At 45.8% G+C, this 125,589-nt stretch overlaps 3 protein-coding genes, 1 long non-coding RNA gene and 1 pseudogene across 12 annotated transcripts; all 5 read left to right on the top strand.

Annotated features, from left to right (window-relative positions):
* The first annotated feature begins 4,073 nt into the window (after positions 1-4,073).
* Dhdds (dehydrodolichyl diphosphate synthase subunit) lies at positions 4,074-33,312 on the top strand. Of its 2 annotated transcripts, none has more exons than XM_074080905.1 (9): positions 4,074-4,228; positions 4,612-4,726; positions 4,862-4,978; positions 8,244-8,386; positions 12,202-12,318; positions 13,142-13,243; positions 19,239-19,353; positions 22,366-22,473; positions 31,153-33,312. In XM_074080905.1, the coding sequence occupies exons 2-9, from the start codon at positions 4,664-4,666 to the stop codon at positions 31,387-31,389; spliced, it is 1,002 nt and encodes a 333-aa protein (XP_073937006.1). In that variant the 5' UTR covers positions 4,074-4,228; positions 4,612-4,663; the 3' UTR covers positions 31,390-33,312. The 2 variants fall into 2 exon arrangements, with proteins under 2 accessions (XP_073937006.1, XP_020014290.1); XM_020158701.2 differs by having other exon boundaries at positions 31,150-33,312.
* Positions 33,313-34,349: 1,037 nt separating this feature from the next.
* Hmgn2 (high mobility group nucleosomal binding domain 2) lies at positions 34,350-38,639 on the top strand. 6 transcript variants are annotated; one of them, XR_012450020.1, is made up of 6 exons: positions 34,352-34,577; positions 35,441-35,485; positions 35,662-35,691; positions 36,190-36,254; positions 36,591-36,686; positions 37,108-37,781. XR_012450020.1 is itself a non-coding variant. In XM_074080902.1 (6 exons), the coding sequence occupies exons 1-6, from the start codon at positions 34,787-34,789 to the stop codon at positions 37,225-37,227; spliced, it is 828 nt and encodes a 275-aa protein (XP_073937003.1). In that variant the 5' UTR covers positions 34,625-34,786; the 3' UTR covers positions 37,228-37,781. The 6 variants fall into 6 exon arrangements, 2 of the variants coding, with proteins under 2 accessions (XP_073937003.1, XP_073937004.1); XR_012450018.1 differs by lacking the exons at positions 34,352-34,577; positions 37,108-37,781 and adding exons at positions 34,584-35,272; positions 37,788-37,934 and having other exon boundaries at positions 36,085-36,254; XR_012450017.1 differs by lacking the exon at positions 34,352-34,577 and adding an exon at positions 34,584-35,272 and having other exon boundaries at positions 36,085-36,254.
* Positions 38,640-55,593: 16,954 nt separating this feature from the next.
* LOC141425001 (uncharacterized) lies at positions 55,594-63,990 on the top strand. The gene is made up of 3 exons (XR_012450016.1): positions 55,594-55,764; positions 59,942-60,963; positions 61,247-63,990. It is a non-coding gene; the product is annotated as an uncharacterized lncRNA (long non-coding RNA).
* Positions 63,991-69,588: 5,598 nt separating this feature from the next.
* LOC141424889 (large ribosomal subunit protein eL39-like) lies at positions 69,589-70,694 on the top strand (annotated as a pseudogene).
* An 8,013-nt stretch (positions 70,695-78,707) lies between these two features.
* Positions 78,708-119,559, top strand: Rps6ka1 (ribosomal protein S6 kinase A1). Of its 3 annotated transcripts, XM_020158756.2 has the most exons (22): positions 78,708-78,932; positions 85,401-85,445; positions 93,542-93,658; positions 93,887-93,968; positions 96,016-96,096; positions 96,275-96,354; positions 97,581-97,687; positions 98,495-98,532; positions 98,865-99,007; positions 99,419-99,489; positions 99,752-99,840; positions 100,855-100,919; positions 101,227-101,329; positions 102,892-103,022; positions 104,159-104,284; positions 104,501-104,590; positions 105,145-105,303; positions 116,377-116,538; positions 116,733-116,809; positions 117,129-117,246; positions 118,129-118,266; positions 118,637-119,559. In XM_020158756.2, the coding sequence occupies exons 1-22, from the start codon at positions 78,870-78,872 to the stop codon at positions 118,757-118,759; spliced, it is 2,208 nt and encodes a 735-aa protein (XP_020014345.1). In that variant the 5' UTR covers positions 78,708-78,869; the 3' UTR covers positions 118,760-119,559. The 3 variants fall into 3 exon arrangements, with proteins under 3 accessions (XP_020014345.1, XP_020014347.1, XP_020014344.1); XM_020158758.2 differs by lacking the exons at positions 78,708-78,932; positions 85,401-85,445 and adding an exon at positions 90,584-90,747; XM_020158755.2 differs by lacking the exons at positions 78,708-78,932; positions 85,401-85,445 and adding an exon at positions 92,484-92,750.
* Positions 119,560-125,589: the final 6,030 nt, after the last annotated feature.

Genomic DNA, 125,589 nt, shown 5'->3' with positions numbered 1-125,589 from the left:
TTTGTTTTCTTTTTTTTTTTTCTTTTTTCACATCTTGTTTTCTCATAACCCAATCTTGGGATATGGTGCTGGGTACTTTCTCAAGCAATGGGTTATGATGACAGGCAAAAGGGTGGTTGGGTAAAGGGCTGCAGACCTGCTGCTCCTAACTCACTCTCACCCCTTTCTGGGCCAATGTGATTTTATTTATTTGCTCCCTTGGATAACTGCACCTTGGGTCCCACTTTCTCCAGGATGCCAACTGCACTATCTGTGTGCGAATGACGTATCTTGTGCATTTTAACTTTTTTTTCTTAATATAAATATTCTGGTTTTGTATTTTTGTATATTTTAATCTAAGGCCCTCATTCCTGCACTGTGTTCTCAGGTACATGAGCAATCTCAGGGATAAGTCGGCAGCAGCTCCAGGTCTGCACAGCAGGAATACTTTGTTGTTTTTATCACCATGGAGAGCAACCATTAGGAGTGCACAGCCTATTGAACTACCTCATTTTGCCAATTAGAGCTGGCTTTTCTGCCATAGTGTCCTCTTGAAACCCCGTTCACCTTAAAAATATTTCATGGGAGACTAGGTTTTAATTGGGTTGCCCCATGACTTGATCTCGTTCTGCTGGAAGATTGGAAATTAGTTTAAACAGGAAATGTTCAGAAGTTAGGAGAGGCTGGGCCAGGTGAAAGGCTCAGAGAGGAAGCCAAGTTTGGGTGGTGATTGTCTAATCTTAGGGCAAGGGTCTTGCTTTCCATACCAATCCATCCTTCACTGGATTAGCCCAGGTCTACCATGCACAATAGGGTGTGTATTTTTTTTTTTAAATGTGAGTTGGTAAGGCTGAGTTTCAAGACCAATATATTTGTGCCCACCCTGTACTCCTCAGGGATGGATATATGAAGCAAGGACCCAAATCCTTAGCCTTTCAAAATTCTTGGCTTTCAGGGAGACACATAAGCAAGGACCTCTTTGTGGCGCCCGGAGCCAGTGTCCTACCCTGCTGCAGTAGTGGTTAATAGTGTTGTGGTAGCTAAAGGAGAAAAGGGGGTTTCCGTTTACATGCTGTGAGATCACCGCAAACCTACCTCACTGTGTTGAAATGGGACAAATGCAATAGAACACATTGGGTGGTGTGTGTCTGATCCTGGTTTCTTGTTTCCCCCAAATGCTGCCCCCTCTAGTAATTGTATTTGTCTGGGCTTTGTAGGATTTTACTGAGTCTCTGAGTTGTCGACTGCTAGGTGGCCTAGTTTGTATAAATATAATGTGTTGGTCTTCATGTTCTTTTGGGGTTTATTGTTTACAAACTTGTTGTATTGAGCGAAAAATAGCCAAAGCATCTTTGACAGAAGGTTCTGCACCAGACAAAAGCATCTGAAACACAAGTTTAGGGGGCCCTCTTCTTAAAGTGAGGATCTTGAACCATCTTTTTCTTTTGTACTCTCTTTTCCCTTTTACATTTTGGATCGGATTTTCTGTCCTAAAAATGACTCTTATCCTACCTAGCTCTTCTACCTCCAAAGGAAACCTACATGCCCATACACATTTAATTATTGAAGTGTCTCTACATCTCCAAATGATTTATGCAAAAATTCGGAAGAAGCTAGGAGCCCTCTCCCCTTATTTCCAACCTCCTGAGTCAGGACCATTTCTCATGCGATTCTTGCCAAACATGAAACCTGCTGTTTCAATGGATCAAGCCTACTTTATCTGTAATCCTAGAGAGAAGCAGTTGAGGGGCTTCCCATGTAGAAAGCCGGGTCAGGAAACCAGGAAAGGCAATATGAATGTACATTCAAGTCACTCAGGAACTTTTATGCAGGTGCAAGAAACTTATGTCAAAGCAGCCACAAGATTGTTTAATAGGAGACGGACGAATGTAACTCCATGTTTACTGCTAGAAACCAAAGCTTTGTGAGAAAAATCTTGAATTTATGGGGAAGGAGGGAGGGTGGGAAAGTGTGTACCTGTCTGTCCTTTCCCTGATCCCTTCTCTTTCCTGAACTGCAGGAAACTAAGCCCCCTTGGGCTTTGGTGACCCCATCACTGGGGTGTTTACTTCAAGGTTGATTTTGCTGTACTTCCTTTCCCATTTTCTAATCATTTTGTAACACATGCTGACTCTTCCCTTCCCTTTTCCTTTCCCTGGGAAAATACAATGAATAAATAAAGACTTATTGATACTTAGACTGTTCTCTTGTCAGATACTTAGGTTGTTTTTCCCTTCTTGGATTGGGACTCCAAAGTCACAGAAGAACCTTAAATTCATCACTTTATAGGAATGAATCTTGGAAGTTCAGTCCTCCTAGCACCTCATTACAGTGGATTTTTGTTTCTAGTTAAGGCCTCTTGTTCCTTCCTTGGAAGCTGCCACATTCAAGAGGGGATTAGAGGCTTGGCATGCATAAGAATGGGGTTGACTATGCCACTGGCTGGGATGAAAGGATGGGGCCATGGCTTGGGGCATGAGACCCTAGTAATACTTTGTCCCCTACTCTTCAAAGCTCTTTACAAATCTTAATTAACCCCTTGTAGCACCCCAAGAAGGAAAGTGCCATATGTAAGGGGAAATTGAGGCCAAAGGAGATTCATTGACTAAACCAACTTTTGAGCTGAAGTTTGCTAGCCTTCTAACAGACTAGCAAAGATCTTCCTCCTAAAAGAAGATCTTAAAAGGAAAATATCTGATCAGAGGCAAATCAGTTATTAGTACAAAGTGCAAGAAAACAAATTCTCAAACTGGCAACATTGCAAGACTATTGATGGGTGGGTTACTTCTCCCCAGGGCTTTGTTCAATCAGGTTGCTCTCTTTAAAATAACCCTCTCATTAGAAAGTGTAGAAATCAGGGCAACCTCTCTTCCCTGTTCTATATCTTTTGAGACTGCAGGGAAAAGTGAGGTAAAAGTTACTTTGAAAATTGTAAATCGTGGGTTGCAGGTTTGGGGTCAAGTGGTAGAGCTACCTACACAAAGCCATGCTTTCAAAACCCAGTAAGCGGGGGAGGGGATTGTGAAATTCAAAACGTTCTTCTGTTTTGAAAGAAACGCTGGTTGCACCAGATACTGAAAGTTTTATGGTTTTTACTTCTGAAGAAATGTAACTAGTAATTTCTTTGAGTACCTAGAAGTGGAGCAAGATTTGATACATGCTAATCCCCTTGATTTTTCACTTTGGTAATCACGGACTTTCTGTCATTTAGAAGTTTTATTTTCCCTCTCTGGTGCTGGGGATTGAAATCAGGGCCTTGTACATGCTAGGCAAGTGCTTTATCACTGAGCTACATTCCCGACCCTAGATTCTTGCAGTAAAGCTGTTTCTGACCTTCCTTGTTTGAGTTCATCTAAGTGGGTCATGGGAATCTGCAAAATCTGGGTGCCATAAATCAGTCCAAATGGACTGATTATTACATATGGTAGAGTTACCAGGTGAGGGGTTTTTTACCAAGTTATTAAGTCCACTAAATAAGCAATACAGCAAGAATGATTTTTTTTAAACTAGGGCTTGAATTCAGGGCCTCCACGCTGCTACTTGAACCACGTCCCCACCCAGTTTTTTGCTTATTTTTCGGATAGTGTGGCGGTTTCGGGGTGGGGGGTGGGGGAGAAGCAATGACTGAAACCCTCCTACCTATGGCGTCCCTCATAGCCGGAATTACAGATGAAGCAGTGCGCCTGGACCAAAATGTAACTTTTGAGACGTAAGTTGGAGGGCTTCCGAAGAAACCCAGTTCTGGGGCCTCCCAAGGTAGGACCGTGACGGGGAACTGCCGTCAGTGGTAGATAAGTCCCCCACTTTGACGTGGGCTCTCAATTCCTGCCCTGTGACACATTTCCACAGCACGTTTTCCAGTGCCTTCCCCATCTGGATTTTCCCAACTCGGCGTTCCGGCTGTTGAGCTGGATCCCACTCTCAGCAACCAGCTCCTCAGCTGGTCCAGTCAGCTCGGCCTCCTCAGTTTCCATGCCACGCCCCGCGAGAGCGTACGCCAATGGCGGACTCCAAGCCCTCGCGCTGCTCCGCCCCTAACCCAAAGCGCAAGGCGAGACTCCGCCTACTGATTGACGGAAGGGGCGGTCCCAGTGCCCAAAGATTACGTATTCTTTCAGCGCCTGGTTGTGAGGAAGTGTAGGCGCACGGGAATAATTGCAGTAGTCGCAGCGGAGCCGCGCAGGTGCTGGGCGGAAGGACAGAACCGAAGGGCCAGTGACTGGAGGAGGCAGCTGCGGGTGAATTAAAGGTACAAATAAGAGAATAGATGATTAAGAGACCACTGAAGAATAAGGTAACGGGTGCGACAGCAGAAGAGGTAGTGACTGGGAAACGCAGAGTGGGAAATGGCTTGGCGGAAGATGGAGAAGGAAGATGTGAGGAATTTTTAAGATGTAGGCACCATGATGTAGCAGGAAACGGATATTCAAATAACGAGGAAAGTCCACGAAGCCAGGAGAACCAAGCAAAGGCTTCTTGCCTAAAAGATCCCACTGGCTTCTACAGCTTCTGTGTAAAGATTAGCTCGGTGTTTTTGGATTCTGATTCTGGCTGCTTTCCACGGTCTCTTAAGAAGTCAGCTGTAGCTATTTGCAAGCGCTAGCGACTTACTTTCTTTTTCGTTTCTCCAAGGTTGCCTGGCTGGTGACTTGTTCTAGGGTGGCCTTCTAACTAAGCAAGAAATATGTCTTGGATCAAGGAAGGAGAGCTGTCACTTTGGGAAAGGCTAGGTGTCAACATCCTAAAGGTGAGCAGTGGCCCAGAGCACCAGTTGGCCTTTTGGACAGTTGGGTAACTTGTGTCAAAACTTATTATTAAATTTAAACTATCCATATGTATGATATTGGCTCACCACTAGTCTTACTGTCTTCTTATTTGACAGGCGGGCCCAGTGCCCAAACACATTGCATTCATAATGGATGGAAACCGTCGCTATGCCAAAAAGTGCCAGGTGCAGAAGCAGGAGGGACACTCACAGGGCTTCAACAAACTGGCTGAGGTGGGTGTGTGTGGCAGAACCCAAAGTGAACAATCTGTGGAGAATTGGAGTATAGCTAGAAAATGAGGCCCTGAATTTGCAGTTGCTGAGGTTCTTTGTTTTAATAGCGGTTTCTCTGTTCTTATTTCCTTTGTTTTGAGATGCAGTCTGTGTAGCCCAGACTGGCCTCAAACTCGTAAACGCCCTGCCTCTGCTTTCTGAGTACAAAGATTACAGATGTGCACCACCATGAATATCATTTCTCTATTTTATTACTTGCTTTCTAGTTATAGGTCACATATTGACATTAAGCAAAAAGTAATCATCATAAACATCACAAAATATTAGAAATAAGAATGAAATTGCCTATTTCCTTAATAAATCATTATTATTCTATGCCTCATTCATTCTTATAGTATGTCTTGCATGCCTTAACATTTATAAAATTGTGTCCAAAGCTCTAACTTTATTTTCAGTTGACATTTTAACAAGTATTTTTTTAAATTGATGCATAGCCTTTCTAACTATATGTTGAAATGACATAGAAGATTTTATCATAATAATCTCACATAATTTATGTAGGGTCTCCTCTGTAATTGGACATTATAAGTAGTACTTTTTTGGGGGCAGGGTGGGACTGCCACTTGAACTCAGGGCTTTGTGCTTACTAGGCAGACGTTCTACCACTTGAGCCATGTCCCCAGGCCCTAACTGGCTCAGTGTGGTAGTACATACTTGTAATCTCAGCAATCAGGAGGCTAAGGCAGGATTATGAGTTCAGGACTAGTTTGGACTACATAGTGAAAAACCCTGTCTCAAAAAAATTTTTTTTAATTAAAAAAAGTTAAATAGTAATGTTTTAGGATAAATACTTAGAAGTGACATTGTGGAGCAAAGTTTGGGTGAGTATCCATTCTGCCTTGCCAAGGCTGAGGGATTTCTCAGGACGCAGATCTTTAAATGCTAAAATGGGAAATTGCTAGGCCAATCAGAACATCACTCTACACAGAGATCATGAACATTTTTTGGTTTTAATGCATATTGCAAATTGGGAAACATTAAATTTAAATACATTCTTTTTTAGGGAGAAGAAGGGATGGTGCTTGATATTGAATTTGGGGCTTCATGCTTGCTAGGCAGGTGCTCTACCACTTGAGTCACACCTCCAGTCCCTGAGAAACATTAAATTTAACAATAAGAATTGAACAATACAATCTGTGTGAAAAAAAATATATATTTTTTTTGGTCCTGGGAATTGAACCCAGTACCTCACCGGTACTAAGCACTTGGTCTACCACTGAGATAAGCATAGCCCTTTGTGTTAAGTGACTTTTAAGAAGAATGGAGCTGGGCGCTGATGACTCACACCTGTAATCCTAGCTACTCAGGAGGCAGAGATCAGGAAGTCACAGTTCGAAGCCAGCCTGGGCAAATAGTTTGCAAGACCCTATCTCAAAAAAGCTCATCACAAAAAAAGGACTGGTGGAGTGGCTCAAGGCATAGTCCCTGAGTTCAAACCTCAGTACCTCAAAAAAAAGAATGGAAATACGATATGCAGCCCACAGATCCCAGCTTTCTGGCACAAGAACATGCCCTGATGCCAGGACAGTAATATGTTTTTCCTTGAGCAGTTGGCAGTGGAATTCTCTCAGTATTCTGTGGATAGTTTTAGGTTTATTGATCCTTGCTTCTCTTTCTCTTTTTTTTTTGGCAGTACTTGGGTTTGAACTCAGAGCCTCACACTTGCTTAGCAGATGCTCTACCACTTCAGGCACTCGACCAAATCCCTTGCTTCTCTTTTGTAATTAAGTAAAAGGCAATATTTTTCTATTGCTTAAAACTTAAGCTCTGGAGTCACTAAGACCTAATTGATGTAGGCAAGTTTCTTAACCTCTTGTGAAGAAAGAAAGAACTCATTGGCATCCTTACTCTGCTTTTCCTGGCTCTGTGACCTCCTGTAAGTTAGGTAGCTTCCCTTTGCCTCAGTTTATTCTGTAAAACAAAATTAGCAACAATCTATTCTAGGACATATATGAAGATTAAGTAAGATGGCACAATAAAAAGCAGTTTTTTGAAAAGGAAGTTTTCAAACAACTTAAACTTGTTTTAGCAGTGGGTTCCAACCCAGATGTGCCATGCAAAGTCTTTAGAGCCTGAGCCTATTCAAGTACCAAGTTCTAACTGGTATTTTTCTAAGGTGGTAGTGGATGTTTTTCATGTGCATATCTGTAAAGGATCAGAGAGGTGGCTCTGTAGATTTGTTTCTTTTAGTCTGTTTGAATGTCTTCTGTTCTTTTAACCTCCAGCTCCCCAACTCCAACATTGTTATTCTCAGCCCCCAAGTTACAGGTTATAGGTTTGTTTTGGCTTGGTTTTTTGTTTTGTTTTGTTTTGTTTTTGAGACAGGGTCTTAACTATTTCATGTAAGCTGTACTCTGTACTTGGTAGACAAAAGTTTGAACTCAGGGCTTCGTATGGGAAAAGCAGAAGCTTGAAGAGTATGTGCTTTACTACGTGAGCTGCACCTTCAGTTCATTTTACTCTGGTTATTTTTTTTTTTGAGATGGGGGTCTCTTGAATTATTTCCCTAGGCTTGTTTTGAACTGCAGTCCTCTCAGCCCCAGTCTCCAAAATAGCTACGATTACAGACTGTGACTCCCAGAAGTTACAGACTTTTAATATGGTTTTTTAACTCTCAGAGCCTCTTTTATCATCCATAAAATAGTGATTAAAGCAATAAATACCACTTTTAAGTGGTTGTTTGGAAAATGAAATAACATTTGTGAAAATCCTTTACCAACTATGAAGTGCTATCCAGCTATCCAGTTGTTGCTTTTATTCTCTTAAATTACCAGCCCTTCAACCTACCAGAATGATGAAGTTATTACTGAGTAATAATACTCCGTGTTTTTATATTGTTTGTTAGCCACCTTGTCAGGGATAGAATTGTGATCCCGTTTTTATAGATAAACTCAAAGCCAACTATTTTGCCTATGGTTCCATATAACAAGGCCATGTTGGACTCACAGTCTGGAATATAGATCTTTATATTCTCAGTGAAGGGTTCTTTCAGGTAAACAACAACAGCATCAGTAAAGTGGTCTTTATTAAGATCACATTTTTCAGTTTTTTAAATGGTGGCTTTCTGTGTGTTTGGTGAATTATTCTGACATAGCACTGACATTATCTTAGCTTTGCCCAGGTTTGGGGAGGAGAACAGTCTGTCTTCCATCTCCAACTCCCCACTCTTTCCTGTATCCTAGCTTTTTGCCTTCTCCCCTCTTAGACTCTGCGCTGGTGTTTGCACCTGGGCATCCCAGAGGTGACTGTGTATGCATTCAGCATTGAGAACTTCAAACGTCCCAAGAATGAGGTGGACGGGCTACTGGATCTGACCCGGAACAAGTTACAACGCTTGATGGAAGAACAGTAAGATGCTGTCCATAGGGAGAGTATATCCTTCCACAACCTCCACCTTTCCTTAGCCCTCACAGTTTTGTTATCAGAGGCCTATTAAAGGGTCTCTTAAATCCTGTTAATTTTAGATTTCTTTGGTGGCAAATATCAAAAATGCAAGCTAAATTTTGTTTTCTTTTTGGTGAGTCTGGGGTTTGTTCTCAGGGCTTCACACTTGCAAGGCTAATACTCACAAAGCAGGTGCTCTACCACTTGAACCACACTTCCAGTCCATTTGTTTTGGTTATTTTTTGGAGATGGAGTCTCACAAAACTATTTTCTCCAACTGGCCTCAAACCACAATCATCCTGATCTTAGCCTCCCAAGTAGCTAGGATTATAGGCATATGCCAACAGTGCCCTGCAATTTTTCTTTTTTAATGTGGCATTTATTTAGGATGTTGAGGTATTTCACAGAATTTAAAGACAAGTACAGCCAGCCTCAAACAAAACTAAAACCAAGAATTAAAATCCATTTGGCAGAGCCTCTTCATATATTTACTTCTTCCTCTCTCTATAGACCACTCCTCTACTTCACAATAACAGTCCAGAATGAACTAAATGCTTTAATTGGCCCACCTTTGATCAGATTTCTGCCTGAGAACCAATAAATTATGGCCAGGGCAATGAAAGGAAACATGTGGAAGTCATTTCTGTTGCACCTGGATCCCTACAAAGTTACTAAACTTCCTCTGCATAGTCTCTTGGAAGGTTTGGGATGATACATAAAAGACCTCAGTGGGGAAGTGTCAGTACTGTTCTTAGCAGTCACTAAGTTTACATTTAACTTAGGGAAGAAAGCTGGAAAGAGGCACGGAAGAAGTTTGATGGAGATTGTTTGCTTCAAAACATTAGTTGTCTCTAGTCAGGAGTTGCTTAGAAGCCTTTATTCAACTGTTGTACATTCGGCTCCTAACCCACACTAGGACTAGGAATATGAGAGAACAGCCTAGGTTTCCAGAAGAGTTGTAGGAAACTGTTTCTCTCTTTGCTGTCTGTATGTGCATCAGAGTGGTGGGAGAGCAGCCAGGCTTCCCTCTGTCTAGGATGGTAAGATCCTGGGCCACAGATATTGCTCCTTGGTTTCTGCCAGTGCTTGTGTGTCTCAGGTCTCACACCCAGGAGGCTGGGGATCAAGGAATAAGGGGTACATCCCAAGTGTTCGAATTCTTCTGTATATACACTAATCTTACCTTCTTATGTGCTTACTATGTGTCAGGCCCTTAGTCTAAGTGTACTTTCATTAGTAGCTACATTTTCCATGAGAAAGATATTATTATTAGCCCAATTTTAGAGAAGAAGAAAGTAAAAACCAGAGCAGTTAAGGCATAAATTCTGGTGTATGTATATTCTTAACAAAATGCCCTGGGCCATTTTGTCTTCAGAACTGAGGTGTCACTGCACCTAGAAATAGGAGGTATTCTTTTTTTAAAAGCATGTTAGGAAAGGACTCTACCATTGAGCCATATTCACAGTCCCAGGAGGCAATTTTTTTTTTTTTTTGTGGTACTTGGGCTTGAACTCAGGGCCTTCACTTTGAGCCACTCCACCAGCCCCTTTTTTTTTTTTTAATAGGTATTTTCGAGATAGGGTCTGGTGAACTGTTTGCCCAAGCTGGCTTCAACCGACAATCCTCCTCATCCCTACCTCCTGAGTAGCTAATATTATAGGTGAGAGCCACAAGTACCTGGCCCCAGGAAGCAATTCTTAAAATTGCTGCAACATCAAAACGTTTTGACAGCCAGGCATGGTGGTGATGTTAATTCTGGAGGCTGAGGCAGAATAATTGTGACTTTGAGGCCAGCCTGGGCTACATAGTGAGTTTCAGGCCCACCTTCAGTACATAGTGAGACGCTGTCTCAACAAACAAGGGCCGGGTGCCCGTGGCTCACACCTGTAATCCTAGCTACTCAGGAGGCAGAGATCAGGAGGATTTCGGTTTGAAGCCAGTCCTGGCAAATAGTCTGAGACCCTATCTTGAAAAAAACCCATCACAAAAACAGGCTAGTGGAGTGGCTCAAGGTGTAGGCCCTGAGTTCAAACCCCAGTATTGCAAAAAAATTTTTTTAAAAAAGGATTAGAGGTGTGGCTGTAGTGGTAGAGTGCCTGCCTAACTAGTGTGAAACCTCAAGTTCAAACCCAGTGTTGTTAATAAGTAAATTTAAAGCAATAATAGCAAAAAGACAAAAACAAACAAAAATACATGACAATAGAGGTGCTACTGAGATTGCTCTAATCAGTCAGTAGTAGCGAAAACAGTCTTAAGAGGTCCTGGCAGAACAAGAAGCAACTGAAGAGGTACTTTCCAACAATATAACACACAATCCCAGAGCTCTGAGGAGTGGCATTTAAGAAACGAACCCAGCAGCAGTGAGGGCATTGGTTTACTTTTGTCTATTTTATGTAATGGCCTTCTGTATGGGATTGATTTGAAGAAAGAATTCTTTGGCTAAAAGAAAGTTTCACAAATCCTTGCCTAGTCTGATTTCATCGGTTGGGAAATTAAACCTTAATGATAAAAAGAGAAGGGCTTGCCTGTGGCCACAGCAACTGGTGACAGAGCAAGTTCAGAACTCAGTCTGCTTGTTCCTCCAGGGCTTTTACAGCTCCATTTCCATAGATCAAAGTCCTGCATCTGTTGTCTGAGAACAAGAACTCTTATGTGCCTATTCTCACTTGACAAAAGTCAAGCAGGGATGGAGGTCATCTCCAGTTTACAGATATGGGGGGATAAAGGGGTACGTAAATACTGAGCTCAAAGAAGCTAATACACATGGTCAGCTAGTAAGTGGAAGTATTAGGACTGAAAACAAGGTGGACTTATTCAAATTTTGCCTTGAATTGACTATACATTTGTCTTCTACAATTGCAGTAAGGTCTCAAATTTAGATGATTAGATTTTGCTTCACAAACCTTGAAGAAGTGTACTCAAAGTTTACATAGGGTTGACAGCCTATGGATGTGGCCTTTGGCTCTGGATCAAGGTTCTTCAGGCTTTGCCAGAGATCCATGCACCATACAATTAAGCTTCCACTTTCCAACCTTGAAGCATTTAGTTTCTGCATAGCATTCCCAGTGAGAGAAGCTGGGTAGGTAACAGTGTATTCACTTACCATGAGTACAGTTTGGGAGTTACGGTGTGGAAACACTGTAATATGATTAAGAGGACAGGCTCTGTAGCTAGACTTGCCTGGTTCAAGTCTTGCCTGTCTATTTACCAGCTGTCTGAACAAATTATCTAACCTCCCTATACTTTAGGTTCTTCATTTGTAAAACAGGATTAATTATGGTATGTACTTCTTAGGTTGTATAAGGATAGGAATGTATTAGTACATGTAAAGCATGCACATGGTCTAAGGACCACTGTCTGGCACCTAGGAACATATAATTAATGTTAGATGTCATTTCATATTTCATCAGAATATAACAAAAGTAACAAATAATACAGATCCTGCCCTAGAGCAGTTTACTTCCTTGTCAAAATGGGACAGACATATCATAGAGTATGTAAAATCCAGCTTGCCAACAGGTGGTATAATTTGTGGTCACAAGTTCTCAAGGGAGACAGACCTGGAGTTCACATCAAACACAGCATATAATATCTAGACCATCTCTATCGATAACCTATCTGAGGCTCGGTGCTGTAGCATACTCCTTTCAGAGTGTTGAGGACAATGCCTGATGTAGGAAAGCACTCAGAAACTGATTATTGGTTCTTATCTCAGCACCTTGCCATCTCTGACTCAGGAGATGCTCTGTCCTAATGCTGCCTCTTTTTTCACTGATCAGGGAGAAGCTGAAGAAATATGGGGTGTGTGTCCGGGTCCTGGGTGATCTACATTTGTTGCCCTTAGACCTTCAGGAGCTGATTGCACAAGGTGTACAGGCCACTAAGACTTACAACAGGTAAGTTCTCAGATTTTCCCTCAGGGAGTTGTATCAATCTTTGACTCCCTTCTGATTTTAGGGAGCCATCAGGAGCCTCCCTTGGTCTGTGTCTGATAGAAGGGGCAATGAGGGCAGTTTGAGGTGCTTAGAGACAGGAGTTTCCTCCTTCCGTCTGTAGGGCATGCTACTGTACTACCATGTTATGTCTGTGTGTAAATACACTTTCTTATTTTTGCCTCCCCCAAATTTGTGTGTGTGTGTGTGTGTGTGTTTGATGACTGGAGTCCCTGAGTTATACATATATTTTAACTTGACAGGAGTTGGAGTGGGAATGCAGGAGCCCTAATTCTTGTCTCTAAAGACAGGTCCTAAAAGAAATTATTTTTCTATCCCACTCTTTTAACCCATGGACAGTATGACCTTGGGAGGTTGTACAAATGCTGAGAGAAATAGAGTTCAGCAATCCAAACTTCATTATGTATGGCTTTGGAATATGCTTGACAGTATGTTTGTATCAGGTCTCCTTCCTTTGTTCTTTGCTTGTGCTAATATCACAGTGGATTTACATCCGCTGTAAGCTGGTTGGCAGTAGAAGGGGAGAGGGATAAGGCAATAAGAGCCATTTAATATTTGTCTTTTAAAACTAGTAACATGTTTATTCAAAGAAATCTTGGAAATCACAAAAAAACCCTCATACTTCTTACCTTTGAGAAGTATGTACAGTTAACACTCGGGGTGGGGCGGGGGGCGGTGTCCTTTCAAGGATGGGCTGCTCTAATCAGAGATCCAATCTCCAGTCCGTGCTCCCACCTTAATAAATTATTCTGTTCTGCCCTCTCAGGTGTTTCCTCAATATCTGCTTTGCATATACATCCCGTCATGAGATCACCAATGCTGTGAGAGAGATGGCCTGGGGAGTAGAGCAAGGTCTGCTAGATCCCAGGTACCTGGAGTTGTTTCTCATAGTAACTAATAGAACAGGTTTGCACCAAGTGTTAATACCCCTCCTGTATCATGTACTTGGCCAGAGTCCAAATCAGGGATGCACATTTAAAGATTTTAAGGTATCCCCAAACATAGAGGTTATTAGGATTGGCTTATAGTCTACTTCAGGTTTTGTCTATGTTTACCACATATGAAGAAACAGCAAAGCAAATGTTAAGGTCATCCCGTTCAATAAAAAATGATCCTTCTTACCTTTTGACAGTATTTTTCCAAGAGTGACTTTTTAGGAATGTATTTTGTTGGGGAGAGTGTCTTTTAGGTCTCTCATGTTACAGTTTTACAAGATTATCAAAGAAAGAAAGTTGGTAATCATTAGCAACAGAGTAAAATCCTAATTTTTAGAGCTAGATGGGACTTTTGAAACCATTTGTGTTTTTGGTCCTTTCCATGTTGTTATTAGTGTAACCTTTAGTAGTATTAGTAAACTAATAATAGCAATAGTAAAATAATAGTAGAAAAAATAGCCTAGGAAATGCATATTTTATCAAATTATTAACCTTATATATGAGAGATTCAAGTCTTTTGTCCATTTTACAAATGAGAAAACAGAGCATTGAAATAACTTACCCAAGGTCATGTAATTAGTGAGTGCTTGAACTCATATTTAAAGCTGTCGATTTCAGAATTTTGTCCTTTTTCTATATTATATGAGATCTTGCCCAGGAATTACTCTGATTCCCTTCTTAAGTATGATTTGCTTCACTTGAAAGTAGATTAAAAGCTGGGTGGTGGTGGCTCACGCCTGTAATTCTAGCTACTCAGGAGGCAGAGATCAGGAGAATTGCAGTTCGAAGGCAGCCCAGGCAAATAGTTCAAGAGACCCCCATCTCAAAAAAAAAAAAAAAACCGCACATATGAATAATAAAAGAAAAATGAAAAAAAAAAAAAAAAAAAACCATCACAAAAAAGGGCTTGTCGAGTGGCTCAAGGTGTGGAGGTGTAGGCCCTGAATTCAAGCCCCAGTACAAGCAAAAAAAAAAAAAGAGTACATTAAAAAAATCAAGAAGTTGGGCAAGGTGGCTCAACCTTGTAATCCCAGCTACTCAGGAAGCTAGGGCAGGAGGACCTTGAGTTTAAGGCCAGGCTGGGGTAGCAAGACCTGTCTCAGAAAGTTAGGGCTAGGCAAACCCCAGTACCGCCAGGAAAAAAAAAGTTATGGCTAGGAATGAAGCTCAGTATTGGAGCACTTACCTTGCATGTACAAGGCCTTGTGTTTACCCTTCAGCATCATAAAAGATAGATAGGCAGGCAGATAGATAGATATAGAGAATAGGAAACATAAGAAGGAAAGAGCAAAGTTTCATTTTGGTTTTTGGTTTTTTGGCTTTTTGAGATTTGAGATAGAGTGGACTTCAATCAGCCCAGGCTGGTCTCAAACTTTCAATCCTCTTGCCCACCTAAGACTTGAACTCTGACCTTGACTCCTAGTCTAGTGCATTTTACCCTGACATTACATTGCTGTAGCTGTTGACCTTACCTTGTGCTTCTTGTCCTGCAAATTTTCTCCCGCCCATGTTCTCTGCTTGTTTTATTTAATAACCTGCCTCTCTGGGATTCTCATGACAATGGGTATGGGCTAGGTAGTATTACCAGTGTCAAGAAGCTGATGTCTCAACCCACCAGCTCCTGCAGCTTGATTTCCAGTTCAGGCTGGGCTCATTAGGGCCTAGGCAGTACTGTATGTTATTCAGATTTAGACAAATCTGCATATCAGAAAGTCAATGAGTTATTAGAATTAGAAACTACCTAATTGTTAGATTTCCCTGTTTTCTCATTACTGCTCTTGGTTCCTCCCTTTCCTTTCTTACAGAGTGTATGTTTTTTTCTAGCAATAAAATTAATAGATTATTTTGTGAGTCTGGAAGTTTAGAAGGAATAAGTTTGAGCCTGAAGAATAGTTAAATATCAGTTACTTTGAACAGATTACTTGGTTTTTTTTTGTTTTCTTCCCTTCCTCCCTCTCCTCTCACTCAGCTTCTTAAAGGCCTCTGTGGTCCTTATAAAATAATAGGTATAATAATAATACTACCATTTACTGAGCACTTAATCTATGACAGGCACTTACTAAAGTTTTTCTGAAGGTATTAGGGTTTGCTAGGCAGATTCTTTATCACTTGAGCCACTCCATCAGCCTCGTGTGTGTGTGTGTGTGTGTGTTCACAGTGAGTTGTGTTCATCTTTCCCCTCCAGAGTGACAACGTTATCTTGTGCTTGGATTACAGGTTGTTTAAAAGTATGTCATGAAGCCAGGTGCTGGAGATTCATGCCTGTAATCCTAGCTTCTCAGGAGACAGAGATCCGGAGGATCGAGGTTCAAAGACGCCCAAGGCAAATAGTTCATGAGACCCTATCTTGAAAAAACTCAACACAAAACAAGGCTGGAGGGGTGGTTCAAGTGGTAGCTCACCTGCTTCGCAAGTGTGAGGGCCTGAATTCAAACCCTAGTACCACACATTAAAAAAAGTATGTCAGCAAACACTTTTAGCCTGTAAGTGCCTCACATTCAGAAAACCAATATGCTTTTATTTCTGAAATCTATTTGTAGTAATGCATTCATTCATTTATTCAAAAACAAATTCAGGGCTATGTAAACAGACATGAATGCACAAGGCATTTGCCCTCAATCAGTTCACAATTTAATTCGTGTGTACAAATAAGTAACCCATGGTGCTGTTCACTAAGTTATGGATGCTCAGTGTGCCAGTTCAGAACTGGTACTGACCTAAGAAGTGAAGGCAAACACTTGCAGTCCTAGCTACTTTGGAAGCTGAGACAGAAGGATCACTTACTTAGATGTTTAGCCAGAGTCATCTTGTTTAAACAGAAATCCAAGCCAGGTATGGTGGTACACATCTGTAATCCCAGCACTCGGGTAGGGATTGTGAGTTCTAGACCAGCTTGTGCAATTAGTTCAACAAACCCCATCTCCAAAATAACCAAAGCAAAGTGGACTGCAGGTGTGGCTTAAGCCTGCTTTGCAAGCACAAAGCCCTGAGTTCAAACCCAGTTCTACCACAAAACAAAACAAAGCTGAGTGCTGGTGGCTTATGCCTATAATCCTAGCTATTCAGGAAGCAAGGGATCAGAAGAATTGTGGTTTGAAGCCAGCCCAGGCAAACAGTTCACAAGATCCTATCTCAGAAATACCCAACATAAAACAGGGTTAGTGGAGTGGCTCTAGTGGTAGAGTGCCTGCCTAGCAAGTGTGTTTAAATTCACCAGTACCACCAAAACCAAAAACACTTACCAATCCAATTATTACATAAATATAACAGAGGACATCATAGTGTGAAGAACTTACATTCTGAATTTTGCTTTTTTAAATTCTTTTAATGTTGTAATAGGAGTACATTTCCTTATCCCATATTTTTAGTAATTCTTCAGGTTATTATTTTTACTGGCTGCCAACTATATTGTACCTCAATTTACTTTACTGTTCTTATATTTGCTGGATGTATAGGTTGTTTCCAATTTCTCTTTTATTACAAATAATGCACAATGAAATCCTTGAATTTGACTTTTCTCTGCATTTTGGATAAGTTCCTCAGGAGCTGGTCTATAGATGCCCATTCATCTTATTCTTGCCGAGATTTTTTTCTTTCTTTTATAGTGCTGGAGATCAAACCCAGGGCCTTGAATACTAGGCACGTGCTCTACCACTGAGCTACATCCCAGCTCACAAGAATTTTTTTTTTTTTTTTTTTTGTGGTACTGGGTCTTCAACTCAGAGCCTCACACTTGCTAGGTCTAGTTGCCACTTGAGCCACTCCACCAGTCCTACAAGATTTCTTAAATGTCAACTATTGTAATTTGGCAAAAATTAGTATTTTATTGTTATCCCATAAATAATTTTGAAAAGTCTTCATGTAGATAAATACCATTTTTGTGGGGTTTTTTTTGTCGGGGGAGGGTGCTGGACGGCACTAGGGTTTGAACTCATGGTCTTACACTTTCAAGGCAGACCACCTTACCACTTGAGCCACTCTGCTAGCACTAGTTGTGGATTTTTGTCAGCCAAAATCTACAGGTATTTCATTTTGACTTTGTCAGTTTTGTATTATACCCCAGTTTGGTCCATCACCTTCACTCTCTCTCTTCTCCCTCCCCCTTCTTAAAATGACTTTTGACAGGTTTCAATCTTTCATAGTCATACATTTATAGAAAGTACCTCAGCCAGGCACCAGTGGTTCACACCTGTAATCCTAGCTACTTGGGAACCAGAGATCAGAAGGATCATGTTTCAAAGCTGGTCGGAGCAAATAGTTTGTTAATAGTCCACAAGACCCTGCAAACACCCAACAGAAAAAAAGGGCTGGCACAGTGGCAAGTGGTAGAGTGCCTACATAGCAAGTGTGAGGCCCTTAGTTCAAATCCCTAGTACCACCAAAAAAAAAAAGTACCTCAACCATATTCACCCTCCTTTATCCTCTTCATTGACCCTCTCCCTCCCACTCTTACCCTCCTTAACATGACCTGTTTTACATTTCTGTCCTTCGTTGTTTAACTGTTCCATTTTTCAGTGGACTTTTGCCCTGGTATTTTACCTGTAAATATATTGTACTTTAATCAGTTTAACCCCTTTACCTCCTTTTCTGTAAATAATCTGTCTCTACATTTTGCAAAAAGATGATGGAAAGGCATACAGGCAATGAGTATAGAGTTTGGGACTTTTTTTTTTTTTGAGACAGGTTCTCTCTCTATAACCTAGTCTGGCCTTGAACACTCGATCTTCCTGTAGCATTCTCCCCACTGCAGGTATTTCAGTCATGAACCACTATGTCCAATTTATAGTCTGGCTTGAACACTCATCCCAGATCTTTCTGCTTTCTTTATTACGCATCCAGAAACATGTTCCCACCAAGAGAACCTTGGTGGGACCTTCCCCAAGATATAACTCTTACATTTGGAGATCCCAAATTCTACTCCTGGATGCTTGGTAGCATAGATAATGTTCTTGGAGCCAACCAATATCAGCCTTGCAAGTATCCTCTTTTCATGGACAGGAAAGTTTTACTTTAGTTAAATGCTGGCAGTCACCAGTTTTCCTCAATTCCATCTCCTTTCTGAGTGTGTAGACATTACTTGGGAAAGTGACTCTTACCAAGCATAAGAAAAGTGATTATTTAAAATCCTGGGGGGCTATTGTTCATTGGTAGAGTGTGTACCTAGCATGTGCAAGGCCTTGGGATCAATTACTAGCAGAGGGAGAGAGATGAAAATACTGAATATTGTGGATTTTTTTTCATTTTTTTGTAGTATTTTAGTGCTCATATGACTTTGTGGTACTGGTGTTTGAACTAAGGGGTCTCAATTGTTCTCCTGCTTGAACCACACCTCCAGCCCATTTTACTGTGGTTATTTTGGAGCTGGGTATTGTGAACCATTTGCCCAGGCTTGCTTGGAAGTGCTATGCTCCTGATTTTAGCCTTCCCAGTAGCTAGGATTACAAGCATGAGCCACCGGTGCCCTGTTAAAACAAGATGTTTTACCCAGTACAACATAATTAAAAAAAAAAAAAAAGATGTTATAAGTGAGGAACAACACATTCTAGTGGGTATTCTGGTTTTAGGCCTAAAGCTAAATGACTTTGGGGAAATTATTCACCTTCTCTGAGTCTCAGTTTTCTTATCTATAAAATGAGAACAGACATACCTTAAATAGTTAAGATTTAAAATAGTTTGTGGAGCTAGGGATATAGCTCAGTTGTCGAGCACTTCCTTAACATGTGTGAGACCCTGGTTTTGATCCCCAACATTACACACATTAACGAATTTAACAAACAAAAATCTGTTGAGGACCTTCTGTGTACCAGGTTATATTGGAGAGTGTATTTGACGGTCCTCTATAAACTAGGAAGCCTTATAAATGGAAGTATAGTAAGAATAATACAGAAAGAAATGAAATGTGTGCTTTCTGTCTTCTGCTCACCTTAGTGATGTTTCTGAGTCTCTGCTTGATAAGTGCCTCTATTCCAACCACTCTCCTAACCCTGACCTCTTGATAAGAACTTCTGGAGAAGTACGGCTGAGTGACTTCTTGCTCTGGCAGGTAGGTTTATTTGAAATTCTGTTAATGATTGTGTTGGGCTGAACACTGGAACTGCACCCATAGACTGGATGGAAGTAGTTTATCCTACTCCCAACCATTGTAGAATCAGAGATCTTGGGGCAGAGGGTATAAAATCTGGACAAGTGTATCTCTAGGTTGTGCATGGTGACATTTGCTTTCCCTTTTCCCTTCTTCATCCTACTCTGGCTTTGAAAGCCTTTTTTTTTTTTTTTTTTGGTGGTACTGGGGCTTGAACTCAGGGCCGCACACTTGCTGCGCAGGCACTCTACCCCTTGAGCCACTCCACCTGCCCTGTTTTGTGTTGGATATTTTCAAGATAGGATCCCAAGAACCATTTGCTCAGGTTGACTTTGAACCACAGTCCTCTGGATCTCCGGCTCTTGAGTAGCTAGGATTACAGGTACGAGCCACCAGTGTCCAGCCTTGTGTGGTTCTTGCTTTCCAAAGTGCAAGACATCCAGCCTAGCGAGAAAATCAAGGCTATCCAACCATAGTGAAAACTTTCCTTGTACCCTGTTCAAGGAATGGGGCCTTGAAACCTTGTTCACTTGCCAGCCACTAAAACCTTGCTTTGCAGTTACTAGTCTCTCGTCTTCAGCATACAGAGCAACATCTATTGTAGGCACATTCCATGAAGGATCTAAACTACATGTAAACCCTCAAGGGTTTGCTTTTTTGCTCAGTGACTCTAGTGTATCTAGTTCCTAGAAAAGCTCATATCCAATTAAGTTTGTTTTTCCTTTAAAATCTTCATGCTTTATTGTCTTGGTCTCTGGACAGCACATGACTGGGGGACGTTTTCTTCCATGGAGAGGTTGGAAGGAGACTGAGCTTAGATGCTGCTCACAAAAAGTTTAGAAATTTTAATGGACCACAGTCTTAAAATGAACTAGTGAGCCCGATACCCATGGCTCAGGCCTCTGTGGCTCATACTGGTAATCCTACCTATCTAGGGTACTGAGATCAGGAGGATCGAGGTTTGAGTCAGCCTTGCAAATAGTTCATGAGACCCCATCTCCAGAATAACCATAGCAAAATGGACTGGAGGTGTGGCTCAGTTGGTATAGTACCTGTCTCGGAATCACAAAGTCCTGAGACCAAACCCCCAGTACCACCAAAAAAAAAAAAAAAAATTGAACTAAAAGTAGCTACTGAAGACACCTTCAGTCTTTTGCTGTCCTGAAGGAAGTTTGATGGCTACCTATGGTTCTGTGACCTGCTCTGCTGCGCAGATCACATTTGGAAACTTTACTTTGGGCATTGAGATTTAAGAGACCACAGTGAGGGTCTGGACATGTAGTTGAGTAGTAGAGTGCCTGTCTAGCATGCGCAAGGCCCTGATTTTGAACCCCACCACTTTAAAGAAACAAAGGACACCAGTGGCTTATGTCTGTAATCATAGCTACTTGAAGGCAGAGATTGGTAGGATTGTAGTTTGAGGCAAATAGTTCATAAGACCTCATCTCCAAAATAACCAGAGCAAAAATGGAATGGAGATGTGGCTCAAGCCATTGAGCACCTGGTTTGCCCTAAGTCAAACCCCAGTCCTACCAAAAATGACAAAAAAAAAAAAAAAAAAAACCACATTGATAAACTAGAGGACCTACCAGGAGAAACCAACCTCCATAGCAAGGAATTTCATGTCTTAGAAGGAACAAGCAGCAGATAGTGATCCACAAAAGGTAAGTTTATTTCTCAGAAAAAAGTATTGTGTTCTTCCTTTGTGATTTAAATATGGGAGTATCCACAGGCACAGTGGCTTATGCCTATAATCTTGACTACTTGAGAAAGGTTGATCAGGAGATAATTGAAGCTAGCCTGGGTAAACAGTTAGATCCCCATCTCAATAAAAGCTGGTATGGTGGTACATACCTGTCATCCCAGGTAGGCAGGAGCCATAAAAAGGAAATGTCCAGGTTGCCTAGGCATAAAAACAAGACCCTATTAAAAAATGAACTAGAGTAAAAAGTAGGCTGGGTACACAGTACAAGTGGTAGATCATCTGCTTAGCAAGTGAAAAGTGCTTAGTTCAAACCCCAGTACTGTCAAAAAAAAAAAAAAAAGTCATAACCAAGTTAGAAATGATCCCCTCCGTTTTGAAACTTATACTTTGTTGGCAAAAACAAACTCAACCAAGTCATTGCAGGCTTGGGAACAGATAACAGGCAACTCTAAGCTATCCTTTGAACCTTTGAAAGAATGTCACTTTTTTGAAATGGAAACAAACTTGTTCCAGAGAAACTACTTGTGGGAAAGATTACATTGGTTTAGCATAGGAAGCTACCTGACAACTTAAGTTATCCCCCTTGAAGCACTGGATTCCTCACCCCTAAAGATAACATGCAGTGGCTATCAAAGATATTTCAGAGGCTGTGGGATAGCTCAATGGTAGTGATTATTATTCATGTTCACCCTGTTCTGTGTTCTCTGTTATGTACATTCAATTTTCATAGTACCCTAAAAACTAAATACTTGCATCACCTGACTTTACATTTGAGGAAGGTGAGGGCCCAGAGAGATTAAATAACTCACCCAGCTTGAATAGTATTGAGAGCCATGATTCAGAGCCAGGCAGTCTGACTGCAGAATCCATGCACTTAACCACAATGCCATAGTGCTACTACTTAAAATTAACAATGGCAGCTACCATTTGTTCTTCACTGACTTTTATCAGCATGTCTCTCAGATGACTTCCAAGAGTTAATAACAATCCAGATGTTATTTTAGAGTCTTAAGATTGGGTCTTAGAAAAATCCTGGCAGAAATGTTGATCTAGCCTAGTTATGCTTTGACACAGGCAGGTGATCTAACTGCTACACACATCAGTGAGGGAATCAGGACTGGTATCAGAAGCAGTTGCAGCTCAGAATGCCTATGCCATCTCCTTTCCTAGTTTTCCAGCTCAGCCTGTTCCTCCACTGGAGGACTGACCAGCAATGTGGCACAGCCACAGTAACTAAACTATACTCTTTTTTTCTGTATTTTTCCCAGGCCTCCCATTCATGCCTAGTGTTTCAACCAATTCTGTGGCCAGAATACACATTTTGGAACCTGTGTGAGGCCATCCTGCAATTTCAGGCGAACCATAGCACACTTCAGGTATGAATTTGGGGCTGGCGTGACTGGGTGGGATGCAAGAAAAAGTTAATGTTGATTGGCCACTTTTCTGATAAGCAGAGTAATGATGATGATGATGACGATGACAGTAGCTAAACTCACTGAGCATCTCCTGTGTTAGACACTGTGGATGTTTTACATGTAGTATCTTAATTTTTGGCAGTAATGGCATTTGAATTCAGGGCTTTGTACTCATAAGGCAGGTGCTGTGGTGACTGAGTTATGACTCTAGCCCTTTTTGCTCTGGTTATTTTGGAGATAGGGTCTCATTTTTTTGCCTAGGCCATCCTGATCTGCAATCCTATTTTAAAACTTCCCACTGTCATTGGGATAACAGGCATGCACCACAAACTCAACTTTTTTTTTTTTTTTTTTTTTTGCTTCCAAGTACCCAGTCAAGGAAGTCTTATTAGCCTCTTTCTGTAAATGAGTAAATAGAAAAAAAAATTTATCAGGAACTTATAGTCAATAAGAAGATAGGAGCCAGGCGCCAGTGGTTTACAATCCTAGCTACTCAGGAGGCAGAGATCAGGCAGATCATGGTTTGAAGCCAGTCTGGGCAAATAGTTTTCAAGACCCTATCTCAAAAAAGCCCAACACAAAACAGGGATGGTAGAATGACTTAAGTGGTACAGCACATGCCTAGCAAGTGTTGGGCTCTGAGTTCAAACCCCAGTACCACAAAAAAAAAAAAAAAAAAAAAGTACAAGTCTTTTAATCTCTTACATACCTGGGGAAAGGCTTCTTAGAGAGATTATCCATTATTCCCTGAAGATATTAGTCTACTAAAAGCTTGTAGCCTGGGATGGGGCTACATACCTGTAGTTCCAGCTACTTGGGAGCCTGAGGCAAGATTTTGATTTCAAGGCCAGTGCAAGTTTGACAAAATAAAACAAAAAATTGTTACAATGGAAGTATGCAAAATCCAACCCTCTTCCAGAAAGGATTAAGAATAAAATAACAGCTGGGTACCGGTGGCTCACGCCTATAATCCTAGCTACAAAAGAGGCAGAGATCAGTAGATTTCGGTTTGAAGCCAGCCCGAGCAAATAGTTCAAGATTCTATCTCAAAAATACCCAACACAAAAAAGGACTGGTGGAGTAACTCAAGTGGTAGAGCACCTGCCTAGCAAGTTTGAGGCCATGAGTTCAAACCTCACTACGGCCAAAAAAAAAACCTTGCCTTTCCATTGCATAAAACTACATTATGTCAAGATTGAAAAATTCTGTTTTCAATTTTGTTCGCCAGCTTTTGTAAGTTTTATTAGGAGGCAGTCACCTGCATCTGGTTAACACTCTTAATAATAATGGTGGTGTGAGTAAGGGTGGGTAACATATTGAGGGTCTACTGTGTACATTTCATGTACATTTCTGTAACCCTTTCAACCATCTAGCAGGTCTGGTGTCCTCATTTTTCAGATACAGAAACAGAGGGTCAGAAAGACCAAGTAATTGGCCTAACACCACAAAACTATTAACCTTAGTTTTAAAATTATACCTGGTCCTGCTTCTTAATTCTGAACAGATAATGGCCCAGAAAAAAATAGTGATGTAAGTCAGAGCTTCTCAATCTCCTTGGTTTTAAAGCCTTTTTGGTAAACCTAATGAAAGCTACAGACCACTTCTATAGAAAAATTGCAGATCAATTTCCATAGAACTGCACTTGTCACTCAAATACATAGAATATTTTCAGGGGTTGTGATAATCCCTAAAATCTTCTCATGAGTCCCAAATTCAGAACTCCTGGCATAAGTCAATCAAATCATAAATGTTTTATCATGTGTTTGATCACTGAGTCTCAGAATATGAGGAAATTGAGGAAGTTTAGAAAAAGTACAAAAAACCCAGCAAAGCCTCAATTATTCACTGCCAATAAGGAATGAATATCACATTTTTCCACATGACCAAAGTTTCCTTTAACTAAAACTTCTGTTTTTACCTGTTTGATGGAAAACTTTCTGTAGTGTCTTGTACTTAATTTATTGATACTATCTACCAGACATTTGCTAATGATGACTAAAATAGTCACTTTCTAATGATGATGAAAATGATACCATCTTTAAACACTCTGCTGTATAGCTATGCCCTTGAAGGAGTGGGGTTGTTTATTCTAAGCTAAATGATCTCAAAATACCTAGCTTTGGGATTTTTTGTGTATCTTTCTGTGTCCTTCCTCTTTCACATCCTATGTCAATGGCTAATTTTAATAGCATCCCTCCTTCTCTTTCCTGCTGTTTGCTGTTCAAGTCAGCTATTGGCAAAGAAACCAGTTAATCAAGTGTGTCAGAACTTATAAAGTGAGAGCAAATTGGCTCTGCATGAAACCCAGAAGAGCTCGGAACATGAGCTTTTGCATATGGATATTCTTATGTATGGATCTCTAATTTAGCTAACTAGAAGCTTTTTACAGTAATTTCAGGTTGCTTAGATTCTTTGCACATGGTTATTACAGTAGTTACCTCAGGTTTCTTCATCTTTGCCATAAATGTTTATTGAGTCCTTAGTCTGTCCAGTGTGATGTTGGGCACAGGAGAGTCAGCAGTTAGCCTGCCAGACAAGATCTCTGCCTTCATAGAACTTATATTGTTAGTTGAGAAGATATATAATAAACAAATAAATATGTAAAAACAATTCCTGATTGCAGTAAGACAATGAAGAATACACAGAGTGATGATGTGCTAGAAGGTAATGAAGAAAGGCAAAGGATGGATACTATGGTCATAAAGTTTGGGTTTTGGGAGTACAAAACAAGAGGCAAGTGTTCCAGGGGTGGGAGGAGATGAGGCTGAAGGGGGTCAGACCTTTGATTATACAGAGCTTAGTAGTGATGGTAATAAAATTGAAGGACTCAGTCAGAGGAGTGAAAGGATCTTATTGGCATTTAGTAAAAATCACTCAGGATTTATAGAGGGTAGGAGTCAGAGCCAAGAGACCAAATTCCTGCCACAGCCAAGGTGAGAGAGAATGTGCCTCAAGGTATCACTTGGGCAGGGGAAGACTGAAGGTGGGGGATCACAATAAGAGTTAAAACAAAAACAAGCCAACATGGTAGGGTATATCTATAATCCCAGCTCTCAGAAGGCTAAGGCAAGAGGCTCAAACAGAAGAATACCTGCTTTACAAGTATAAAGCCCTAAGTTCAAACCTAGTCCCACAAAAAAAAAAAAAAAAAAGGTTGAGGCAAGAGGACTGTGAGTTTGAAGCCAGCCTGAGCTACATAGTAAGACCCTATCTTGAAAAGAAACAAAACAAAAAAAACCCCAAAAAACAAAGAAACCAAGCAAATGAAACCAACAATGTCAAGGTAATAATATTACTCTCCAGAGAAAGGAATTAATTCAAGTTACCTTAAATCAGTTCTCTGACTATATACCTTTACTGGAATCTATTCTAAGGATAATACACCCTGAAATGCAAACTTGAACATTATTAATGAAGTCTGTTAGTGGTTATGTTATCATGTCATTCTGAAACTCTTTCATTGTTTCTTTTTGGGATAAACCAGATAAATAAAAACACTGACATTATTAGAAACCAAGACATGTAGGTTGTGACTTGGGCAGTGACTTGGGTAGACAGTTCTGCTGTTTCCTGGGATAAATGTTTTTTGGGCTTTTTGTTTTGTTTTGTTTTGAGGTAGTGGGGTTTGAATTCAGGGCCTCTCACTTGCTAGGCAGGCATTCTACCACTTAACCCACACTCCACCAGTCCTTTTCTATGTTGGGTATTTTCAAGATAGGGTCTTGAGAACTATTTGCCCAAGCTGACTTCAAACTGCGATCCTCCTGATCTCTGCCTCCTGAGTAGCTAGAATTACAGGCGTGAGCCATGGGTGCCTGACTGGGATGGATGTTTGAGGACAACCATTCAGCATTCTGTTTCATACCTATGAAGCATAAATGCAAACTTTTATTAAGCTCTTGCTTATATAGGCATCCTTTACATGGATATCAAGCACTGTAAGGTAGATTCTATTATTATTGCCCCCATTTTCAGAGTAAGGAAACAAAAGTTAAGACAGAGACATTTTCTTGAAGCATTTTCTAGCAGGGTCCCATGGGGGTTCTGACTTGGTTTGATCTATACAGGAGCCCTCAAAGTTCTATTTTAGAAATCTTTGCACCTTGAACAGAAGCATTAAGGGAGTGAATCCAGACTAACATCTTTACCAGTCTGGTCTTGGTTTTTGTGTGTGTGTGTGGCACTGGGGTTTGAACTCAGGGCCTTACGTTTGCTAGGCGGGCACTCTTACTGCTTGAACCACTCCACTAACCCCAGAAAGATCTAACCTTTTCTCTCATTTCCTTTTTTCATACCCTGCATTGTGACCAAACTGAACATTTTACTCTTCCTTACTCCCATACCCTTCAGTTTTCTACCTCCATGTCTGTACTCTTGCCCTATTATCCAAACTCAAAATCTGAGCTGCTCTGTCTCTAGGCTAAGCTAGTGTATCTCTGTTCTCAGCAGGAAGCCAAGACAGAAGGCAAGGAGCTTGGCTCTGGACCTGAGTAGCTTACTGGGATGAAGAACTCATCTATAAGTTGTTGGGGGACTGACCTTAGTATTTGAAGGGCCATGACAGTCTCCACTGGTCACCAAGCCAGTCTTATAGTCTGGCAAAGGGAGGAGATCTTAACTATGATACAGTAGGACTTGTCAGCAGAAAGGCCCAGATAGGGAATCAGACCAGGGAAGCAGGGCCTCAGGAGCAAAGAACATCTGGTCCTCCATTACAGGTTGCATGGATGATGGGTCCATGAGTGGTCACTGACAGATGAGTAAAAAAGTTTTTGTCCACTTACTCTTCAAAAATAATAGTATAGAGGGAGAAGACATATTCCCACTAAACCTCCTTTAGTGGTACATTGATCCTAGTTTAAACTGTATTATATTTGTGGTACTCTTCAGATAGTCAGTGTATTCTCAAGAGAAGTTAACAGCTTGAGTTATTCAGGCATTGAATCAGGCTGCTGCCTATTTAGTTATATGACTGACCTGGATGGTTTAATCCCTCAGAGTATCATTTTCCTAATCTATAAAATGAGACGATTATAACAATTAAAATACATGAAAAGTGCTGAGTGTGTGGTTAATATTTTCCACCATGTCTCTGGACTTTTGTCCAGAAAAGCCATATGCACAAGGTACCCTGCTCATTTCATCCTTAGTAATTCCCCAGGCAGACTCTGGGGGCACTTCAGAGCATCATGTTTCCTATAGGAGATGCACTCTTTGTCTCAAGGCAGTCCTCCCAAGTGCATTCCTCATGCTGCTGACCTGAATGTGCTGGTCATGGCTTCAGGGAGAACTTTTCATGGCTAATCCTTTTTTTTTTTTTTTTTTTAATACATGCTAGGCAGGTGCTCCAACACTGAGGTACATCCCTAGCGCTTAATAAATGTTTTGCAGTGTAGCACTTATAGCCTCTCTCCAGGCTTCAGCAAAGTGGAGGAAGATTTGGGGATTCAATGTCTTGAGGGGCTATTACCTCTTATTCCTGATTCTTCCTAGGAGAGAACAAGAACATAGATGCTTTTAAGGCCCAGGAAGGATTTAGGTGAATAGGTTCAGCTTAGCTCTTTCATTACGTCCAACCCATTAGGGCACTTTGATATCTTTTCAATAAACTTTGTGCTTGCTTTACTCTTTTAAAAAAAAAGTTAAACCCATATTTCTCAAAATGAGTTTTTTGGAGCCCTTGCACCAAGATTGCAAAAGTCTCTAAAAGAATTAACTCTCATTTTCTTTGGCCATTATACAGATAGAGAGAAACATTGACCTTTAGGACTTCTGTTAGCTTGGTTTTTCTGAGGATGAGTACCTGTGAAAAAGCTAGATCAGAGAAGCTAGATCAGTCACCTCTGAGATTGGGAGAGTAAATCCAGACCACATGGGAATGGTCAGACAGGTATATAGAATCAGGCCATCAGCTTCTCCATTGTACTCCATAGATACAGGATACATTTCCATTATCCTCTCAAGAAGCTACCTTAGAGAAACCAAGGAACTTCAACCAGCTGTGTGACCTAGGCCAAGTCCCTTTGTGTATTGAGCTCAGTATCCTTGTCTATAAAACAAGGAGACTGGAACATATGGTCTCTCTCCATCATCCTCACAGTGAGCCACTAATTTCTGGCAAATAGGGCCCAAGGTTCTGTCTTGACTACTGCCTCTGTTGCTGGTATTCCATAAAGGCTGCCACATGGAAGAAGCTTAAGCCTTATGAGGTGTCTTTACCCAACTTTGCATTTCCTCTTTCTGGGGCTGGGTGTCTCCCATCCTTTCTATTCTGCCAGGACTTTGCCTAACAAAGCCCTGGCCAACAGTGGTAGTGACAAGATAGCTAACAACAGCCAGGCACTAGGTTAGGCACTCATCATCTCATTGTTCCTCAAACAACCCAGTGAGGTGGGTTCTGTTAAATTTTTCAGATTAAGAAATAGCCTTAGAGGGCTGGCAGAGTGACTAAGAGCTCCTGCCTAGCAAGCATGAGGTCCTGAGTTCAAAACCCCAGTGCAAAAAAAAAAAAGAAAAGAAAAAGAAATAGCTTTAGACAGGTGAGGAACTTCCCAAACCCCAGTGCTCCAGGCAGACTTACTCTGGCCTAAGCAAACTTCCATTTTATGCAACTTTTTTATTCCCAGAATATTCTTCTCCCTCTACACACCCCACCTCTATCTGAATCCTCTCCATTGGTTAAATGCCTACCTATAAGGTTTCATTGCTCCTTGACCTTCATCAACCACAACTGCTTTATCCTCTCAGCTTGCTTAGCCTTTTTTATTGCTTCCCTGGTGATCTCTTCCACATTTTGTGTTACAATATTTTGTATACATGGTTGTGTCCTACTCACCCTTCAAGCACGTGAATGCTAGGACTGTGTCCCAGCATCACTCCATACCCCCAAAAAGTCTTGTACATGGGCCCAGGGTCCTCCTAATCAAGGCCAAGAAGCCCTTCTCACAAAACAGAGAGCCCTAGCAGCAACTACTTGCACCTGTAGTCTTCATAACTCATCACAGCAGCAACAGAGAAATACCCTTGAAAGCCTAGAACCACTCAAGACAATACAAGAAGGTTATTCCAGAATTCTCCTTTATCATCTGTATTCATGCAATACACCTTTATTGCTGAGAGACCTTAGCAAACCACTTTTTCTACTATGAACCTCTAGCGGGTAAACAGCACCTCCATCACAGCTTCATGCTGAGGGTCAGGTGAATAGCAGATGAACTATTTGTGCACATTCTTTAAAGGATGAAGACAGGGCAATCAAGGAGATAAGATGATTAGGACAAGACCTGAACACAGGTACCATAATACAAAGTCAGATGTGGTTAGAGTCATCAGATTATAAGATACCTGTAGGAAAATCCCTGTTGCTCGCCAGGTGCAGTGACACAGATCTGTAGTCTCAGCTACTTGGGACTCTTGAGACAGGAGGATCTCTTGAGCTCAGGAGTTTGTAACCAGCATGGGCAACATAGGGAGACCATGTCTTAAAAACCATAACCAAAACTAAGGTTGTTCAGTCATGGAACAGGTTTGGCAGGAGGACCTCTGGTACAAAGACTCTGTAGGCCAGATAAACTGGAGCAATAGAAAACATCAGGCACAGCCCAGACCCAACTTTCAGCAGTCCCTGACCTATAGGAGTTTATGGTTTGTCTTGAGACACATACACAGGTCTGAGAAGTGCTGCTGAGGAGTACGACTGATGTCAGTTGGTTCTAGGATCCCTGGGGGCTCTAGGGGGCCTTCAGGGGTGTCTTTCTAATAGAAAAAGCAGACTGCAGATGCTGACACCTGTTCTAGGCAGATGCAATAAGTGACTTAAGAGAGTTGAACCTGATTCTCAGAGCATCCATAGGAGAGCCATCTGCTGGAAGAGTCAGGCCTGACTCCATACAAGAGGCAAGTCTAGAGCTGAACCCTGAAAAACAGACCATAAGAAGTGACCCAGTTGCTAGAAACATGGCTCAAGCAGTAGAGTGCCTGCTTAGCAAGCACAAAGTCCTGAGTTCAAGGCCAAGCTCCAGTAATCCTAGCTACTCAGGAGGCAGAGATCAGGATTGCAGTTCAAAGCCAGCTTGGGCAAATAGTTTGTGAGACCCTATTTCGAAAAATCCTTCACAAAAATAGGGCTGGTGGAGTGGCTCAAGGTGAAGGCCCTGAGTTCAAGCCCCCCAAAAAATAAGTGACCCAATGAATAGTGCCCCAGACAGGTATAGGACCTTCCCTGCAGCAGACAGTAGACATAATAACATGTAAAATTGCTGTTTATGTCTGGGAACCTGCTAATATGATAGAGAGGATTTTGCATATATTATCTCTAATCCTTAAAACTACTCTTCAAGGTAGGCACAACCGCCACTTTACAGATGAAGAAATGAGGTTAGGAGAGGATTTTCTCAAAGCCATGAAGCTAGTTGGTTGGGGGAAATCAGAAATCGGAAACACCCTCCTGCCCCTGATTTTCCTGGTTCCCTGACAAGAATTTTAAGGAATACAGATAGTTTCACACAAATCAAACCAAGATGGAACTCTCCACTATTCTACCTCACTTGGCTCACTCTGGGCCCCAACCCCACCTCCTTCACCCCAGTGCTACCCACATCTAATGATCTCCCCACCCTGCACCTTACTTTTCTTTAGCAGAAGGCTCGAGACCTATATGCAGAAGAACGGAAGAGGCACCAGTTGGAGAGGGACCAGGCTGCAGTGACAGAGCAGCTGCTACAAGAGGGACTCCAGGCCAGTGAGGACACCCAGCTCCGACGGACACGCTTGCACAAACTCTTAGCCAGACGGGAAGAGCGAGTCCAAGGCTTCCTGCAGGCCTTGGAACTCAAGCGGGCTGACTGGCTGGCACGTCTGGGCACTGCATCAGCCTGAATAAGGCTGGCCATCAGCCACTGTACCCTGCCCTTTGCCTGCAGGGCCCCACTCCTTTCTTTTCTTGGTGAAAGGCACTCCTTCCTGATGAGTTATGCTCCCCTTACTTGGCAGAAGAACCCCCAAAGCCACATCTGTTGGCTGTAGATACCTTTTGGCTGCCTGGGACAGTGGCCCCTGGGGAGGTTTGAAGGTGAGAGTCTCCTACAAAGACACTGGTCACCAGTCAGTTTGGAGAACCTGGGGGGCTCCAACTCACTGGCTGCCTGCCCTGTCTGTTTTTGTTTTTCCACCAGTACATCCTTCAACAGGCAGAAGTGCAGAGGTCTTCCCAAAACCTAGCCCCTTATTCTCCATCTTAGCCTTCCCCACCAGATTTGGCTGTACCTTGTATCTGCTGGTAAATAGCTAATAGGCAGCCACTGTTATTTGGGCAAAGAAGAAAGAGGCGTGAGATACAGAAAATTTGCCCATCTGCTGCTCCTCCCCTTGGCTCTCCACCTGGGATTTGCTATTGAATCTCTACCCCCTCCCACCACACAGTTCTGATTCTCACTGAAAGGCTCAGTGCCCCCAATGGCACAAGGAAGCCAGGCTGGTGATTACAATCCAATTACCTATTGTTGACTCAGCCCACACAAGCTTTTCTCCCCCTGTTGCAGGGCACTGGGCCAGGCTCTACTCTCCAGTGAGACTAGCCCCCTCCATGGCTACAAAGTAACAGAAGGTCCTATAGGCCATGGTAAATCTAATCCAACACAGACCTCCTTCTGTTGAACACATTAGGACTGAGTAGACCAAGTATTTCTCCCAACTGACTCTGCCTCTGCCTCCAGGCCCCTGCCCTCACCATCTCAAACTCTTGATTCCCACTCCCAATCTTGGAGGATTCACATAGCTCTTTGACCTGGCTGCCTAAGAGGCCCCAAGACTGTTCTCAGCACGGCAAAAGTTCTTCCAGGCCCTCTCTCTGCCTCTGTTGGCCAAAGCTGTTCAGCTTTGGCTCAGGAAGAGGACTGAGTCAAGGCTGTGTCCTTTTCCTTACCGTGCCTTGCCAGGCATCCCCAGAGTTGCTGAGAGGATTAGTGCCTTTGAAGAGTTGTCTGCCTGAGCAACTCTGCTTCAGGTACCCTAAAGAAGCAAGTACCAGCCAGTAATGCTGACAAAATGCTACTTTAGTCTTCTTATTTGTTTCCCCAGCACCTCCCTCCAGGAGAGGTGAGATTTTGCAAGCAGTGTGAAGAGTATACTCTTTGGATTCCTCACTTTTCCTATACCCCATTCCCTTGCCCATCATTCCTGCACCCACACTCAGTATATATGCCATATACTGAGAAGCCAATTGATGCACCCTTTGGCGAGGCTCCCTACACACCTGGCACCCCACTACCAATCCCTGGCACAGGGTTCCCAGAGAGCAGGTGCTGTACATTTTCCAGCTTTACAATGGGGCTGTTGACAGCCTTAATTAGGGAGGCATGAATTATGTGGTTATAATGCAGAGCCCTATAATTAAGGCGAGAATGAGGTACTGGAGGCAGCAAATGGAGGAATCTTCCCTGTGAGCATGGCTGCTGAGTCTTTTTGACTTGGGGTACAAGTAGAGGACTGGTATTTCCCTTGGCCATAGCTCCTGTATTCTGGGGCAGGTATACAGGGTGGAGTAGGGAGGAGCTGCCCTAGGAGGTACTGTGGGGGTGGAAAAGAGGAGAGGCAGAAGAACCGTTGCCGCCCAGAAACAAGGCTACAAAATTCTTGGTTTCAACTCGGTGTTGTTTCCTTTCTGCTGGTTATGGATTTCTACATTTCTAACATCAACCCTTGTCTCAGAAAATCAGGTGGGACCATTACGTTCTCCCAGCTTAGCGCTAAACCCCCTGTTCTTGTGTTCTGGATCTCAAATAGAACTTTAAAATTGTTGAATGTAAGTCTTGTTTGATTCTCCAATTGCCTACCCTCCCTCGGAGGTGCTTGGCTAGCTCCAGGACCCCTGGGTTTGGGCTGGTGCATACTAAAAGAGCCCTTTTGCCATTACACCTGTTCCTCTTCTTTCCTAATCCCTAAGCCGTTTCCTCCACCCTCCCTTTCCTCGAGTAAGTGAAAGAGAGCCAACTTGATAGTGAGGAAGGAAGGATTTCGCCAGCTGCGGCATATGCAGCACCCAGGCTCGGTGGCCGCGTCGGGTGGGGGCAGCTGGGTTAGAGGTAACAGAGACGGAGAGTTCTTTACGGGAGGAGAGTGCCTCAGCGGCAGCTCTTCGTCAATTAATGTGGCCTTGCATGCAACGACAGGAGGGAGCCGCCCGAAAGGCCTTGGGGGAAGGAGGGTCTTTAGCATTTGGGAAGGCAGTCGAGCAACGGGTGCTGAAAGGACAGCTCCTACTTGCCCCACCGCACCCGAAAGGCATCCCTGCGTGGAAAGTCTACTCGAACCCACACCCCACCTTGAGTGGACCGCTTTCCAAGTGAGGTGCACGAAGAGCTTCCCCTTAGTGGATGCTCGGAAGGATGCATGTCCGCCTGCGCCAGGCTGACCTCCACGCTCTTTTCCCACTTGAGCGTCAGCGTTGGCCCGGGAGCTGCAGCTGTGCCTCTAGTGGCGCCTCCTCCCGCCTCCAGCGGAGCGGGGTGGCGGGGCCAGGCCTCACAAACCCCTCTTCTGGGGCCCCCAGCGGGAGCAGGAAGGAAAGCCGCTGAAATGCACCCTGAGCGTCGCTCGGCTTGGAGAAGCGGGTAGCCCGGTTGCATAAGGTGAAAAGAACTTGGTAGTTCGCAAAAGCCAGCTCTTGGAGGGAGCGGAACCCAGAGCCTGCAGACTCGCGCACCCCTGCTCATTTATTGCCTTCGACGCGCGCCGCCCCCACCCGCGCGGCTCGGCGCTGTCTCGCGCGCCTTCCCCCCCCTCCCCAGGCCCCCCTCCTCACTCCCTCCAGAGGAGGTGAGTTTAAACCCCGCCCACGTGACCCCAGCTGGACCAATGAGCTGCGGCGGGAGGTGAAATCCGGTTCTAACCGGTCCGGGGCTCCCAGCGCTATAAAAACTTTATAAACCCCCCGGAGCCCGAGCAGTGTGAAGAGGAGGCGAGAACGACCCCTGGATCGACCAAAGCCGCGCGCAACTGCATCCCCGCGTTCAGCGTCTACGTTTACTCCCCCCGCCGCCGCCGCCGCCACCATGCCCAAGAGAAAGGTACGTGGCGCGAGGGCTGCGGGCGCCGAATCGCAACTGCCGCTGCCTACCCGGCTCGGGGCACGGGAATCGGCGCCGGCGGAGCGAGCGCAGCCTCCAGACGTGGGGCTCGAGGCGGGGTCGGGGCCTGGGGCTAACCCTGCGCTGCGCGGCTGCCCGCGGGCGCCAGAGGCCATATTGGAGGAACGGCGGCCGCGGCGGGAGGAGCCATGTTGGTGGCTGTTTATCCCGCTCCTCGCGCCCGCCCCGCGCCCCCTCCCCCACTGCTAGGCCCCCTTCTCCTCCCGACGAGCGGGCGGGCGATTCAAACCCGAAAGGGCGGGAAGGCGGCGCTCGGGGTTGGCGGGCGGGGTAATGCGCTGCCGCCAAAAAAACCGCCGCCGCTAGGGGGCGGGGCCCGGACGATGTGGCTCCACCCCTCCCGCCCACGTTCCCGGCGCACGAGACGCGCGCCGCCGCCGCCGCCCACGAGTTCCTGGGCTGCGCGCGCCTCTTCTCTCCCGCCTTCGACGGCTGCCATGGCAACGACTCTCGGCTCCGCCTCCGTAGGGGTTTGTTTGCACCATCTGCAGCTGTTGCTACTGCCTGGCGCGGGCGCGGGCACGGGCTTCTCTCGGCCGGCAGGGCTTCGGCTTTGCCTGCGCTGCTTGGGCTGGCGGGCCGGGCTCCTCAGTGTGCGCGTTGGGCTTGAACGGGTGAATAGCTTTAAGCACTTGTACTACTTGTATACAAGCCGAGCAAAGATGTCCTAGAAGAGTTGTGTATTACACTTTTTTTTTTTTTTTTTCATATGAGCACTTTTTAACTTTAGGGACTTAGGAAAATTTTTTTAGAAGGTAACGGCTTTTGTCTTTGTCTTACAGGCTGAAGGCGATGCTAAAGGAGATAAAGCCAAGGTGAAGGACGAGGTGAGTCTTAATTCTCTTTTCTTTCGGGGACCGTAAGGACTTCGGTGATACTCTTTGGTGGTAATTGATGAAACTGATCACAACTCAGCCCTGAATTTGCCTAGACTTCCTGCATTCACTTTATGTAATCTAGAACACACTAACTTCTGTTTTTTTGTTTTATTTTTTTAAAACAGCCACAGAGAAGATCCGCCAGGTTGTCTGCTGTAAGTGTGTAGTAGTTCATACTTACCTCTGAAACAAAAAGCATTGATAAAAATAATTCCACTTGCTTCTGATGAATTATGGTTAGTGGCTGGTTTTTGATGATCTATTTTATCTTGGGTTATTGCTCATTTGGAGTTTTATGGTTCTGAAATTCAGTGTTAGTAACCAAACTGGGAGATTTGCATTTTGGGGGCGGTGCTTGGGTTTGAACTTGGCTTTACACTGCTAGGCAGGCGCTCTACACATGTTACATTCTAAAAGAAAACCAGCCACAAGAACTTTGACAAACAGGAGAAACCTCATACCATTGATGGTGCTATGATTTGGTTGTGGGTGGGTTTCTTTGCTCCGTTGTACTAATAGTTCTCTTTTTCTCTGCCTGCCCAAATAAGAAACCTGCTCCTCCAAAGCCAGAGCCCAAGCCTAAAAAGGCCCCTGCAAAGGTAAGTGAAACTGAGAGACAATGGTGCTAATACTGGAATTGGTGATTTTCACAGAAAGAGAACTGCCCTTCATCACCTTAACCTAATTCAGCATAATGGTGACTCCATCAATGGATGTTGTAAGTTGTTTTGATAGCCTTATCCCTGATATTCATAGTACTTATTTCCTAGTCGATTTGTCAGTTTACAAAAAACTGCACTTGAATGTTAAAACTATCAACGAGTTTGATTTGGTTTATTTGGTAATACACATTTAAATAAGAATTTTTTTTATGTTGACCTTAGGAAATTGTGGCTTAGGTTAGTTTTGGATCATTTCTTGTAAATGTGTGGGGTGGGGTGATGTGTGTATTTTAAATAAGCAAGTCTTACTTTGTGCAGAATTTTGCAGACTTACCTTGGTAACATGAAATGAGGAAAAACAGTTCTATTTTCTCTCTCCCCGCTACCCCCAGAAGGGAGAGAAGGTGCCCAAAGGGAAAAGGGGAAAAGCTGATACTGGAAAGGATGGAAATAACCCTGCAGAAAATGGAGATGCCAAAACAGACCAGGTAAAACTGTTTTACTTTTTGTTGGGTGTACACATTCAATGAATCAGTTACTAATCTTGAAAACTTGTATTGCCCTTACCTTGTGTCTACATCATTTCCAAGTGTGTTGTGGCTTTCCTGCTGACTGTAATCCTGGTTTCTTAAAATCTCTGCCATCAGTTGAAAGGCACTGTGTTGTCCTATTCTGAGGTATCACTCATGCTACACTACACCAAAAAGTTTTCAAGCTGGGAATAGCCTCAGGTCTTATTTTTTTCATGCCCTTTTCCCCAATTGTACAGTAACAGCTAGGGGGAGGTGACTTAGCAAAGTTACCTAGCAAGACTCCCAAAAGAGAAGTGCTGAGTCTTGGTGTCTTAAGTACTCAAAACCTGAACTTTGGCCTGTGAGCAAAATGATGCTATAAAGACCTTCCCACCAGGAGATGAGAAACCAGAGCTCCAAAGCCAGAACAAAGACAAGAGGGAAGGTAATATCCTCAGATCCAACAGTAAGACCAGGGAGGCCACCGAGAGTATCAAAGATCCCACCGGGGACTTGAGCAAGAATGTCAGCCAACTTGTGACTACAGCGATGGAGACCAGTATGGAGAAGTTGGTTGGACCCTGAGTTGGAAACAGGAATTGAGGACTATTCTACTGAGGATCTTGTTCAACATATCCAAGCTGAAACTGAGAAGATACCTTTCCTTGAAGCCTCAATTAATGTCTTAGCAGCATTTCTTATCCAGATCTCTATAAAGCAAAAAGAAGTAATGGCTCTCGTCAAGTTACTTAAAAGATGATACCAGAGTTTTAAACAACAGTCTTCATAAGGTTGGTTCAAACCTTCAAATGCAGGATTCAGTTAATCATATTGCAGGGACAATTATGTGCATGCTCGCTCAGCTCTCCAAGATCTAGCATCTCCAATGCAGCCTGCCACTGCAGCAACCCCAAGTGCACCCTTATTTCAGATACCCTCGTTAGACACAACAGCAGAGTTAGCATTAACAGCCTCTTCATACTTATATTCAGCAGGTGGTCTTGTCTTTAAGTTTTTTGGGTTTTTTTTGGGGGGGGGGGTTAATCTACATATTGTGTTAATGTGTTTTTCTTTCAGGCACAGAAAGCTGAAGGTGCTGGAGATGCCAAGTGAAGTGTGTGCATTTTTTGATAACTGTACTTCTGGTGACTGTACAGTTTGAAATACTATTTTTTATCAAGTTTTATAAAAATGCAGAATTTTGTTTTACTTTTTTTTTTTTTAGCTATGTTGTTAGCACACAGAACACTGCATTATTTTGGGGAGAAGGAGCATGTGTCACTAATTGAATATCTCCAAATCTGGATCAATGTAGGGGAGAAACATCTTTCCCTGCTAGTTTTGAGACTTCCTCTTGGCCCTCAGGAGGAGGGATTCCATGGCATTGACACACAAAAGCCAGTCACCTTGACACAAATGCCCTGTGATGTGGGAAAACTCATTTTTATGTCCTCCTCCCTCTCCATCATCAGCATAGACTTAACTCCCTTAAAACCAGAGGCCTGTTGGGACCTGACTCACCAAGATTGGTTTTGCCAGTATGTCAGGCAATCTGGACTTTTCAGTGACATCACTGAAATGATGTTCCCCAAAGAACAGTGGTTCCTTTTCTAGATTGTGGATCTTCAGATTGATAATTCTGCCATTTTCATTTCATTTCCTGAAAGTCAGGGTCGGCTTGTGAAAAGTTGTTAAACAACATGTTTAATGTGAAATGTCAACCCTCACTCTAAACTTCCATGTTCAGAGCTTCAGATGAAGACGTCATTGGGTTTTATAGTGGCTTTCTGATTTTGGTAGTCCATCCAAGAAGGGAGTTTGAAAGTTGTTGTATACTGTTTAAAGATTGTCTGCCCATGTCCTGCCTGAAATACCATGATTGTTTATGAAAAGTATCTTTAATAAAGCTGGATACAGTTTGGCTTGGAATGCTGCCTCTGATCTTTTCCCACCATTGGAGAACATGGGTTCTTAGTCTCTTTGATGCATTCTGTTAATTGTAGAGGTTCCGTTACATGCCATTGATCCAAAACAATGGTAGATGGAGTTGGAAAGGAAGGCAGAAGTAGACTAGTAAGTTCAGAGACTGGGAGCAAAAAAATGGTTTCTGTACATGGTTATGCAGACTTTCTTGTATATTTTTACCTGGAGTTTTTTGGTAGATCTGTTTTGCCAGGGTAACTGACAGGTGGGAGTGTCTTAAAATTGACAACTGGTAAAATTAGCAGATTGGTACAATCTACTGTGAACTTGTGTCGGGGGATACCTGATGCAGATTATCACTGCTAGAAGGATATCTGCAACAAAGACACTAACGAGAACTTTGCTGGAAAATCTGCAGAGGACCTCCTTCCTCTAGTAAAGTGTTAAGATATGTTAAAATATAGAACTTCAAATAAATCCATGATTATGACTTGAATTTGCTTTCATAGTCCACCTGGCGGTAAGAAAATTATGGACTGTATAAGTAAATCACCTTGTCTATCCTCTGTCAAAAACGTAAGAGTTACCAGGTTAGCTTTTTATGGATATTATCTCTTATCCTAAGCCTTGAGATCAATTGATTAACTTGTTAGACTCATTTTATGCGTAAAGAAATTGAAGTGGGGATACTTGAGTGACTTTCATATGTAATGAGCAGTAAAATCAGAATTCAAACTCGCAACTTAAGTTCTTAGACTTGAGTTAAAAGTCTTAAGTTCAGCACCCTCTAAATAAAAATATCATTTGTACACTTAGGCTGCTTCCCGTTTCATTTTGCTGAAATCCGAAGTTGCTGTAGATGTGCTTTTTTTCTTTTGGTAGTTACTGGGGTCTGAACCTTGGATCTTTTCCTTCCTGGGCCCCTGGCGTTAAAAGAGTAAAAAAAAAAATTTAAGTAGATTTTCTGAGCCATGGATGGTGCTGACAGCTCTGCCACATGGTCCTGTTTAATCTTTGGGACATAATGAAGTGAGGGCATTAAACATCAAACTGTGACAAGGAGCCAGGCGCTGGTGGCTCATGCCTATAATCCTAGGTACTCAGGCAGAGATCAGGAGAATTGCAGTTCAGAGCCAGCCCAGGCTCTTGTTCTTGAGACCCTATCTCGAAAAAATCCATTACAAGAAAAGAGCTGGTAGTGTAGGCTCTCAGTTCAGATCCCAATACCACAAAAAAATATGTGACAAGGAAGGACTTTTCCCTAAGAGCCACAGTAGTGTGCTCTTGCCAGGCCTGTCCTAAACTAAAGCTGGACATAGATATATGAGTGACCCTTTTACAGCCCTGTCTCCAAGCTGGTTCTAACCAATCTTGGGAAGAGTCACCAGTTATCTGCATTAGGACACTGTGGGCTGTAAGTAAGAAATGTAGTAAAATCATGGCTTAAACAGTGGGGAAGGGAGGGTGCGAGGGGACTAGAAAAATGGCTCAAGTAGCCAGAGGACTTAACCTAGCAAACACAAGGCTATGAGTTCAAACTCTAGTATCAACTCCCCAACTTCCCCAAAAAAGATTAAGCCCTCAGGTGGGTTGACACTATAGACCCAAGAATTTCTTCCTATTCTGCTGCCCTTGGCACATTGTCCAATCCCTTGGCCTCCCAGGCATAATGACAGGCCTTTTGTCCAGAGGCAGGATTGTTTTCATGAGAATAATGAGATCTTTTTCCAGAAAGACCCTCAGCAGCTGTGTTTCATCAGAACTACATGGCCTGCTCATTCCCAAGCCAGTCATAGCAGAAGGGATGGAACCTCATAATCTGCTTATACCAATCAGGGTCATTAGAATTAGGATGATGTAGAGAAAAAGAGGGCTGTTGGGTGGACAGCCTTACACACATATCCTGTGGCCTGTAGACCTCACCTTCATTGTAACGTGACACTATTGTGTATACTCTTCCCTCTTGTGACAGAAGCATACCACAAAATTCACCATGTTAAAGCATACAATTCAGTGGGGTCTAGTATATCATCGTGTACGGCAGCTACCACAATCTAATTCCTGAGTACTGTCATCACCCCTCCCCCCCAAAAGCCATATATACCATTGGTAGTTAATTCCCTATTCCTTTCTCCCCAACTGTAGGCAGTCACTATGTGTGCATAGATTTGCCTATTCTAGACATTTCATCCAAAAGCAATCAATCTGTGGTTTTCAACTCAGGGCCTCTTGCTTTCTAGGCAGGTGCTCTACCACCTGAGCCATTCCACCCACCCTTTTCTGTGTTGGGTGTTTTTCTCAAGAACAATTTGCGCTTGCTGGCTTTGAACTGCAATCCTCCTGATCTCTGCCTCCTGAGTAGCTGGGATTACAGGTGGGAGCCACTGGCTCCTGAACACGAGTTTTTAATTTTGATGAAGTATTTATTTTTGGTTATTTGTTCCTTTAGTATCATATCTAAGAAATCAGTGTCTAATGCAAGGTCATGACAACTTATACCCAGGTATTCAAAGGGATAAATGCTTACCTATTTTAATATTTCTATTTTAATAGTTCTAGCTTTATATTTTGTGTTAACTAGGAATGGGAATGAATCTAACAGTGCGATTGGATTCACTGTGGCAAAACCTTGTGTATGCTTTTATCACACCTGGCTAGCTGTTACAGCTATTGAAGCACAGTGCTTGAATCCAGCAAATCCTCAAGGGTTGTAAAATGGTATTTTATTTTATTTTTTAATTTTTATTTTATTCATATGTGCATACATTGTTTGGGTCATTTCTCCCCCCTTCCCCCACGTCCTCTCCTACCCCCCCCCCGCCCCCTCCCTCGCCCCAGCACCCCCTTGCTACCTGGAAGAAACTATTTTGCCCTTATCTCTAATTTTGCTGAGGAGAGAGTATAAGCAGTAATAGGAAGGACCAAGGGTTTTTGCTAGTTGAGATAAGGATAGCTATACAGGGAATTAACTTGCATTGATTTCCTGTGCATGTGTGTTACCTTCTAAATTAATTTTTCTCGAACTAACCTTTTCTCTAGTTCCTGGTCTCCTTCTCCTATTGGCCTCAGTTGCTTTAAAGTATCTGCTTTAGTTTCTCTGCGTTGAGGGCAACAAATGCTATCTAGTTTTTGAGGTGTCTTACCTATCCTCATACCTCCCTTGTGTGCTCTCACTTTATCATGTGATCAAAGTCCAATCCCCTTGTTGTGTTTGCCCTTGATGTAATATCCGCATATGAGGGAGAACATACGATTTTTGGTCTTTTGGGCCAGGCTAACCTCACTCAGAATGATGTTCTCCAATTCCATCTATTTACCAGCGAATGATAACATTTTGTTCTTCATGGCTGCATAAAATTCCACTGTAAATAAATACCACATTTTCTTAATCCATTCGTCAGTAGTGGGGAATCTTCGCTGTTTACATAACTTGTCTATTGTGAATAGTGCTGCAGTAAACATGGGTGTGCAGGTGTCTCTGGAGTAACCTGTGTCACAGTCTTCTGAGTATATCCCCAAGAGTGGTATTGCTGGATCATATGGTAGATCAATGTTTAGCTTTTTAAGTAGCCTCCAAATTTTTTCCAGAGTGGTTGTACTAGTTTACATTTCCACCAGCAGTGTAAGAGGGTTCCTTTTTTCCCTGCATCCTTGCCAACACCTGTTGTTAGTGGTGTTGCTAATGATGGCTATTCTAACAGGGGTGAGGTGGAATCTTAGTGTGGTTTTAATTTGCATTTCCTTTATTGCTAGAGAGGGTGAGCATTTTTTTAAAATGGTATTTTAATTTTGCCATGCCTTTATATCATACCTGAAATACCTACAAAAACAGAAATGTTCATTTTCCAAAATGAGCAACCTCCAAACATGACCAGTGAAGTGGGCTTTTAGTATTTTTAGGGTCATGATCACTAAATTAAACATATTACATGTGTTTCAGTGATTCATTGCAATTATTAGACATAGTGGTATATGAATTGTCTTTACTTTTGGCCAGTCAGGCTCTGTTCAGAGTTTGCTCATAAGTCCTGATATAAGTTCAGTAGTATTTGATAACTTCCTTGCTATCTAGTATAAGTTCCAGACTTACTTTATAATTCCTGTTTCAAACCTGGACTTAACTATTTCCAGGAAAAAAAGGAACAAGACAAAAACCCTTCCTTTTAGTGGGAAATGGCATTGCAAGACCAAAATCTAAGCCCTAGATAGTGCTATGGTGTTGTCTTTAGACCCCTTTGGTGCATAGATTTTAAGTCACATGTTTCTTGTTGAGATACATCTTCGTCTCTACTGTTGCTTTCAATTCAAAATCAACAGTTGAGAGTTTTTCTTATTTTTTTTCTGCCTTATATTTTTGTATATCTTTTTCAACATTCTGAATCCAATTTCTCAGAGACATACTAGATTTATAAAATTAGAATATCCAGTTAACTCAGTTGTTTTACTCCATATTATACAACTGTATAAGAAGAACAAGGGGTAGTTTAAGGCTTTGTTTACAGTTCATCTGGTCATTGGAAGCATTTTCCTTATCAGGCATGTGTAATCTGTTTACTCTATGGATCTGCTATTGAATGGATACACACTTTTGTTAACCTGTTTTATCCTTTTTTTTTTTAAACAGTAGTAGGTTTTGAACTCAGAGCCTAGTGTTTTCTAGCAGGCACTTTACCACTTGAGCCACTCCACCAGCTCTTGCTCTTCCATTTTTAAGAAGTCCTTTTAGCCAGGCACCAATGGCTCACGCCTGTAATCCTAGCTACTCAGGAGGCAGAGATCAGGAGGATTTCGGTTTGAAACTAGCCCAGGAAATTTGTGCGCAAGACCCTATCTCAAACCCATCACAGAAAAGGACTGGTGGAGTGACTCAAGGTTGTAGGTGGAGTTCAAACCTCAGTACCACAAAACAAAAAGACCTTTTAGTTTGCTGAGTATAAACCTAGCACCCAGGACACTGAGGCAGGAGGATCAAGATTTCAAGGCCAAAGCTGGTGGAGTGACTCAAGTGGTAGAGTGCTTGCTTAGCAAGTATGAGGCCCTGAGTTTAAACTACAGTACCTCAAAAAAAAAAACAAAATACAAAAACAAAAAAAAACACCAGCCTGGGCAACATAGCCAGACCCTGTATCAAAAAATGAAGTCCTCCCCCACAAAAAAAATGAAGTCCTTGGGCTGGGGATGTTGCTCAGTGGTAGGGTGCCTGCCTAGCCTAGATTCACTCCCCAGCACTAAAATACTACTAATAATAAAATGTCTAATTTGTGTGAAATACCTAGACACAACATTCGGGGGAGGGAGGGTATAGCTCAATGGTAGAACAGGATGCTTAGCATGTTCTAGATCCTAGTTCAATCCCTAGCACCAAAAATAAACATTCAAAGACCAGTTTCTATCCTGTTTGTCTTCTACTTAGTGGTCTTTTTTTTTTAGCATTAATATTTCCATTACTTAAAATTTAAGCAAATATTTTATATTCCCCCTTTATTATGTGAAGATAGCATATTATACATTTCTTTACCTTGCATAATTACCCACTTCAAATATATTCTGGAAGCCATGCACCAGTGACTCACACCTATAATCCTAGCTACTGCTAGGCAGAGATCAGTAGGATGATGGTTTGAAGTTAACCACAGGCAAATAGTTCCTGAGACTCTATCTCGAAAAAACCCATCACAAGAAATGCAGAATGTCTCAAGTGGTAGAGCACCTAGGCCTTGCATTCAAACCCCAGTACTGACAAAAATATTCTGAAGAAAAAGAGATCCATAATCCTTTGGTTTTTGAGAGGGTCTCCCTGTGTTGTCTAGGCTGGCCTCAAGCGCTTCTCTGCCTCAGCTTCTGAAACAGAGCAGCTAGAACTACAGATACATGTCACCACACCTGTCTCTGCAGTCCTTTTTATAGCAGCAATAGAAAATGGATGTTAGACCTCGATTCCATCATGTTTGTTACATTTACATGTATTCCAAGTATTTTATAGACCTAGTTCTTGCACTTAGTGTAATGATACATGTCTATAATCCCAGCATATGAAGCTGGAGGCAGGAGGATCTAATGTTTGAGGCCAGAGGCACCCTATCTCAAAAAAACCAAAAGTTCTTTATATGCAAACTCTTTTTTTTTTTTTTTAGGTTCCCCTTACTCCAGTTATATGGGTTTTGGTGTTTACAAAGGTTTGTGTTTTGTGCAGTGGCTGCCAGCTGAATTCTGCAGATCACCACCCCTTTGTGCTATCAGAATTCTTCTCACTGGTGGTTTGACCAAGATTCAAATGGACCTTCAACACTGCCACACTGTACTATTTCATTCCTCTAGAATTTTACCTTTCTTGTCTTGGATAGCCTATTTCATACCTTTATCTCATCTTCCAGCCCTACCTGCTGCTTTCTATCATTACCTTCATCAGTAATTTCCCCTCATACTTGCCAGTATGATAGAAGATGAAGTCTCCTTGACTAACTCCCCACATTGTCTTGAACACACATCTGTATCCCTTCTCTTACGGGGGAAATTATTCTCTTAAGACCAAACTTGAGATCTGAACCATCCCTCTACTCCTCTTAAGACTAAACTCAGCCAGGAGTCTCCTTTCTCTCTGGCCTTGTCTCTTTCTTCCCCACTGGATCACTCCTGCCAGCAAACACCCATGTCTTCACAACACCCTCCCTTGGTTCTCTTGAGCCACCACCCCATTTCTCTGCTCCTCTATATAGTACAGCACCTTTAGGCTGTATGTGTTCTCCATCACTCCTTCCTCTCCCCATTTTCTCCTCCACTCCAATGAGGAGACTTTGGCCTCCACCTCCTGAGCCAGTTGTGTCCATCTTGCCAGTTTCTACCTTGTCTGTCTTCTCAACCACCTTTTCTTAGTTGTCCACAGCTAGTGTTCTGATTTTATATATCATCTCTACGATGGCGACTCAGCCTTTCTCTCCAGGTGGAACCTCTGTCCTCAACCGTAGACCTAGACCACTCAGGCATCTTCAGTAGATTTCTCCAATCTAATGGTACCAAAACACTTACCCGTTTTCACACCAAAACATTAATTTCCCCCTCTCATACTTAATGATCAAACCCACTGGTTCAGTTTTCAACTCGTTATCACCATCTCCACTGTACATTCTACAGGAGACACAAACCCCAGGAGGTACCTCAGATTCTTTAGCTGCCTCTTTCTCCCATTCCTTCCCCACCTGCACCACTTCACCTCTCCACTTTCAGACTTGGATGAGAAAACACTGGGATATGGTTCAGTGGTAGAACACTCACCTAGCATGCCTGAGGCCCTGGGTTCCATCACAGCACCAGAAAAAAAGAAAAACTACACATCCGGGACAGGATTCCTGGCCCATCCACCTCCCTCATCTCCATGATCTCCAATGTTTCTCCATCCCATCCTTCTGGAAAAGTCTCTTGTGTAAGTGAATATACCTGCTGATGGACCTACTATGATTCTGTTGGGAAACAGCTGGCACATAATGTATTCGTTATGCTCATAAAGCACATTGTTTTGAATTTTTCCTTCCTCATCGTTACCCTAGGCTTGCATTTCTTAAAGCATCATCATTTTAGTTCTTAACCTTCTCCAAAGGGTAGGACACAACCCAGGCCACATTTAGCCCTCTGAGGAACCAATACATCCCTATATCTTTGAAGTTGTTAGCAGTGCAGTTTTTGGCCCTGTTCCAGACCCACAAAATCAGAATCGTTGGAGATGGGCTCCAGCACTCAGATTTTAAAAATTGTTCAGGTGATTCTTGTGCCCACTAACGTTTGAGAAAAATCTTGAAAGAGAAAGTTTCTAGACAAGAAAGATTTGTTGCTGCCTCCCCTCTTGCTTCCTACTTGGCATGTTGTTTCATGAGGGCATGAAGCTTGGATCTGCAGCAACCATCTAGGTACCATAAGGTCAAATGTCAGAATGAAGAAGTCCCAGCAGAGAGAGAGCCTTGGACAGCTCTAAGCTACAGGTCAGCTATAGTTACCAGTCTCTAGGTATTTAACATGGGTTAATGAAATTTCTATTACTGTCAGATATTGTTACTTGCAGCTGAAAATAGTCATAACTGATGCAATGGATTGTTTCATTTAATCCTCATATCAACCTAAAAGAAGTGGGAATTAATTAGCCTGCATAGGTGAAGAAACTGCATCTTGGGAAGGTGAAAGGCCCTCTAAGGTCACCATTCATGCTATAGTGGCCTAGCCAGAGGTTCAGGCCCATTTAGCTCCAGAGCTCACTCCATGATCCTGTTCTACAAATGGGCCCAGAGAGTATTTGCTGTGTAAATGCATGAATGAATGAATGAGTGAGTGAGTGAATGAATGGAAACTCAGAGCCTAGATTGGAAGTTGGCAGCATTACTGACTAAGAACAAAAATACCCTTTCATTTGCAAGCCAGAGAATATTTTCCTCAGTTATACAAAAGCTTTGTCATTCTCAGGCTGTAGATAAAACTGAACAGAACGACTAGTCTTAAGTTGCCCTCTAAGAGGTCTAAGACACCTGAAAAATGATGACCTTTCCCCTCCCACACACACAGGTGTGTATGTAAGCAAGTGCTCTATCACTGAGCTGTATCGCCAGCATTTTGACTTTTAAAACCAGAAAGAGGACTGGGGGTGTAGCTCAGAGTTAAAGCACATGCAGCCCTGGATTTGATCCCCAGTACTGCAAAAACAAAAGCAGAAAGAGCCCCAAGGATAGCCTGCCACTCTTTCATTATGAAAACAACTCTTCATCTGTCTTGGGCCCTCACTAGAACTCTGGCTCTTGTCTGAGTGTTTTATCTCACTTAATTCCGATGTGCTTGTACCAGTTTTACAGGTGAGAGACTTGAGGGACCAGGAGAGTTACATAGTGCCCCAAGTTACATACTTGGTAGGTGACTAAATCTGACTTGAACTGGGGAAGTCTGAACTTAAAGCCTACATAAGAAATGACACTGAATCCCTAGCCAGACACCCTTGGCCACATATATGGCAGAATAGAGGCCAGAATCCACACCTGCCTCCCTCATTGATCTAGTTTCCATCACTTCAAAGATGTACTCTGAATGCCCCACTCCTTAAAGCTGCCAACTGCCACCTCCCACTCACCATTGTCTACTACTGAACCTTTGGAAGGGTTGCACCCCAGCTCAGGAGTTGCAGTAATTGTTTCTTCCTGCTTCTACCACATGACTCTGGTCCATAGGACCCCAAGGGGGGGGGGAATCCCCTCCCATCTTCTCCAAGGCTGGAGGATTTAGCTGAGCATAGCAGACTACTTCCTGGATTTTTTTTTTTCCAGTATAGGGGATTAAACTCAGGACCTCATGCTTCCAGGCAAGCGTTCTGCCACTTGAGTCACTTCCCTCAGTCCTTTTTTAGTTCGTTTTTCGGACAGGGTCTCTAGCTAACTTTGAACCTGACTTTGAATATGAGTCCTCCTATCTCTGCTTCCTAGTAGCTGGGACTGCAGATGTGTCCCACCAAGCCTGGCAGAATATTTGAATTCTTACTAAACACTTTTTATTAAGCATACAGCATGCCAAACTCCTGATCACTATGCCCTGACCAGGCAGTGCCTTCAATATTACTGGCATTATTAAGACTCCATAGCTTTGGTGCTTCCTTAAGGGTTCCATGTTTCCAGCACAGCTCCAAATAAGCTCAGAGATACCCAAGGCCTGCAGCGTGCCCTATGCACAGGCCCTTCAGCCACAGGGATCAAACCCTTCACTCTTTCTGGCCACTTTGGGTCTGGGGCAAAATGGCAGGACCCTGACAGACCTATACTATAGAGGGCCAGACCAAAGGCCAGATACCTCTCCGTAGCTGAGCAGTGACTGAGAGGAACAGTGGCTGCTAGGCAGTGGGTCAATTTGTTTCTTACTTCCATTTCTTACCTATGTGTTCTGAATTGCCACAATAGCTATGTGTTCCTTGCAGGATAAGAGTAAGGCATTTTCCTTCTATTCTTATTTATTTCACCATACTGGGGTTTGTGACTTTTGTTTTTGTTTTCATTTTGGTGGTACTGGGGCTTGAATTTAGGGCTTCATGCTTACAAAGTGGGCACTCTGCTGCCTGAACCACACCTCCAGTCCCATATTGGGGTTTGAACTTACCATTTGAACCATGCCCTCAGCCCTCTTTGCTTTATTTTTTGGATAGGGTCTTGCGTTTTTGCCCAGGGCCAGCCTCAGACCTCCATCCTCCTCATCTCTTCCCCCTGCCCCCCACATAGCTGGGATTACAAGCATGAAACACTGTGCCCAGGTTTCTTTGCCTTCTAAACATAAAAATATTACCTGCTCACTATAAAAATGGTTTGATGTTTATGCAATGCTGGCAATCTGAGTGTCTCATGCATGATAGGCAAGTGCAGTACTGCTCAGTCACCACCCCCTCCAGCCCATAATTTTTTTTCCTTCTGTGTTACTGGGGTCTATAGTACTGGTGTTTTTGAATTCAGAGCTTCAAACTTGCTAGACAGGTGCTCTACTGCTTCTGCCACAGCTCCACCCCTTTTTTGCTTTTAGTTATTTTTTGGATAGGATATCAAGTTTTTGTCCAGGGCCAGCCAGCCTGTATCACAATCCTCCTACCTATGGTTCCTGTCTGAGATCACAGGCACACATCGCCACACATAGCTTGTTGGTTGAGATGGGGTCTAGTCTAACTTTTTTGCCTGGGCTGACCTCAAACCTTGATCCTTCTGATCTGTGTCTCCTGAGTAGTTGGGGAAAATGTTTTGTTTTTAAATCAATTCATGTAAATGTAAAAAAATCTTTGTTTCTTCTAAGCCACTCTCCTCCTAGAGGCAGCTACCACCATTTTGTTGTGTACCTGTCAAACTTTTTTTCTGCTCATTTACAAATGCAGAGACAGTCCACACATCTCTGAATGATGGAAGCCCATTTTAGCCTCTTGAAATGTAGCTGAGACTGGATGGAACCATTGGATCTACCACTTGAACTATACCTCTAGTCCCTTTTGCTCTGGTTATTTTGGAGATGGGGGTCTCGTGAACTGTTTGCCTGGGTTGGTCTCAAACCTCGATCCTCCTGATGTTAGCCTCCCAAGTAGCTAAGGTTACGGACGTGAGCCACTGATGCCCGTTTACAATTTTCTTTTCTGTTTTATAATATGGTATTATTAGTTAGATTTTGTATCACTGTGGTACAATACCTGACATAACTTAAGGGAAGGATTTATTTTAGTTCATGGTTTCAGCCGTTTTAGTTCATGTGCTGGAGCAGAGCTGTAACCCAGGACAGCCAAGAAGCAGAGTGTAGTAGTAACAGGAAGGGACCAAAGCAAGATATAACCCTTAATTACAGACTCCCAGTGACCTATTTCATTCAACCAGGTCCCACCTTCTGTAGTTCCACCACCTACAAATAGTCTATTCAAATTTTGAATCCAGCCAGGTGCGGGTGGGCAAATAGTTCAAGAGACCCTATTTTGAAAACACCCAACACAAAACAGGGTCAGTGGAGTGGCTCAAGTGGTGATGCTAGATTACTGACCATTACTGATTCATGTCCTGGCAAAGCTGATGATTGAAGACGCTGGCCCAGGAGTTAAGAGTAAAGCAAGTACAGGGTTTATTGAAAAAAAAAAAAAAATCCCAGCAAGGGAGGGGCTTAAAGCTAAAGCAGTAGTATAGCTGGAGTCTTGGAGTGATATAGGGCTCTGTCTGGCTTAGGTCCAACTATTCTGCCTTGAAATTATATTTGTGATTGGTTGGCTTCCAGTCAACTTTTTGCTGAACCCGGCCACCTGTCCCTCTCCTTTTTGAACAGACCATTCCTGGAAGGTCTGGTGGGCCTTGGGGCCCACCGCCTACATTTTGCAGTTGCATTCTCTTATCTTGGTAAAATAAGAAAACAATAGGCTTCTCCACTCCCCTTTATATGTCTACTTCTAAGGTACCTTCCTCATCCAAAATGGAGTCACCTCTGTCATTGCTCCCATTACAGTGGTAGACTGCCTGCCTAGCAAGCATGAGGCCCTGAGTTCAAACCCTAATACCACCAAAAAAATTTGTTTAATCCATCCATGGATTAAACCATTCCTTAGTTCAAAGCCTTCATGATCTAATTGCCTCTGGAATTGCCCTCACTGACACATCCCAGTGTCAGGTAATTGCCTAGCTGTTTCTCAATCCAATCAATTTGACAAGATTAACCATCCTGGGTTGGAGGGGAGAAGTGGCTCAAGTGGTAGAGCACTTGCCTAGGAGGCTCAAGGCCCTGAATAGAAAGCCAGTACAATCAAAAAAAAAAAATTATAAGATTAACTACCCCTTGTCCACCTTGTCATCTTGATATCTCAACACATCTCCTTAAACCATAACAGTCCCCAAGGCTGTGAGGATCAACTGAATTGTGTCTTTTCTGTCAAAGAGCTAGCATGGTCAGTAGTGCATGAGACTCTTAATCTCAGGGTTCTAGGTTTGACCGCCTTCTCATACCTGCCCCAGTATCACACTGGAATATGTTTATCATTGTGTGTAGATATTAACTAATTTCCCCCAGTTGTCTATGTGCTTGGTGGCACATTGCCTGGCTATAAAGTTTCTGCTTTTAAACAGAGAATTATTTGTCATCAGATGTCCTAAAACTCAAACAGCTAATTTTAGGATAATCATTGTCCAAAGAAATCTCTGCTTCAAGGTCCCCTTGGCCCATGGGTTAATTATATACTTGGTGCTGCCATTTCAGGTAAAACAGTCATTTGAGGCCTCAGTTTCCCCAGAATCCTAGAATTCTCACCTTATGGTCACCTCTTTGTCTTTGAGTTTCTGTCCATGCTTTCCAATCATGTCTGCTTTTCCTCTATGCCCTCCCCTAAACCTCAGCCTTAGCCAATCATGAAGATTGTGAACCCAAACCCATTCATCAGGGTGAGGGGCAGACTTTCATGTGTGCTGGCTTGCCTGACTTAAGTCAGAGGCACACACACACACACACACACACACCCTTCTGCAGAAGTAAATTTTGAAAAGAACCAGATAATAAAGATTTTAGGCTTTGCAGGCCAAAAAAAAAAAAAAAGAAAAAAGTAAATTTTGCCTTGCCCATCACCTTTCCAGTGTGTGTGTCTGATTTGTGATCATGGCATCACCCTGTTATTTCTAACAAGGCTAATGTCTATCTCATAACTAAAAATGCATTCAGTTGATCTCCATGAATCCCCATAGCCTTAACAGTTACAATATTGTTCAAAAGCCCAAGTTCAAAATCTCCCCTGAGACTCAAGGCAATTCATAGGTGTGGTGAGCCCCTATAAAAATGAAAAAATAAGTATGTAGTTCCAATACATAATGGCATAGAGTAAACATTCCCAATCCAAAAAGGAGGAATAGAAGAATAGCAAGGAAGGACAGACTGAAACCTTGCAGTACAAACGTTAAATCCTGTAACTCCAATTCCACTAACCCCACACCAATGGCCTTGCCATTTACAGCCCATATGGGCTGTCTCCACTCATTATCTGGAGCTTATCTCTGCAGATACTCCATGTTCCTGACATCTCCAACATCCAAGGGTATCCATTATAGTTTAGGGTTTGCCTTCACAGCTTCATACATTGCCCTCTCAGGGGTTCCCTGCAAGGATTCTGGCACTGCTACACATTACCAGGACTCCAGGCTTTCCTTTGAAATCTAGGTGGAGGCCTCCATGACCCCATAACTTTTGCATTGTGCATGTCTCTAAAACCAGTATCATGTGGAAGGTGCCAAGATCTGCCAGAAGTAGCTGGGTCAAGTGTAGCTGGGCCCTCTTGAACTAAGGTTGCATTGGTCCCTGAGTACCTGGGCACCTGAGCACACTGAAAGGAATTCTAGGGAAACAACTTTCTCAGTGACACTATAAGAGCAGGGCACCCCAGAAGTGCTCTTTTCTCAAGGAAAAGTCATTCAAATTAGTTTACTCTTTCATACCCTGGAATCTGCAGTGGGTGGGATCTGGCTAATTCCTAAAATGACCACTAGGCTTTTTTTTTTTTTTTTTGGCAGAATTGGTGTTTGAACTCAGGCGGTCTACTGTTTGAGCCACTCCAACAGCTCTTTTTTTGTGTTGGGTATTTTTGAGATAGGGTTTCATTTGCCCAGGGCTGACTTTCAGCCAGGAACAATCCTCCTGATCTCTGCCTTCTGAGTAGCTAGGATTATAGGTGTGATCCACTGACACCTGGCTACTTTTTTTTTTTTTTTGTCTTTTGTTTTTTCGTACTGGGATTGAACCCAGGGCCTCGTGCATGCTAGGCAAGCACTGTACCACCAAGCTACATCCCAGCCCTTGATTTCTTTTAAATGAACAATCATGGGGTGCTGGTACTCACACCTGTAATCTCAGGAGGCAGAGCTTAGGAGGATCACGGTTCGAAGCCAGCCTGGGCAAATAGTTTGGGAGACCCTATCCTGAAAAACCCTTGACAAAAATAGGGCTGGTGGAATGGCTCAAGGTTAAGGACTTGAGTTCAAGCCCAAGTACTGCAAAAAAAGAAGAACAATCTCTTTAACACCCATACCTTCTTTGGCCCCAACCTTTGTTTTGGTGTTATTGGGGTTTGAACTCAGGGACTCACTCTTGTTAGGCAAGTGCTCTACCACTTGAGCCATTCCTCCACCCCTGTTTTGTATTGGGTATTTTCTCTTTGTCAGTTTTTTAATACATTTTTTATTTATTTTTTAGTGATACTGGGGTTTGGACTCAGGACTTCACACTTGCTAGGCAGATACTCCTACAGCCCTGTGTTGGGTATTTTCATGATAGAATCTCACAAACTTTTTGCCCAGCCTGTCTTCAAACTGAGATCCTCCTGATGTCTGCCTCCTAAATTAGCTAGGATTACAGGTATGAGCCACCAGTGCCAGGTTCTTTGACCCCAAATTTAAACATGCCCCTTTTCTGGCCAAACCACACATTTTTCAAATGTTTTCACTCTGCTTTTCCCTTCCAATTCTCACTATAAACCTGGTAAAGAGCTGCTATTAATAATCATGTCACAGCCATAATTCTTGACTGCTTTGAAATTTCATCCACCAGATTTGTCTGTCATCTTTAAGCCTCAAAGCCTCAGGGCATTGACAAAATGTAGCCCAAGTTCTTCACCACAATGTAACATGAATTGTCTGTAGTCCGGTTCGTAACAAGTCCTCATTCCCTTCTGAAATCCATAGCCTGGCCTTCACTGTTCACATTTTTATAGGCATTCTGATCTTCTTAGCTCCCACCAGAATCACCCATTAAGCTCTGCTTATAACACTCTAAGTTTTATCTATCCTACTTCTCCTGAAAATCAATTCCAAAAGCTTCTGAACCATATCATTAGGCAAAGTCATAAACCCATTTCTCCGGAATAAATTTTGTGTTGTTTCTCATTGCTGTGACCAAGTCCCTGAGAAAACAACTTACGGGAGGATTTGTTTTGGCTCACAGTTTCAGAGGGTTCAATCCATGGTTGCTTAGCCCCATGTGCTTAGGCAGAATATCATGGTGATGGGAACTTGGGGCAGAGGAGGTTTTTCACCTCATGGCAGACAGAGAGAGGACAGTAACAGGAAGGGGCCAGGGCAGGATATAGCTCCCAAGGACACACCCCCAATGACCTACTTCTTCCAATTAAGTTCTGCCTTCCACAACCACCTCTCAATAGCGTATTCAAATTTTGAGTCCAAATTTTGAATGGATTATGTAATTCATTAGATCAGAGCCCTCGTGACCTAAATGTCTCTGGAAATGCCCTCACAGACACACACAGAGGTGTGCTTTCCTAATCTCCTAGGTGTCTCTCAATCCAGTCAAGTTGACAATAAATGGTAACCATCACACATGACTACTAGAAATCTTAAAATTACATATGTGATTTGCATTATATTTCTGATAATGCTGCTTATGTGCAGTGTGTCATTTTTCCACACTTGTAATATTTATTGAACAGTTTTATTTGTGCTAGGCACTAGGGCAGGCACTGGGGACACAGCAATGAACAAAACTGAACCAAATCCCTACCTTTACAGAGTTTCCACTCTAGGTTGTTTAATGTTTTGCAACAGTCTTACCAGGTAGATACTATTGTTATCCCATTTATAGATGAGGAAACTGAGGCACAGAAAAGTTAAATAATTTCCCCAAAGTTATGGCTCATGCTTGTAATCCTAGCTACTTAGAAGGTAGAGATCAGGAAGATCAAGGTTTGAAGCCAGCCCAAGCCGATAGTTTGAGAGACCCTATCTCAAAAAAAGAAAAAAAAAAAAACCAAAAAAGGGAGGCTGGTAGAGTGGTTCAAGTGTAGGCCCTGAGTTCAAGCCCAGTACTGCCAAAAAAAAAAAAAAAAAGTTCCAGACCTAAAGAGCGGTTGAGCAGGAATTTGAATCCAGTCATTCTGAGTCCATCAAGGTTAAGTTCTTAACTGCTGTGCAAATGTGTTCACCCGGTATAGTCTTTTAAAAATTATCAGCAGCTGGGTGCTGATGACTCAAACCTGTAATCCTAGCTACTCAGGAGACAGAGATCGGGAGGATGGCAATTTGAAGCCAGCCCAGGCAAATAGTTTGCAAGACTCTATCTCAAAAATCCCTTCACAAAAAAAGGGCTGGTGAAGTAGCTCAAGCAGTAAGAGCACCTGCCTAGCAACCGTGAGTCCCTGAATTCAAACCCTAATGCCAGGGGTGGGGGACAGTGTTTGCAAAAAACAGGAGGGGGGGATGTGCATAGCTTAGACATGCAAAAAAAGAGCATTATGGATCTCCTGGTGAAATGTTCAGTCCCAGAGGGTCAATAACCTTCGAGAAGACAGCTGATATGGTGGAAGACCCCAGACTCAGGGTCAAAGCAGGCCCAAGTTCTAATTCTGACTCTGTCCCTGGCTCTGTGGTCTTGGGCATGTCACCTTTCCTGTCTGAAGCCTATCTTCCTCCACAATAAGACCAAGATGAGGATGGAGGTGTGGCTCAAGCAGTAAAGTGCTTGCTTTACAAACTAGAAGCCCTGAGTTCAAACCCCAGTCCCACCAAAAATAAAATAAGTGAAATTTCCTCTTGTCTTCAGTTTCCAGCCCAGAGTGAAGAGGAACCTCCATACCCTGGTACCCACCAAATGGACCCTAACTGAGCCAAAACTCTCTAAGGTAAATATTATCATCCCACTTTGCAAAAGGGAAAATTGAGGTATAGAAAGCAGTAGAACTGAGACTTGAACATGAGCACTTTGGCTAGGTTATCCCTGAAGCCCCCACCTTTCCCAGTCAGTGCAGTGTGAAACACTTCAGATGGCAGCTGCAGCCTGAGCCCCCAGGCTCTTGCCAGCTGCTCAGCTCCAGGCACAGTGAGAGAATGGGTGGCCTTAAGAGTCGGCCCTAGGACTATGGGAAGTCACTTTGCCTCTGTGCTCCTTGGTTTTCCATCTTGTGTGTGTGTGTGTGTGTGTGTGTGTGTGTGTGTGTGTGTGTGTGGTGGTACAGGATTTGAACTCTTTCTACTACTTGAGCCATGCCTCCAGTCCAGTTTTTCTATCTTTAAAATGTGGGCTACATGGCTAGGGTTGTGGCTTAAGCAGTAGAAAGCCTGCCTAGCAAGCATGAGTTGAAACACCAGTACCACAAACAAACAAACAAAAACACAAAATGTGGGCTACTGGGGCTTGCGATGTAACTTGGTAGTACAGTACTTGCATAGTTTGCATGAGACCCTGGGTTCCATCCCCAGCATGGATGGAAGGAAGGGAGGAAGGAAAAGAGGGAGGGAGGAAAGAAAGGAGGGAAGGAGAACAAGTCAAATGCAAGGGAGTGAAAGAGAGGCTTATAAAAGTGCCCAGGACAAAAAAATCCTGGAGGACTTCATGGGGGAGCTGAAGTGAAGGAAGAAACTCTAGGGAGAAAAGACAAAGCAGGCTCTTCTCACTGGAGAGAGGCTGCCAGGAAGGCCAGAAGGATGCGTCACCTCTCACCCTGGGCCCTTCACAGGTTCTTATCCATCCCCCAAGATCCTGGATGCTGATCAATGGCCCCTCCTCCTCATGTGCCCCTCAGCTCTCAAAGTCATCTTCAGGGCAACCTCCTCCAGGAAGCTTTTCTTGATGTGCTGGGTTTTGAATACAGGGCCTCATGCTTGTTAGGGAAGTACTCTACCACTTCAGCCACTCTGTTAGCCATGTTTTTGTGTTGTGTATTTTTGAGATAGGGTCTTGAGAACTATTTGCCTGAATTGGCATAAAACTGCAATCCTCCTGATCTCTGCTCCCTGAGTAGCTAGGATTACAGGCATGAGCCACCAGCACCTGGCTGCTTTAGTTATTTTTTGAATAGGTTCTCTTGTTTTTTGCTTATGTAGGCCTGAACCTTGATCCTCCTACTTATGCCTCCAAGCTTATTGTTTATTAAGAGATCTCACTAACTTTTTGCCTGGCTGGCATCAAAATATGATCCTCCTGATCTCTGCCTCCAGAGAAACTGGCTGAGATTAGAGGCATGAGACCATGCCCAGCTTTTCACAATTTTTTTTTTTTTTTTTTTTTGGTGGTACTGGGGTTTGAACTCAGGGCCTCACACTTGCTGGCAGGCACTCTACCATTTGAGTTACTCTGCCAGCCCCTTATTTATTTATTTTTTATTATTAGCTGACTACAAACTCCACAAACTTTTTATATGATGTCTATGGGGGTTTGGTATGGTGGCACACACCCATAATCCCAGCATTCAGGAGGTGAGTTCAAGGCCAGTCTGAGCTACATAGCAAAACCCATCTCAAAAAAAACAAAGGCAAGCTGGGCATAGTGGTACATGCCTGTAATTCCAGCACTAAGGAGGCTGAGGCAGGAGGATTGTAAATTAGAAGCTCATCTAGGCTTCATGGCGAATTCCAGGTCAGCCTGGACTACATGGCAATACCCTGTCTCAAAAACAAAAATTAAAAGCTGGGAATATAGCTCAGTAATAGAGCACTTGCTTAGTGTGTGGAAGGCCTTGGGTTCAATCCCCAGCACCACAAAATGACAATAAAAAACAGTATCTATGGTGGCCAAGGACTAGATGAAGCTTTGAGTTTGTGTGCAGAGAACACAATGGACATGGAGCCTGGCCTCTCTGCATCCAACATGGCTCTTTCCAGCTCTTCAGCTCCACTCTATCATCCATTCCATCATCTCTGCAGTGGCTTCCTTATGGTTTCTCAGACCCCATGCTGTTCCTGTACAACATCTTCTCTACAACAGCAGTGAGAGGCATATTTTAAAGATACAAATCTATATTGTTCAAGTTCAAGACTTCCTGCTTATTGTTCTCATCTTGGCCCCAGGTTTGTTTCCATGTGGCTCTCTTGGTCTGTAAGTATTAATCTGCTTATGAAGATCTGAAAATCATGGCCAATTGAACATCCACATTCAATTTCACTCCCTCCTAAAACCTTACTGAAAAGACAGTAAAGAGATTTTTTTTTTAAGGCATAAACCCACTAAGATGAGAATGCAGAGGAGATAACAGCAAGGCACTTGAAAGCTGGGAAACAGATGGTCAGTGTAAGCAAACCCAAGAAAACTACCCTAAGCTAGAAAGATAGGAATCAATCCAATCTAGATCATATACTCCCCAAAAGTTTGGTACCTCTGTAAATGGGATGCAGGGTTAGAAAATAAAGAGGAGGAGATGGAAGATGTTACAAGATCAAGATTGTTAAGTTCCTGAGTCATTTTCCCAATCCCAGCAGAAGATTGGAGATTTATTCTCAGGAAAGGATGAAATAGAATCTCTGGGATGGGGACACAGCACAGCTGATGACTGGAGTGTCCTCCCAAAACAGGCAATGACATAAAACATATGCACTATAAAGGCTGAGACTCCCCTATCCCTACTTCCCAATTTGGCTCCAGGAAGCTAGCAGATAAGGTTGCCCTAGGTGGGAGACTGGGGAATGTTTTCTCAAAGCAAACCTGACCAGGCCAAGAGGAAGGACCTACTGTTAACATCTCTAGAGAGATAAGAGAAGATATTTCATCCATAATGCAAGAACAGGATGTTTCTTAAAAAGAAACAGTTAAACATCAAGAACACAAAAAACCCTTGGAATTTAAAATTTCACTGGAAGGGTTACAAGAGAAATTTCAGGAAATCTTCCATAAGTAGAACGAGAGAGGTTTTTCATATATTCTGTACCCAGCCAGATTTTTTTTTTTTTTTGGCAGCATGGGGTTTGAACTCAGGACCTCACGCTTGCTAGGGAGGAGCTCTATCACTTGAGACACTCTGCCAGTCCCCCAGCTAGATTTTTAAGGGGGAAAGTAGAATGAAGTTTTCAGATATGCAAGGTCTCAAAAGTGTCACTTCTCACACCCTTTCCCAAGAAGCTATTGGTATAGGCACTCCAACAAAAGGATGGATTAAATCTAGAAAGAAGCCACCCAAAGGAAATGCACAAGAGGGTAAAGGGAGCCCAGGGATGATGGGAAGGAGATCTAGGGATCAGAGTGCACTCATCCAGAAGTTCTGGAAGCCTCAACTTCAGGTGCCAGCACTTGCATGGGCCCTGGGTGTGCTGAGTGGAGAGAGCTGGTGGCCAGGAGCCAGGTGGCAATCAGGATCGTTTCTGCTAGCTTGTCTGATGAGGTCCCAGAAGAAAGCATTCCACTCTTCATTTTACTTTTTTTGGAGGTTAAAGGATAAACCCAAGGCCTTCCCCATGCTAGGCAAGTGTTCTACTACTGAGCTACACCCCAGATCCTCACGTTTTTGTTTTTGAGACAGGGTCTTGCTATGTAGCTCAGGCGGGCTTCAAACTCACTGTACAACCTACGTTAGCTCATGATTCTCCTGTCCCAACCTCCCAAGTGCTGGGATTACAGGTGAGCATGTTTCTTCACTTCTTTATATATACAACTTTCCTGCCTGGAATGTTCTTCCCACACCATCTACATTTCCTTCAAAGTCCCAGTTAAATTCTCCCTCAGGACATTCACATAGTGGTTAAAAGTCAGGGTTTAAGAAATCAATCCTTAGGGACTGAGATATAGTTTAAATACTTGCCTACCATGCACAGGACTCTGGGCTCAATCCCCAGCAACACACACACACACACACACATTCAATCCTTAGCTAGTTGTGTGACTTTTGACTGAATCTCAATTTCTTTATCTGTTACACGGCATTAATAGCTCCACTAGTAGATTATGGTGAGAATGAACCGTCATTACGTATAGAAAAGAACTCAGTAATTGCTTAGCATATTGCCAGCCCTCCTTAAATTTTCATGAACCGTGAATGAGTGGATTTTCCCTACTTGTTCTTCAGATTATTCATCTTTTTATGTTCCCTTCAGACAACATCGCCTTTCACAACAGTAGCCGTCTAGGAAAAGCTCATTGGTTAAAGGCCTTGCTGCTCTAGGAATCATCCTCGTCTACACAGATTCAGGGAGGATGAAAACGGATGCTGGGTGTCCACATCCCAATCTCCTCGCTGTCCTGAGCAGGATTCACAGCAGCCAGACGAGGCATTTTATTATTCAGCTGTCGCCAAGGCAATTTCACACCCACCCGCACCGCCTTCGAGAGGGGGCGGGGTCTCGAGAGCAAATGGACCAGAGGACCACGCGTGCCTAGGTAGCGTCCAGGCTTGGAAAGACTCCGGATGCCAGGAACACACTTCTCCATCTGGCCACACGGTGGCGGCGCAGAGCCGAGCCCCGCGCCTACCTGGGAGGCGGCGCCCCGAGGTTGGGAATCCAGGGTTCTGCCCCTCAGCCCCTATCAGGACAGGTCACTGGAGTCGCTGCCCCAAGACTGGACTGTCGGTCCTTTCCCCTGTTCTCTTACTTGCCCTCCACCCATGACGAGTTGTCCTGGGGCTGCCCTGCGCGCCTGAGTCCCATGCAGCGCACCTGGTGGGCACCAGGCCAGCTCCCAACTCGGGTCCGCCCTGCTTGGTCTGGGTTCCGACCCGGGCCATCCCTAGGCCTGCGTAGCCATGGACTTCCAGCTGTGTGGCCCCGGGGTGGGTGTGCTGGGGGGGAGGCCAGATTGAGTCGCAATCTGCGTCTCAATTCCCCGACTCGGCCCGCTCCACCTTGGGGGAAGGCTTAAGTCTCTGTCTCCAAACCCCATGCCTGCTTCTTCCACATGCTTTTCAAAACGCTGTAACCCACACCCTGGGAACAAGGCCTAGAAGTCGCCAGCCTACCCCGAGGGGCGCACGGAGCACGCGCGCGAACGTGCTGGGGGTGGGGCCTCACCAGAGGACGGAGCTTCCCCGGGGGCGGAGCCTCATTGGAGACTGGAGTTCTGTGGGCCGCGCGGGGTGACGGGAGCAGCAACCCTGCGAAAGCTGAGCTGGGACCTAGCTGTGTGTCGGGAGTGGGGCGGGCGTTCAGGAGTGGTTGAGGGAGTGCGGAGTTGGTCAAATCTGGGCGCTGGATGGGGTGGTACCCGAGTAGGACTTGGATTGGGGGACCAGATGCTAGATGTGCCGGAGGGGGGAAGGAAAGAAGAGACAGGAACCCCGCCCACTTTCCGGGCCCGGAAATCCTGGGACTCAAACTGGGGGCTGGATCTAGCGGCCTTGGTTTTTATAGACCGGCTGGTAGGGGCCTCCTTATGTCATCGCACTCGTTTCTCCTAAATTCCAGGAACTGCCCATGCTTGTCCTCCAAGTTTTCTGGGATTCACAGCTCTCTCCACGCTGAAATGGGCCTCATTCTGAGAACCTGGCCAAGCGGTGAGGTCCCTTTGAGTCAGCCTTCAGCCTTCAGTTTCAACAAGATTGGGGGCTGGGGGGAGCACTCCGGGACCACAGCCACATCTAGAAAGATCTTCGGGCCTCAGGGCCTTCTAAGTGGCTCCAACAGACTTCCCTACGGAGAGTTCAGAGAACCTCAGCGGCTCTTTTCTGTTGCAGTCTTTGCAAAAGTGGCCCTAGGTGCAGAAGACCTGGAGAACTCTTAACACCGGTGGCCAAAAGAGCACAAACTAAGCCGGCCTCTGGTGGCTCACACCTGTAATCCTACCTACTCAGGAGGCAGAGATGAGGAGGAAGGCGGTTCGAAGCCAGCCAGAGCAAATAGTTCCTAAACCCTATCTCGAAAAACGCATCACAAAAAAGGGCTGGTAGAATGGTTCAAGGTGTAGGCCCTGAGTTTAAACCCCAGTACTGAAAAAAACAAACTGTACTGGGGTATACCTGGACTGAGGTGCAAAGTCCTTGGAGACCTTTCTTTCATGTTCTGTCCTTGAGCCTGGATACGCCAGTAATACACAGCCCCACCTGTGTACCCCTCAAAAAGCTTTTTTACACATTTGTAAAAGTAATTCATGCATCTTATTTTTTTAATTTAACCTTATAAAAAGACATTTAGAAATGAAAAATCACTGGGCTCTGGTTTCTCACACATGTAATCCCAGCTACTTGGAAGTAGGAGGATGGAAGTTTGAGGCTAGCCCAGACAAATAATTCATGAGTCGCCATTTCCAAAAATAACCAGAACAAAATGGACTAGAGGTGTGGCTCAAGAGGTAGAGCACCTGCTTTGCAAACTAAAAGCCCTGAGTTCAAACTCCAGTCCTACCAAAAAAAAATTCCTCATCTTCAGTGCTAACCTAGTCAGTGTTGAACTATGTGTTTTTGTGTTTACATTCTTAAGAGAACTTATACAGGTAAATATATATAAAGGGATCATACATGTGTTATTTTCAACTTGCTGTTTTCATTAAATGTATAGTATATTTGTGTCAACACAGTAGACATACATCCTTTAAAGAATTAATATTCTGGGATATGGATGCCCATAATTCATTTAATCCTCTACTGATAGCATTTGGTTTATGACTGTTCATAATAATTCTTTTATTTTTTTAATAGTTCAATCTTTTTTATTATATTATTGTTGTGCAGGGGTACATTTACAAAAAGTAACATTTACAAAAGTGTTTACAGTATTTCATAGTTAAATTCACCCCCTCCCTCATTCTTCCATTCTTCTTTACAGTGTTCTGTTTTAAATTATAAATACATATTCATTGTAAAAAAAAATTTTTTTTTGGCAACACTGGGGTTTGAACTCAGGGCCACACACTTTCTAGGCAGGTGATCTTACCACTTGAGCCACTCTACCAGCCCCATTGTAAAAAATTTTTAAAGAAAATATGGATAAAGGCAAAAAAAAAAAAAAAAAGACAAAACAGTTTACCATATCTCTACCAGCCGGAGGTAGGGATCTTGTAAGCTTCATCCCGTGGAGTGCTTCTTGGAAGCCAGACGCCACACTAATCCATGGGATGGAAATCTGAAGTTTGGAGAAGTATCTCCAGTGAGGCTTCCTCAAGGTCACACAGCTAGGAAAGTGGTATAGCCAGGAACTTGACCCAACTTTATCTAATTCCAGATCTCTGCTGGCCTCTTGCTGTTAACATTCTGATTTCCTTCCAATCTTGTTTTCTATGCAACAGAACAAAATATTTATATGTAAATATTCATGATTTTTCCTCCTTCAGACTTAGTTTTAAGGAGACTTATGAAGAGGGCAGAAAGACAGGGATAGGCCTAAGCAAAAGCTTGTGGTGACCTGGAGGAATTTCCTCCTAATCCTAGTGTAGCAGCTAAGAGAAGAGAGAGAAGTGAGCTTGCAGAGCTGGGGTGGTCAGGAATTTGGAGGAGAGAGAGCAAACAGGGTTTTGGGGAGCTGCTCAGAAAGCCTGGAAATTTAAGGAAGGCTTAGGAGGATTTTGAAAGAAGTCTTGCTGTGGGATGCGCTGTGTAAACCCTTTGCAAAGCCCTGCAGAGACCATTAGTGAAGGCTTTTGCTTCTTGTCAGTACTTTTGAAACTAGATCAGTTTCAAAGAGGGAGAAGAGGTTCCACTTTATTTGGGTTTATATAAGTTTTGCATTTTTAAAAATGAAAATAGAGCATCTTCCCTGCCCCTGGTCATTCTGTACCTCTACCTAGAATGCCCTGGCTTTCCTCATTTTCTCCCACCCTCTTCAATCCACCTCTCTCCACCTCTCTTCTTCCCTGTTGCCCCCAGCTCTTTTCCAGTCTCTCAGAACAGCCAAATCAGAACAGGTGATTGATTAGGTGGCTCATAGGCCATAGTAATTGAGAATTCTGCTACCACCAGAATTCTTTTAATTATGAGAAACTCTGTTGGAGCCAAGTGCCAGTGACTCATTTCTGTAATCCTAGCTACTTGGGAGGCTGAGATTGGGAGGATTGCAATTCCAGGTCAGCTAGGCAAATAGTTCACAAGATCCTATCTCCAAAAATAGAAAAAGCAAAGTGGACTGGAGGAGTGGCTCAAGTGATAAGAGTGCCTGGTTTGCAAGTAGGAGGCCCTAAGTTTAAACCCTGGTCCCACAGAAGAAGGAAGGAAGGAAGGGAGGAAGGAAGGAGAAAAGATAAAGAAACTCTGTTGGTTCGTTGGTTTGATAAATCTCTTGGCCAGCCTGACTCTTGTTTCCTTCTTTGCTTTGTCTGCTAAGAAGTTTGGAACTTTTCTGTTTCTTGTGTGTGTGTGTGTGTGTGTGTGTGTGTGTGTGTGTTACTGGGGTTTGAACTCAGGGCCTACACCTTGAGCCACTCCACCAGCCCTTTTTTGTGAGGGGTTAATTCGAGATAGTCTCATGAACTGTTTGCCTTGGGCTGGCTTCAAACCTTGATCCTCCTGATCTCTGCTTCCTGAGTAGCTAGGATTACAGGCGTGAGCCAGCAGAGCCTGGCTCCCTCTGAAATATCTTAAAGAAAATCCCAAGCATCCTATCATTCTACCTGAATTATTTCAGTATTTATCTCTACAGAGCTTTTTCAAGTATGACTCCAATGTCACTTTCACACCTAACAGAATAGTACACATTCCCTAAAATCGTTTACTCTCCAGTCCATGTTCAAATTTCTTTAATAGCTGGTTCTTCCAATTAGGGTTCAAATAAGGGCCACACATTTTATTTGGTTGATATGTCTCTTAAGTAACATTTTTTTTAAATGCTGAATTGTGGTTTGAACTCAGAGCCAAGGGCTGGTTAGACAGGTACTCTACCACTTTAGCCACACCCTCAGTTTAATTTTTAATCTATAACAGTTACACTTTCTTTTTTCATGCTAGTTATTTCTAGAAGACTCCAGAGCATTTGTACTGTAAACATTTCTATGTCCTAGAAGTTGACTGCTTCTTCCTTATAGTTCCAATAAGCTTGAAGTTAGATTTACAAACTTGATTAGCTTTAGGTTTAATATTTTTGGCAAAAATACCTTATTGGTGAAGATATTGTATATGCAGTATTTACATCAAATCTGGAGGCACATAATGTCTAGCTGAAATATTTTTACTGATCAGTAGGTTTAATGATCTTTTTATTATAAAATTCTCTGTCAACCTTTCTTTCACCTGTTGGGTTTTTGTTTGTGTTTGTGTTTTTTTTTTTCAGTACAGGGATTTGAACTTAGGTCTCTACCACACTCCTAACCCCACCTGTTAGTTTTAACATCTACTAATGAGCCATTATTTTATTAGATATTGCAAAATGATTACTTTTCTAATTTTATCATTCTGTTTGCATTCATTACCTGGAATTCTTCCATAAAGAACTTTTTCTCAAGGGCTGGCTGAGTGGCTCAAGCAATAAGAGCACCTGCCTAACAAGTGTGAGGCCCTGAGTTCAAGCCCCAGTACCACTAAAAAAGAAAAAAAAAAATTGAAAAGGACATTTCCTCAGGAGTCTTTACTTCCATTTCCTACACGAAGAACAGAAAATGTTTCTCCTTTTTCCCCCATTTCTTTCTCATTTTTATCCTGTTATACTAAATTCCTTTCCTAATCAACTTTACTATCATTTTCACTATAAAGAAAGAAAGTTTCTCCATTCATTACTTTTTTTTTGAAGTATAGTTTATACAAGACAGGATAAATGCTTGATTCCTCTTCCTCTTTCTCTCTCTCTCTCTCTGTCTCTCTCCCTTTCTCTCTCTCTTTTAATGTTGAGTTGGAGTCTTGCTATGTAGCTAGACTAGAAACTGTCCTCCTGTCCGCCTAAGTACTGAGATTACAGGTTTGGTCCACCACACCCAGCTTCTTCTTATGTATTTTTATAATTTGCTTCTTTTTTTTGGCAGCACTGGGGTTTGGACTCAGGGCCTCACATTTGCTAGGCAAGTGTTCTTGCCACTTGAGCCAATCCACCAGCCCATTTTTGTGTTGGGTGTTTTTGAGATTTGGCCTGGTGAATTATTTGCCTGGGGCTGGCTTTGAACCTTGATCCTCTTGATCTCTGCCTCCTGAATGACTAAGATTATAGGTATGAGCAACTGGCGCCTACTTTATAATTTATTTCTTTTTTAGAATTTTTTTTTTTTTTTTTGGCGATTCTGGGGCTTGAACTCAGGGCTTTCACCTTGAGCATTCCACCAGCCCTTTTTTGTGAAGGGATTTTTCTTTTTTTTTTCCAGGGGTTATAGATATGTTATTATTATTATTATTATTAATTTATTAACATGTGTATACATTGTTTGGGTCATTTCTCCCGTGAAGGGATTTTTCGAGATAGGGTCTCAGGGAACTAGTTGCCCAGGTTTGGCTTCAAACCGAGATCCTTCTGATCTCTGCCTCCTGAGTAGCTAGGATTACAGGCGCGAGCCACTGGCACTGGGTTAGAATTTTTTTTTTTTTTTTTTTTTGGAGTCACGTTGGCCTTTTCCACACAGTGTAGTGTCCTTGAGATCCATCCATGTTGTGGTTATCAGTAGTCCATTCATTTTATTTTTATTTATTTATTTATTTATTTATTTTCATTTTTCTTTTATTATTCATATGTGCATACAAGGCTTGGTTCATTTCTCCCCCCTGCCCCCACCCCCTCCCTTACCACCCACTCCACTCCCTCCCTTTCCCCCCAGCCCCCTCAATACCCAGCAGAAACTATTTTGCCCTTATTTCTAATTTTGTTGTAGAGAGAGTGTAAGCAATAATAGGAAGGAACAAGGGTTTTTGCTGGTTGAGATAAGGATAGCTATACAGGGCATTGACTCACATGGATTTCCTGTGCGTGGGTGTTACCTTCTAGGTTAATTCTTTTTGATCTCACCTTTTCTCTAGTACCTGTTCCCCTCTTCCTATTGGCCTCAGTTGCTTTAAGGTATCTGCTTTAGTTTCTCTGCGTTAAGGGCAACAAATGCTAGCTAGTTTTTTAGGTGTCTTACCTATCCTCACCCCTCCCTTGTGTGCTCTCGCTTTTATCATGTGCTCATAGTAGAATTTTTTTAGTAGCATAAATTAATGGTACAGAGTAACTTCATTGTGATATTTATATCTATCCATATAATGTACTTTGATCAAATTCACCCCATTTGTATTATGTATAATTCTTCCTTCCTTCCTTCCTCTCTTTCTCTTTCTTTGCAGCACGGGGGTTTGAACTCAGGACCTCATGCTTGCTAGGCAGGCACGCTACCACTTGAGTCACTCTGCAAGCTCTCCCCCCCCTCCTTTTTTTTCTTGGTTGAATATTTTTGAGTTAGGGTCTCTCAAACTACTTGCCTATATGCTGGCCTCAAACTGGGATCCTCCTGATCTCTGCCTCCCAAGTGGTTAGGATTATAGAAATGAGTCATTGGCCTCCAGCTGCATTAATCTTTCTTAACCCACCCTTCTTTTGAACAGGTTTTAGTGGATTTCATTGTGCTATTTTCATATATATATATATATACACATAAAACTTTGATCATATTCACCCCCTAGATAATTTGTTTCTTTGTGTAACAAAATGTTAAGAAAAAATAAATAAATAAAAGGGCAGAGCAGTGAGATGGAGCATAAGCCATGGGGGCAGACAGAAACCTGATTCCATCACTTATTGCTGTGTGACCTGTACAATCCTGAGTCTCAGTTTCCTTAACAGAAAAATGGGAGTTACCGATCCCCAACTTCTCCAGACCTTCTATAGAGTCATATCCAGGCCTAGCTCAAGCAATTTCTCGTGTGAGAAGCAAAAGTGTATTCATTGAGAGGTTAGAGGATGGAGATAAACACAAGGAAGAGGATAGAAGATGGGAAAGTATCTAGCACATGCCTGGCAGATGGTAATTGTTGACAGTCTTTGCTTGGCTCTCAGGTTGCTCTATCTCAACATTTTTCTGAAAAAAAAGAGGTTTCACCTGGAATGACTCCACCCTCAGCCCAAGAAGATCCTGGCAGGAGTGGGAGGGGCTGTCCTAGGAAGGGAGCAGGAGATGGATTCCTTTGGTCTGTGAAGAGCTAGGGAATTGAAGTTAGATAGCCCTGCTACAAACTTGTTGTGAGATTCTGGGAGAATTAACTAAACTCCCTGTGCCCTATTACCTGTGAGATGGAGAGTGTACTGACCTGCCAGCGTTGTTGGGAGCACTACACGAGGACAGTGCTGCCACTGGGATGGTTCAGGAAATGAGTTAATTTGGGTCTGAGTTGGGAAACTCCCTTTCTGAGCTTCCATCACATTTAAGGTCTCTCTCAATTGTTCCTGTCACCAAGGGGCTTTGTGAGGCCTGGCTTAGTGCCCAGCTTTGTCACAAAGCTGCTGTGTGAGTTGTTAAGTCTCTTCTTCTCTGGACCTTAAATTCCTCCATTTGTGAAATGGCCATCTTAGAGGTCCAAATGCCCACAGGAGTTAAGACCTAGGGCATGGTGGGAGCTGTGGAAGTCATCTAAAGGAGGTGGCCACGCCACCACTGCTGCTGATTACAAGGCAGGAAATGGGGCACAAGTGGCCATAGGTTTCAAGAACCTAAAAAGCTGTACTTTTTAAAGTTAAAGACAAGTAATTTGAGATATTTACCAACCTGTGTGGACCAATCAAAACAAGAATAAAGAAAGGCTAAGAGCATGGGCTCTGCCTGAGGGAAAGCCCTGTGCTCAGTGTTAGAGAGCTTACCTAGCATGTACGAGACCCTGGGTTCAATCCCCAGCAGTGCAAAATAAAAATATTTTAAAAATATAAACAAGTAAAAGGGGGGAAAAAAAGAGCTGGACTATAAAGTGAGAAGTTCACCAGGGCAACTCTACCACTTACCATGTGTCCTTGACCAAATCACTTAGCCTCTCTGTGTCGCACTTATCTGTACAGTGGGGGTAACCATAGCACATGCTTTAAGGTATCGGTGTGAGAGTCACATGAGCAAGGCTAGGATGAGGGTGAAGTTAATAGGGCATACATCTCGGGCATAAAATTTAAGAGGGCACCAAAAAACTCAACAGTCAAGACATTTTAATGTAATTTTTCTTTTTGGGGGCAGTACTGAGCTTTGAACTCAGGGCCTCACACTTGTTAGGCAGACACTTTACCACTTGAGCTACTCCACCAGCCCTTTCTGTGTTGGGTATTTTTGAGAGAGGGTCTGGTGAACTATTTGCCTGGCCTGGCTTGGAAGTATGATCCTCCTTTTCTCTGCCTCCTGAGTAGCTAAGATTACAGGTGTGTGACACCAGTGCCCAGCTTAATGTAATATTTTTTAAAAATCAAAGGCATGCCAAATGTATCAACCAAAGATAAACATTTCAAATCAAGACAAAATCTGACATTATAGTTGCATGACTTGTCTTTACTTGCCTCACCCTAAACCCAGTCCAGTCTAATAGTCTTTGTTTTTGGTAGTTTTCTTATTGTTGTTTTTTTCATACAAAGTGTCAGCCATATGTCAAACTAGACATTTATTTTATTTTTTGCATTGCTAAGATTAAACTCAGGGCCTTGTGTACTCTACTGCCGCACTACATCCCTAGCACATTGTGTCTTCATGTAAAATTAGAAATAAGGTATGTGTCAAACCTGAGAACAGTGCCCGATATGAGGCACACACTCTACCACTGAGCTACATCCCCAGGTCCCTATAAAAATTTCCCTTGTCGAGCTGGGTGCTGGTGGCTCACACCTGTAATCCTAGCTACTTGGGAGGCTGAGATTAGGATGATCTTTGCTTGAAGCCAGCCTGGACAGTTTGGTGAAACCCTATGTCCAAAGTTAACCAGAGAAAAACCAGAGGTGTGGTTCAAGTAGTAGAGCACTTTCAAAGCTCTGAGTTCAAATCTCAGTCCCACCAAAAAAATTAAAATTTCTTTTATTGAAATAAACTACTAAAAAAGTCTGAAAAGAGCTGGGTGCCAGTGACTCACACCTGTAATCCTCACTACTCAGGAGGCAGAGATCAGGAGGATCGCAGTTGAATGCCAGCCTGGGCAAATAGTTCTCGAGGCCCTAGCTGGAAAAAAATCCTTCATAAAAGAAGGCTGGTGGGATGGCACAAGGTGTAGGCCCTGAATTCAGATCCCCAAAAAAGAAAAGTCTGAAAATAAAATAATTCAAAAGGAACTCTTCTGCTTTTGTTCACCATCGTAGTGCGTGCCTTTGGCCTGTTTCTCACCAAGTCTTCTCACAAGACTTTCAGAATCAAGCGATTCCTGGCCAAGAAACAAAAGCAAAATCATCCCATTCCTCAGTGGATCTGGATAAAAACTGGTAACAAAATCAGGTACAACTCTTAAGAGGAGACACTGGAGGAGAAGCAAGTTGGGTCTGTAAGGAATTGTGGGAGATGGCGCACAGATTTATGCTCTTCCATGGTTGGTGATTGTCTTGGCATCAAGCTGGCGTGTCATGCTGCCTGGAGAGTTGGGTGTTTTAAATTGGAAATCTGACTCTTTTTTGATTACCTTAAGGATGGTGTAGTAATAAACATGTGAAACCTTTTGAACTGAAAAAAAATTCAAAAGGAAAAAAGAATGGACTAAGAGTTTTTAGTTATGTATATTTTACTTTAAAAAAAAGTAATAACACAGGCAAAGAAACACCTCCATACACGTGAACTTGTGCAGGTTCAGAGAACAGTTGCAGAGAGAATGACAGGACTGAACTGACTCAAATTCTGTTGGTTTTTTACAATCAACATGATCTTGTGATTGCTGATTTCAGGCTTGCTGTTTCAATGCGGGGGTACGGGAACATGAACTGCCCCTGAGGTGAACTTGAGTGATTCCCACCCACTAGGAACTCAAACTGAGCATGCGTAGATGAAGCTGCGTGTGCTCTGGGCCAGCTGCATAACAATGAGTGTTCCACATTAGCCTCCAAATGAATAAAGTATTTATTGAAATGTACTAATTTTTTTCATTTATTCACATGTGCATACATGGGTCATTTCTGTAATGTACTAATTTGAAGCGCGCCCACGTGAGCACACACACACACACACGCACACGCACACACACACACAAAATTCTTTCTCTACGTTCCTCCTTCCTTTCTCCCCTCCTTCCTTTCCTTCCTCCTTTCCTCTTTCCCTCTTTCCTTCCTTCCTTCCCTTCCTTCCTTCCTCCCTTCCTTGTTTCCCTTCCTTCCTTTCTTCCCTTTCTTCCCTCTCTCCTTCCTTCCCTCCTTCCTTCCTTCCTTCCCCCCTTCCTTCTCTCCCTTCCTCCCTCCCTCCCTTCCTTCCCTCCTTCCTTCCCTTCCTCCCTCCCTCCCTTCCTTCTTTCTTTCCCTCCTTCTCTCCCTCCCTCCCTCCTTCCCTCTCTCCCTCCTTCTTTCCTTCCTTTCTTCCTTCCTTTTCTTTCTTAGACAAGAGTGTCCCTATGTAGCCCAGGCTGGCCTCAAACTCACTATCATCCTTCCTCAGCCTCCTGAGTGCTAGGATTACAGGCATGTGTTACCACACCTAGCTATATATTACATTTTTGAAGTTCACAGTAAGCATGGTAATTATTTAGAACTTTTAGCAACAGAAAGACCTCTTTAGGAAGGACAATTTGGTTTCTTGTGCTGGGGATGGAGCCCAGGCCCTCGTGCATTGCTGAGCATACAGTCTACCACTGAGCTCCACCCCCAGCCCAAGGGAAGGACAATTTTACCACGAACATTGTTTAGAATTGCCAGAGCATGGTGATAAACAAAAGCAGCAGACCTACTTGGTTTCATTAATATTTTCAGATTCTCACAAACAACGCACACCTTCATTCTTGCACATGGCCAACTGGCCCCACCCTTACCTTATTCGTCTCTGCTACAGGCCACCAATTTCTGAGCTCTGGCTAAGACAATCCCAAAAGCTCCTTTCCAAAGCTAACATCCACTGCTTTCTAGTTCCAGCTTCACAAGCTATTTCAGCTGTGGAATCTGGGTAGTTGGGTCATTTTGGGAGTGAGTTGGGGGGGACAGTACTGGGGTTTGAATTCAGGGCCTCACACTTGGTAGGCAGGTGCTCTACCACTTGTACCACTCCACCAGCCCTTTTTTTGTGTTAAGTACTTTTTGAGATAGGGTCTTGCTTTTTTTTTTTTTTTTTTGGCCAGGGCTGGCCTTGTACCAAGATCCTCCTTATCTCTGCCTTCCAAGTAGCTAAGAGCACCCGGCTCAGGTCGTTTCTCTGTGTCAGTTTTATGGATCCTCTGGAAAGGGACTCAGAACCCCTACCCATGCTTACTCCTGGGAGGGCTCTAGGAGGTAGATACATGAAGACTTTTTGTAAAAAGGGAGGCACTGCCCAGGTGACAGGTACACAGATGGCAGGTCTTGATGACAAAGGTAATGAAGTTACACAGAATCTGCTTCCAGATGAAGGATCTGGGAGCAGGGAAATGGATCTGGTGGGTGCCAGACTTCGCAAATCACTGAGTGTAATTTTTTTCCTTCTAGAAAAGTCTAGATCTTCTTGATGTAGGAGCAGGGGGCTGGTCCCAGTGACCTGGGCTGCTCTGCTGTGTTGAAACCTGGAGGGTGGAGCCTCTCTGAAGCACAGAGAAATGAGCTCACCTGCATATCTGACTGTCTGTCTTCCCAATGAGAGCATAAGTTCCTAGAGCAGGGACCAACACACTTGGATCTAAAGAGCCAGTGAGTAAATATTTTAGGCTTTGCAGACCATATGGTCCCTGTTACAACTACTCAACTCTGCTGTTGTAGTGAGAAAGCAGCATAGATGATATGTAAACGGAACGTGGCTATGTTCCAATAAAACTTTATTTATGGATACTGAAATCTGAATTTCATACAACTTTCACATGTCATGGAGTAGTCTTCTTTTTATTTTTAACATTATTTAGGAATGTGAAAACCATTCTTAGCTTGCAGGTGAACAAAGCAGCAGGCTAGCTGTGGCCTGTGTACTGTTGTCCACCTACCCCTACCCTAGAAGGCAGGGACCCCTCTGTCTCCTCAACCTTAGTGCCTAGGATAGTGCCTGGAAGGTAACCAGTGCCCAGTGTTTGTTGATGACTAGCTGCTCCAGCTTTTGTCCTCTCTAACTCCAATTCTATTCCCATCTCGTTATTTTGTCATCTCTGCTGTCACCTCCTATCTCCCATAAATGGCAGCAATGAGATTCTGTCTCCCTGTAGTTGCCTGGTCAATGACACTTCTCCACTGGCCAGTTCTACCACCTTGGTTTTCTTGAGCAAACTCTGCAGCACTGGCCTTCCCACCTGGCTTCTTTTCATCCTCTTCCTCTCTGATCCTTTCTTTGACCCTATTCTTCATCAGCCCTGTGATCATAATCACAGAAGTTCTTCTCCCCTCTTCATCCCACACCAATAGAGAACCTGACCCCAGGCTCCTGCTTTGCAGGGGTTAGAAATTGGAGGGAAGGGAGAGAATCTTTGATTGATATTACCCATTGCATTCAGCACCTACCATGTGGTAGGCACTGCACAGACATTTTCTTGCCTGATTTCACTTAATACACATAACCATCCCTAGTTAACAGATGCAGAACTAAGGCTCAGAGAGGTTAACTGAAATACTCAGAGTCAACTAGCTAGATGATGGCAGAGCTGGATTAGAGCTCAGGTTTACATAGCTCCATTCACAAGTATATTTTAGGGCCTACAATATGTCAGGTGTACCCAGGCATACAGCAGTGAGCAAAACAGGGCAGTCCTGCCTCATGGAGTGTTGTTGTACTCGGGGAAGCAAACAGGTAGGAATATGCGATATGATTCCCTGAGGACAGGCATGCCACAAGAAAAGATTAGCCTGCAAGATGCCTTTGATGGGGAGGTTTTAAGTAGACTCAGTCCTCACTGAGGAGGTGACATTGGAGCAGAAGTATGGCTAAAGTGAGAGCGTGAACTCCAAGAGCTGGAAAAAGAACATTCCAGGTGGAGTGCACAGCAGGACAAGTAACAAGTTGAGGTGAGAGATTACTTGGCATGTGCATTAAGCAGCAAGGTTGCCTGGTGGCAGGAGGGCAGTGAGCCAGGGCAGATGGCAGGAGAGGAGGTGCCAAGGGAGCAGGGACTGGTCCTATGGGGCTTTGCAGGCTTGGCAAAAAGCTTTGCATTTTTTTGTTTTGTTTTGTTTGTTTGGCAGGACTGGGGTTTGAACTTAGGGCTTTGCACTTTCAAAGCAGTAAGTCACTCTACTGCTTGAGACACACCTCCAGCCCACTTTGTTCTGGTTATTTTTGAACTATTGTCCAGGCTGGCCTCAAACCTCAATCTTCCATATCTCAGTTACCCAAGTAACTAGGATTACAGGCATGAGCCACCAGTGCCTGGCTTGTTTGTTTTTCATGGTACTGGGGTTTGAATTTTTGCTAGGCAAGTGCTCTACAACTTGAGCTATGCCTCCAGCTGTGGTTTTGGGTTTTGTTTGAAGTGTGATGGGGGACTGCAGGAGGAATTCAAGCTGGAGAGGGGCACCATCCTCTCTCTCAAACCTAGACAAGGTACTCAATACACCTTCTCCCTCCCTCATTACTATTTCCCGGTATCTGCACACTGAGTACCCCTGAGTTCCCTTCTGAGCTCAGTTAGTGAAGAGGTTCAGAGCACTGGCTTTCAGGTCTGAGAAAGGAAGGTTCCCAGCTCAGCTGCAATACTTACTAGCTGTCTGACTGTGGGCAATCTCATTCCCCTCTGAGCCTTCTCACCTGGTGAAGGGAGACAGTATCTCATGGCTTTGCTGGGGTCATTTGATGGGCTCTTGCTTGTAAAACACTCAGCTCCAGGCAGGCCACCTGGTTCCTTCTCAATAAGCCCTCATACAGCTAAGGATGTAGCCTAGTGGTAGAGGCCTTGCCTTACATGCATGAGGCCCTGGGTTTGATCCCCAGCAGTGGAAGGAAGGATGGAAGGGACTCAATAAGGCTTCATAGTTGTGATGAATATTATCTAAATGCTTAGCCCAGTTCTAGGATACTGTAATCATTTGTTAAAGGTAACTACCATTATGGTTATTTAACTCACCCTGTTCTACCTGCTGTTAGGAGACTCTTGTGCTAAGACCCTTTTCTACTGAGAGGCTAAGAAACAGTAATAATGACAGGCCAAGTCTCCAGGGCAACCCCCATCCAACAAACACAGGCTGTCACAGAGGAACCCAAACCCAGCCCCTAGCCCATCAGTTTGGTCCCTGCTCCCTGCCAAAGTAACCTCTTCAACAAAGTACAGAATAATGACCTCACTGTGTCCAGCAAAGCCTTTTACATTTATGAGTCACTCATTTAACAAACACCTCAAGTAACCACCCAGAACAGCCTGTTCTAATCCTCAGTATTATTATGATTAATATCCAGCACTTGGGGTGGACCATCTCAGAACATGGGGTCAGCCTGCCTGGGTGTGAATTACAATTTCATAGCTGGGTGATACTGGACCTATCACTTTTTGTGTGATTGTATACATATTACGGATGGATCCCAGGACCGCATGCATGCTAAGCAGGTGCTCTACCTGCTTTGAATATCTGTGTACTAGGGAGGACCCAATTGCTGCCCTCTCAGAGTTCAGTCTAATTGAAAGGCCAGATGTTAACCAAATAATCACATAAAAACGGTGAAAGTCTAACTCTGAAAAGCACTGTGGGGAAGTGTCTGTTGCTGTAGATATGTGTAACAGGGAAGTGAGGGAAGACATCCTGGAAGAAGTGATTATGGAGCTGAGATGGCTTGAAGGAGAGAAACTGTTTCAAGTATAAGGAGCAGCTTGTGCAAAAAGCCTGTGTCAGGATAAAGTACCTGTGGCTGGAACCTAGAGAGAGGTGGTGCCAGGCGTGAGTCAAGCTGAGATATGGGTGTGTTGGTGCTTTAGGGCTATTGCTCTCTGCTAAGTGACTACTGTCCCTTCTCCAGGGACAGATGGCAAGTTGACCTTCCTAAGTGCCCCAGGTAGAGCCCAAGTATCTTCTGGGTGTCCCTCTTGCCAGGATGTTCTACTGCCTCTCCAACACCCTTGGGGAGAGAGGACATGGGAGGTGAAACTGATTCATAAAAAGCTGAAAGAACACCACCTACTCAGCCCCAGAGGGAGATTCCTGAGAGGGAGGGAAGGAAGAGGGTCAGGGCCCAGAAAGCAGGGAGACTAAAGGTAAGAACCACTGTAGCTTACCTCACCTCTTCCACTCCCATCCATCTACTTGTCTCCTTTGCCCAGCCCCTCATCCTCATTCCCTGGGTCTCACTGTCCCTTCTCTCTAAGTGTTTCAAACATGACTGGCTGCAAACTGATCTTTTGGTACCTGTGTGCAATAAGCCCTGAATAGGATTATTTGATTGAGCAAATCAAAATGCAGGGTACCCAGTTAAATTTAGGCATTCAAATAAATAACAGATAATTATTTAATAAAGTCTTCTCAAGCATTACAACACCAGCCCAGAGCAGCAGAGCTTGGAGCATCACAAACAGATCTTAAGCAAATGAGCTGTGTGATACTGCCATTGATGTCCATAATGGCTGACACCTCAGTCCAGGCTGCCTTTAGTCTAGTCTTCTCCTGTCCTTATCAGAGGCTGGAGAGCTGGTGAATGAGAATGAACTCTGGAGCCAGACTCAGGTTGTCTCTCAGCTCTACCCTTTTTTAGCTGTGTGACCTTGGAGAGACCCAGAGAATAAGATGCTTAACTTCTCTGTCCTCAGTGGCCTCATGTGTACACTGGGAATAATAGCACCTACCTTATATTACACTGCACAGATTCAGGAAAAGTGCTTAGCAGAGTGCCTGGCTCATAGGAAGTGCTCTGTTACTATGAGCTGTGATTAGTTGCTTAATAACACACGAATGAATGCAAACCCCATGAGAGCAAGGGCTGTTTTATCCATTATTATATTAGTTACATCTAGAAGAAGGCCTTACTCTTTATTTGTAATTTTTTTTTTTTAGACAGGGTCTTGCTATTTAGCCCAGATGGCCTTGAACTCACCATCCTCCTGCCTCATCTTCTGAGTGCTGGGATTACAGGTGTGCACCACCATATCCAGGAAGCTTGGTTTACAACAGAAGTTCAGGAGGAGGGTCTGGTATGTAATTGACAGCTATAAGTCATTTATTGAATTAGAATGAACTTGTCCTCACTATATACCTGAAAGGTTAGGATTATAATTTCCATTTTACAGATAAGGAAAATGAGTTTTGAAAAATGAGTTCCACAGTATTAAGGAAGTGGCAGAGTTGGGATTTAATCCAGATTTGTGGGGTTCAAAACCCTTTCCACTCAAAACTCAGTTCAATAGTGGAGGTCTTGCCCTGGGGAAGTCATAGAATAGGGGAGCATATGCTCATGAGAGAGATCATCATCCACTTTGATTTTTAAAATTTTTATTTATTTACTTATTTATTTATTTTGGTGACAGGGCGGTGCCATGTAGCCCAGGCTGGCCTCAAACTTGTCATCCTCCTGTTAAATTCAGACTCTCAAGTTAAATTAATTTTATTTGTACTTATTTAGTTTGTGGTGCTGGGGACCAAACTCAGGGCTTCACACAGGCTAGGCAAATACTCTATCACTGAGCTACACCCTGCAGGTTCACTTTGATTTTTTTGGGGGGTGTTGGGTTTGAACTCAGGGCTTCATGCTTTCAAAGCAGCGCTCTACTGCTTGAGCCACACCTCACAGTCCATTTTGCTTTGGTTATTTTGCCAGAGCTGCGCTCTTCCCAATCTTAGCCTCCTAAGTAGCTAAGATTACAGGAAGGAGCCACCGGTGCCTGGCCCCACTTTGATGTTTAAAGCATTAATGTAATCTAGACCTGCTGTGCGACCTTGAGTAAGTCATTTTATCTTTCTGAGCCTGTTTCATAATTTGTAAAATATCTGGTGGCGAGCTTTCAAGAAAATCACATACGAGCTGGGCGCCATAGCTCAGTGATACAGTGTGTGCTTAGCATGCAAGGCCCTGGGTTCCAGCCCAGCACCAAAAGATAAAAGAAAAAGGAAATCACATGTAGATGAAGCCTAGCTCTAAGGAGGCTTCTGATGAACATTTCTTGCCAGCCCCCTTTCTTAGAGCAATTTTGCAAAGAACTGACCAGTTTTCTTTCTGTTAAACCAGACAGTTCATCCCTCCGCAATCTCACCTGCAAATAAATCTTACCACACCTGGACCCCAAGACCTATTTAGGTGGAGGCTGAATCTTGATAGGTGAATCCCTCTTCCTGGCTGTTTTCCCTCCAAGTCTCGCCAAGCGTCGTGGTTCCTGGAAGCCTGGACCCTGCCCTCCTCATTGGGCCGCAAGACCAAACCAGACCAGAGCTGGGCCGGCCTCCTGAAAGGAGCGTCCTCAAATGACAGGACACAATACAGACGGCAAAAAAAAAAAAAAAATGTTTTAAGAAATCACCCTGGGGGCGCTGTGGTCCTGACGGTGGGACCGGAGCATCGAGATCACCTGGAGATCCCAGGAAGCACGGAAGCTTATAGAAGGGAGGGGGATCTATAGGGCTTGGTGAGGTAGGGGCCTGAGGACAGCCGGGCCCAGGATACTCTCAAGACTGCCTAGATCCGACCCAGGACACCCTGTGTGAATGCAGGGGGATGGGAAGCTTCCCCTCCCCCCTTTCCCAGCGCTGGAGGGAGAAGGAACGTCGGGGTTGGGATTCCATAGGAGCATAGTGAGGAGAGCTGCCGGGGGGAATGGTCTGCAGAGGGCTAGGGGGGACACAGCAGGAGTGGGAGGGGCCAGAAGGGCTTTCGTGGGCGAGGCCGAGCGCGGCACAGGGGCTCAGCGTGCTGGCCGGATCCGGCTCCCGGCGCGGCGAGGGCGGGGGTCCGCGCCGGGAATGCCGCGCCGCGGGGGCTGGGGCGGGGCCCCCAGAAGCCCCGCCCCCTCTCAGGTAGCCAATGGGCGCGGCGGCGCCGGGTGACGGAGAGAGCCGAAGTGCGAGTGCCGCGGCGGCGGTGGACGGCCCAGCCAGAGCGCGAGGGTCTCTGGGGTGCGCAGGGGTTGGGGTGCAGAGCTAGGGACCCTGGGGCTGGGAGGCGACGCAACCGGGGCCGCGGGAGGAGCGCGGGCGGCCCAGCGGCTGCGCGATGCCGCTCGCCCAGCTCAAGGAGCCCTGGCCGCTTATGGAGCTGGTGCCGCTGGACCCGGAGGTGAGTGAGCGGGGCGGGGAACGGGCGCCGGCGGCCGGCGAGCCCGGATCCGCACAGGGGCGGGGCGGCCCGCGGCGCCGCTGCAGCCCAGCAAGTGCCCTCCGATCTCTTGCCCACTGTTCGGCTCCACCCCCCTGTGCTTTGAGTGTGCGTGTGCAGGGGACAGTTCCGCCAAGCGCTGAGTGCCTCCCTTCCATAGCCAGGAGAGAGGGACCCCATGGAACGCTAAGATCCACACCCACCCCTAGGATCTGTCCTACCCGTCAGTTTTGGGGAGCTGTCAGAGGTCCACCATTAGTGCAGACAGGCAGGGTTTGGGTCAGATGTCTAGGATTCTGGGATTCTACTAGCGATAAGGATCATGGGACCCCTCACTTCTCCCAGTGCCCTCTTCCAAGAGCTCTCACTTTTCCGCTGACCCTGGGTGGGTTGCCCCTCTGGACTCCTGGCAGTTGTGGAATATGAAATGACACCACCCCTGCGGAGCTCATACTCCTGGTTTCCTTTGCCCTACGGATAGGGCCAAAGGACTCCTGGTGTCCCCTGCCCCGGGCTGTGCAGAAGAGAGTGGGGAAAGCCCTAGACCTTGGTGAAATTTATTCCTTAAGGGGGAGACCTTGTGTCTGCCTCCCTCCCTGTGCCCCTTCCAAAACTTCATTTCTCCCAGAGACAGTTCCTGTTCTTCTTTGAGGGCTCTGTGGTGCTAGGCAGAAGGCTAGTTTTTCCAGTGCTCTATGACCCTAAGGTCAAGGTCAAGACCTGAACCAGCAGGTTGAAAACTTTCCCCTGGCTTCATGTTGGGAAGAAGGCAAGTGAAATTCTCCCTTAAGGGGAACTGTTTGGGGGCGGGGGCACAGAGAAGGTGTGGATACCTGAAATGACTCAGTAGACTAGGTGATTTTTCTCCTGGCTTGAGTTCCCTGCCCCCATCCTCTCTCACCTAGGGTAGACACCTTGTGCCCTGACTGGCAGGACCACAGGTGGCGATCAGAAGAGAAGGCTAGGTCACCAGCACCCAGAGTGTGCTGCCCCTTTAAAGGGATGGCCAGCAGTGGCTATTGGAGGGTGGGCGCGGCAGGATTAGGTAACCAACCTGAAGGCGCAATTTGGAGTAAATTGCTCTGGGATCCATGCCATGGGGTTTTTACAGGCCCTATACAGCTGCACAGAGGTTCTCTCGCTGACTCACCCTCCTAGTGAGGAACACTACCCTCTGCAGCCCCTACTACCCCCCGCCAGCTCCCAGGACTGTGGGGCAAGGCCTGGGGGGTTGGCTCAGAGATGGCTTCCTTTGCCCAGGCGTGCCCATTGCAACCTAGGCCTCCAGAGAAGGTAGAGGTGGGGAGGGACTTAGCCCAGAGGACCCCCTCGGCACCCCCCCTCCAGCACTAGTAGGGAGGGTAGACACCCAAGAACTTCATTCTCCAGGGCACCACTTCCTGCTTCCTTTTGGGAAATCCTGAGGCAAGGGCCAGCTTCAAGAGAGGCCACCTTAAACCGGAAACTCATCTCAGTTTGAGTACTATTACACCTGAATTCTGTGAAAGGAAACTGGCAAATTTCCCAGGGTAGGGGGAGTATTTCTCCAGGAGCTTCACTCTGTGACCCTCAGTCAGTCAGTCTTCGGCCTGTTTGGGCCTCTGTTTCTCCAGTGGGAAGAACTAGATTCTAGTTCTGTTCGCTGGGCCTTCAGAGGGTGCAGAGTCTGGGTAATGCTGCCTGTGTCTCCTTCCCATTTCTATGGAGGTGCCAGAAGACTGGGTGTTATTGTTTGGGTAACAGGAGCTATGGGACAGTCAGGGTTGGGCTGTTCTCACTGAAGAACAGGGCCTTGCTGTTCTTAGCCCAGGTGACATGTAAATGATACAGTGGCCTGACCTGCAGGTACAGGCACCATCACCAGCAGCTCCTGCCTAGAAGGGAGGAAGGTAAGGAACTGGAGAGGGCATTTGGCAGAAGCCTGGGATCAACTCTGCCCTGCCCTCCCAGTGATGCTACCGAAAATAGACTACTGTGAGGCAGGGTTTGGCCCAGGGTGTGACCTAGGTGGAGTATACCCATTGCAAGTGTAGGTGATGATTCTGTCTGGGCATTTCCTGATCCTGCTGAAAGCAATAGCCTTGTCCCCAGGCCTGGTCCTGTCACAGAACTTTGTCTGCCATTCACCCTGTTTCACCTATGTCAACTTCTCAAGATAGGGATAATTACCCCCATTTTCAGAAGGGACAATTGAAGTCAGAGAGGAAAACTGGCATGTCAGAGCCAAGATTTGAACTTAGATTTCTTGCTGCCTTCCACCAAATGCATGGGCATGGACTGGGTTCAAATGGGACCAGGTGGAAGGTACTCCAAGAACAGCTCCGGATGTTGGCAGACTCCCTTATCCTGCAGGGCCCTTGTCCAGCCTTTGCTGAGGGCTGGCAGTGCCCTGGCACCTGGCCCTCAGCCTCTAGCCATGCACAGGGCTGCCAGTGCTGGGCTTAGAACCCAGCTCCTGGGGCTGCTTCCTGCCTGTGAGGCACATGCTGTTTTTCTCCATCTGCTCTGCTGCTCAGCTCCTCCACAAACTGCCCTGGGCCCCTCTCCCCAAAACAGAGTTGCTTGGGAAAGAGGGTGCAGTTGTTTGGGGATCCTGAGCAGCTGTCCTTATGAGTAAGTGCTTTTCGAGGAAGAAGGAAAGTGGATCTATTCTCTAAGATGCCAGAGGGTCTTCCCAGACTTTTTTTTTTTTTCTTTTGTGGCACTGGGGTTTGGAATTTAGGGCTTCATGCTTGCAAAGCAGGCACTCTACCACTTGTGCCACACTTCCAGTCCATTTTTGCTTATTTTGGTTATTTTGGAGATAAGGTCTCACAAACTATTTGCTCAGGCTGGCCTCAAACCTGGATCCTCAGTCCAGGTTTGCTCAGTCTCCCAAATAGCTGGGATTACAGGCATGAGGCACCAGCACCAGTTTGCTGATTTGTTTTTGTTTTTGGTTATGCTTGGGATTGAACCTGGGATTTTGTGCAACTACCTCTGAGCTATATCCCTGTCCCTAGGCTTTTTAGACAAGGACTTCATTCAGTATTCTATAGTCAGCATCATTGTTCCCATTGATTCATTCAGCACTAATGTGACATGTACTATTCCAAGGAATAGCTATCAACAAGACAGACCTGCCCTCATAGTACAGAGGAGGAAACTGAGATTTCTGAAAAGTAATGACAGACCCAAGGCAGTGACTGGCAGAGCCACAGTTAGTGTCTGTGTCTTTGTGGTTGTACCGTTAAGGATGGGCATGGGTTAGGTTCTTTCCATCATTAGGCCAGAAGGGCAGATGACTTCCCAAGGCCCATGCTCTTCTGTGATCCTCTCTGCACCCCTCAACCCTTTCTCTAGGGCTGCCCACTTCCCTCTAGAAACCTGGTGGATCAGCTGTTAGAGGCATAGGGTTCCATGACAATGGCACCCAGGCTACAGACCCAGCCAAACAGGTACTGGGGGCATCCCCTGAATCATTCAAGCTCAAGAAACAGATACCTCTGGGTATGCACACCTCTTCTTTCCCTCCCTCATCAGGGGTCTAGGCTTGCTGCCACATGACTGGGTTATGGTCCTATGACTGCCACCTGCTAGTTGAGGAACTTTGACTCCCTTAAGTCTGAGCCTCAGCTGAAAAATGGGAGTAATAGAACTTGGTCTGGCCTCCTCGCTGTCTTTGCTGGATTGACTTTTCATTTGACAAACTAGCTGCTGGACCCTGGCCCAGTGCCAAGGAGCCTAGGATGAGCAAGACATTGCCTCCTCCTGAGTTAACCTTCTGTGTGCTTAGTACTGTGGGGCAGAGGAGAGGAGGAAGAACTTGAGGCTGTGTGTACAGAGGAAGCAGTATTTGAATTCAGCTCTGCAAGACTAGGAGTTTGCCAAAGTGAAAAGGCAGGAAATTTTTTCTTGATAGAGTGAAGCACTGTGCAAATGTTTAGGGGTATAAAACAAATGAATTTCTTGAGGTCTCAGGTTTTCAGTTTAGCTCAAAGTAGGATCCAGTAATAACAATGGCTATTGTTTATTGACCAATCACATGCCAGGCATATGTATTTATAGGCATTATTTCATTTGTTTTAGCAGTCACCCGATAAGGTATGTTACTTTTATCTCCATTTCACAGATGAGGAAACTGAAGCCCTGAGAAATAAAGTGACCTTCTCAGGGTCATGCAGATGATAGAAGCCAAAATTTGATTCCTTTTTTTGGCAGTACCTGGGGTTTGAACTCAGGACTTTGTGCTTGCTAGATAGGTGTTCTACCACTTGAACCACGCCCCTAGTTCAAGAAGCTAGAATTTGAACCTACAAGGTCAGGTTCCACTACATTCTAGGCAGGTGCTCTACCACTTGAGCCATTTCACCAGCTGTGGGTTTTTTTTTTTTTTCTTTTTTGTGATATTGGGTTTGAACTCAGGGCCTATACCTTCAGCTACTCTGACAGCCCTTTTTGTGCTGGTTTTTTTCTTATCAGTTTTTTTTTTTTTTCCCTTTCTTTTGGCAACACTGGGGTTTGAACTCAGGGCCTCACACTTGCTAGGCAGGCACTCTGCCACTTGACCCACTTCACCAGCCCTGTGATGGGTTTTTTCAAAATAGGGTCTCACTGACCATTTGCCTGGGCTGGCTTTGAACCTCGATTCTCCTGATCTCTGCCTTCTGTGTAGATAGGATTGCAACCATGAGCCACTGGTGCCCAGCCACATTCCTAATCATTATACTGAGCAGTTGGAGATGGTGATCTTAAATTTCATGCTAAGGAGCTGGGACTTTATTCTATAGGCAATGAGGATTTTGTTGCCACTCACAGAGGGTTTGGAGCCTGAACCACAGAAAGTTCTTAGTAAATATTGAGTGACTGAGTGAGTTGAGTACAATGGGCATCTTAATTTGGGGAAGGACCAGGGTTTGGAGTGGGGAGAGCCAGAGCAGGGGCTGGTGGATAGGCTGTTTGTGATCATGTGTGGATCAATTCCCATGTTGAGTCTAGAATGCTGGGTGAACTGGAATTCCATCTACAAAAACATCCCTGCCCACCCCAGCCCTTGGGCCCTGACCAACCTGTCCTTTCTTTCCAGTCTGGGGAGTGGGTGCAGAGGGTCCTGTAGAATACTTAGCCCCTGGGGAGGATTAGGGGCACTAAAGGGGGGCCAGGGGATAGGAAGGATGTCCTGGAGTGGCAGGAGGGAGCTGTCCAGAGGCAGGGAGATTATGTAATGGGCAGAGCACAGCTGTGTTTGCTGCTGCCAAGCAAGGCCACAACTGCACTGTGGACCAAGCTCCTGGCTCCAAAGTCCCAACCTGTTCTAGGCTGGGCCTCACTAGCTGTTCAGAACCTACTGTCTGCCTCATAACACCCCGTGCCAGGAGGGATGGGGCAGTTTCTTCAGGCCCAGGTATGGTAGGTTACTCATCTCCCAGCACATGGGAAACAGATGGGCTGGGTCTGGTATATCTCAGGGTGTTTAGTTCCCACCTGGAAGAAACAGGACTGCTGGGAGGTAGGCTCCAGTGCCTGCCTCTCCCTGCAGATAGCTTCCTGGCTGGGGTGCAGGCAGCTCTACAACAGAACTATACTGAGCAGTTCTTAGATTTTGCACCAGATTTCTGAGTCCCTGCTTTTTTTGATGGCGTTAGGTATCATCACTAGCCCCATCTGAGCCTTGGCTTCCTCCTTCAACAACAGAGCCAGGGCCTACCTCCCAGGGCTGCCATGAGGATTAAATGGTACCACAGGTGTGAGGCACTGAGCCCAGCCTGGCATGCAGCAAGGGCTCAGAAGAGCAGCTGTCAGCACCAAGACTCATCTCTGCACTCTCAGGACTTCTCATTTATTGGGAAGGGCAGATCTGTGTGTAAATAGTCCCTACAATGTGACAAGTGTTACAGTGAAGGAATGCAGGGGCATGGTGGAAGCAGCTATCACTCTTCCTGACAAGGGAAAGGAAGGGTCCCACAGTAGGGCAAGGCTAGGGCAGAGCCATCTCTGGACTGAACACTTGCCCAGACTTTGTCTCCTTCCACCTTTGCAGTGGCTCTGGGAGGTCAGGTTAATTACCCTCATGTTACAGATTGAAAAACTGAAGCCTCCTGCAGTTGAGTAGTTTGCAAAATGTCACACTGGGCTATCCATGTCCCTTCCTTCTTGTTGAGTCTTTAAAGATGAAAGACTCATCTTTTTTTTGTGAAGCAGAAAGCAGGAGGGAGGGAAGGCTGGCTCCAGGAGTGTTCTGTGAGGGGCTATTGCTAGAGGACTTGGTTGTGCATACCCTGCACACCCACTGTGAAAGTGGAGATGGAGGGGGCCCACCCAGAATTTCTGATCCCCTCCATCCCCTCCCTAACTGTTGGGAGCAGCCAGACTGTTGGGGTATCCTAGAGTGCATCTTTCTCCATGTAGGTAAGTTCTGATAGTGATCCCAATTTCCCTTCTCTTTTCCAGAATGGCCAGGCCTTGGGGGAAGAAGCTGGACTTCAGTCATCCAAGGTGAGGACCAGGGCCAGTGTTCTGTGCTGGGGACATGGGGCTACTGTTTGCGTGGCCTTGGAAGAGAGAGTTCTGCCCTTGCCCCACATGGATATGAGGACCTTAGCTTCTCATCCCTTTGCGTGGCTTAGCCTTACTGCACTGATGGCATCTAATCCTTTCAGCAGCTCTGGGCATAGAATCCACTTGCTCCAATCTTCCTGTGTCATAGGTGAGGGCACTGCGACCAGGAAAAGATCAGAAGCAGGATCCAGGCTCGAACTCTGGTTACTTGTCACCCAGACCTTCCTTAGTTTATTTATTCATGGGGTGTGGACAGCTCTAGGGAGAGGGCCTAAGGAGTAATGGGAGAGCCTCAGGGCCTCCCCTGATCTCCTTATAGTGCCAGGCCTGACCCAAGCCTAGAAACATCTGGGCCCATGAGCTGGGATGGTGGTTCTAAGGGAATCTGGTGGCATCTCCAGCCTAAGCAGGCACAGAGGTTGATGGATGGCTTCTTGGGGCTTCGTCTTCTTAGGCTGAGGAACATTCCCCCTCCTCTGCTCTCTTTGCTTCCCCAGGGCTCCTTCGTACCAGCTCTTCAGACCCTGTTACTGGTTTTGTATTGCCAAAAGTATCAGAGGTCAGATGATTGTGTGTGAATTTCTGTGGGTCCCTTGTTCTCCCTAGGCCTTGACTTTCTCATCTTTGCAGTGGGAAGGACCACACACAACTCTCAGATAGCTGTGAGGTCATGTCATGGGAGATGGTGGCTGTGGAAGGACTTTGGAAGCCACTGGGCAGAGACCTAACATGGGCAAACCTGGGTTCAAGTTCCAACTCCACCCTCACCATTTGCCCCAAAGCTCTTCTCCCTTCTGAGTCTCAGTGTCCTCATTTGTATATTGGGAAAAGCAGTGTCTTTCACACAGGAGTGATGTGAAGGACAAACTGCCTGGCACACAGTGGCTTTACCACCAGCATTGTCATGCTCTGGTACATTGCTTAGCTCAACTTCCTGCCTGTGACCTTACCTTCTAAGCCTGTGTCTGCTGAGCAGCAGACCTACCTTAGACTTGACCTTTGATGGAGTCAGGGTTGGTCCTGGTGTTTACCTTGACTCAGCTTCCTAAGATAAGGTAACTGAGCTGGGTGGGGTGGGGCAAGGTGAGAGAAATAGGCTCCCACCCCCTCAGCATTGGTTTCTGTGACAACAGAGTCATGGGAGCCAGTAAGCCATGTGTCCTAGACCCCTTGGTTTGTCTCTGCCCCTGTCTTCTCCCACAAAGGAGCAGCCCTGAGTTTTCTAGTAACAAAATGGAGTTGTTGCCTCCCAATAGAGAACCAGGGTTTCACATCTTTGTATTGAGGTTCTAGGGGTCACAGAGTTGCTTGCAGCTTTCAGGGAGCTGTTGGTAAGTGCAGCTTCTCCCTTCAAGAGTCAGAGGGGCTCTCCAGTTATGGGAAGAGGACAGGAGCTTGCCAGGGCAAGGAACCTTCATTTACTCTCCAGCCTTTGGCTTCTGCCCTGGAGCAGAAGATCCTGGTGAAAAGGGAGACAAGGCTGGAGTTGGTGGAGCAGTGAGAATCTCAGATGCCTCATGAAGTAAGAGAAAGAGCTGGACCCATGCCCAGCACCAAACAAGAAGCTTTGCGTTTAGTTCTCACTACCCACTTGGCAGTAGAGGTCATTACTAGCAATATTGTATAGATGAGCCAATTAAGGCCCAACATCCCATAGCTGGTAGGTGATGAAGCCAAATTTTATTTGACTACAGAGCCTATATTGCTCCTAAGTCAGGAAATCCAGAGTGGAAGAGGAGGAGCATTGGTTATCTGTGACCCCTAGTGCCAGCCCTGGGCATCTGCTTATCTGTCTGTGTTGCTCCATCCACTGGTGCCCACTTCTGGCCTAATACACCAGGGGGCACTCAGCCTGTGGTCAGGACCTCATCACTTTGTGCAGTGGAAAGAGCTGGTAGCTTACTCTGCATTAGACAATTGGTGCACCCTATTGTGGCACTGAGAGACCCCAAAATGATGTCAACATCCCCCAGCCTCAGGGACCTCCCAGTCTTGGAGGGAGGGTGGAGACAGGAGAGCAATGTAGTAGGTGCTAGGATGGGGGACGAACATGGCCACTGGCACATGGGACCTCCGTTCTGGGCCAGGCTTCATGCTGAGCAGAGGTGTGTACCACTTCCAGGTACCCACATGTCTCTCAGTGGCATGATGACATGAGCCTATCTCAGCCCCAGCTGGTGGCAGCTGAGCTTGAGGCTGCACATGGACCTGTTGTATGTGGTGGAGGAGGAAGTGTTGGGTGGCGTCTGGGGCACATAGCCACCTTCCTCGAGTAGCTAGCATTTGACTGGGCTTTGGATGGTAGGATTTGAGCAGTAGGAGAAAGAGGTCAGTCTTCAGATGGAGAAGAGGCATGGGAGGGGAACCAGAAACCAAGCATTCTGAGTTCAAAGTCCTGTCCCTGTGTCTCAGTTGCCTTGCAACCTGAGGCACGTCTTGTAACCTTGTCTCTCTAAGGCTTAGATTCTTTTCCTATAAAAGCAAAATAAGCCTACCTCTTGGGGCCACCTGGAAGAGAGAGTGTGATTAAAGTATCCAACAAGGTTTGTGGCACAGTGTTGGTGTCTAATGCTTGTTTATTTTATTCATTTCAGGCAGAAAGGGAGGTTTAGCCTTTAGCAACAAAAGTGTGGTACTGCCAAGTGCAGGGTGAGAGCTTTCTGGGTCCCTTCATACCTGGGTACACCTGGTATCCTCAGGCACACTGGGGCTCCACTTTCCCTCCTTCACTTCCTGGGAGTGGACTGGTCACCCCAGGCCCTCTCTTCCAGCTATGTCCGGAGCTGGACCCCTTTGAAGTGCCTTCAGGTCTATTTTGAGAGCTGAGCGTCTCCCCCCTCCTCTCCTCTCTTCCTGTTTATGAAACCCTGATCCCTCCCGGATCCCTCATGCTCCCCTGGCTGGAGCTTAGACAGCATGTGACTGTGGACTTTGGGGAGCCTCAGGCAAGCCTCAGGTATTAGGAGGAACTTCCCTTGGATGGCCAGAGCAGGCCAGCCCACCCTTCCAGTACCTGGGACCTGTGTCTGGGCTTTGTCCCTTCAAACTACCCAGGAGAGAGACTGGCAGTAACACTGTCTCAACAAAACCTAGGAGAAGCTCTGTTTCTTTGTCTCCATGGCCCATGTTGCTTCTAGAAACAACCTTCTGAGGGTGGAGTATGTAGTTTGAACCTTCATTTTACAGAGGAGGAAACTAAGGTTCAGATAGGGAAAGAGATTTGTCCATTTGGTGAGGAGCCAGTTCCCAGCCCACACCCCAGCCTCAAGCCACTTGGCTTATGCTGGTCTTTCTCTGTCTGGACTGTCTCCCTGCCTGCCCCTCTGCTCCCCACTGCCCCTTTCTGCCTGGCCAAAACCTGTTTATCCTCAGGACTCAGCTCAGGACCCTGAACAGAAGGTCTTCCCAGACCTCACTTTTGGCAGATAGTCACCATTGCTGGGCAGCCACAGCACCTTGACTGCAGCTCCTTCATAGGACAGTTTTGTTCCCAAAGCTCCCTAAGGACAAGGCCTGGGTTTGTGTTAAGTCTGTGCCTCCTAATGTCTGTGTCCTGCCTAGACAAATCAGGGAGCAAGAGCTGTCAGTGATGTCCAAATACTGGTGTCTTAATGCTTGCAGCAAGGCCTTGCAGGGGGCAGTAATGAAATGTTTAAGAGCATAGGCTTGGAAAGTGGTCCGACTTTGACTTTGCTCTTAGCTTTCCTCTTGTTAGCTGTGTGGCTTGAGGATACCTCCCCTTGGAGCTGAAACACAGGCTTCTTGCTCCAGTACCAAGCACAGGCCTGGTGGAACCCACATCAGCAGGGCTGAAGGAAAGAATGGCCTGTCCATGCTAAATACCCACACAGCAGAAGTCTCAAATCTCATTAGCTTTCCAAGTGCCTGGGGCCAGCTTCCCCTCAGGATGTGGAGAAACTGTAGATCAGAAACCCAGCCTCACCTGCCCAGAAGCATGCTGGGAGACACATCCAGGGGTAACACCTGGGAGGCCCTGAAGATGCTGCCAGCTGGGGAAGGGACTGATGTCTGTTGGGGCCAGGGATTAGCAGGTACAGAGGGAAGTCTAGAGTGGGGACCCTAGGGACAGGGACGAGGCTGTGGGGCTCTGGGCTTTCTCCCAGCTGCCCTGAGGGAGGAAGTAAATAAAGAGGAAGTGTCTGTGGTGGGGAACAAGGCAGAGACCTAGGGATGTGGGTGGTGGCTGTCCTCCCCACTCCTGCCACCAGAGGCCTCAGACCCCATACACCTTTCAGAGAAGGCAGTTCTGAGACTGTTTCCTTCCTCTTACCCCTTTGGGTACCTGGCTAGCCATAGGCATTCTTTCCCTGCTTCTGAGGGACTAGGAATGAGGTTGGGGAGAAAAATGGCACTGCTGCCCACCTAAAGGGCTTTAGGCTCCTGGAGTTGCTTCTGCCTGAAGCAATGAGCTTTAGTCTAAGGGAGGTATCTTTCACAATCCCCAGATCGTCCACCACAGACTGTTATCAGAGGCCCTGTGAGGACAGAGAAGGGGAAGTCTGTGTGCACGTGGGGGTGTGTATTTCTACATAGGGTTATCTGTGGAAAGGGTTTCCGATCATCAGCCTGAGTGTGTATCTGTCAGTTCCTGTGGGTATGCTGGTGTGAGGATGAGGGAAGGCCACGTGGAAAGGGGTGGAGCCTGGCCTACCCCTCCCCTCAGTAGCGCTCCTCCTCTTGGACCTTCTGCCCTTTGGCCCATCCCAAGGCCTGGGACTAGCAGGCTTCTCAAGACATCTGAGCAGGGGCAGGACTAGGCTGGGTGAAGGAATGTCTAAGCTCTGCTAGGACAGTCAGAGTGGCCTTGCTGACTGCTGTCCCACATGCTCTTGGGGTCCTCAGGTTAATGTTTTGGAGGTGCTGGATACCTGCTGTATCACTGCCTTATTGCCTTGTGACTTCTGTGTTCCTGTGTTCCTTCTTTAGGGTCAGGAGACAGGGCAGGTGTCCTCTTGAGCTCTCCCTGGGTAATAAGCTTGGGGTCTGCAGTGTCCCCTTCTCAGCAGGGTAGCCAGATCCATCTTCAGTCCCTCCTCCCTGTCAAGGGGGAAGTGAGAAGGAGGGGGGCCAGGGACCCTGCCTTCTGGGTCAAGAAGGCTAAAAAAAGCAGAAGTACAAGGAGTAACGGGGCCCTCTGGCCATTGGCTTGAGCCCTACCATGCAGACCCCGGCAGATTTCCCCAGGGTTGAAAGAGATTCGGCCTCCTGTCCCAGAAAGGTGAGCAGAAGGGTCTCCAGTAGTGTCTGTCACCAGGACTCTGGGAAAGGAATAGTTTTGGGTGTGACTCTGTCCCCTGGGGTTTCTGGGTGGCCGCTTCTCTCCCCAGAGAGTGTTCTCAGTCAGAGACAGACAGATGAGGGGGAAGTGCAGATCTCAGGGTGGGTAAACCAGGGTTTCTGTGTGGTCTTTGCCCACCTCAGCCCCTCTCTGAGTCATGCTTTCTGCCTATCTCTCCACAAGGTTACACTCAGGGGCCAGGAGCTTTTTGGTTTTTTGGTGGGGTTGTTACACCCACTCCCCTATCTATCAGAGAGAGTCTCCTGAAGATAGGATTGAGTCTCTGAGGGTCAAGACCTGGAGTGGGAAGTCCCAGACTGGTCCTAGGATTGAGGGAGAGGGAGGGTTTGGGTGGGCAGGAAGTGGCTCTGGCTGATTAACCTACCCACCCATCCTGGCACTTAAGACAGCTGATACCAGTCAGGCAGGACCCAGAGGAGGGCCTTGAGCTCAAGTTGGTAATGCCACTAGTTTTCTTTGAGCTTAGGTGTTACTATCCTCTAGGCTTCAGTTTCCTGTTCCCAAAAAGGGGTTAACAGCTTTTGAGATATTTGGATCAGAGTCAAAGCCATCAGAGTGCCCTTAGTTGATGATGTTCTCAACCTCTACCTCAGTCTTGGGGCCACCCTCAGGGAAACACTAGGGAAACAGAAGACCCCAGACACTGCTGTGCTGAGTGCTGGGAGCTGGTAGTTTGTATCCCCTTGTTTCTGTCCCCACCCCCAGGTATACCAGCAACAACGACTCTGTCCTTTGCCTTTTCCTGGGGATCCCTGCCCTGCCACCTGCTGTGTCTGCTCTGGGCATCCATCAGTCTTTGTGGACCTCACTCACTCTGACTCTCTTACTGCCCACCTGTTTCTGATGTTGAGTTCCAGGCTGTCTTCACCGTTTGGGTACAAGCCACATGTTAGGTGTCTGTTGGGTTTGTGTCCCTTTCTGTCTTTGCGTGTTGGGTTGTTATTGCCATCTGTCTCATCTAATGCATTCCCGTGCCCTTCTCTTTGTGCCTATTGAGTTCCTATCCCCTCTGTCTCTGCATGTTGGGTACAAGTCTCTGTCTACCTGTCTGTTAAACAGGAATTGCTACTTCTCCCCACCTGATGGATATGTGCTCCTCTGGACTCTGCTTTTAGGTACATGTCTGCCTCTGCCTGTTGGATATGTGTACCTTTCTGCTTTTGCCTGTTGGGTACAGGTGCCTGTCCCTCTCTGCCTGTTAGGTATGAGTACTTATTCATTCTTGCTGGATATATTTGTATATGTATATATGTATATGTATCCCTTCCTGCCCCTGCCTGTTGGATGCCCATCTTATTTATTTATTTTGGTAGTACTAGGATTTGAATTTAGGGCTTCATGCTTGCTAGCAGGCGCTGTACACTTGAGCCATTCCGCCAACCCTGGATGCCCATCTTTATCTGTCTCCACCTGTTGGATGCCTGTCTCTGCCTGTTGAGTGTCTCTCTTTATCTGCTTGTACATTGCTAGGCACCTGTCTTTGCCTGTTGGGTACCAGTCTTCTCAGCAGCTGGGTTGGCATAGGACTTTCCCTCTGTAGGCCCACGGGGAAGATGGGGGAGAGGGCCTAAGGGCAGCCCTCAGGCACTGGGGAGGGGAGAAGAGAGAAGGGAACCGGGTGAGGGTGGAGGCCTGAAGCTAGGAAACCACAGGCCCTGAGTGATTGGTTGCCCTGAGCTGGGCCCAGCCCCTGAGCCCGCACCCAGCACATCCGCCTTGGCCCGGCCACCTCCGTGGCAGCCCCGGACGCCGTCTGCCCCTGCCATGGTGCCAGCCCTACTGGGCGGATGGAGCAGGATCCCAAGCCGCCCCGTTTGCGGCTCTGGGCCCTGCTCCCCTGGCTGCCCAGGAAGCAGCGGCCTAGGATCGGCCAGACCTCTCTGCCTGCTCCTGACTCTGGCTCTAGTTCTCGGCAGAACTTGGTGAGTGGCCCTTGGAACAGGTGCCTAGGCAGCCGGTTTGGCCTAAGCTGTCTTTGAGCCTTCCTAGCCCAAGTCTGGCACTGCTGGGTGATTGGACTCTGTCCAGACTTGCTTCCTGGGAAGTGAGAAGGTAACATTAGGGCTTCAGGTCAAGACTGGCTGATTAGAGGAGGGCAGAAGGGCTCTAGAAGTGCTGGGACCTGATAAAAGGCTTCTAGAGACTTGTCCGAGGGAAGTTTGTGTAGGTAGGGCATGGAGTCTCTGGCCTTAACTCCCACCCGCCCCAGACTGGCATTACTGGGTTGAGAGGAACATCTGGGTGACTCTTAAGTCTTTGTTCACTTCAATCCTGTTCATATAGATCCCCTCATCTCATCCTGATGAGCAGCAGAGGCCCTGCTCTACCTCCCCGTTATGAGCTCAAACCCTACTTCCTATTGTGGCAAAACCAAAATAGCAGGGGGAGGGGAGTCAAACAGCACAGCCCTCACAGGTCCCTGCACCTCAGCTGGAGTCCTGGAGTCTGAGGCTGGTTCATCCTGGCCATGCATGGGTATCTCTTTGGGCCTGATCAGGCCAGAGCCCTCAGGGTAACAGGAGCAGCACCTTATCTGAGCCAGCACCTTGGTGGGTTGGCCTCCCAGCCTTTGAGGCCCTGTTGGTATCCATGAGCCTGGAGGCTCCCCTTCAGGTCTATTGGGACTGCTGAAGTCTGGTGGGATGGCTTGCTGGGCTACATCCCCTACTTTCTGGTCAGATCCCCATGCCTACCATCTCTGTTTCTCTGTCAGGATGAGGGCATCCTCAAGGAGATCTCCATCACGCACCATGTCAAGGCAGGCTCGGAGAAGGCTGATCCATCCCATTTCGAGCTCCTCAAGGTTCTGGGCCAGGGATCCTTTGGCAAAGTGAGTCATGAATCCCTGCCTGGAAGGGCGGTACTAGTCATGTTAAGGTGGGGTCAGGGGTCGCCTTGAGGCCCAGAGGAGAGAGCTCACCTTGGTACCCTGGGAAAACAAAAGGTCAGTTGGGGGCTTAGGAAAGATAGAAGTCAATATTGGGTCCTGGGGGATGGGAGCTGGTAGGCTCAACCCCCACCTGACTCTTCCCTGCATTTTCCCCCTCTGCTTTCTCAGGTCTTCCTGGTGCGGAAGGTCACCCGGCCCGACAATGGGCACCTGTATGCCATGAAGGTGCTAAAGAAGGCAACATTGAAAGGTGAATCCGGTGGGGAGTCTCCCTGGACAGAACTCAGACTGGGCTCAGGGTTGAGGGAGAACCCCAGGTTTCATAAGTCTTGGGACTGATGAAGGAGATGGCCCCATCTTCAGGAGCACCTAGAATAAAGGTAGAGAAACAGGCTTACTCTCAGTTGCCCCTTACCCCGTCATCCCCTTCCTCCAAAACCAAATGGCAGTGACTGGCTGAAGGCAAATGTCTACAAGGAGGTAGAGGGATGAATGCAGTATGCTGGGATAGGGTGGAGCACCTCAAAAATCAAATTTGTCAGGCAGAAGTGTTCAGCCAGCAGAGTTGTTTCATGATGCTAGAAGAGTCTGAGGGAGACCCCTCTGGTCCCCAGCTCAGGGTGCAGAAGGGCATGAAGAAAGAGGCAGGGAGCCCATGGAGCAGCTGGCCCCATAAGAGGGTGAATGGAAGCAGGACCATGGTGATGGATGGTTTGGGAGCCCCAAGTCAAATCTAGAATTCTGGGGACTTACAAAGGGTGTGAGGATGGCTGATAGTGGGCTTTGGGTCCATTGTTGACTCTGACTGGCCTGGGAAGCCAGTGTGGCCACTGACCAGGTAGAGTCCAAGCCAAGCCCTGTCTTGGGGTTTGGTGGGGAGAGTAGAAGGGGTCAGCCTTAAGGATAGATGTGTCCTGTGACCCATGAAGGGCTGACTGCAGGGTGATGGTATCTTTGGTGCAGGGATGGGAGTCATCCCCCAGGAGCCTCAGGGCAGGGAAAAGATGAAAAGACATGGTCCCTGCTATGTAGGACCTATGAAGGGACAGGCTGGGTGACAGAGGCTAAACACATCCTGGCAGCGTAGTACAGCAGTCTAGAGACCTCTGTGCATGGATGTTCAAGGCTGGAGATCCCAGAGGGGTGGGGAGCAACCTCACAGAGGACAGCTGAGGAGTCAGGGAAACACCAGGAGTAGCAGTGTGAGCTATTCCTTGAGGGGTGCACTAGGAGTTCTCTAGACCAAGATGGTAGAGGAAGGGTACCCAGGAAGGGGGAACCATTTGGCCGAGGTGGCTGGAAATGTAAGGTGTGTTTAAAACCAAGGTTGGAACAGTTAACTAACTACAGCATGGTTCCTGCCACATCCAGTGAGGGAAAATGAGAATTAAAGCAGAGAATCAACAGTGGTCTGAAGGGGAAGCACAAACACTGTGGGAGGCCAAAAGTCCCCAACCCAGGCTTCGAGGATAAAGACACCTCCTGGAGGACCTGAGGCCTGAACTGAGTCTTCTGAGAGCCTGTTGATGGCCAGAACTGTCTGGCAACTTTTAGTCTTTAAAAAAAAAAAAAAAAGCTGCCAGGTGTTGGTGGCTCATGCCTGTAATCCTGTCTACTCTGGAGGCTGAGATTGGGAGGATCACAGTTCAAGACCAACCCAGGCAAATAGTTTGTGAGACCCCCATCTCCAAAACAACCAGAAAAAAAAAAATGGACTGGAGGTGTGCTTTAAGAGGTAGAGTACCTGCTTTGCAAGCATGAAGCCCTGAGTTCAAATCCCAGTCCCATCAATCAATCAATCAATCAATAGATAAATAAAATAGAAAGCATGTGAGAGATGACTGCTCAGATCCATGAATAAGAATTTTAGGCCCAGGGAATCTACCTGTCTAGCTAGCCCTCCCAGTAACCTTTCTCACCAGCCCCTCCAGGCTAGAGCTTGAGAATTTTTATACCAGATGGCGAGAGGGCTGGTAAAGGTAGACAGTGTCAAAGTCTGGGGACCTCAGAAAATATAGCACAAGTTTCTCAGTGTGGTGGGAGTCAGGGCTAGAGAACTGGGTGGAGCACCACGGTCCCACCCAGGCTTTGCCGTGGGGTTGGGAGCAGACAGCAGGCTGAGGAGCCAGAATAGCCTGGGCAGGGGGTGTGGGGAATTGAGTGACCCTAAGCCCTGGGTGAGGGAGCTCTGGATGCTCAGGCCTAGAGGAACAAGTGGAAAGAGCTTTTAATTGGGCTGGGGAGTGGCTGTGTTGGGTGTATAGACTCTTGGTGACTTCCTTTTCTCATCTGGCCAGTACGTGACCGAGTTCGGACCAAGATGGAAAGAGATATCCTGGCTGATGTAAACCACCCATTCGTGGTGAAGCTGCACTATGGTGAGACCACAGAGCCTGCCCTAGCTCCTGCCCCTCCACTCAGCAACTGCCCTCGCCTGTGGTCTGCTACTTTCCCTGTACCTTGTCCTACCTCCCACATGGCAGGCCAAGAAGCTAGGGCTGGAGGGGCAGGTCACAAGGCCCAGCTGGCTCCATCATGACTTTTTCCCTCTCTCAGCCTTCCAGACTGAGGGCAAGCTCTATCTCATTCTGGACTTCCTGCGTGGTGGTGACCTCTTCACACGGCTCTCAAAAGAGGTGAGATGGCATTCTTCTGCCAGAGGGCCATTGGATGCAGCTGTGGGCACAAGGCCTCCCATTCTAGGGCTCTGTAAATAACACATCTGGACCTATAACTGCCCAGCCCTGCCTAGTAGCCTCTGACTCAGGAAATGTCACCTGCCCTGGGACAGAGGCCACTCCTGAAAGTTTCTCCCAACATGGGCTGAGGATGAATAGGCCCTGGGGAGCTGAGGGCACCTCTCACCTTTCTACCTTCATTCTGCTAGGTTCACACTGGCCAGGGCCATGAGCACAGGGTGAAGTCCAAACCCACCCAGAAAGCTAGAGGCTTTAGCATTCTTGTCCCACATGTTATCCAAAAGGATATAAGCCACATATGAAAATGGAACCATTAATACAATTCAACCTTTAAAGAGAACTAAACTTTTAATTTTAGCTGGGCACCAGTGGCTCATGCCTATAATCCTAGCTACTCAGGAGGCAGAGATCAGGAGGATCACAGTTTGAAGCCAGCCCTCGACAAATACTTCACGAGACTCTATCTCGAAAATACCCATCACAAAAAGGTCTGGTGGAGTGGCTTAAGCAGTAAGAGCACCTGCCTAGCAAGTGTGAGACCCTGAGTTCAAACCCCAGTTCCACCAAAAAAAGAAAAAAAAATTATTATTGAATAAGTAATACATTTATATGAGTCAAAGGAAGAATATTCATTAAGAAGTCTTCCTCTCACCCCAGTCCCCTGTACCCCCATAGGTAAACATTTTTATTGGTTTCTTGTTTAACCTTCCCCTGTTCCTTTTGCAAACAAATTCAGTACATGTTCTGAATTTCCACCCCCACTTTCTTATGTAAAAAGTACTATTCTGTAAACACTGTTCTGCCCATGCCTTTTTCAAGATAGTGTGTCAGAGGTCACTCCATATCAGAACATAGACCCCTTGTTCTAGTGTATGGATGGATAGCTCTCCATTATGCGGGAGAGGAAGTTTATTCCAGTGTTCTACTCCTGGACATTTGGCTGTTTTCAACCTTTTGCTATTTCTAAGCAATGCTGTAATGAGTGATTTGGATATTAGTCATTTCATACTGCAAACCCCTTTGGTTTGTGGTATTGGGGTATGTCCCCGGGGTGGACCCTTAGGACCAAGAAGCTGCTGGCTGCCTCGTGGCCCAGCTCCAGAGGAAAAGGAGGTCCCAACTGAAGGCCCTTCCCCCCCCACTCTGGCCCCTGACTGTTGCAGGTTATGTTCACGGAGGAGGACGTGAAGTTTTACCTGGCCGAGCTGGCTCTGGGCCTGGACCACTTGCACAGCCTGGGCATCATTTACAGAGACCTCAAGCCTGAGAAGTGAGTGGATCCCCTACCCCGCCCAGGCTTCCCTAGGCCTCTTCTAGAACTGGGCCACCTGACTGAGGTGGGTGTGGCTCTCCCCAGGAACTTCCCCTCTTTGGGGCTATCTGAAGAATGGGTGAGTGGAGTTGGGTGGCCACAGCAGCCTGCTGCTCACCTTTCATGATTAGGGGCTACCTAACACCAGTGCTGTCATTACCAAGGGCCAGGTACCTTCCAGGCAGCCATGTTGCCTATCTTCTTTTTCTTTTTTTTTTTTTTGCTTTTTGCTGATCCAGTGTGACATCTGAGATACTCTCTGGACTTTTTCTTAATATTTAAATATAGTGCCCATCAAAGTAATCTGGGAACCAAAGGCAAATAGTAAGGTGGAGAAAGATCTGGCTGTGGAGTTAGGCATACCCCCAAGCCAGGTGTGGTGGTACACGCCTGTAGTCCCAGCTATGAGAAGATTGCTTGAGCCCAGGAGTTCAAGGCCATCTTGGGCAACATAGTAAGACCCCGTGTTTAAAAAAATCAGCTCTGTGACTGGGGAGTTACTTAACTTTCCTGAGCTGAAGTTTCCCCATTAGTAAAGTGGGGCCATAATAGAATCTATCTCAGAGTTGTTGCAAGGATTAGCAAAAAAGGTAGGCAGTATACCAGCATGGCGTTGCCAGGATCCCGCTCTGCCACCCATTCATCAGATAGATCTGGGCAAAGCACCTCCTGCAGACAGGTCCAAGTCCCTACGTCCCATGGTGCCACCAGAACCCACATGGTGCCTGCCGCTGAAGGGACCTAACACCCATTTCTCTGTTGCAGCATCCTTCTTGATGAGGAGGGTCACATCAAACTCACTGGTGAGTGGAGGGCTCCTGTCCCCTCCAGCCCCAGGGGAGGATAAAAGGGGCTCCTGATAGGTCTCAGCTGAGGACTGGGGGCTCACTCTTCCTGAGAGATGGTGCCAGTTCCTCAGAAGGGGTTAAACTCTGGGCTATGAACTTGGAACAGCCCAGGTTGGATTCGTATTATATAACCGTGGATGAGTCACCTGTCCTCTCTAGGCTTTAACTTCCTCCTGAGTGTCATGGAGGTGATGCTGTCAAGCCTCTGGACAGGGGAGCTGAATGTGTAAAAGGTGGCAGCAAGGAAAGCAGAGATCCTAAAGATGTGACCTGTGCTCTCACTACAGACTTTGGCCTGAGCAAGGAGGCCATTGACCACGAGAAGAAAGCCTACTCCTTCTGCGGGACAGTGGAGTACATGGCCCCTGAAGTTGTCAACCGCCAGGGCCACACCCACAGTGCGGATTGGTGGTCCTATGGGGTGTTGATGGTGAGTCCCAGGCCAGGGGTAAAGGATCCAGCCTCAGTCTCTGGCCTGTTTCATCATCTGTGCAGCGAGGGGGTTGGTCGTGTCCAAGGCTCTCCTGTCCTCTCACAGTCAAGCTCACTTTGCCCTGCATGCTGCCACATTTTCCTTCCTTGGAAGGGTCCTGGGATTGGGATTGACAGGCGTCCCTGACCTGGCTCAGGCTTTTTCTTGGCTTCAGGCCCCTAGTGCTGCTCCTGGAGGTCTAGGTTGGCAGAGGGGAGAGGAACAGACATAATCCTAGCTCCAGGTAGATTTGGAGGGTCAATAGACCAGCAAGAATCCTGGGACTGGAGTAGGGTGGCCTGGCTGGGAAGAGGAAGGGGGGTGTGGGAGAAAGGGATCAGAGCCTGAATGGACCTTTGTCTTCTACAGTTTGAGATGCTGACAGGCTCCCTGCCCTTCCAGGGGAAGGACCGGAAAGAGACCATGACCTTGATTTTGAAGTAAGCACCATTCCTGCCCTGGTCTCACAGAGATTCCACCCATGCCATCCCAGTTGGGGGGCCAGAGAATTATACTGTCCCTACCTGCAGGGCCCCCTTTTTATCCACTGGGGCATGCAGAAGGAATCCCTGAAGTCTACGGGAGGTGAGTTAGTGGCTGGCTTGTCTGGACTGTTCCCAAAAAGGCATGGACAGAGGAGGAGGGGAGCTGGGGCTTTGGGGGGCAAGGCTCAGTCCTGATGAGACCCGGGGGCTGTTTCAGGGCAAAGCTAGGCATGCCCCAGTTTCTGAGCACGGAAGCTCAGAGTCTCCTGCGGGCCCTGTTCAAGAGGAATCCTGCCAACCGGCTCGGTAAGCAACCCCAGCACAGGGGAGGGGACTTAGTGGTGGGGAACAGGGTACAGCTGCAGCCTAGGCCACAGGGCCACATCTGGGGCTGAAAGGGGCTGTTGTCCTTTGTGTGGGTAGACAATGCTGCTGGCCACCCTGCTTTCTGGCTTCATATGTGGTGTTAGGGCGGGGGGTGACCTGTGTGTAGGCGGAAGGCAGGAACTGAGTCATCTCCACTCCCTCTGGGGACAAGGACAGAGGCCCCCACACAGCTTCTCTGCCAAGATTGCTGGCTCAAGAGAAGGGACATGAGTTCAGGGGTGAGAAGACTCAGGTCCCAGTCCCAGCTGTGTCAGTCCCCACCGCCTGGCACATGGCAGTCCCTCAGTAAATGTTTGTTGAGCGAATAAGTACAATTTATGAGCTCTGTGACCTGGACAGGTGACTTTACTTCTCTGAGCGCCAGGTTTCTTTTCTCAATGGAGAGGATGATCCCAAGCTACTGCAGGGATCTGTGGATTAAATGAGGTTTCATGGACGTGCCTGATGTGTAGTAGTGGTCAGTATGTGTTTTATTTCCTTGGCTCCTGAGTTTGCTTGGACCATGACCAGCTTCATAAGGTCCAGTCCAGGTCCCTGGTTGAATGGAGTGAGGGTGGGTTTTACTGTTAAAAACGAAAAGGATAAGATGAGCAGAGACAAGACCCACATTGGCAGGCCACAGGGAGCCACTGTTGATCTCAGAATAGTCCAGCTTCAGTCCTGACCATGGCCTTGACAAGTTGCCTAACTTCTCTGGGCCTTCCTTCTTCAATTAGTACTTTGGAACTTGATCATCAGAGGCTCCATAAAGTAGAAAATGCTGAGCAGACAACAGGCTTTAGGGTGATAGTTGGGTTAATTCACATCAGGGTGAGCACATCCTGTCTCCTGTCCCAGCAGCTGGTTGCAGACCATTGTTCAGCTGCTTGGTGAGCAGGGGTAGTTGTTGGTTTGGACCACTCAGTGGCAGACCTTTCATTTGGACTCTTTCAGGCTCAGGCCCTGACGGAGCAGAGGAAATCAAACGGCACATCTTCTACTCCACCATTGACTGGAATGTGAGTGTGTCCATGCATGCAGGGCTCCAGTGGTGTAGGCTACACAAAGGGTGGTGGAAGGGGAAGAAAGGAAAGGTGGTGGGAGGGGCCTCTGCCAACTGTGACCTCAAAAGTGGGAGTGGGAATGGGAAAAAAAAAAAAGTGGGAGTGGAGGGTGATGACTGGCCCTTGAAGGCAGGGCTGACCTCCCCAGGCAGGCAGTTCTGCTGTTGTCTGCTGGGCAGCATGGCCTCTGCTTCTCCTGTCTGGGGCTTCTGGTGGGCTGTGGAGGCACTGTGGTGACCAGAGCTCCGGCCCCACCTTGCAGAAGCTCTACCGTCGTGAGATCAAGCCACCCTTCAAGCCTGCTGTGGCTCAGCCTGATGACACCTTCTACTTTGACACAGAGTTTACATCCCGCACACCCAGAGGTGTGTCCCTTGTGTGGTTTGTCCCGGGCTGGTGCAGGAAGGAAGCAAGGAGTCAGGGGCACCTTGGGACATAGAGGTGGTTAGGGACTCTGGCATGCCCGGGTGTGTGGGTAGACAGGCAGTGAGTGTCTAGTTCCATAGGACTCTGACTGTGTCCCTGCCTCATGCTGCCTGACTCTCTTGCTCCTGGGCTCTTTGGGCCTCTTTGTGTCTCAGTGAGGGGGCGAGGTGTGTGGGTGGGTAGGCCACAATAGGAAAGTGAGGACCCTTGTCCCAGGCATCTTCCAGCCCACTGGAAAGATTAAACACATCAGGCCTGCAAGTCTTGTCAGAGGTAAGGAATCTGACCCAGCAAAACCAGGTGGAGACATTCTGGCAAAGCAGAGGTGACAGTGCCCTCAGGTCAGAGGCAAGTGTGGGAATCAGCTTTGACCTTCTGACTGCTAGGCCTCAGTATACTTATTCTAGAACTTAGGCAAGCCACTGATCCACCATTCCTGGGGGCTTCTGCAAGAAATCAGTGAGTAGCCAGGGGTCCGGGGCTCATGCCTGTAATCCTAGCTATTCAGGAGACAGAGATCAGGAGGATCATGGTTTAAAGCCAACCCAAGCAAAATAGTTCATGAGACCCTATCTTGAAAATACGCAGCACAAAAAGGGCTAGCAGAATGTCTCAAGTGGTAGAGTGCCTGCCTAGCAAGCGTGAGGCCCTAAGTTCAAACCCCAGTACCACCAAAAAAAAAAAAAAAAGAAAGAAAAGAGCCCTTTAAGGACATGCTTTTGTAGAAGGGTTACTTTTCTTACTGTAGGTTGCACACCACTGGTGACTGGGAGCTCAGCACTTCTCCGAGCAGTCTGTCTCCTCGTTATACATTTATCTGCAAGTACATATCAGGTCCCTACTTGGTGCTAGCCATAGGGGAAATGATGGTGAACAAGTAGACCCTTCATGTGACTCAGGCTATTGTTGGAAGAGAGGCTCATGGGATCAAAAGGCTGTAGGACAGTGTCAGACAAACTTCTGAGAGGAGACAATGTGTGAGCTGAGCCTTAAAGTGTAGACAAGGAATAGATTATCTGGTCAGAGGGAACAGCATGTGTAATGGCTCAGAGACCCCTTTAAGAATATGGGACGTGCAGCAGGGCTGAGTTGCAGAATGGGGAGAAAGGAGGCTAAGACTACAGGGACCTCAATTGCCTGACGTAAGGAGTTGGGGCAAAGGGGAGCATGTGAAGGGTGCAGGCAGGGTGGCAGATTTGTGGTTACTGGGTACAGTGCAAAAGATGGACCTTAAGAGGCAAATCTGAGGCAGGAAAAAGGTATACAGGACATTTTAGCTAGGGTGGAGGCCATATGTGGGAGTCTTACACTCCTTATGTGACAGTATTGGGCTGGACTAAATGGGAACAGATAGGCTAAGGCCTGGGATCCTTGGGTCCTTTATAGGCTCTCACCATGGCCAGCTACTGAGGCAGGCCAAGACCTACTGTGGTATCCTTTACTGGGCTGCCTTAGGGTCAAGTGCACCTCTCAGGCTCATGTCTCCCTTTGGCCCTTACAGATTCCCCAGGCATCCCCCCCAGCGCTGGAGCCCATCAACTGTTCCGTGGCTTCAGCTTTGTGGCCACTGGCCTGATGGAGGATGACGGCAAGCCTCGGGCCACACAGGCCCCCTTGCACTCCGTGGTACAGGTGAGGGAGGCAGGGGACTCCTGCTCCTTTTCCACCCAGGAACCACAAGGCAGAACAACTAAGAGCACAGGCTCTGCAGCTGGACAGGCCTGAATCCAACCCTGAAAGATCCTCCAAGTTCCTGGACCCTCACTTTGAGCGTGTAAAATGGGTGTGATAATGCCTGCCTCACATGGTGTTTCTGATAATTAGATGAAAACCAGAGTATACTTTTCCTGGCACAGAACCAGGGTCTGTGTAAATGCCAGAGAATGCCTAGAGGGTGGAGTGAGTACCTGACAGAGTGGGTGGCAGGGGACTTGTGTGTCCTCCCTTTCATCCCTTATTTGTACACTACACTGCCCCACAGAAAGTTTAAAGGTGAGAGGCAAGAGTTCATTGCCTGGGTTCAGAGCTTACAAGGTAAGTGACTTTGGATGAGACACCTCCCTGGTGCCTCAGTTTTCTCATCTGTTAGTGGTTTAATGATAGAACCTTCCTCTATACAGTAGTTGTGAGGAATATCTGAGCTAATACATATAAATTTAAGGCAACTATGTAATTTATTGTCCAAACTGGAACATCTTTGTCCAGGACAAATATTAAACCAGATCAGGTACGAGGACAATAGGCACAAACCAAGGCTGTCCACAGGACCTGTGGCTACCTGATGAACGTGCTTAAAATAGTGCTTTTCACTAAGTATCACGTGCACATATACTATAGTTAATCGCGGAAACTTGAGACACTCCATGAAGCAGGTTCTGACACCCCAAAAAGGGAAAACAACTCACCTAAAATAAGGTGGAAAGCACCATTTAAGTGGCAGAGCTGGAACCCAGTTCCAAGCTTCTGTGCCCCTCTCAGGCCTGCCCAGGCTTCTCAGAACCACAAACCTCTCAAGTGCGCCCCCTCCTCTACCTCTGACTGCAGACAGCAGTCCAGGCCAGCAGGGAAACAGCAAATGTGTCCATTGTATAGAGTAGAAAACTGAGGTCCAGAGAGTGGCAGATTCTCGCCTGAGGTCACACAGCCATCACTACACAGGCCTCTTGACTCTTTCCCTAGGTCATCTTCACTGAGCAAAGGCCCTGGTGCTAGGGATGACCCTTGGCACTTTGGAGCCATGGTCAGTCCCACCTGTCTGTCTCCTACAGCAACTCCATGGGAAAAACCTGGTTTTTAGTGATGGCTACGTGGTAAAAGAGACGATTGGTGTGGGCTCCTACTCTGTATGCAAGCGTTGTGTCCACAAGGCCACCAACATGGAGTATGCTGTCAAGGTAGGCCTCCTGACCACATTTGGCTGAGGCTGCCAGGCTGGGGGTGAGGCTAAGACAGCTGTAGCCCTTTGGCAGGGAGGGTTGGGGCTTGAGGCTCCATGGATGGCAAAAGGTATGTGGCTGAGATCCCCAGACCCTCCAATGTGGGCTCTGTGTCAGGGAGGAACCCTGGAGTCTTTTCCTCCAGACTCTGCTACATGCACCCACTTTCTTCAGGTCATCGACAAGAGCAAGCGGGATCCCTCAGAAGAGATTGAGATTCTTCTGCGGTATGGGCAGCACCCCAACATCATCACCCTGAAGGATGTGAGTGGAGGTCCTTGAGACCACGCAGGCTGGGCTCACAACTCTAGCATTTGTCTTGAGCCCTACCGTTAGCTTTTTTTTTTTCTTTTTTGGTGGTACTGGGGTTTGAACTCAGGGCCTTCACATTGGGCCACACAGCCAGGCCTTTTTGTTGACGGGGTCTTTGAGATAGGGTCTTACAAACTATTTGCTCAGGGCAAATAGATCCTTCTGATGTCTGCCTCCTGAGTAGCTAGGATTACAGGTGTGAGCTGCCAGCGCCCAGCACCTTTAACTTCTGATCCTCCTTCCAGTTTATGGGGAGGGCAAGGGGACTCTGAGTCCTTCCACTGTGGCCACACCCCAAAGGCCCTCCATGGCATTCTCTGAGAGCTCTCCCTCCCACAGGGGACTAGGGCAGCATTCTCTGTCCAGGAAGACTATACCCCAGATGGGTGAAGGACCTGTCAGGGCCACTGAAACACAGCAGAACCCAGGCCTGAAGCACGTCATTCTACCCTGTGTGGGGAGCTGGTGACGGAGGGTCCAGGCCTCACAGTGAGGTCTTCCGGCAGGTGTATGACGATGGGAAGCATGTATACCTGGTGACAGAGCTGATGAGAGGCGGGGAACTACTGGACAAGATCCTGCGGCAGAAGTTCTTCTCGGAGCGGGAGGCCAGCTTCGTCCTGCACACCATCGGCAAGACTGTGGAGTACCTGCACTCACAGGGCGTAAGTAAGAGCGAGACGCGGGCGCCCAGGTCACACCGTCAGCAGAGTGCGAGAGCCAGGGACTGGCTGGGCACCGGCGCCTCATGCCTGCAATCTGTCTACTCAGGAGGTAAAGATCAAGAGGATCATGGTTCGAGGCCAGCCTGGGCAAATAGTTCACAAGGCCCTATCTTGAAAACACCCAATACGAAAAGGGCCGGCGGAGTGGCTCATGTGGTAGAGTACCTGCCCAGTAAGCGTGAGACCCTGAGTTCAAACCCCAGTGCTGCCAAAAAAAAAAAAAAACACAAACCATGGGCTGGCCCAGGAATAGCAGTCTCTAACTAGTCAGAAAGTGGGACACTAGGGGATGGGTGAGTGGACACATGGAGAGATGAAGGATGCTGGAGATGAGGGCACAGAGGAGCTGGAATGTCAGACAGGAATGGGGCTATGGCTGGAGGTGTGGCTCAAGCAGTAGAGGACCTGCCTAGCAAGCTCCATTCTTCCTCTGAGCCTCAGTCTTCTTACCTGTGAAGTAGGGTCAATAACAGCTTGTAACCCAGGCTTGTGAAAATCAGTTGAGATAATATAAGGAAACCTAACCTTACATTAGACTTTAGCATGGTGCCTAGCACACAGTAGGCACTGAATAAATATTCTTTTCCACAGTTTGGCCTCATCTTTCCATCCCTCCTTCTCTTTCTTACATCTGAGTTCATACTCCAGTTGTGAAAAAACTAAACAAAAAACAGGAACGTGGGCCAGAAGCTGCAGGGAGGAGTGGGTTTTGAATTAGGAAACTGCAGGCTTACTGTGGGGGCTTCAGAGGACTGGATTTGGCCATGAGCTAGTTGCTAGAACAGAGGAAGAGGATGCAGGAGGAAATGCTCCTGGAAATAGCAGGTGTTGCAGAAGAGGTATAGAGCCAAAGAACAGAACTTGGCCTTTATTGTTGCACGAGGCAGGCAAGCACTAGATGGCATGAGATCAAGGCCACAGAGTAGTGGAACGATAAGAGAAGTTCCTAATGGGTGTGAATTAACATGTGGTTCCCTCTGGATGAGGTGATGTTTTGGGGTGTTTCTGATTGGATGGAGTGGGGGTTAAGAATGCAGTCTCTGGAAGCCAACTGACTATGTCCAGGTCCTGGCTTCTCAGCTCACCTGTGTGTGCAGCTGGGAAAGCCACCTCACCTCTCTGAGATGCTCGCCATCTGCAGACTCCTGATGACAAAACTGCCATCTCACAGGATGGTTGTGGGATAGAGCAGAACAGTTCACTAAGACAGGCTGGTGGTGAACACTGCAGAAATATTAGGAGACAGATAGGACCCGACTGAACATATAGAAAACTATGAAGAAGCGCATAACCAGCCCCATATGTTCTCCAGCCAAATTCGAGAATGTCACAGCAGGCACAGTAGCTACCACCTGTAGCATCAGCACTCAGGAGGCTGAGGCAGGAGGATCACTTAGATCAGGAGTTCGAAGCCAGCCTGGACAACATAGTGAGACCCCCATCTCAAAAAAAAAAAAAAAAAAAAAAAAAGTCAAGATATTTACCGTATTTGCTGCTTCTTTCTTTCTCTCCTTTCCTTCCTTTCTTCCTCCCCCCATCTTTTCCCTTCTCTTCTTGTTTCCCCCTCCCTTCCTACCTTTCTTTTTTGTTGTTGCTAAAGTGTTTTTCTCATCTTTTTATGGGGAGAAAGTTCAAATCTATAGAAAAGCTAAAAGAATAATACAATAAAATGCATTTTTCTCTAGAGTAACCATTTTAACAGCCTGCCACATTTGTTTCCTTTCTTTTCTGCCTTTTTTTTTTTTTTTTTGTGGCAGTACTAGGGTTTGAATTCAAAACCTCATGTTTTCTAGGCAGGCCCTCTACCACTTGAGCTACCATACCAGTCATTTTGTGTTGGGTATTTTCAAGATAGGATCTCACAAGCTATTTGCCCAGGCTGACTTCAAACCTCAATCCTCCTGATCTCTGCCTCCTAAGTATCTAGGATTACAGGCGTGAGCCACCAGCATGTGGCTCTGTACCTCATACATACAAGTATGTGTTTCTGAGGATGTATTTGAAAGGAAGTTTCAGGCCTTTTGACACTTGACCTATAAATAGCACTAAAGTTTTGTTTGTTTTTGTTTTGTTTGTGGGACTTTGGGTTCAGGACTTGATGCTTGCTAGGTAGGCACTCTACAGTTTGAGCCATGCCTCCAGCTCTGTTTTGTTTTGTTTTTGGAACTTGAATCCATGGTCTTGTTCATGCTCTACCACCAAGCCACACACCCAGTTGCTAAAGCTGACATCTTAAAGCATGTCCCAGACCCCACATCATCTTAAGACATACAACTCTAAAAACAGTGGGCAGTTGTTTTCACACAGCTAACAAAATTCACAATCATTTGTTTCCATATAAATCCATAGACCCATTTTACCCAATGTCCTTTCACTAATAGCTTTTTGTAATTGGCTTATTGGAACCATGATCTGCAAAGCTGACACATTTTCCATTCTGCTGTTGTGTCTGAGTCTCTCTTGTGTACTTTCTCTCCTTTTGGTGGTGCTGGGGGTTGAATTCAGGGCCTTGTAGGCAGGCATTCTACCTCTCGAGGCACTCCACCAGCCCATCTCTCTCTCTCCCTCTCATCTTCTGAGACATATCCCTGCTATGTTGTCCAAGCTGGTCTTGAACTCTTAGATTTACATTGATCCTCCCACCTCAGCCTCCTGAGTAGCTGAGACTACAGCACATGCTATGTGCCTGGCTTAAGTCTTTTTTTGGAGGAGGGCGGGCAGAGACAGGGTCTTGCTATGTAGCCCACGTTGGCCTAGAACTCATTGTGTGGCCCAGGTTGACCTCAAATTCATGATCCTCTTACCTCTGCCTCTTGAGTGCTGGGAGTACAGGAGTGCACCCAGTTTCTTCTTTTTTTTTTTTTAAGTAAAATTTGTGTGCAGTAGATGTTAAGTTCACCCATGCCACCTCCACAGTAGGACCTCCCACTTGTTGAAGAGACCAGTTGTTCTTGTGAAATGCCCCACATTCTGAATTTGTCTGTTTGCTTCCTGGTGACATCATTTGCATTGTTCTTCATTGTCTGTATTCCTGGTAAACTGCAAGTTACTCTATTAATTAGATTCAGCTTCAAATGTTTTCTGTCGGGGGGTGGAAAAGGTTCAGAAAGCTAGGATTTGGAACGGAAATCAGCATGTAGTGTGCTTACCTATGACAGACCATTGACCTGCAAGGAGCTGCAGTCATCTTTGTTCTAGCCAGATCGTGTCTGTAGAGGACAAGGAAGGCTGTAAAAAAGGGGCTCCTTGTGACCATGTGTCACTACCATCCACACCTGATTGTATTGATTACTGGGTGGAAATCACAATGTCATTGCTGGCCTTGAGACAGCTCAAACTCAGATCTCAAGTTCAAACACTTGTAGGACCTGAGTTGTGTTCAAGTATTTATTTAACAAAAAAATTACCTGATTTGTGCTTATGTACTAGCCCTATTTTTTTTTTTTCAGTAGTGGGGCTTAAACTCAGAGCCTTCACCTTGAGCCACTCCACCAGCCCTATTTTTGTGAAAGGTTTTTTGAGATAGGGTCTCGAGAACTATTTGCCTGGACTGACTTCGAACAGTGATCCTCCTGAACTCTGCCTCCTGAGTAGCTGGGATTACAGGCATGAGCCACCGGCACCTGGCCTAGTCCTCCTTTTGCACAACCAAATATTTGCATTTATGTTCTTCGTGGGCATTCTGCAACAAAACAATAAAAAAGAGAAAAAAAAGGCTGGTGGAATGGCTCAAGTGATAGAGTGTCTGCTTAGCAAGGGTGAGGTCTTGAGTTCAAACTGCACTGCTGCCAAAAAAAAAAAAAAGAAGGCGAGGTCATCACGCACTGAGTGGGAAGCACAGTGTGCTTCATCTTGCATCACGTCTGTGAGCACACAGCTTCATGTTCCCCTGCTATTAACACGTTAGATGGTACCAGTCCCATCTCAGTGTAAAGACTCGTATCTAATAGTTTCATCCTTTTAGGATCTTGAGTCAATTCATTAGAGTGTATAAAAAAATGGCAATGTCTGATTACAGCTAACTTATTTGGAGGAATTATTTTATTAAAAGGAATTTTACCTCATAACCAAAGCTTCACTTTGGTTACCACGTGTGTTTTTAATGGTAATGTTTGAAGTGGCTTTGGATTCTGAAATGATCATTGCAAACAGACTAATATTTAAACATGTCAGATCAGAGAGCAAATGTGTTTCCTTTTCCTGTTTCATTTGTAAGTGAGTACTAGTTTAAAGTTACCCTCAAGGGATGTAGCTCAGTGGTAGAACACTTACTTGCCCAGCATGTGAGAGGCCCTGGGTTTGATCCTTGGCACTGCAAAAAATAATTATAATACTAGAGTGAGGTTTACCTATAATGCCAGCACTCAGGGGGCTGAGGCAGGAGGATCATGAATTTGAGGCGAGCCTGAGCTACACAGTCGAGATCCTGTCTCAAAAAAAAGAAAAGACTAAAAAGAAGAAAGTTATCCTCAAGATTTAGAAGACAGAGCCAAGCCAGTGAGCTAACAGTGGATCACCCGAAGCTCAGAGCAAGGACAAATTTTCTTTCTTTCTCTTTTTGGTGGCACTAGGCTTTTTTTGTTGTTTTTGTTTTTTTAGTACTGGGGCTTGAACTCAGGGCCTACGCCTTGAGCCCCTCCACCAGCTCTTTTTTGTGAAGGGTTTTTTCAAGATAGGGTCTCTTGAACTGTTTGCACCTGGCTTGGCACTGGGCTTTGATCTCAGGGCCACATACTTGCTAGGCAGGCGTTCTACCACTTGAGTCACTCCACCAGCCCTTTTTAGGGGTTGGGTATATTCAAAATAGGATCTCACCAACTGTTTGTCCAGGCTGTCTTCGAACCTCAATCCTCCTGATCTCTGCCTCCTGAGTAGCTAGGATTATAGCTGTGAGCCACCAGCGCCCAGCTAAGGACAAGCTTTCTAGAGTAGGAAATGTCTCCAAAAGTAGTGAGCCCCTCCGGAATGGTGTGCAAACTCCAAGTACAGACAGACTGTCACTTAAAGGAAATTGTCCCTTTCCCAAAGCCAGGAATTCATAGATCACCAATGTTTCTGGCCCTTTCCAAGTACCAGGGACAGCTGATGAGGACATAGGAAACTCTGTTGTTAAGGAACTTGGAGGGGATTCTCTGGGTTGGTTTGGCACCTGCAGTAGGTATTGTCTATAAGGTGGGATCCATGCTAGGCACCACGGGCTCATGTCCGTAATCCTAGCTACTTAGGAGGCAGAAATCAAGAGGATCGAGGTTCAAAGCCAGCTCAGGCAAATAGTTTGTGAGACCCTATCTTGAAAGCACTCATCACAAAAAAGGGCTAGTGGAGTGACTAAAGGCGTAGGCCCTGAGTTCAAACCCCAGTACTACAAAAAAAAGCTGGGATCCAACAGAAGCTGACATATAAGAAGGGGAGACTAGGAACCAGGTCCACTGGGTTCCCTACTTGTTTTAAGAATATCTTTTATTGAAGTATAGTATAAACACAGAAGTATGCAAATCATGTCAATAAAATTTTCAAGAAGTGAACATATGCACATAACCAGCTTCCCGATCAATAAATGAGACTTTTTCAGTTCCCCAAATAGGACAGCCACTCTAAGCTAACTTTTTTTTTTGGCATCTTTTTCAGTTTGTTGGTTCTTGGGATTAAACCAGGGCCCTACACTTACTATGCAAGAGCTCTACCACCTGAGCCACATTCCCAGTCCTTTTGCTCTTAGTTTGTTTTTCAGGTAGGGTCTTGTGCTTTTTCCCTGGGCTGGCTTCAGACTGAAGTCCTCCTACCTCTGCCTTCCAAGTAGCTAGAACTACAGGCATGCACCACCATACCTGGGAAGAGTTTTGCTGTGTAACACAGGCTGGCCTTGACTCGTCATCCTCTTGCCTCAGCCTCCTGAATGCTGGGATTTCAGGCATGTGCCACCACACTTGGCTAAGCTAACTTCTCATAGCGTTCTCTGGATTTTGACACTCAACATTGTCTTTGAGACTTATCCATGTGGTTGTAGAACTGCAGTTAATTCATTCTTATTACTGGGTAGAATTCTACTGCGTGAACAGACCATGGTTGAATTGTGCATTCTGTTAATAGATACTGGGTTGTTACCAGCTATATGACTGTTACAAAATGCTGCTTGGATGGGCTAGTACCTGTCTTTTGGTGCAGGTGTGTACATTTTAATGTTGGTCATACAACTAGCGGTATAATTGCCTGGTTAGAGTGTATCCCTGTGTTCATTCCTAGCTGATAAAGCCAAATAGCTTTCTAAAATTGTGGTACCACCTAGACTGCTAACAGAAGAGTATGAGCATGCTGGTGCTTGCCAACACTTGATATTTTCCATCTTTTAGATCACAGCCCATTCTAGTAAGATAGGGAGTGGTATCTCACTGTGGCTTTTATGTGCATTTCTCTGATGGCTGATGAAGTTAGCCACCTCTTCATATGTTATTGTCATTTGAATGGCCTTTTTTAAAATGTCTGCCCAAGTCTTGACAATTTTTAAAAATCAGGTTGTCTGGCCCTTTTGTGTTATTTTCTAGCAGTAACAGCCTTTGTGCTGTGGATTTAGTAGTCAACCCTGTGCTTGGGCTTCTGTCTTTAGCCAGATGATTCGCACAGAACAGCTTTCTCTTTTTTTTGGTTGGTGGTAAAGACACTGTGGCAGCTTACACTACATGCCACTTTCCACAGGCCAGGCAGAGTTCACTCACTTAACTGTTCCAACAAACCTAGGCCAAAGGAGGGCTATCATGACCTCCATTGTGCAAATGAGAGGATTGAGGTTCTGGGAGCTCAAGAAGTAGGCTGAAGCCTCCCAGCTAATCTGGCTCCAGAGTCTGTGCTCTTAACCTGTGCCTGCAGCCCAGATGCTGCTTTGGGCAGCAAAGGTCCTACAATTTTCTTTTTCTCTTGTGGTGCTGAGGATCAAACCCAGGAAGCACTCTACCACTGAGCTACATCCCCATCCTTTGTCCTCTACTTTTATATGCTTCTTTCCAAGTAGTCATGATCTTAACATCCAGCATTACTTAGGGCTCAGCCCAGGCAATTCTGTGATTACTCTGATAACAGCGACATTCCCAAGCTGTGCTGAATACTTCTTCTCTTTCCTACAACCCTAGACTTTGGGTACTGTTATAAGCCCCATTTTGTAGGTGAGAAAACTGAAGGGTGGAGAGGCTGGTGACTCAGCTATGGAGAGTAAAGCCAGACTTCATGCTCTGGTCTGCTCACCTCTCTCCTGAGACTGACATCACAACTCTGCCAGAGGTCACAACCTGGTAACTCCACAGCTTCATTTGACCTGTACACATATTTTGTTCAGCCTGTAAGATATGGTGCAGGGGTTTTTTTTGTTTTGAGTTTGTGTTAGTAAGGTTTGGTGATTTGGCTGCTTTTGGAAAACTGGGCCCGAGTTGCTACGTGGTGACTGTCAGCTGGCAGCAAGGAGCAGGTGCCTGTCTTAGGCTGGTTGGCACAGTTCCCACTCAGCCTGGCTTCGCTCACTCTTGCCCAGCCTGTTGGGACCATCCATGCAGTGAGATGTGGGAATGTACCCTGTTCCCCCATGTACACACCTAATCTGAGGATCAGGCTGTAGAAGCACCCGTCGGACTTTTCCAAGCTCTGCTTTCCTTCTCTCCCCATCCTGTTCTATCAGACTTTGTCATTTCCCTACACTGTTAGGGTGGGGTAAGACCACAAACTTCTGTGTCCCTATTTCCCAAAAGTGTCATCTGTGCTGCACTGAACTGGAAAGACCCTGGAGTTGTGGTCAGAACTGGGTTCAAGTCTTATCTCTGCTTCTTACTTCACAAGCAAGTCATTTGTCTTCTCCAAACCTCAGTTTCCTCCTCTGCAAAATGGAACCAATAATCATTGTCTGCTCACTTACCAAAGTGTGGTGGGTAGCCCCAGAGAGATTATAACTGGGAAGTGACTTTTTTTTTTTTTTTTTTTTTTGTGGTACTAGGGTTTGAACTCAGGGCCTATACCTTGGCCCCTCTACTAGCCCTTTTTTGTGATGGGTTTTTTGTTTTGTTTTTTTTTTTTTTGAGATATAGTCTTGCGAATTATTTGCCTGGGCTGGCTTTGAACCATGATCCTCCTGCTCTCTGCCTCCTGAGTAGCTAGGATTACAGGCAAGAGCTGTCGCTGCCTGGCGAGAAGGGACTTTTAAAGCAGGACTATCACTTGTACAGGTGACCTCAGCCAAAGGGAACATCCCTGGCCTCTCAGCAGTGTGGCTGAACACTCTGAGGGAAAGAGAGTGCGTTCCCAAGGGCCTACACTGTACTCTGGGTCATGTGGTTGTGTTGGAAGGAGAGAGTTCAAGGGACTTCTTCAGGGCTTGGATCAACTCCCAGTGTGTCACTGAGGCCAGACTGTGGCATGCCCTTTCCTCTTCTTCTGCCTGGCACTCTTTGTGGAGGTGAACTGTGCTGAGCCATGTGTACCTAGTCTTCTCACTTCACGGGCACCTGCTGGAGGACTTGGGGCTCAACGGGGAGTATAAAAGAACTAGCTCAATAAAGCCAAGCAATTTGTGAGACAACTAATGTCACCTGCAAGGTGTCTCTGTGTTTTAAAGCTGTGATTTGGCTATTCACTACCCAAAGCTCACCTGGTGCTTGCTCTGTGCTGTGTGCTGGAGTCGAACTCCAGATACATGTGGTTAGAATTTCACCAAAGGAGCCTCCAGCGGCCTGAGCTCAGGGTACCTGAAAGAACCTAGTGTCCTGAGTCTGAAACAGATGGTAGATGGCGAACCTCCCATGCTAGGCTAGGGACGCAGGCTTTTATCTTGCAGATACTAAAGAGCCATTCAAAGTTTTTTTTTTTTTACCATGCCCAGGGAGCACCATTAGTTCCTGGGATCATGGGTGAGAACATGGTGAGTTTACTGTGGGATAGGTTGAGATTGAGGCTCCTTGGAACATCTAGCTGTTACCATCTGGTAGGCAACTGGATAGATGAGCCTGGACTCAGAAAAGTTCTGGACTAGGGTTAGAGAGCTGAGAGTGGTAATTAGGTGATGGTTAGAGGATTGACTATGAATAGAACCTTACAGAGGGGGAGGGGAAGAGTGAGGTGGCTCAGTCCCCTTATGGTACAGATAAGCAAATGGAGTCCAGAGGAAAGTTATTTGCTTATGCCCTCCCTGGAAGTTCATCTAGTCAACAGTTGTTTGCTGGTTCCAGGGACTATTTACTATGTATACTACAATTATTAAATATCAGAAACTATTCTATGCTGGGATACTCAGTGAGCAAATGCTCATGATGCTTACATTCCAGTGGGCAGATTCAGGAAGCAAATATTATGCCAAATGGTATAAAAAATAATGCAGGGCAAGCTGGGGATATAGCTCAATGCTAGAGCATGCTCCAAGGTCCTGAGTTCAATCCCCAGCACCCCCAAAAAAAAAAACAGGGTAAGAAGATTAAGGTGAGTGGGTGCTGATGGCTCATGCCTATAGTCCTAGCTACTCAAGAGGCAGAGATCAGGAGGATCAAGGTTTGAAGCCAGCCCAGGGAAATAGTTCATGAGACCCTGTCTTGAAAAAAGCCATCACAGAAAGGGCTGGTGGAGTGGCTTGAGGTAAAGGCCCTGAGTTCAAACCCCAGCACCGCCAAAAAAAAAAAAGATTAAGGCATACTGGGGGTGGTTGCTATTTACTACGGGATGGCCAGGGAAGGGCCTCACTGGTAAGACGATGTTTGCATTGAGAGCTCAAAGAAGAACTTCAAGGAGATGTGGGTGAGGGGCAGGGGGTATCAGGTGGAGTTCTGGGGGCTGTTGTAAGGACTTTTCTTCATCTTTGTGGGGTACATTATGATAATTTGACACATGTGTCCAATATATAATAACCAAGTCAGGGTAATAAGCATTTTCATCTCTTCAAACATTAATCTTTTTATGTTAGGAATTTTGTACTCTTCTAGTCCTCTTAAAATAGAGATTGTTTTAACCAGTAGTTTACCCCACTGAATTACAGAAAAATCGGAACTAATTCATTGTCTCTAAATGGGCTTTGGTGCCCATTACTGAACTTCTTTCCACTCCCTCATCTCTTTTTTTTTTCCTTTTGAGATGGAGTCACTGTATTGCCCAGACTGACATTGAACTTCTGGCTCAAGTGATCCTCCTGCCCTAAGTAGCTGGAGCACTACAGGTGCACACCACAATGCCTGACTAGGGCTTTTCCTCTTGAGAGAGGAAACTGTGGTGCGTTTCAAGCCAGGATGACGTGATCCGACTTAAGTTTAACAGGCTTGCTCTGGCATCATGTTGAAATAGGCTGTGAGAGGTGAGAGCGGAGGTAGGGAGACCAGTTAGGTGGTTGCCAGACTCCAAGGGTGGGTGATGACAGTGGAAATCAGCACTGCCAGTAGAGGGGCTAATAGTGATTGGGCTCTGGGTATATTTAATGATAAAAGCAACAGAGTTTGCTAATCGATTGGTTGAAGAATATGAGAAAAGAGAAAAAGGCAAAAAAGTCTCATACAACAGGAAGGATGGAGTTACCCTAGGTGATGCAGATTTGAAGGGAAAAATTAGGAGTTTATCAGGGTACCTGTGGCTCACACTTGTAATCCTAGCTACCCAGGAGGCAGAGATTAGGAGGATCACGGTTCAAAGCCAATCCCAAGCAAAGTATCTCAAAAAATACTCAACAGAAAATGGCTGGTAGAGTGACTCAAGTGGTAGAGCATCTGCCTAGCAAGTGTGAGGTCCTGAGTTCAAACCTCAGTACCGCCCAAAAAAAGAAATTAGGAGTTTAGTGTTGGGCAGGTTAAATTGGAGGTATTTGTTGACATCTACATAGAAGTTTCAAGAAAGCAGTAGCACCAGATGTAGGGCCTTCACTTCAGCCTCTTCACCACCTCTTGGATTCTGGGTTTTTCCCTTTCTCTGTGCCTGTCTATATAACTTCCTCACTCCTGGCAGTTGACTTGGTCCACTAGCAGCTTTCCACATTGAGAACTGACCCCTGCCTTCCACCCCTAGGTTGTGCACAGGGACCTCAAACCCAGTAATATCCTGTACGTGGACGAGTCTGGGAACCCTGAGTGCCTGCGCATTTGTGACTTTGGCTTTGCCAAGCAGCTGCGAGCTGAGAATGGACTCCTCATGACACCTTGTTACACAGCCAACTTTGTGGCACCTGAGGTGAGTGGAGGCAACAGGAAGCTTTGGGCTGACTCCTAAAGATCCCACCCTCTCAAGGACTACAGTGTCCGTAACCCAAAGGTACCAAGGGAAGATGTAGCCCATAACTAAGACTTTTGTGCTACCCTTTTGGGAAGTATGTGGTCACTTCCTACTGCCTCTCAGACTGACCACCTCCCCTGCCTTCCTGCCAGGTGCTAAAGCGCCAGGGCTATGATGAAGGCTGTGACATCTGGAGCCTGGGCATCCTGCTGTATACCATGCTGGCAGGGTAAGTGGCCAACCTGGGCCCCTGTCCCCACCTCCAGCCCTAGTGATCACATTAACAACCCTGCTCTGGTATCTGCGTTGAGAAGCTGTCTGAAGTGAGAGCAGAAGTAGGGAGATCGGTTAGGTGATTGCCGTAATCGACCAGCCAGCTAGTGTTTATCGGATGGGAGAGACTCAGCCCTGCCACAGGACATGGCCTGCCTTTAGGAGCTCTACCTTGGAGCCTGCAGTCTGAGGGAGAAACTCAGCCTCCCATTCCTACCCCTAGACCCAGGATGAAAGCCAGAGTCTAAACCCAGGTTGTGTGGGCTTTTCTCCAGATACACTCCATTTGCCAATGGGCCCAGTGACACACCAGAGGAGATCCTGACCCGAATTGGCAGTGGGAAGTTCACCCTCAGCGGGGGAAATTGGAACACAGTTTCAGAGACAGCCAAGGTGAGTCTGAGGCCTAAAGTGGGAAGCAGGGCCCATCCAGGGCTTTTCAGCAGTTCCCAAACAGCTTTCCTGAAGTCTCATTTCTCCCAAGTGGAATGTTCCACAAATCTCTGTTGCAATATTTCTCCAAGTGGAAGATTTCTAGATAGGCATCTCCCACCTCACCCCACTGTTTGTTTGAGTAACTTGGTGATCAGTTGTTTACTGGCTATTTTCCTCTTCTGGGCCCTGTTAGGGGGACAGAGAGCTACATAATCCCAGTCCCTCCCTTGTGGAAATAGTGTGGTGGGAGATACAGACCTTAGAGGCAGGGCCTCTCACCCAGGGGTATGGACAATAGAGGCACAGCGCCATGGCTCACACCATGCAGAAGGCCTTCTCAATGGAGCTAGCATTGAGCTTTCAATATTGGCAACAGTTTCTAGTCACTGGGAACCTCTATGCCAGACCCAGGGTTGAGCCCTTCACAAACACCACCACCTCTGAGGCACATGTTATCCCTGTTTCTCAGAGGGGAACTGAGGCTCAGAGAATTGAAGTAACTTGCCCTGGACACTCAGAATGAGTAGAAGAGTTAAGTTTGAACCTGGGTCTGCCTGACCCTTAGGCTCTTTCTGCCTTCCCAAAATGACTTTATGAAGGAGAAGGAGAAAGGGAGGAGGTGTTTCCCTGAAAGTGCCTGGAGCAACAAAGACCACCAAAGGCAGTGCATGGACTATGCCTGGGGAGGCCTTGGCTGTGTAGATAACGGATTATAGGGGCTGGAGCAAGAGTTCAGGCTGGAAATGGCTAAACCTGGCTGCCTTCCCATTCCCCATCAGACACAGCCAGACAGCTCCTTTGTCACCCCTCCCACCATCCCCTTGCCCACTGTGCCCCCAGGACTTGGTGTCCAAGATGCTACACGTGGACCCTCACCAACGCCTCACAGCCAAGCAGGTCCTCCAACACCCATGGATCACCCAAAAAGACAAGCTTCCCCAGAGCCAGCTGTCCCACCAGGACCTGCAGCTCGTGAAGGTGGGTATGGCCACTCAGGGCTACTGGACATTGAATGTCTGGTTCAGGCCAGGGTGGCATGGGCAGGGACTTGAGGTGGCAGAGCTGGGAGGTCCTGGGTCTGTGCCAGGGACCAGGAGGTGGGTAGAGGACAAAAGTCATGGCCCTGCCCCCAGGGAGTCTCAGACCAACAGGCAGTGGTGTTACGATGCTCTCACGGGCCCCAGTCTTCCGGGAGATACAGCCGCTGAGCTCTGAAGGTCCCAGTCTGATAGGGGAGGCAGAACTAATGGCCACGAGGCACCATCAACTGGAAGTAGTGGGCTCGGTGGGCCTTGAAACCCTGGGGCACTCACCCCACCCCTGCTGTCTGATCTCCCCATTCCCCCAGGGAGCCATGGCAGCCACGTACTCTGCACTGAACAGCTCCAAGCCCACCCCCCAACTGAAGCCAATTGAATCGTCTGTCCTGGCCCAGAGGCGAGTGAGGAAGCTGCCGTCCACCACCCTGTGAGCCACGGGACAGTGCTAGCTTGATGGAGGCAGTTCCTTCTCAGAGGGGCAAGACAGCCACAGGGCCAGAGTCAGCTGGAGCCCTGAGGGGTCCGGGAAGCAGCCCACCCAGATCACCCCAGCAAGGGTGTGAAGTGCCTTCTCCTTCCCCAAGATGGACTCTTCTCACCTCAGGCTCTGCTGGGTGACAGTCACTGTACAAACTCTTACCTTTTTAAAGGCAAAAATGGCATCAGCCACCCTGGACTTTTATAAGATCCATTTGCCTTTCTGGGAGCAGAAATAGCCAGTGCAGCCCCAGGAGGGGCGCTGAGTCACACTGGGGTTCTCTGTGGCCAGGACTCCTTCTAGCAGCTTTGAGGCCCTATCTTGGGGACTCCCACAGTTGGCCATCTGGAGCCATCTGCACACAACTCCAAGCAGCCCAGCGTCGCCTCTCAGAGCCACCGGCAGTTTAGCAGAACTCACTGTGTCCCCAGCCAGCTCCTTTTCCGTTCTGTTTGCTGGGGGTCTAGAGCCACTTTCTGTTAGAGCACGAGGACCCCACCCTGCCAGCTCCCTGCCCCAGGCACCAGCATCCATATCGCCCGTGGTGGGCCCCTGAAGTGAGGTCAAGCAGCCCCAGAGAAAGGACATGGAGAGCACTTTTTGGCAGACTTCTGGGTCTGCCTCTGGACAGAGTTCATAGGAGGCCAGGGGGGTGGGCCACAAGGGACAGGGGCTTTTTTCATTTCCTCCTCAGCTGGTAACTCAGGGTTCACCTGTCCATGGCCTTCCTAATAAACTTACAATCAGGTCAAAGCACACTCTCTTCCACTTTTCACCCTTAAATTTACTCTGTCTGCTAATGGTGTTAAGGACTTTGGCAGCAACAGGAAATGGGTCAGGGCCAATTAGTCCAGCTGCTTGGAGCGCAGGTTATTTGAGGAACGTGTGGGAATCCCTCTTGCCCTGCCTACACATTCCTGCCAGGGGATTCCATTATGGTATTGACAACAGTAACGATATTATTAGCCACTAGTGACAAGTGCCAGGCATTATGCTTGGCTCTTTTATTTTCTTCTTTTTCTTTTCCTCTTTCCCTCCCTCCCTCATCGATGGAAATCAAACCCAGGGCCTCGTTCATGCTAGACAAGTCCTCTACCATTGAGCTTCATCCCAGGCCCCTATCTCAATCTTAACAACTTTGTGAGGAAGATGCTATTATGTTTTCATCTGCATTTTATAGATGGAGAAACAGGCTCAGAGAGGGAAATGACATTTTCTCATTCAATATCTATTTTCTGAGCATCTGTTCTGGCCCTGGTCCAGACACTGGTGAATCAAGCAGAGAACAAGGTCATGGGTCTTACCCCCTAATACAGGAAATAGATAGTTAACAGACCAAGGTCAGCTACTGATAAGACAGTTGCAGAGAGTGAAATTTGGATAAGAGATTGGGTCAGGGAAGGCTACTCTAGGGAGTGACCCAGAAGCTGAGTAGTGAAAAGGAGCCAGCTGAGAGCAGGAGGCAGAGGGCAGAGTTTGGACAAAGACCCCCCCAAGAGGGAAGCAGTCTGGGCCTGTGCAGGGACCAGAGAGGAAGCTGATGTAGATATGACCTCAGAGCCAGGGGTTTGCACAGGATGAGGTTGGAAAGGAGCAGGGACCAGTTGTGCTGCACTTGTAAGCCAGGGTTGGGCATCGGGGTTTTCATTCTAAATCAGAATGTAAGCTTGTCGCTGGGGACATAGCTCAAGTAGTAGAGTACATACCTAGTGTGAGGCCCTGAGTTCAAACCTCAGTACTGTCAAAATCGTTGACTAGCCACAGTGACTCACACTGAGCAGAAATTCCTCTACTCGGGAGGTGGAGATTAGAAGGATCACAGTTCAAGACCAGTCTGGGCAGAAAGTAAGCAAGACCCAATCTTAACCAACCAGCCTGGCATGGTGGTGCAGCCTGTGATCTCAGCTGGGGGCTGTAGGTAGAAGAATCAAGGTCCAAGGCTAGCCCCTGGCAAAAACCTGAGACCCCATCCAAAATATAACCAAAGCAAAATAGAGCTGAGAGTGTGGCTCAAGTGGCAGAGCACCTGCCCAGCAACCACAAGGCCCTGAGTTGAAACCCCAGTACTGCCAAAAAAAAAAAAAAAAAAAACTTAGGAACTAGGAGCGTAGTTTGATGGTAGAATATGTGTTTAGTGTTTGTGAGGCCCTGGTTCAATCCCTAGCACCAAAAAAAAAAAGTATATATATAGTATACATGCATATAGAAGCATATAAAAAAACGGATTTTTTTTTTTTTTTGAGATAGTGTCTTGCTATGTGGCCCAAGCTTGAAATCTTGCCTCAGCTAGGATTACAGGCACATTCAACCACGCCTGGCTACAAGAAAGTGAGGTGTCCTTTTTTGTTCTGGGGGTGCCTAAGATTGAACGAGTGCCTTGACTGTGCCAACCATGCACTCTCCTACTGAGCTACACCCCCAGCAACATGACTTGATTTATATTTTTAACAGATTTAGATTTTTAACACTATTGTTGACTGCTATGTAGAGAATTGATGAGGAGAGGGAACAGGAAGGAAGCAGTATAACCAAGTCACTGGTACTGCAGTAGCCCAGGCAAGAGATGAGGTGGCTTGGACTAAGATCATAGGATGGAGATGACGATGGAGTGGACAGGGTCAGAATATGTTTTGGACATAGACATCACTTGCTGGCAGTTTGGATGTAAAGGAAAAGAGAGGAGATTCAAGGATGTCTTCTAGATTTGAGGGGGAAGAGTTGGGGAGGAACAGGTTCGAGGGAAATTTTTAGAGCTCTGTGGAAGAATCCTTTCAGATATCCAAATGGATAGTCGTAATTAAAAACTGAAGTTCCAGAAAGAGTTCTGGATTGGAAATATAAATTTGGGAGTCACTAGCTTGGAGAACATTTGTAAACCTCAGAGATTGAGCTCTCAAAGTGTACTCCACAGGCCAGCGGCATCGGCACCACCTGGCAACTTGGTAGGAATGCAGCATCTTGGGCCTATCCCCTGACCTAATTAATGAGAACTTACATTTTAATAAGCTCTGCGCTGGCAGAGTGGCTCAAGTGGTAGAGTGCCTGCCTAGCAAGCATGAGGCCCTGAGTTCAAACCCTAGTACCACCAAAAAAAAACCCTTCAAAACAATAGCTACAACAAAAAATCATAGCAGAATAAAAACCAGGGAAAACAAAACCTTCCCTTAATAAGATCTGCATGCAGTTTGTGTGCATGTTAGAATTGGAGAAGTGCTGGTCTGGAGACTGAGAGCAGAGAAGAAAGGGGAGCCTGTTAGGGCCCAGATTCACACGGGATTAAAGGTGAGCAGAGGAGGGGTACTACAACAAGAGATACAGCAGTGAGTGAGGGCTCTAGGCTGTCAAGATTCAAAGCCTTACTTCGGTACCAGTGGCTCACTCCTGTATCTTAACTACTCTCAGGAGGCAGAGTAGGAGGATCATGGTTCGAAGCCAGTCCAGGCAAATAGCTCTCTGACTCTATCTTAAAAAAACCCATCACAAAAAAGGTCTGCTTGAGTAGCTTAAGGTGTAGGCCCTGAGTTCAAGCTTCAGTACCACAAAAAAAAAAAAAAAGATTTAAAGCCTTATGGTCCAGGGCCTCTGCTTCTGGTACACTTAACCTCACCATTTTCCAGATGAGAAAGCCAGGGCCTTAGGGGTGATTGTCCTGCTGTGATAGTTAGAAATTCTGGTAGCACCTCAGCTTTGTAGCTGTCCTGAGTATAGGAAGTCCAGCAGCTTCTTCTACAGGAACAGAGAGGACTATGTTGGGGCTCCATGGGCTCAGGAGCTTTCATGAGCACCCAGTGAGCCCCTGGTCCACATCATGTGTGCCCCAGTTCTCTGAGGCTCAGTTTCCCAGTGTGTAGTGAGACATTTCTTGTCCTACCTATCACCCAAGCTTGCCCACCCATCTGCTGGAATCCTCAGTCTCACTCTTGATTCTTTCACCTCATTTACTTCCCATGTCTGGTCTCCATCCTGGCCCAAGCAACGCTGTTTCTTATGTACTTAGGGAATCCTAAAATAAATCCCCTTCTCTCTCCATCCTTCCTGCTCTCCCCATAGTTGGGTTTTGTTGTTGTTGTCTTTTTTTTTTTTTTTTTTGGCAGCACTAGGGTTTGAACTCGGGCCCTCAGCTTGCTAGGCAGGGCTCTTACTGCTTGATCCACTCCACCAGCCCTTTTATGTGATGGCTTTTCTGAGGTAGGATTTTGAGAAGTATTTGCCTGGGGCTCACTTTGAACCTAGATCCTACTGATCTCTGCCTTCTGAGTAGCTAGGATTGCAGGCATGAGCCACCCGGCACCCAGCTCTCCTCATAGTTTTGTTATTTCCAACAGCCTACTGACTCTTGCCAGAATTTTGTGTCCCCAGCATCCTCCATTCAAGATCACAAATCTGACTCAGCATCTGCCCTGAAGTGACCCCTTACTGTCCACTGTGCCCTAGCTGCTTCTGTGTGATCTGGCTCCTGCTGAGCTCTCAGTGTCAGTTCTTGTAACTTGTCCCCAAGCTGCTCACAAGACCTGAGCCTGCCATGCTCCTGCATCTGGTGGATTCCACTGCCACATGTACCTGGCTAATGTCAATTCATCCCTTAGGAAGCTTCAAATGACACCTGCAAGAAATTAACTGGGACACCTCAGGCTGTGTCTGGTGACATGCTCCATCTCCTTGTATACCATGCTGCTTTAGAAAGAGCTGAGGATGTTTTCTTCCCACCAGTCTGTGAACCTGCATATATGAGCTATGCTTTATTCACTCTCTAGTCCCTGTACCTCACACAGAATGTCTGGTGTCCTCAGGTAATGGTTGTTGAATGAGTGAGTGAAAGAGAATGCAGAAACAGTACATAATGGTGCTGGGGGAAGCATAGCAATTAACCCCAAAACCCCAAATACTTCACTGCTCTAAGCTTCAGTTTCCTACTTGCTAAATGGGAAGACCATTTGAGACCAGGTGAGTGAATGTGAACATATCAAGGAAGGCAAAAAGTCTATACAATTAAAGATCAAGTTTTCACAGGGTCAGGACAGTCCCCCAAAACACTCACTGGACTCCAGAAACTTAGCTCACAGCCACCAGCATTTCTTTTCTTTCTTTTTTTTTTTTTTTTTTTTTTTTTTTTTTTTGCAGTACTGGGGCTTGAACTTGTGTACCATACCTTGAGCCACAACACCAGCCCAATTTTTTGTGATAGGGTTTTTGAGATAGGGTTTCATGAACTATTTGCCCAGGTTGACTTCGACTGTAATCTGCCTGATCTCTGCCTCCTAAATAGCTAGGATTACAGGTGTGAGGCACCAGCACCCAGCCCAGCCACCAGCATTTCTGACAGCAACCTCCCTCTGAGCACTGGCTCCCTGGGCAAAAGCCAGTAATAGTTATGACCCAGCCTGGGGAAACACACTGGCAACCCAGAAGTCTTAGCGTGTTTTTTGTTGCTATTACAAAATACCTGAGACCATATAATTTATAAAGAATAGAAGTTTACTTAGCTCATGGTTTTGGAAGTTGAAAAGTCCAAGAGCTTGGCACCAGCATCTGGTGGAGTCCTTCTTGCTGCATCGTAACATGGTGGAGGGCATCAATGAAGACAGAGCAAGGGTGCTAGCTTGCTTCTCCGTCTTCTTATAAAGCCATAAATGCCATCATGGATGCCCTACCTTCATGACTTCATCTAGTCCTAATTACCTCCTCAAGACCCCACGTTCAGATACCATTAACATATAAATTTGGGAATTAACTTTCCAATGTATGAGCTTCTGAGATCTGAGAACACATTCAAACCATAGCATCTGATATCCCAAGTTCCAGAGTCACTCTACCCTTTAAAGTGACTATTTTTTTTTGCACATGCTAAGCAAGTGTTCTGCCACTGAGTTACATCCAGCTTCATTCTCTCCTTGGATGTCCAAGTAATAATCCCTATAGAACATCCCTCCCATGAAATCTTGGCTCCTATCTGCTAGGCAAGTGGTCACTATGTGGAGTACCAAGTGCTCTCCATGATTGTCTCCCTAGATCCTCATGTGAGCAAGATGCGATCAATCCCATTTCATGTACAGTAAAATGGAGACTCAGTTTGACTTGCCCAAGGACACAGCTAAATTGCAGAGCAGAACTCACACCAAGATTTGTGTGATTTTGAAACTCTTTGTGGCGTGCTGTCCCACCTCTCTGCTTCTGAGAATGCCTGAGACCTACTTACACCTTCTGTAGATCTGGTTACCATCCTCCCCCTCAGTCAGCTAAGTAATCCTAAAGTTACTATACCATTGGGGTCTAGTCTCAATTACAGTACATAGTTGTTAGAAAGTTTTATTTTGGGGTGGTACTTGCTTACATTGCGCTATCACAGCCCAGGAAATTCTGTTTTCCCAGCTGGCAAACAGTAGCAAGCAAGTTTCCTACAGGCAGTCTTAGAAAAGTGGTGAGCTCTCCATCACCAGGGCTGCACACACAGGGAACTAATGACCACTCATCAAAATCGTAGCAGAGACCTGTTTCCACAGGGAAATGTTTAGATGTATTGACTTGTTTTTTGCATCAGAGACTCAGATTCTCAATTGTTAATCCAGACATCAGGATTCCTGAGAATTCCTTGCATTTTACCCATGACGTATCATGGTTTCCATGATTATTTCAAGAGACAGAAACCCACAGAGAAAAAGCTGGTTTCTTGCTCTTGTTAAATATCCATTCATTTATTATGTTGATTAACACATGGATTTAGTTCTTTAACTCAACTATTATGAAAGGCCTACAGGAACCTGCGGACACATGATTTGGCCATTT

This window comes from Castor canadensis, chromosome 7, assembly GCF_047511655.1.
Source record: "Castor canadensis chromosome 7, mCasCan1.hap1v2, whole genome shotgun sequence".
In the NCBI taxonomy this organism is placed as follows: Eukaryota; Metazoa; Chordata; class Mammalia; order Rodentia; family Castoridae; genus Castor; species Castor canadensis.
This window is presented reverse-complemented; position numbering and strand designations above follow the sequence as displayed.

Coding starts and splice junctions, on each gene's coding strand:
- Dhdds (XM_020158701.2), top strand. CDS start 4,664: ATGTCTTGGATCAAGGAAGGAGAGCTGTCACTTTGGGAAAGGCTAGGT. Junction 4,727..4,861: donor TAGGTGTCAACATCCTAAAG/GTGAGCAGTGGC, acceptor CTTATTTGACAG/GCGGGCCCAGTGCCCAAACA. Junction 22,474..31,149: donor CGAACCATAGCACACTTCAG/GTATGAATTTGG, acceptor ACTTTTCTTTAG/CAGAAGGCTCGAGACCTATA.
- Hmgn2 (XM_074080902.1), top strand. CDS start 34,787: ATGTTGGTGGCTGTTTATCCCGCTCCTCGCGCCCGCCCCGCGCCCCCT. Junction 35,486..35,661: donor AAGCCAAGGTGAAGGACGAG/GTGAGTCTTAAT, acceptor TTTTTAAAACAG/CCACAGAGAAGATCCGCCAG. Junction 36,136..36,590: donor CTAAAAAGGCCCCTGCAAAG/GTAAGTGAAACT, acceptor CGCTACCCCCAG/AAGGGAGAGAAGGTGCCCAA.
- Rps6ka1 (XM_020158755.2), top strand. CDS start 92,616: ATGGAGCAGGATCCCAAGCCGCCCCGTTTGCGGCTCTGGGCCCTGCTC. Junction 93,659..93,886: donor GCCAGGGATCCTTTGGCAAA/GTGAGTCATGAA, acceptor CTGCTTTCTCAG/GTCTTCCTGGTGCGGAAGGT. Junction 104,591..105,144: donor ACATCATCACCCTGAAGGAT/GTGAGTGGAGGT, acceptor GTCTTCCGGCAG/GTGTATGACGATGGGAAGCA.